Raw genomic sequence first — 142381 nt, 5'->3', positions numbered from 1 at the left:
ATCTCTAGGGCCTCTTTTATAAGGGTATTAATCAGATTCATGAGGACTCCACCCTCATCACTTAATAACTTCCCAAAGGTCCCGTATTCTAAAGCATCATATTGGTGGTTAGTATTTTAAAGTATACATTTTGACAAAACACAAGCATTCAGTAAATAGCAGACTCTGTTAAGTGACCCAATATATGCATAATGGGATTCCCAGGAGTAGAAGAGAGAGAAAAAAGGACAGAAATTTTATTTTAAGAAATAATGGCTGATCTCAACAGGAGTCAAGATGGTGGAGTAGTAGGGGGATCCTATGCTGGCCTTGTCCTTCAAACACAGCTAGATTAATACCAAATCATTCTGATCACCCAAGAAATCAATCTGAGGACAGAGAGAACAAACTGCAGAACTAGAAGGATAAAGGAGGCCACATTGTAGAAGATAGGAGGTGCAGAGACGTGATTTGGGGCAGAAAAGAATCACAGCTGCTGCAGGGAAGGGGGAGCCCTGATCACAGAGAAAGAAGAGAAAGAAAGAGGTAGAGGGAGAGTACTGAACAAGGGATTGTGCAAGAAAAATACTTCCCCAAAACAACTGACTGGGAAAATAAGAAGGGCTGATTATTGTGAGTTTTACAATCAGTGGAGCTCAAAGATTGAAGTGTTAGAAGTCCATGCAGTGGCTGGCATGGGGCTCAATGGGCATAGTGGTGGTTCTGTGGAAAAGAGAAACAGAGGCCTTGGAGCAAACAACATGGTCCGAGGATCCCCTGGGACTCACTGGGAGAGACGGTTCTCCTTCCTGGAGTGCACGTGGGAGATATGGCATGGCCTCTCAGGGGACAAAAGAGCTGGTGGGCACCAGAGTGTTGCCATAGTCATAAGCATAGGGGCAGAGCCACCTATGCTAATGACAGGAAAGCTAACCTGGAAGCTGGCTTTTTGTTGTGCTTTACTCTAAATTCCAAGGTGTGGTGCGTGTTTATGAGACTGCCTTTCTGGGAAAGACGAGCACCAGCCCCAGCAGAATGAGAATTTGGAGGGTTTTTTTTTAACATTTTAATATTTAAGTTCAATTTAGTTAACATGTAAAGTATTATTAGTTTCAGGGGTAGAGTTTAGTGTTCATCAGTTGCATATACACCCAGTGCTCATTACATCAAGTGCCTTCCTTAATGCTGATCACCGAATTATCCCATCTACCCACCCACCTCCCTCCCAGCAACTCACAGTTTGTTTCCTACAGTTAACAGTCTCTTATGGTTTGCCTCCTTCTCTGTTTATGTCTTATAATATTATTTTTCCTTCCCTTCCCCTATGTTCATCTGTTTTGTTTCTTAAATTCCACATATGAATGAAATCATATAGTATTTGTCTTCCCCTGACTGACTTATTTCACTTAGCATAATACCCTCTAGTTCCATCCACGTCATTGCAAATGGCAAGATTTCATTCTTTGTGATATCTGAGTAATATTCCAGTGTGTGGTGTGTGTGTGTGTGTGTGTTTGTTTGTTTGTGTGTGTGTGTGTGTGTGTGTGTGTGTGTATCTGTCCATGGACACCTGGGCTCTTTCCATATTTTAGATATTGTGGACATTGCTGCTAATAAACATTGGGCTGCATGTGCCCCTTCGAATCATTATGTTTGTATCCTTTGGATAAATACCTAGTAGTGCAGTTGCTGGGTGGTAGGATACCTCTATTTTTACATTTTTGAGGAACCTCTATACTATTTTCCAAAGTGACTGTACCAGTTTACATTCCCACCAACAGTGTGAGAGGGTTTCCCTTTCTCTGCATCCTCACCAACATCTGTTGTTTCCTGAGTTGTTACCTTTAGCCATTCTGTATGGTGTGAAGTGGTATCTCATTGTGGCTTTGATTTGGATTTCCCTGATACCAAGGGATGTGGAGTATTTTTTCATGTGTCTGATGGTCATTTGTATGTCTTCTTTTGAGAAATATCTGTTCATGTCTTACGTCCATTTCTTTTTTCTTTGTTTTTTATTTAAATTCAATTAACCAAGGTATAGTACATCATTAGTTTTTGATATAATGTTCAACGATTCTTTAGTTGAATATAACACCCAGTGCTCAACATATCATGTGCCCTCTTTAATTCCCATCACCCAGTAACCCCATCGCCCCACCACCTTCTTTTCTGCAGCCCTCAGTTTGTTTCCCAGAGTCAAGAGTCTCACATTCTTCCCATTTATTATTTGTTTTTTGGATATTGAGTTTGAGAAGCTTTTTTAAAATTTAAATTCAATTAGCTAACATACAGTACATCATTAGTTTTTGATGTAATGTTCAATGGTTCTTTATAGACATTGGATACCAGCCCTTTATCTGATATGTCATTTGCAAACATCTCACAGAGTTGAAATAAATAATCCTAAGATTTGTATAGAACCAGAAAAGACCCTGAATAACCAGAAAAATGTTGAAAAAGAAAACCAAAACGGGGGGCATCACAATACCTGACTTCAAGCTATATTAGAAAGTTGTGATCATCAAGACAGAATGGTACTGGCACAAAAACAGACACATACATCAGTGGAACAGAATAGAGAGCCCAGAAATAGACCCTCATCTCTATGGTCAACTAATCTTCGACAGAGCAGGAAAGAACACCCAATGGAATAAAGATAGTCTCTTCAATAAATGGTGCTGGGAAAACTGGACAGCGACATGCAGAAGAATGAAACTGGACCATTCTCTTACACCATACACAAAGATAAACTCAAAGTGAATGAAAAATCTAAATGTGAGACAGGAATCCATCAAAATCCTAGAGGAGAAAATAGGCAATAACCTCTTCGACATGGGCCACAGCAACTTCTTTCAAGACACGCCTCTAAAGGCAAGAGAATCAAAGCCAAAAATGAACTTTAGGGACTTCATCAAGATAAAAAGTACAGTAAAGGAAACAGTCAACAAAACTAAGAGGCAACCTATGGAATGGGATAAGATATTTGCAAATGACATATCCAATAGAGGGCTGGTGTCCAAGATCTACAAAGAACTTCTCAAACTCAACACCCAAAAAACAAATAATCCAGTCAAAAAATGGGCAGAAGACATGAACAGACACTTCTCTAAAGTAGACATACAAATGGCTAACAGACACACGAAAAAATGTTCAACATCAATAGTCGTCAGAGTAATACAAATCAAAACCACAATGAAATACCACCTTACACCAATCATAATGGCAAAAATAATAAGACGGGAAACAACAAATGTTGGTGATGATATGGTGAAAGGGGTACCCTCTTACACTGTTGGTGGGAATGCAAGCTGGTACAGCCACTCTGGAAAACAGTATGGAGGTTCCTCAAGACGTTAAAAATAGAGCTACCTTACAACACAGTAATGTACTCTAGGCATTTATCCCAAAGATACAGACATATTGAAAAGAAGGGGCACATGCATCCCAATGTTCATAGCAGCAATGTCCACAATAGCCAAACTGTGGAAGGAGTCCAGATGTCTTTCACAGATGAATGGATAAAGATGTGGTTCATATATACAATGGAATATTAGTCAGCCATCAGAAAGTATGAATATTTACCATTTGCATCAACATGATGGAACTGGAGGGGATTATGCTAAGTGAAATAAGTCAAGCAGAGAAAGACAATTATCATATGGTTTCACTCGTATGTGGAACATAAGGAATAGCACAGAGGACAATAGGGGAAGGGAGGGAATACTGAATGTGAAGAAATCAGAGAGGGAGACAGACCATGAGAGACTCTGGATTCTGGGAAACAAAGTGAGGGCTAGAGAAGGGAGGGGGTTGGAGAATGCGGTAACCAGGTGATGGGTATTAAGGAGGGCATGTGTTGTGATGAGCACTGGGTGTCATAATATGCAACTAATGAATCGTTGAACACTACATCAAAAACTAATGATGTACAATGTCTGAACAATGTACAATAACTGAACATAATTAAAAAATAAAATTTAAAAGAAAATAAAAGAAAAAATGCAAGGGAAACAAAAGCAAAAATGAACTACTGGGACTTTGTCAAGATAAAAAGCTTCTGCACAGTAAAGGAAACAGTCCACAAAAGTAAGAGGCAACCTACAGAATGGGAGAAGATATGTGTCTGTTTTTGTGCCAGTACCAACTGTCTTGATGATTACAGCTTTGTAATTCAGCTTGAAGTCCAGAACTGTGATGCTTCCAGTTTTGGTTTTCGTTTTTCAAATTCTTTTGACTATTCCGGGTCTTTTCAGGTTCCATACAAATTTTAGGATTATTTGTTCCAGGTCTATGAAAAATGTTGGTGGTATTATGATAAGGATTGCATTGAATGTATAGATTGCTCTGGGTAGCACAAATCCATGTGCATGGAATGTTTTTCCATCTCTTTGTGTCTTCCTCCATTTCTTTCATAACTGTTGTATAGTTTTCAGAGTACAAATCTTTTACCACTTAGGTTAGGTTTATTCCTAGGTATCTTATGTTTTTTTGTGCAACTGTAAATGGGATCAATTCCTTTATTTCTCTTTCTGCTGCTTCATTTTTAGTGTTTAAAAATGCAACAGACTTCTGTGCTTTGTTTTTATATTCTTCCACCTTGCTGAATTCCTGTACCAATTGTAGCAATTTTTTTGGTGGAGTCTTTTGAGTTTTCTACATAGCATATTGTGTCATCTATGAAGAGTGAAAGTTTGACTTCCTCTTTGCTGATTTAGATGCCATTGTTTTCTTTTGTTTTTTGATTGCTGAGGCAAGGACTTCCACTACTATATTGAACAAAAAGGGTGAGAGTAGACATCCCTGTCCATGTTCCTGACCTTAGGGGAAAAGCTCTGTTTTTCCGCATTGAGGATATTTGCTGTGGGCTTTTTGTGTATGGCTTTTATGTTACTGAGTTATGATCCTTCTATCCCTACACTGCAGAGAATTTTCATCAGAAAAGGATGCTGTTATTTTGTCAAATGCTTTTTCTGCATCTATTAAGAGGGCCATATGATTCTTGTCCTTTCTTTTGTTAATGTGATGTATCAAGTTGATTGATTTGCAAATGTTGAACCAGCCTTGCAGCCCAGGAATAAATTCCACTTGGTTGTGGTGAATAATCCTTTTAATGTACCCTTGGATCTTATTAACTAGTATCTTGGTGAGAATTTTGGTATCCACATTCATCAGGGATATTGGTCTGTACTTTTCCTCTTTTGTTGGGGTCTCTGTCTGGTTTTGAGATCAAGGTAAGGGTGATCTCATAGAATGAGTTTGGAAGTTTTCTTTCCATTTCTTTCTTTCTTTTATTTTTTTTTTGAAACAGCTTTAGAACAATAGGTATTAATTCCTGTTTAATGTTGGCTAATTGAACTTAATTAAAACATAAATGTTTGGTAGAAACTCTCTGGGAGGCCATCTGGTCCTGGACTCTTGGGAGATTTTTGATTAGTGATTCAATTTTTCTGCTGGTTATGAGTCTGTTAGGGTTTTCTATTTCTTACTCTTTCAGTTTTGGTAGTTTATATGTTTCTAGGAATGCATCCATTTCTTCCAGATTGCCTAATTTGTTGGCATATTGTTGTTCATAATATGTTTTTAAAATTGTTTGTATTTCCTTGGTGTTTGTCGTGATCTCTCCTCTTTCTTTTATGATTTTATTAGTTTGGGTCCTTTCTCTTTTCTTCCTGATAAGTCTGGCTAGGGGTTTATCGATCTTATTAATTCTTTCAAAGAACCAGCTTCTTGTTTCTTTGATCTGTTCTACTGTTCTTCTGGTTTCCATTCATTGATTTCTGCTAGGTTCTTTTTGCTGTTCTTTCCAGCTCCTTTAGGTTTAAGGTTAGCTTGTTTATTTGAGACTTTTCTAATTTTTTAGAAAGGTTTGTACTGCTATGAACTTCCCTCAGAAATCAACGGCCTTTGCTGTATCCCAAAGGTTTTGAATAGTTTTCTTTTCATTTTCATTTGTTTCCTAGAATTTTTAAAATTCTTCTGTAATTTCCTGGTTGACCCATTCATTTTTTATTAGGATGCTCTTTAGCCTCCAAGTGTTTGAATTCTTTCCAAATTTAGTCCTGTGAATGAGTTTAAGTTTCAAAGCATTGTGGTCTGCAAGTATAAAGGGAATAATCCCAATATTTTGGTATCAGTTGAGGCCTGATTTGTGACCCAGTATGTGATCAATTCTGGAAAATGTTCCATGTGCACTCGAGAAGTATGTGTATTCTTTTGCTTTATGATGGAATGTTCTGAATATATCTGTGAAGTCCATCTGGTCCAGTGTGTCATTCAAAGCCCTTGTTTCCTTGTTGATCTTCTGTTTACATCATCTGTCCATTGCTGTAAGTGGGGTGTTGAGGTCCTTACTATTATTGTATTATTATCAATGTGTTTCTTTAATTTGGTTATTAATTGGTTGATATAATTAGCTGCTCCCAAGTTAGGAGCATAAATATTCATAATTGTTAGATCTTCTTGTTGGATAGACCCTTTAAATATGATAGTGTCCCTCTTCATCTCTTATTACAGTCTTTGTTTTAAAATCTAATTTTCTCATATAAGGATGGTTACTCCAGCTTTCTTTTGATGCCCATTGGCATGATAAATGGTTCTTCACCCCCTCACTTTAAATCTGGACGTGTCTTTGGTTTTAAAATCAGTCTTTTATAGACAACAAATGGACATATGGATGGATCTTGGTTTTGTTTTGTTTTTAAATCTAGTCCGGTACCCTATGTCTTTTGATTGGAGCATTTAGCCCATTTACATTCAGAGTAGCTATTGACAGATACGAATTTAATGCCATTGTATTACCTGTAAAGTCTGTTTCTGTAGATTGTCTCACTTACTTTCTGGTCGTGTTACCTTTGGTCTCTCATTCTGTTTGTCTTGGAAGCTCTTTATCTCTCCTTCTATTGCAAATGACAGACTTGCTGCATAAAGCGTTTTTGGCTGCATATTTTTCCCATTTAGCATGTTGGATATATCATGGCAGTCCTTTTTGGCCTGACCTGTCTCAGTGGATAGGTCTGCTGCCAGCCTTATGTTTCTACCCTTGTAGGTTAATGACCTCTTGCCTCGACATGCTTTCAGGATTTTCTTTTTATCTCTGAAATTTGCAAGCTTCACTATTATATGCTGAGGTGTTTACCTAGTTTTATTATTTTGACAGGGGTTCTCTGTGCCTTCTGGACTTGAATGCCTGATACTTTCCACAGATTAGGGAAGTTCTCAGCTATAATTTGTTCAAATAAAACTTCTGCCCCTCTCTTTCTTTCCTCTTCCTCTGGGACCCCAATTATTCTAATATTGTTAAGGTATCACTGGTCTCTCAAAATCTCCTTTCATGATCCAGTAGTTTTTTATCTCTCTTTTTTCAAGCTTCTTTATTTTCCATCATTTTTTCTTCTATACTACTTGCTCTCTCTTCTGCTTCATGCATCCTAGTCTCCATGTTTTATTGCATCTCAATAATAGCCTTTTTGATTGTGACCTAATTAGATTTTAGTTCTTTTATTTCTCCAGTAGAGGATTCTCTAGTGTCTTCTATACTTTTTCCAAGCCCAGCTAGTATAATGTAATCATTGTTTTGAATTCTAGCTCTGATATCTTACATATATCCATATTGATTAAATCCTGGCAGTGAGAACTTCCTTTGCTCTCTCTTTTGGAGTGTGTTCTACTGTCTTGATAGCAAAGACACCAGAAAAATATACACTAAACAAATCAGAAGAGAACAGACACCAAAACAAAAGAAGCATGAGAGAGAGAGAGAAGGAATAAAATCAGATAGAAGGTGAACAGAACAATGAACTTGATCCTGAGTATATTTTGGTCTCTTTATTAGAAGACATTAGATACCAAAACTGAAAAGAAAGAACTTATGTATATATTCAAAAATAAAATCAAATCCAATTTCCTTTATATATATATAAAATGCATATGTAAAAATGAAAATTAAAAAAGAATTAAAAATCGATAAAATAGGAAAATAGCTGGAAAGGAGAACAAATTAAAACTGAAAGACTAATCAATCATAAGCAAAAACCATGAATGCTATATAGTATTTTCCCCAAGAGCTGGAGTTTTGCAGTTCTGTATGATCAGTAAACATGGTATTAGCTGGATGTTCTTGCTGGTCTAGGTGAAGGGCCTGTTGCACTGATTCTCAGTTGTTTTGCCCAGGCAGCATTTTCTCTTCATATTTGTAAATACTACATTTCACTATAATATGTCGAGTTGTTGACCTCTATTTGTTGATTTTTGAGGGGAGTTCTCTGTGCCTCTTGGACTTGAATGTTTGTTTCCTTCACCAGATTAGGGAAGTTTTCAGCTATAATTTTTCAAATAAACTTTCTGCCACTTTTCCCACTCTTCATCTTCTGGGATTCCTATAATACAGGTGTTATTTTGCTATATGGAATTGCTTAGTTCTGTAAGTCTACCTTCGTGATCAAATAGCTTTCAATTCCTCTTCTTTTCAGCTTCCTTATTTTCCATAATTTTGTCTCCTGTATCACTGATTCTCTCTTCTGTTTTGATCATCCTCATTTTTATGGCCTCCAAGTGGGGCTGCATGTCAGTTATAGAAGTTTTAATTTCAACAGGAGTAGATTTTAGTCCTTTTATCTCTACAGTAATGGATTCTCTGGTGTCTTCTATTCTTTTTTCAACCCCAGCTAGTATCTTTACAATTTTTTTTAAATTACAGTTTCAGACACCTTACTTATATTTGTATTGATTAAATCTCTGGTTGTGAATACTACTTCCTGTTCTTTCTTTTGGGGTGACTTTCTCTGACTTGTCATTATTGCCAAGAAAGGTAAGAAGAAAGAAAAAGAAAAATACAACAACAACAAAACAAACAAACAAACAAACAAACAAACAAAAAAGCTAGATTGTGGGTGTGTTTTGGTCTGCTTGTTAACAGAAACTAGATTCCAAAATAAGAAAAAAAGAAATTTGGGATCTAGTTTCCCTATTATTTATAATAAATAAATAACAAATTTTATAACATAGAATAAAGTATAATGAAAAGAAATAAAAGATAATATATTATGTACATATAAAAATAAAAATTTAAAAATAATAAATATATAATTAAATAAATAAATAATAAATAAATAAATAAATAATAAAAAGGATTGAAAAAATAAGAAAATAACTTACAAGGGAAGACAAATAAGATTAGCAGCAGATCTATCCACAGAAACATAACAGGCAAGAAGGGATTAACAAGATATATTCAATATGCTGAATGGGAAAAATATGCAGCCAAGAATATTTTATCCAGCAAGGCTGTCATTCAGAGTAGAAGAAAGAGAGTTTCCAAGACAAACAAACACTAAAGTTAGTGACCACGGCCAGCCCTACAAGAAATATAAAAGGGGACCTTCTGAAAGGGAAAAAAGATCAAAAGCAACAGACTAGAAAGGAAGAGAAAATCTCCAGAAACAATAACTTTACAGGTAATATAATGGCATTGAATTCATATCTATCAATAAACACTCTGAATATAAGTGGACCAAATGCTCCAATCAAAAGACATAAGGTGTCAGAATGGATTAAAAACCAAAACAAACAAACAAACAACAACAAAAAAACAAGACCCATGTATATGCTGTCTACAATGGAGTCATTTTAGACCTGAAGATACCTACAGATTGAAAGTGAAGGGATGGAGAGGGCGGAGCAAGATGGTGGAGGAGTAGGGGACCTGGATTTCGTCTGCTCTCAGGAATTCAGCTGGATGGGGATTAAACCATTCTGAACACCTACAAACTCAACAGGAGATCGAAGAAAAGAATAGCAACAACTCTCTGAACAGAAAAGCGACCACTTTTTGAAGGTAGGATGTGTGGAGAAGTGAACCCGAGGCGATATTCGGGAGGATAGATGGTGGGGGAGGGGGCTTCCATCTGCCACTTCTGGCAAGTGATAGAGCAACAGAGCACAAAATTGGAACTTTTAGAAGTCAGCTCCACTGAGGGATGTTGCTCCAGTGGCTAAGTGGGGGGTGGAATCCTCACTGGAAAGTGTGGTCTCAGGACCTTTGGGGTCACAGAAAGACGGGGGGTGCCTGAGTGCGGCACAGCTCCCAGGTATCAGAGCGGGGAAGTGGGCTGCAGAGACGGAGCCAAGGCATAGACTCTCAGCCTGGGGTTGCCATAACTATGATCAGTGACACAGTTGGGCCACTGCTCCTCCACCAGGGACCCAACAAGCGGCAGATCTGGGGAGACTCCCCTTCCTCCCCTGGGAAGACTGGTGCAGGAGCACACCACAGGGATCTGCCTGGTTTGGAGACTCCACACCGAGTCGGGTGCCAGAGATAGAAATGCTCGGTCACAGGCTGGGTGAGCAGAGTGCGGCGGGAGAGCGGGGAGACAGGAGTGATTGACTGCTTTTCTCTGGGGGCACACTGAGGAGAGGGGCCCCGAGTTCTTGTCTCCTCTGGGGTGGAGATTGGGAGGCCGCCATTTTCAGGCTGGTCCTCCAAAGCTGTACTGAAAGCTTGCAGGGAACAAAAGATCCCGAGAGCAAACCCGAGCAGATTACTTAGCCTGGACCGACAAGGGCGGGGCAGTTCCGCCTCCAGCAAAGACATTTGGGAACCATGTCAACAGGCCCCTCCCCCAGAACAGCAAGAACAGCCAGCCAAGACCAAGTTTACTGATCAACGAGAACAGCAGAAATCCAGCCCTAGGGGAATACTGCACATAGAATTCATGGCTTTTTTTACCATGATCCTTTAGTTTTTCAAAGTTAATTTTTTTAACTCTTTTTTTGGGAATTTTTCTTTTTCCCTTTTTCAACCAACATCTTATCAATCCCTTTGTTAAAAAAACACTTTTATATTTCATTTTTAGAGTCATATTCTATTCTTTCATAGTAGTTACCCTTATTTTTGGCATATATATATATATAAATTGTTCTCTCTTTAAAATTTGGAGATACAGATTTTTCTAACAGATCAAAATATACCCCAAATCTCTAGTGTATGGTTTTGTTCTAGTTTCCTGCCTGATCACATTCTCTCCCTTTTTTTTTTCTTTTTTCTAAATCTTCTTCTTTCTTCAAACAACGTCTTAATCAATTCCTTTTATAAATTTTTTTTAATAATTTTCATCTTTACAGTCATATTCCATCCCTTCATCATATCAACCCTTAATTTGTACATATATTAGTCTTTCTTTCTTTAAGATTTTGGGAGGCACTTTCTTCTAACAGAACAAAATACACCCGAAATCTAGTGTGTGGCACTGATCTATGCACCAGCCTGATCATATTGGATCATATTCTGTTTTTTTGTTTTGTTGTTTTTTTTTCTTTTTATCTTTATCTTTTCTTTTCTTTCTTTTTTCTTTCTTTACCTTACTTTTCTCCTGGTTCCAGGTCCTTTCTGATTTGTTCAGAGTATATATGCTGGGGACGTTGTTAACCTGTTAGCATTTTGTTCTCTCATTCATCTATTCTCCTCTGGACAAAATGACAAAATGGAAAAAATCACCTCAACAAAAAGAACAAGAGGTAGTACCAACCGCCAGGGACCTACTCAATATAGACATTAGTATGATGTCAGACCTAGAGTTCAGAATCATGATTTTAAATATACTAGCTGGGCTTGAAAAAAGCATGGAAGTTATTAGAGAAACACTTTCTGGAGAAATAAAAGAACTAAAATCTAACCAAGTCGAAATCAAAAAGGCTATAAATGAGGTGCAATAAAAAATGGAGTCTCTAACTGCTAGGATAAATGAGGCAGAAAAGAGAATTAGTGATAGAGAAGACCAAATGATGGAAAATAAAGTTTAGAAGAAGAGAGAAAAACAACTACTGGATCACGAGGGCAGAATACGAGAGATAAGTGATAACATAAGACGAAACAACATTAGAATAATTGGGATCCCAGAAGAAGAAGAAAGAGACAGCGGGGCAGAAGGTATATTGGAGCAAATTATACAGAGAACTTCCCTAATTTGGGAAGGAAACAGGCATCAAAATCCAGGAGGCACAGAGAACCTCCCTCAAAATAAATAAAATTAGGTCAAACCCCACATCTAATAGTAAAACATTCAAGTCTCAAAGGCAAAGAGAAAATCCTGAAAGCAGCTCAGGAGAAGAGATATGTAACCTACAATGGTAGAAACATTAGATTGGCAACAGACCTCTCAACAGAGACCTGGCAGGCCAGAAAGGACTGGCATGATATATTCAGAGCAATAATGAGAAAAATATGCAGCCAAGAATACTATATCCAGCTAGGCTGTCATTGAAAATAGAAGGAGAGATAAAAAGCTTCCGGGACAAACAAAAACTAAAGGAATTTGCAAATACAAAACCAGCCCTCCAAGAAATATTGAAAGGGGTCCTCTAAGCAAAGAGAGAGCCTAAAAGCAGCATAGATCAGAAAGGAACACAGACAATATACAGTAACAGTCACTTTACAGGCAATACAATGGCAAAATTCATATCTTTCAATAGTTCCCTGAATGTAAATGGGCTAAATGCCCCAATCAAAAGACACAGGCTATCAGATTGGATTAGAAAACAAGACCCATCGATATGCTGTCTGCAAGAGACTCATGTAGACCCAAAGTCACCCCCAGATTGAAAGTGGGGGGGGGTGGAAAACCATTTACCATGCTAATGGACACCAAAAGAAAGATGGGGTGGCAATCCTTATATCAGACAAACTAGATTTTAAAACAAAGACTTTAATAACTGATGAAGAAGGACACTATATCCTACTTAAAGGGCTTATCCAACAAGAAGATCTAACAATTGTAAATATCTATGCCCCGAACATGAGAGCATACAATTATATAAGGCAATTAATAACAAAAGCAAAGAAACACATTGACAACAATACAATAATAGTGGGGGATTATAACACCCTCCTGACTGAAATGGACAGATCATCTATGCAAAAGATAAACAAGGAAATAAAGACTTTAATCGACACACTGGACAAAATGGACTTCACAGACATATTCAGAACATTCCATGCCAAAGCAACAGAATACACATTCTCCTCCAGTGCCCATGGAACATTCTCCAGAATTGATCACATCCTAGGTCACAAATCAGGTCTCAACTAGTACCAAAGGTTTGGGATCATTCCCTGCATATTTTCAGACCACAATGCTTTGAAACTAGAACTCAATCACAAGAGGAAAGTCAGAAAGAACTCAAATACATGGAGACTAAAGAGCATCCTACTAAAGAATGAATGGGTCAACCAGGAAATTAAAGAAGAATTAAAAAAATTCATGGAAACCAATGAAAATGAAAACACAACTGTTCAAAATCTTTGATATGAAGCAAAGGCAGTCCTAAAAGGAAAGTATATAGCAATACAAGCCTTTCTCAAGAAACAAGAAAGGTCTCAAATACAGAACCTAACCCTACACCTAAAGGAGCTAGAGAAAAAACAACAAATAAAGCCTAAACCCAGCAGGAGAAGAGAAATAATAAAGATCAGAGCAGAAATCAATGAACTAGAAACCAAAAGAACAGTAGAACAGATAACAAAACTAGGAACTTGTTCTTTGAAAGAATTAACAAGATTGATAAACCCCTGGCCAGACATATCAAAAAAAAAAGAGAAATGACCCAAATCAAAAAAATCATGAATGAAAGAGGAGAGATCACAACCAATGCCAAATAAATACAAACAATTATAAGAACATATTATGAGCAACTCTATGCCAGCAAATTGGATAACCTGGAAAAAATGGATGCATTCCTAGAGATGTATCATCTGCCAAAACTGAACGAGGAAGAAATAGAAAACCTGAACAGACCTATAACCACAAAGGAAATTGAAGGAGTCATCAAAAATCTCCCAAGAAACAAAAGCCCAGGGCCAGATGGCTTCCAGGGGAATTCTACCAAACATTTAAAGAAGAATTAATACCTATTCTTCTGAAACTGTTCCAAAAAATAAAAAAGGAAGGAAAACTTCCAAACTCGTTTTATGAGGCCACCATTACATTGATCACCAAACCAGACAAAGACCCCATCAAAAAGGAGAATTACAGACCAATATCCTTGATGAACATGGATGCAAAAATTCTCACCAAAATACTAACCAACAGGATCCAACAGTACATTAAAAGGAATATTCACCATGACCAATTGGGATTTATCCCTAGGCTGCAAGTTTGGTTCAACATCCGCAAATCAATCAATGTGATACAATACATTAACAAAAGAAAGAACAAGAAACATATGATCCTCTCAATGGATGCAGAAAAAGCATTTGACAAAGTACAGCACCCTTTCTTGAACAAAACTCTTCAGAGTATAGGATTAGAGGGTACATACCTCAATATCATAAAAGCCATCTATAAAAACCCACAGGGAATATCATTCTCAATGGGGAAAGACTGAGAGCTTTTCCCCTAAGGTCAGGAACACGGCAGGGATGTCCACTATCACCACTGCTATTCAACATAGTATTAGAAGTCCTAGCCACAGCAATCAGACAAGAAAAAGCAATCAAAGGCATCCAAATTGTCAAAGAAGATGTCAAACTCTCACTCTTTGCAGATGATATGATACTTTATGTGGAAAACCCAAAAGACTCCATCTCAAAACTGCTAAAACTCATACAGGAATTCAGTAAAGTGGCAGGATAGAAAATCAATGCACAGAAATCAATTGGCATTCCTACATACCAACAACAAGACAGAAGAAAGAGAAATTAAGGAGTCGATCCCATTTACAATTGCACCCAAAACCATAAGATACCTAGGAATAAATTTAACCAAAGAGGCAAAGGATCTGTATTCAGAAAACTATAAAATACTCATGAATGAAATTGAGGAAGACACAAAGAAGTGGAAAAAGGTTCCATGCTCATGGATTGGAATAACAAATATTGTGAAGATGTCAATGCTACCTAGAGCAATCTATACATTTAAAGCAATTCCTATCAAAATACCATCCACTTTTTTTCAAAGTAATTGAACAAATAATCCTAAAATTTATATGGAACCAGAATAGACCCCGAATAGCCAGAGGAATGTTGAAAAAGTAAAGCAAAGCTGGCGGCATCACAATTCCGGACTTCAAGCTATTACAAAGCTGTGATCATCAAGACAGTATGGTACTGGCACAAAAACAGACATAGATCAATGGAACAGAATAGGGAGGCCAGAAATGGACCCTCAACTCTATGGTCAACTAATCTTCAACAAAGCAGGAAAGAATGTCCAATGGAAAAAGAGAGTCTCTTCCACAAATGGTGCTGGGAAAATTGGACAGCCACATGCAGAAGAATGAAACTGGACCATTTCCTTACACCACACACAAAAATAGACTCCAAATATTTGAAAGACCTCAATGTGAGACAGGAGTCCATCAAAATCCTAAAGGAGAACACAGGCAGCAACCTCTTCAACCTCAGCCACAGCAACTTCTTCCTAGAAACATCGCCAAAGGCAAGGGAAGCAAGGGCAAAAATGAACTATTGGGATTTCATCAAGATAAAAAGCTTCTGCACAGCAAAAGAAACAGTCAACAAAACCAAAAAACAACTGACAGAATGGGAGAAAATATTTTCAAATGACATATCAGATAAAGGGTTAGTATCCAAAATCTATACAGAACTTATCAAACTCAACAGCCAAAGAACAAATAATCCAATCAACAAATGGGCAGAAGACATGAACAGACATTTTTCCAAACAAGACATCCAAATGGCCAACAGACACATGAAAAAGTGTTTAACATCGCTCAGTCTCAGGGAAATCCAAATCAAAACCTCAATGAGATACCACCTCACACCAGTCAGAATGGCTAAAATTAATGAGTCAGGAAATGACAGATGTTGGCGGGGATGCAGAGAAAGGGGAACCCTCCTACACTGTTGGTGGGAATGCAAGCTGGTGCAGCACTCTGGAAAACAGTATGGAGGTTTCTCAAAAAGTTGAAAATAAAGCTACCTACGATCCAGCAATTGCACTTCTGGGTATTTACCCCCAAGGATACAAATGCAGGGTTCTGAAGGGTTCTGTACACCCCGATGTTTATAGCAGCAATGTCTACAATAGCCAAAGTATAGATAGAGCCAAGATATCCATCGACAGATGAATGGATAAAGAAGAAATTATACACACACACACACACACACACACACACACACACACACACACATATACAATGGAGTATTATACAGCCATCAAAAGGAATGAGATCTTGCCATTTGCAATGGCGTGGATGGAACTGGAGGGTGTTATGCTGAGTGAAATAAGTCAATCAGAGAAAGACATGTATCATATGACCTCACTGATATGAGGAATTCTTAATCTCAGGAAAGAAACTGAGTGTTGCTGGAGTGGAGGTGGGGTGGGAGGGATGGGGTGGCTGGGTGATAGACATTGGGGTGGGTATGTGTTATATGAGTGCTGTGAATTGTGCAAGACTGTTGAATCACAGATCTGTACCTCTGAAACAAATAATGCAATATATATTAAGAAAAAAAAGAAGAAGATAGAAGTAGGGTAAGAATGAAGGGGGGGAAATCGGAGGGGGAGACGAACCATCAGAGACCATGAAATCTGAAAATAAACTGTGGGTTCTAGAGGGGCGGTGGTGGGGGGATAGGTTAGCCTGGTGATGGGTATTAAAGAGGGCACATTCTGCGTGGAGCACTGGGCATTATACACAATGAATCATGGAACACTACATCAAAAACTAATGATGTAATATATGGTGATTAACATAACAATCAAAATTTTAAAGAAAAAATAAAAGAAAGTGAAGGGATGGAGAACCATCTATCATTCCAATGGACGTCAAAAGAAAGCCAGAGTAGCCATACTTATATCAGACAAACTAGACTTATGTTGTAAAAAGAGATGAAAAATGTTTCTATATCATAATAAAAGTGTCTATTCAACAAGAAATCTAACAATTTTAAATATTTATGCCCCCAACTTGTTGGCACCCAAATATATAAATCAATTAATGAAAAACATAAAGAAACTCAATGATAATAATACAATAATAGTAAGGACTTTAACATCCCACTCACAGCAAATGACAGATGATGTATCAGAAGATCAACAAGGAAACAAGGACTTTGATTGGCACACTTCACCAGATGGACTTAACAGATATATTCAGAACATTTTATCCTAAAGCACCAGAATACATATCTTTTTTGAGTGCACATGGAATATTCTCCAAAATAGATCACATACTGGGTCACAAGTCACAAATCAGGACTCAACCAGTACAAAAAGATTGAGATCATGCCATGCATTTTTTCTGACCACACTGCTATGAAACTTGAAGTCAAAACAAGAAAAATTTGTAAAGACCACAAATACATGGAGGTCAAAGAATATCTTACTAAAGAATGAATGGGTTAACCAGGAAATTAGAAATGAAATAAAAAAAAAAACATGGAAGAAAATGAAAACGAAAACACAACATTCCAAAACCTTTGGGATGCAGCAAAAGTGGTCAATGGAGGGCAATATCTAGCAATATAGGCCTACCTCATGAAGAATGAAAAATCTCAAGTATGCAACCTAACCTTACACATAAAGGAACTAGAAAAAGAAAAACCAACAAAGCCTAAAGCCAGCAGAAGAATGGAAATAATAAAGAATGGAGCAGAAATCAATGATACAGAAAGAAAAAAAAAACAATAGGACAGATCAGTGAAACCAGGAGTTGGTTCTTTGAAAAGATTAATAAAATTGATAAACATCTAGCCAGACTTATCAAAAAGAAAAGAGAAAAACCCAAATAAGTAAAATCATGAATGAAAGAGGAGAGATCACAACCAATACCACAGAAATATAAATAATTATAAGAGAATAGTATGGAAAAAATATATACCAACAAAATGGGCAATCTGGAAGAAATGGATAAATTCCTAGAAACATAAAAACTACCAAAACCGAAACAGGAAGAAATGGAAAATTTGAACAAACCCATAACCAGCAAAGAAATTGAATCAGTAATCAAAAATCTCCTAACAAACAAAAGTCCAGGGCAGATGGCTTCCCAGGGGAATTCTACCAGACATTTAAAGAAGAGTTTATACCTATGCTTCTGAAAATGTTCCATAAAACAGAAATGGAAGGAAAACTTCCAAACAGATCCTATGAAGCCAGCATTACCTTGATTCCAAAACTAAACAAAGAGCCCACTAAAAAGGGGGAACTACAGACAAATATCCCTGATGAACATGGATGAAATGGTTTTCAACAAAATAGTAAAAAATCAAATCCAACAGTACACTGAAAGAATGATTCACTGGGATTAAGTAGGATTTATTTCTGGGCATCAAGAGTGGTTCTATATTTGCAAATCAATCATGACACCCACATTTATAAAAGAAAGGATAAGAACCCTATGATCCTCTCAGTTGATGGAGAAAAAGCATTTGACAAAATACAACATTCTTTCTTGATAAAAACCCTCAACAAAGGGATACAGGGAACATACTTCAATATCATAAGGGCCATATATGGAAAGCCTACAGCTAATATAATCCTAAATTGGGAAAAACTGAGAGCTTTCCCCCATACTCAGGAGCAAGACAAGGATGTCCACTCTCACCATTGTTATTTAACATAATACTGGAAGTCAGCCTCAGCAATCAGACAACAACAAAAATAAAAGTCATCCACATCTGTAAGCAAGAAATCAAACTTTCACTTTTTGCAGATGACATGATACTCTATGTAGAAAAGCCAAAAGACTGCACCAAAAATTTCTAGAATACACAAATTCAATAAAGTTACCACATACAAAATCAATATACAGAAATCTGTTATATGTATATACACCAACAATAAAGCAGCAGAAAGAGAAATCAAGGAATCAATCCCATTTACAATTGCACCAAAACCATAAGACACCTAGGGATAAACCTAACATAAGAGGTAAAAGATTTTTTAAAAAAGAAAAAAGGTAAAAACCTGCACTCTGAAAACTATAGAATACATATGAAAGAAATTAAAGATGACACAGAGAAATAGAAAAACATTGCATACTCAATGATTGGAAGAACAAATAATTGTTAAAATGTCCATACTGTCCAAAACAATCTACACAATTAATGCAACCCCTATCAAAATAACCCCAGCAGTTTCCACAGAGCTAGAATAAACAATCCCAAAATGTGTATAGAACCACAAAAGTCTCCAAAATGCTAAAGAAATCTTGAAAAAAACAAAACAGAAATGGAGGCGTCATGGTTCTGGATTTCAAGCTATATTACAAAGCTGTAGTCATAAAGACATTATGGTACTGGCACATAAAGAGACAGATAGGTTGATACAGAATAAAAAACCCAGATGGACCCACAACTATATGGTCAAGTAATCTTTGACAAAGCAGGAAAGAATATCCAATGGATAAAAGACAGTTTCTTCAACAAATGGTGTTGGGATAACTGGACAGCAACATGCAGAAGAATGAAAATGGACCACTTTCTTACACCATACGCAGAAATAAACTCAAAATGGATTAAAGACATAAGTGTGAGATAGGAAACCATCAAAATCCTAGAGGAGAACATGGGCAGCAACCTCTTTGACATTATTCATAGCAACTACTTACTAGATACTCTCCAGAGGCAAGGGAAACAAAAGCAAAAATGAACTATTGGGAATTCATCAAGATAAAAACTTCTGCATAACAAAGGAAACAATAAAAAAAAAACAACTAAAAGGCAGCCTACAGAATGGGAGAAGATATTTGCAAATGACATATCTGGTAAAGGGTTAGTCTCCAAAATATATAAAGAACTTATCAAATTCAACACCCTAAACATAAATAATCCAATTAAGGAATGGGTAGAAGACATGAATAGACATTTTTCCAAAGAAGACATACAAATGGCTAACAGACACATGAAAAGATGCTCAAATCACTGATCATCAGGGAAATACAAATCAAAGCTACAATGAGATCCCACCTCACAGCTGTCAGAATTGCCAAAATTAACACAGGAAGGAACAGGTGTTGGTGAAGTTGTGGGGAATGGGGAACCCTCTTACACTTTTGGTGGAATGCAAACTGGTGCACCCACTCTCGAAAACAGTATGGAGATTCCTCAGTAAGTTAAAAATAGAAGTACCCTATGACCCACCAATTGTAACTCTCAGTATTTACCCAAAGGATACAAAAATACTGATTTGAAGAGACACATGAACCCCAATTATAGCAGCATTATCAACAACAGCCAAATAATGGAAAGTCCAGACGTCCATCAACTGATGAATGGATAAAGAAGATGTATATATAAAATGAAATATTAGCCATCAAAAAGAATGAAATCTTGTCATTTGCTACACGTGGATGGAGCTAGTGTGTATTATGCTAAGTGAAATAAGTCAGTCAGAGAAAGACAAATACCATATGGTTTCACTCATATGTGAAATTTAAGAATCAAAACAGGTGAACATAAAGGAAGGGGAAAATAAAAACAAAGGGAGGCTCTTAACAAACAGGGTTGCTGGAGGGGATGTTGGGGGATGGACTAATTATATGATGGGTATTTAGGAGGGTACTTCTTTGGATGAGTACCTGGTGTTATATGTACATGATGAATTACTAAATTCTAGTCCTGAAACTAATACTACACTACATGTTAACTAACTAGAATTTAAATAAAAATTTGAAACTATAAAAAAACAAAAAACCAAAATTGAATAATCTGAATGCTTTACCAAAGTAGATATATAGATGACAAATAATCACATTAAAAGATGCTCATTAGGACTCCTGGGTGGCTCAGTCAGTTAAGTGTCTATCTTCGGCTCAGGCCATTATCCCAGGGTCCTGGGATTGAGTCCCACATTGGGCTACCTGCTCAACAGGAAGCCTGCTTCTCCCTCTCTCTCTCTGCCTGCTATTCCCCCTGCTTATGCTCTCTCTCTCTGTGTCAAATAAATAAATAAAATCTTTTTTTAAAAGGTGCTTATTAGTCACTAGGGAAATGGTAACTAAAACCACAATGAGATATTAGCTACATGCATATTAAAACAGCTAAAATTTAAAAAATCTGGCAATACCAAATATTAAATGATGGTAATCATGCATAACATCAAGACCTCTCATTCATTGTTGATGGGAATAGAAAATGATACAGCTACTTTGGCACACTTTTTGAATAGTAATTAAAAAATTAAACATATAACTACCATATTGCCCAGCAATCTGGAAGTCTTAGCCAGAGCAATGAGAGAAGAAATTTATATAAAAGGCATCCAAATCAGATAATGGGAAGTTAAATTATCTCTGTTTGCAGATGATATAATTTAGCCAAGGAGTTGAAAGAACTATACCCTGAAAACTATAAGGCATCCATGAAAAAACTGCAGAAGACATAAATAAATATATCTTGTGTTCCTATTTTGGAAGAATATTGTTAAAATACCCATACTACCTAAAATAATCTACAGATTCCACACAATCCCTATGAAGTTTCATCAGGCACTTTTCACAGAAGCAGAAAAAAACTATCCCCCAAAATTTTAGACTTCAACTAGCTAAAGCAGTCTTGAGAAAGGAGAATAAACCTAGAGGCATCATACTTCCCAGTTTCAAAATATATTATAAAGCTACAGTAATTTAAGCATTATAGTACAGCGGGATAAAAACAGATATATAGATTAATGGAACAAAATAGTGAACCCAGAAATAAACCCATTCATATAAACAAGGGTGCTAACAATATAAAATGGAGAAAGCATAGTCTCCAACCAACAGTGCTAGGAAAACTGGATCACCACATGAAGAAGGATGAAACTAGAACCCTATCTTATACCATTTAAAAAATCAACTCAAAATGGATTAAAGGGCTAAGCATAACACCTGAAACCATAAAACTCCTAGAAGAAACAGAGAAAAAGCTTCTTGATATTGGTTTTGGCAATAATTTCTTTTGGAAATAACACTAAAAGCACAGGCAACAAAAGCAAAAATACTACATCAATCTAAAACGTTTCTGCACAGGATTGGAGTTAAGGTGGTGAGGAGTAGGGGGATCCGCAACTTGTCTTGCTGCTCAAACATAGCTAGATAGTTATCAAATCATTCTGAACAAAGAAATCAATCAGAGGTCTGAGAGAACAAAACCTGCAAGTCTACGAGTAGAAAAGCGGCCACTTTTGGAAGCTAGGAGGTGTGGAAAGTTGATTTGGGGGAGATATAACTGGGTACTGCGGGGGGGGGGAGCGAGTACTGCTTATGAAGGCTATAACTCAGTATTAAAAGCAGCAAAGCATGAAATCTGAACTTTTGGAAGTCTGCTACCATGGAGGTTGTGCCTGGCTTAAAGGTACTCAGGTGGTGAAGTGGGTCAGAGACCCAGGAGTGATAGTGTGGTCTGAGGATCCCCTGGGTCACAAGAAGAATGGGTGGTGCCAATGTGCTGCCCTGTTCTCAGGCATAGGAACGGGGTTGATGGCTGAAAACAGTGAGTCTTCGTGTCAGCTTTCTGTTCTGTTTTGCCATGAAATCTGAACTGCTGTGTGGTCGTGTGACTGCTTCCCTGGGATGAGCTGGCAATCAGCAAAAGCTCGGCAAGACACTCCCCCAGAGGATCAATGTGGGCCATGCCCTGAGAGTCCCTAAATTTGGAGGTTTGAAACTCAGTCATAGTCTGAGATAAAAAAGCTCAGACACAGGCAGAGTGAACACAGGGCTCTGATGGAAATCAGGGACACAAGAGGGGTGATTGATTGCACTTCTGTGAGGCCTCCCTGAAGAGTGGGGGGCTCAAACTTTCAGTTCTGGGGCTAGAGAGCAGGGTGCAGCCACATGCATACGGCCGTCAATGCTGAATGACTTCAGGGAGCAAAACAGTGCCACCTAGTGGAGTCCAGAGCTACTTACAAGGAGCCCTGCTTCCCTGTGGCCTGGAGGCTTACTTCCACTAGGGCAAGTCCACCTGAGAATTAGCAAAACAGGCCCCTCCCCTAGACGACCAGCACACACAACTTGCTCATACCAATCTACTGATCATAGGGTGTTGCAAAGCTTCAGCTCTAGGGGAAATAGAATCTAGCTTCCTTTTTACTTTTATTTTTTTCATTTATTTTCTTATTTTTTCAATTCCTTTTTAAATTTTTATTATTACATTTTTAAATCTTAATTTATATATATTTTACATATATACATTTTATTTTTATTATTTTTATTTTATTTTATTTTATTATTTTATTTTATTTTAATTGGATCTAGATTCTTTTAACAAGCAGGCCAAAACACACCCAGGATCTAGTGTTTTTATTTTTTGGAGGTTTTTGTTCTGTTTTGTTTGCTTTTCTTTTTTTTTTCTTCTTCTTTTCCTTTCTGGACAAAATGATGAGATGGAGAAATTTGTCCCAAAAGAAAGAACGGGAAGTAGAACTCATAGCGAGGGATTTAATCAATACAGATATAAGTAAGATGTCTGAATTAAAACTTAGAACAGCAATTAAAGGATACTAGCTGGGCTTGAAAAAAAGCATTGAAGACATTAAGAATCCCTTACTACAGGGATGAAAGAACTAAAATCTGGTCAGGCCAAAATTGAAAATATTATAATGGAGATTAAACCCAAATTGATGCCATAAAAATGAGGGTGGACAAAGGAAAAGAATGAATCTTTTCATAGATAAAATTATGGAAAATAATGAAGCTGAAAAGAAAAGTGAAAGAGAGGTACTGGATCATGAAGGTAGACTTAGGGAACTCAGTGACTTCTTAAAACATAATAACATTCATATTATAAGAGTCCCAGAAGATGAAGAGAGAAAAAGGGGCAGAAGCTGTATTTTTGCAAATTATAGCTGAAAACTTCCCTAATCTGGGGAAGGACACAGACATCAAAATCCAAGAAGCAGAGAGCTCCCATTAAATTCCACAAAAGCTGACAATCGCCAAGGCATATCATAGTCAAATTAACCAAATACACAGACAAGGAAAGATTCCTGAAAGCAGCGAGGGATTAAAAAGTCCTTAACCTACAAGGGAAGACAGATCAGGTTTGCAGCAGATCTGTCCATAGAAATGAGCGAGCCAAAACAGTGGCAGAATATATTCAACGTGCTGAGTGGGAAAAATATACAATCAAGAATTCTTCATCTGGCAAGGCTGTTATTAAGAACAGAAAGATAGGGGCGCCTGAGTGGCTCAGTCGTTAAGTGTCTGCCTTTGGCTCAGGTTGTGATCCCAAGGTCTTGGGATCGAGCCCCACATCGGGCTCCCTGCTCCACAGGAGGCCTGCTTCTCCCTCCCCCACTCCCCCTGCTTGTGTTCCCTCTCTCGCTGTGTCTCTGTCAAATAAATAAATAAAATCTTAAAAAAAAGAATAGAAGATAGAGTTTCCCAGACAAAGAAAAACTAAAGACATTCGTGACCATTAACCAGCCCTGAAAGTAATTTTTTTTATTATGCTATGTTAGTCACCATATGGTACATCATTAGTTTTTGATGTAGTGTTCCATGATTCATTGTTTGAGTATAACACCAAGTGCTCCATGCATTACATGCCCTCCTTAATATCCATCACTGGGTTAACCCATCCCCTATCCCTCTCCTCTCTAAAACCCTCAGTTTGTTTCCTGGAGTCCATAGTCTCTCATTGTCCGTCTCCCCCTTTGATTCCCCCCTCATTTTTCCCTTCCTTCTCCTAATGTCCTCCATGCTATTCCTTATGTTCCACAAATAAGTGAAACCATATGATAATTGTCTTTCTCTGCTTGACTTATTTCACTTAGCACAATCTCTTCCAGTTCCATCCATGTCGATGCAAATGGTGGGTATTCATCCTTTCTGATGGCTGAGTAATATTCCATTGAAAGTAATTTCTCTGAGTGGAGAAAAAAAGACCCAAAGTGACAAAGACTAGAAAAGAGCAGAGAACATCACCAGAAACACCTACTTTACAGGTAACACATGGGACTGAATTCATATTTATCAGTAATCACTCTGAATGTAAATGGACTAAATGTTCCAATCAAGAGATGTAGGGTATCAGAATGGATTAAAAAAAAAAAGATCCACTTTTATGCCACCTGCAAAGGATTCATTTTAGACCTAAAGATAACCACAGATTGAAAGTGAGAGGATGGAGAACCATCTATCATGTTAATGGACATCAAAAGAAACCTGGAGTAACCATACTTGTATCAGGCAAACTAGATTTTAAACCAAAGGCTGTAACAGGAAGAAGGGCATCATATAATAATTAAGGGGCCTATCCATCAAGAATATCTAACAATTGTAAATATGTATGCTGCCAACTTGGGAGCAGCCAAATATATGATCAATTATATTCAATAAATGGTGCTGGGAAAATGACAGCCACATGCAGAAGAATGAAACTCAACCATTTTCTTACACCACACACTAAGATAAACTCTAAATGGATGAAAGACCTCAGGGTGAGACAGGAATCCATCAAAATCCTAGAGAACATAGGCAGTAACCTCTTCGGCATTGGCCACAGCAACTTCTTTCAAGACACGTCCCCAAAGGCAAGGGAAACAAAAGCAAAATGAACTTTTGGGATTTCATCAAGATAAACAGCTTCTGCACAGTAAAGGAAACAGTCAACAAAACAAAGAGGCAACCCACAGAATGGGAGAAGAAATTTGCAAATTACACTATAGACAAAGGCCTGATATCCAAGATCTATATAGAACTTCTCAAACTCAACACCCCAAAAAACAAATGATCAAGTCAAAAAATGGGCAGAAGATATAAACATACACTTTTCCAAAGAAGACATACAAATGGCTAACAGACACATGAGAAAATGCTCATCATCATTAGCCATCAGGGAAATTCAAAGTAAAACTACATTGAGAAACCACCTTACACCAGTTAGAATGGCAAAAATTGAGAAGGCAAGAAACAACGAATGTTGTAGAGGTTGTGGAGAAAGGGGAACCCTCTTACACTGTTGGTGGGAATGCAAGTTGGTACAGCCACTTTGGAAAACAGTGTGAAGGTTCTTCAAAAAATTAAAAATATGGCTACCCAATGACCCAGCAATTGCACTCCTGGGTATTTATCCCAAAGACACAGATGTAGTGAAAGGAAGGGTCATATGCACCCCAATGTTCATAGCAGCAATGTCCACAATAGCCAAACTCTAGAAAGAGCTGAGATTTCCTTCAACAGACAAATGGATAAAGAAGATGTGGTCCATATATAAAATGGAATATTACTCAGCCATTAGAAAGAATGAATACCCAAATTTTACATCAACATGGATAGGACTAGAGGAGATTATGTTAAGTGAAATAAGTCAAGCAGCAGAGAATGTCAATTATCATATGGTTTCACTTATTTGTGGAACATAGGGAACAGCATGGAGGACATTAGGAGAAGGAAGGGAAAGAGGAAGTGGGGGGGAATCAGAAGGGGAGACCAACCATGAGAGACTGTGGACTCCAGGAAACAAACTAAGGGTTTTAAAGGGGAGGGGATTGGGAGGATGGGTTAGCCGGATGATGGGTATTAAGGAAGGCACTTATTGCATGGAGCCCTAGGTGTTATACTCAAACAATGAATCATGGAACACTACATAAAAAACTAATGATATACTGTATGGTGACTAGCATAATAAAATAAAATAAAATAAAATAAAATAAAATAAAATAAAATAAAATAAAATAAAAAGTGGACAAATTCCTAGAAACATGTAAACTACAAAAACTGAAACAGGGAGGGCGGAGCAAGATGGCGGAGGAGTAGGAGACCTAGATTTCATCTGGTCTCAGGAATTCAGCTGAATAGGGATCAAACCATTCTGGACACCTACGAACTCAACAGGAGATCGAACAGGAGAGTAGCAACAACTCTCTGAACAGAGAAGAGACCACTTACTGGAAGGTAGGACGTGCGGAGAAGTGAATCCAAGGCAATATTCGGGCGGATAGACGGCGGGGGAGGGGCCTCCGCCGGCCGCTTCTGGCAAGTGATGGAGCCGCGGAGCACAAAATCGGACATTTTAGAAATTGGCTCGGCTGAGGGGCATTGCTACAGTGGCTAAGCAGGGGGTGGAATCCTCCCGGGACAGTGTGGTCTCAGGACCCTTGGGGTCACAGAAAGACCGGGGGTGCCTGAGTGCGCCAGAGCTCCCAGGTATCAGAGCGGGGAAGCCGGCTGCAGAGACGGAGCCGAGGCGCGGGCTCTCAGCTCGGGGTTTCCATAAACTGTGATCCGTGGCCCAGTTGGGCAACTGCTCCTCCAGCAGGGACCCAACAAGCGGCAGAGCTGGGGAGACTCCCCTTCCTTCCCAGGGAGGAGCAGCACGGGAACGCACTGCAGGGATCTGCTGGGTTTGGAAACTCCACACGGGGTCGGGTGCCAGAGATAGCAACGCTCGGTCACAGGCCGGGTGAGCACAGAGTGCGGCCGGAGACCGGGGACACGGGAGTGACTGCTTTTCTCTGGGGGCACACTGAGGAGCGGGGCCCCGAGGTCTCAGCTCCTCCGGGTGGAGATTGGGATGCCACCATTTTTGCCCTGGTCCTCCAAAGCTGTACCGAGAGCTTGCAGGGAACAAAAGCTCCTGAGAGCAAACCCGAGCAGCTTCCTTAGCCCGGACCGACAAGGGCGGGGCAATTCAGCCTCTGGCAAAGACATTTGGAAACCACAGCAACAGGCCCCTCCCCCAGAAGATCGGCAGGAACAGCCAGCAAGCCAAGACCAAGTTTACCGATCAAGGAGAACGGGAGAACTCCAGCGCTAGGGGAATACTGCACATAGAATTCATGGCTTTTTTTTTTTTTTACCATGATTCATTAGTTCATCAAAGTTAATTTTTCTTAACTATTTTTTTTATTTTTCTTTTTCCCTTTTTCAACCAACATCTTATCAATCCCGTTTTTTAAAAAAAATTTTTTTATTTTTCATTTTTAGAGTCATATTTTATCCCTTCATAGTAGTTACCTTTATTTTTGGCATATATATATAAGTTGTTCTCTCTTTAAAATTTTGAGATACAGTTTCTTCTAACAGATCAAAATATACCCTAAATCTCTAGTGTATGGCTTTGTTCTAGTCTCCTGCCTGATCACATTCTCTCCCTTTTTCCTTTTTTTTCCTTAAATCTTCTTTCTTTTTTCAAACAACTTCTTATCTTATCAAGTACTTTTATAAAATCTTTTATAATTTTCATCTTTACAGTCATCTTCCATCCCTTCATTGTATCAACCCTTCTTTTGTAGATATATGTCTTTCTTCCTTTAAAATTTTGGAGGCACTTTTTTCTAAGAGACCAAAATACGCCCAAAATCTAGTGTGTGGCACTGATCTATGCACTAGCCTGATCATATTTGATCATATTCTGCTTTTTTTGTATTGTTCTGTTTTTGTTTTTATCTTTTTTTTCTTTTTTTTTTCTCTTTCTTTTTTCTTTCTTTCCCTTTCTTTTCCCCTGGTTTCAGGTCTTTTCTGATTTGTATACAGTATATTTGCTGGGGACGTTGTAAACCTGTTACCATTTTGTTCTCTCATTCATCTATTCTCCTCTGGACACAATGACAAGACGAAAAAAATCACCTCAGCAAAAAGAACAAGAGGTAGTACGGTCAGCCAGGGACCTACTCAATACGGACATTAGTACGATGTCGGACCTAGAGTTCAGAATCATGACTTTAAAGATACTAGCTGGGCTTGAAAAAAGCGTGGAAGTTATAAGAGAAACCCTTTCTGGAGAAATAAAAGAACTAAAATCTAACCAAGTCGAAATCAAAAAGGCTATTGATGAGGTGCAATCAAAAATGGGGGCACTAACTGCTAGGATAAATGAGGCAGAAGAGAGAATCAGTGATATAGAAGACCAAATGATGGAAAATAAAGAGGCTGAGAAAAAGAGAGAGAAACAACTACAGGATCACGAGGGCAGAATTCGAGAGATAAGTGATACGATAAGACGAAACAACATTAGAATAATTGGGATCCCAGAAGAAGAAGAGAGAGAGAGAGGGGCAGAAGGTATATTGGAGCAAATTATAGCAGAGAACTTCCCTAATGTGAGGAAGGAAACAGGCATCAAAATCCAGGAGGCACAGAGAACCCCTCTCAAAAACAATAATAATAGGTCAACACCCCGACATCTAATAGTAAAACTTACGAGTCTCAGAGACAAAGAGAAAATCCTGAAAGCAGCTCGGGAGAAGAGATATGTAACCTACAATGGTAGAAACATTAGATTGGCAACAGACCTATCCACAGAGACCTGGCAGGCCAGAAAGGACTGGCAAGATATCTTCAGAGCACTAAATGAGAAAAATATGCAGCCAAGAATACTATATCCAGCTAGGCTGTCATTGAAAATAGAAGGAGAGATAAAAAGCTTCCAGAACAAACAAAAACTAAAGGAATTTGCAAACACGAAACCAGCCCTCCAAGAAATATTGAAAGGGGTCCTCTAAGCAAAGAGAGAACCTAAAAGCAGCAAAGATCAGAAAGGAACACAGACAACATTCAGTAACAGTCACCTTACAGGCAATACAATGGCACTAAATTCATACCTTTCAATAGTTACCCTGAATGTAAATGGGCTAAATGCCCCAATCAAAAGACACAGGCTATCAGATTGGATTAAAAAACAAAACCCATCAATATGCTGTCTGCAAGAGACTCATTTTAGACCCAAAGACACCCCCAGATTGAAAGTGAGGGGGTGGAAAACCATTTACCATGCTAATGGACACCAAAAGAAAGCTGGGGTGGCAATCCTTATATCAGACAAACTAGATTTTAAAACAAAGACTGTAATAAGAGATGAGGAAGGACACTATATCCTACTTAAAGGGTCTATCCAACAAGAAGATATAACAATTGTAAATATCTATGCCCCGAACATGGGAGCAGCCAATTATATAAGGCAATTAATAACAAAAGCAAAGAAACACATTGACAAAAATACAATAATAGTGGGGGACTTTAACACCCCCTGAATGAAAGGGACAGATCATCTAAGCAAAAGATCAACAAGGAAATAAAGACTTTAAATGACACACTGGACCAAATGGACTTCACAGACATATTCAGAACATTCCATCCCAAAGCAACGGAATACACATTCTTCTCTAGTGCCCATGGAACATTCTCCAGAATTGATCACATCCTAGGTCACAAATTAGGTCTCAACCGGTACCAAAGGTTTGGGATCATTCCCTGCATATTTTCAGACCACAATGCTTTGAAACTAGACCTCAATCACAAGAGGAAAGTCGGAAAGAACTCAAATACATGGAGGCTAAAGAGCATCCTACTAAAGAATGAATGGGTCAACCAGGAAATTAAAGAAGAATTAAAAAAATTCATGGAAACCAATGAAAATGAAAACACAACTGTTCAAAATCTTTGGGATACAGCAAAGGCAGTCCTGAGAGGAAAGTACAGAGCAATACAAGCCTTTCTGAAGAAACAAGAAAGGTCTCAAATACACAACCTAACCCTACACCTAAAGGAGCTGGAGAAAGAACAGCAAATAAAGCCTAAACCCAGCAGGAGAAGAGAAATAATAAAGATCAGAGCAGAAATCAATGAACTAGAAACCAAAAGAACAGTAGAACAGATCAACGAAACTAGGAGCTGGTTCTTTGAAAGAATTAACAAGATTGATAAACCCCTGGACAGACTGATCAAAAAGAAAAGAGAAATGACCCAAATCAACAAAATCATGAATGAAAGAGATCACAACCAACACCAAAGAAATACAACCAATTATAAGAACATATTATGAGCAACTTTATGCCAGCAAATTAGATAACCTGGAAGAAATGGGTGCATTCCCTAGAGATGTATCAACTACCAAAAATGAACCAGGAAGAAATAGAAAACCTGAACAGACCTATAACCACTAAGGAAATTTAAGCAGTCATCAAAAATCTCCCAAGAAACAAAAGCCCAGGGCCAGATGGCTTCCCAGGGGAATTCTATCAGACATTTAAAGAAGAAGTAATACCTATTCTCCTGAAACTGTTCCAAAAAATATAGATGGAAGGAAAACTTCCAAACTCATTTTATGAGGCCAGCATTACCTTGATCCCAAAACCAGACAAAGACCCCATCAAAAAGGAGAATTACAGACCAATATCCTTGATGAACATGGATGCAAAAATTCTCACCAAAATACTACCCAATAGGATCCAACAGTACATTAAAAGGATTATTCACCACGACCAAGTGGGATTTATCCCTGGGCTGCAAGGCTGGTTCAACATCCGCAAATCAATCAACGTGATACAATACATTAACAAAAGAAAGAACAAGAATCATATGATCCTCTCAATAGATGCAGAAAAAGCATTTGACAAAGTACAGCATCCTTTTTTGATCAAAACTCTTCAGAGTATAGGGATAGAGGGTACATACCTCCATATCATAAAAGCCATCTATGAAAAACCTACAGCGAATATCATTCTCAATGGGGAAAGGCTGAGAGCTTTTCCCCTAAGGTCAGGAACGCGGCAGGGATGTCCACTCTCACCACTGCTATTCAACATAGTATTAGAAGTCCTAGCCACAGCAATCAGACAACAAAAAGAAATCAAAGGCATCCAAATCGGCAAAGAGGAAGTCAAACTCTCACTCTTTGCAGATGATATGATACCGTATGTGGAAAACCCAAAAGACTCCACCCCAAAACTGCTAGAACTCATACAGGAATTCAGTAAAGTAGCAGGATATAAAATCAATGCACAGAAATCAGTGGCATTCCTATACACCAACAACAAGACAGAAGAGAGACAAATCAAGGAGTCGATCCCATTTACAATTGCACCCAAAACCATAAGATACCTTGGAATAAATTTAACCAAAGAGGCAAAGGATCTGTACTCAGGAAAACTATAAAATACTCATGAAAGAAATTCAAGAAGACACAAAGAAATGGAAAAACATTCCATGCTCATGGATTGGGAGAACCAACATTGTGAAGATGTCAATGCTACCTAGAGCAATCTACACATTCAATGCAATCCCCATCAAAATACCATCCACTTTTTTCAAAGAAATGGAACAAATAATCCTAAAATTTGTATGGAACCAGAAGAGACCCTGAATAGCCAGATGAATATTGAAAAAGAAAAGCAAAGCTGGCGGCATCACAATTCCGGACTTCCAGCTCTATTACAAAGCTGTCATCATCAAGACAGTATGGTACTGGCACAAAAACAGATACATAGATCAATGGAACAGAATCGAGAGCCCAGAAATGGACCCTCCACTCTATGGTCAACTTATCTTTGACAAAGCAGGATAGAATGTCCAATGGAAAAAAGACAGTCTCTTCAACAAATGGTGCTGTGAAAACTGAACAGCCACATGCAGAAGAATGAAACTGGACCATTTCCTTACACCACACACAAAAATAGACTCCAAATGGTTGAAAGACCTAAACGTGAGACAGGAGTCCATCCAAATCCTAAAGGAGAACACAGGTAGCAACCTCTTCGACCTCAGCCGCAGCAACTTCTTCCTAGAAACATCGCCAAAGGCACGGGAAGCCAGGGCAAAAATGAACTATTGGGATTTCATCAAGATAAAAAGCTTTTGCATAGCAAAAGAAACAGTCCACAAAACCAAAAGACAACCGACAGAATGGGAGAAAATATTTGCAAATGACCTATCAGATAAAGGGCTAGTATCCAAAATCTCTAAAGAACTTATCAAACGCAACACGCAAAGAACAAATAATCCAATCAAGAAATGGGCAGAAGACATGAACAGACATTTTTCAAAGAAGACATCCAAATGGCCAACAGACACATGAAAAAGTGCTCAACATCGCTCGGCATCAGGGAAATCCAAATCAAAACCTCAATGAGATACCACCCCACACCAGTCAGAATGGCTAAAATTAACATGTCAGGGAACGACAGATGTTGGCGGGGATGTGGAGAAAGGGGAACCCTCCTACACTGTTGGTGGGAATGCAAGCTGGTGCAACCACTCTGGAAAACAGTATGGAGGTTCCTCAAACAGTTGAAATTAGAGCTACCATTCGATCCAGCAATTGCATTACTGGGTATTTACCCCAAAGATACAAATGTAGGGACCCGAAGGGGTACGTGCACCCCAATGTTTATAGCAGCAACGTCCACAATAGCCAAACTGTGGAAAGAGCCAAGATGTCCATCGACAGATGAATGGATAAAGAAGAAGTGGTATATATACAGAATGGAATATTATGCAGCCATCAAAAGGAACTGGAGGGTGTTATGCTTAGTGAAATAAGTCAATCAGAGAAAGACATGTATCCTATGACCTCACTGATATGAGGAATTCTTAATCTCAGGAAACAAACTGAGTGTTACTGGAGTGGTTGGGGGTGGGAGGGATGGGGTGGCTGGGTGATAGACACTGGGGAGGGTATGTGCTACGGTTAGCCCTGTGAATTGTGCAAAACTGTTGAATCACAGATCTGTACTTCTGAAACAAATAACGCAACATATTTTCAGAAAAAAGAAAAAGAAGAAGATAGCAGGAGAGGAAGAATGAAGAGGAGTTAGTCAGAGGGGGAGACGAACCATGGGAGATGATGGACTTTGAAAAACAAACTGAGGGTTCTAGAGGGGAGGAGGGTAGGGGGATGGTTTAGCCTGGTGATGGGTATTAAAGAGGGCACATTCTGCATGGAAAACTGGGTGTTATGAACAAACAATGAATCATGGAACACTACATCAAAAACTAATGATGAAATATATGGTGATTAACATAACAATAAAAAATTAAAAAAAAACTGAAACAGGAAGAAATAGAAAATTTGAACAGACCAATAACCAGCAAAGAAATTTAATCAGTAATAAAAAATGTCCCAAGAAACAAAAGTCCAAGCCCAGATGGCTTCCCAGGGGGGATTCTCCCAGACATTAAAAGAAGAGTTTATACCTATTCTTTTGAAACTTTTCCAAAAAATAGAAATTGAAGGGTAACTTCCAAACTCATTCTATGAGACTAGCATTACCTTGATCCCAAAACCAAAGACCCCACAAAAAAGAGAATTACAAGTCAATATCCCTGATGAACATGAATGCAAAAATTCTCAATAAAATATTAGCAAATTGAATTCAACAGTATATTAAAAGAATTATTCACCATGATCAAGTGGGATTTATTCCTGGGCTGCAGGGGTGTTTCAATATTGCAAATCAATCAACATATGCACTACATTAATAAAAGAAAGGACAAAAACTATATGATCCTCTTGATAGATGCAGAAAAAGCATTTGACAAAATACTGCATCCATTCTTGTAAAAACCCACAACAAATTAGGGATAGGTAGAATATACCTCAACATCATAAAGTCTATATATGAAAGAACTACAGCTAATACCATCATCAATTGGGAAAAATTGAGAGACTTCCCCCCATTGTCAGGAACAAGACCAGGATATCCACTCTCACCATTGTTATTTAACATAGTACTGGAAGTCTTAGCCTCAGCAGTCAGACAACAAAATAAATAAAAGGCATCCAAATTGGCAAGGAAGAAGTCAATCTTTCACTATTTGTAGACGACATGATACTCTACATAGAAAACCCAAAAGACTCCACCCAAAAATGGCTAGAACTAATACATGAATTAAGCAAACTGGCAGAATATAAAATCAACATACAGAAATCTGTTGCATTTGTATACACCAATTATGAAGCATTAGAAATAAAAATCAAGGAATTGATCCCATTTGCAATTGCACCAAAAACAATGATACCTAGGTATAAACATAAATAAAGAGGTAAAAGATCTCTACTCTGAAAACTATATAACACTTATGAAAGGAATTGAAGAGAACACAAAGAAATGGAAACATATTCCATGTTCATGGATTGGAAGAACAAACATTGTTAAAATGTCTATACTACCCAAAGCAATCTACACATTTAACATAATCCCTATCAAAATACCACCAGCATTTTTCACAGATCTAGAACCAACAATCCTAATATTTGTATTGAACCACAAAAGATCCCAAATAGTCAAAGCAATCCTGAAAAAGAAAAGCAGAACTGGAGGCATCATGATTATGGATTTCAAGCTATATTATAAAGTTGTAGTCATCAAGACAGTATGGTACTGGCACAAAAACAGACACATAGATCAATGGTACAGAGTAGAAAACCCAAAGGGACCCATAACTATATGGTCAGGTAATCTTTGACAAAGCAGGAAAGAATATCCAATGGAAAAAAGAGAGTTTCTTCAACAAGTGGTGTTGGAAAAACCGGACAGCAACATGTATAAGAAAGAAAATAGGCCATTTTCTTACACCATACACAAAATTAATTCAAAGTGGTTGAAAGATCTAAATGTGCGGCAGGAAACCATCAAAATCCTAGAGGAAAACATAGGCAGCAACCTCTTTGACCTTGGCTGAAACAACATCTTACTAGACATGTCTCCTGAAGCAAGGGAAACAAAAGTGAAAATGAACTATTGGGACTTCATCAAGATAAAAAGCTTCTGCACAATGAAGAAACAATCAACATAACTAAAACTCAGCCTATGGAATGGGAAAAGGTATTTACAAATGATATATGTAATATAGGATTAGTATCCAAAATCTATAAAGAACTTATCAAACTCAACATCCATAAAACAAATAACCCAGTTAAGAAATGGGTAGAAGACATGAACAGACACTTTCCAAAGGAGACATGCAGATGGCTAACAGACACATGAAAAGTGCTGAACATCACTCATTATCAGGAAAATACAAATCAAAACGATGAGCTACCACCTTACACCTATCAGAATGCCTAAAATTTACAACACAGCAAACCACAGGTGTTGGTGATGATGTGGAAAAATGGGAACCCTCTTGCACTGTTGGTGGGGATACAAACTGGTGCAGCCACTCTGGAGAACCATATAGAGGTTCCTCAAAAAACGAAAAATAGAACTACCTTATGATCCAGCAATTTCACTAGTAGGTATTTACCCAAAGGATACAAAAATACAGATTTGAAGGGGTGCACACACACCAATGTTTATATCAGCGTTATCCACAATAGCCAAATTATGGAAATAGCCAAAATGTTCATTGACTGATTAATGGATAAAGGTATGGCATATATATACAATGGAATATTACTAAACCATCAAAAAGAATGAAATCTTTACTTTTGTAATGGATGGAGCTAAAATGTATTATGCTAAGCGACATTGTCCATCAGAGAAAGATAAATACCATATGATTTCACCCATATGTGGAATTTAAGGAACAAAACAGATGAACATATGGGAAGGTGGGGGGAAGGAGAGAGGGAAACAAACCACAGGAGACTCTTAATGATAGAGAACAAACAGGGTTGATGGAGGGAGGTGGGTGGGAGATGGGCTGAATGGGTGATGGGTATTTAGGAGAGCTCTTCTGATGAGCAGTTGGTGTTGTATGTAAGTGATGAGTCACTGGATTCTACTCCTGAAACCAATGTTGCACTCTTTGTTAACTAACTAAAATTTAAATAAAAATTTTAAAAAATGCTTCTGCAGAGAAAAGGAAACAGTAAATTGAAAAGGCCACCTATAGGGGCACCTGGGTTGCTCAGTAGGTTAAGCGTCCATCTTGTGATTTCAGCTGAGGTCACGAAATTGAGCCCTGCATTGGGCTCTGTGCTGGGTGTGGATTCTCTCTCTCCCTCTTCCTTTGTCCCTCCCTACTTGCTCCCCACTCACTCTCTCTCTCCAAAAAAGACAACCTACAGAATGAGAGAAAATAGTTGCCAACCATATGTCTGATCATTGATTAATATCCAAAATACATAAGGAACTCATACAGCTCAATAGCAATCATCATCATCATCATCATCCAATTAAAAATGGGCAAAGGACCTACCTTTTCCAAAGTAGACATAGAATGGCCAGTGGGTACATGAGAAGGTTCTCCATATCACTAATTATCAAGGAAATGCAAATCAAAATCATAATGTATGTAATTGTTGAATTGATATGTGTACAATTGGAACTAAGATAACATTGGATGTTAATTATATTTTATTTATTTTTTTTTAAAGATTTTATTTATTTATTTGAGAGAGAGAGCATGAGAGAGAGCATGAGAGGGAAGAGGGTCAGAGGGAGAAGCAGACTCCCTGCCGAGCAGGGAGCCCGATGCGGGACTCCAGGATCACGACCTGAGCCGAAGGCAGTCGCCCAACCAACTGAGCCACCCAGGCGCCCATGGATGTTAATTATATTTTAGATTACAAATAAACAAACACAAGGAGATATCACCACCATGGAAAACAGTATGGCGGTTCCTCAAAAAATTAAAAATAGACTTCCATATGATCCAGCAATCTCATTATATCAGATTAAGTAAAATCAGTATCTCAAAAAGATGTCTGCCTCTCATGTTCTTTGTAGCATTATTTACGACAGACAAGATATGGAAACAACCTAAGTGTCCATTGTCCAATGATGGATAAATTGATTTAAAAAACATATACATTCAATAGAATATTATTCAGCCATAAAACAGAAGGAAATCCTGCCATTTGTGGCAGCATGGATAAATGTGGTGGACTGCATGGATAAATGAAATTAACCAGTCTGCCAGATAAATACTATATGATATCACTTACATATGTAATCTAAAAAAAAAGCCAATTTTATAGATATAGAATAGAATCATGGTTACCAGGAGCTGGTGAGGGGAGTCAAGGGCATATATGTAAAAGAGTACAAGTTTTGAGTTATAAGATGAATAAATTCTGAGGTTCTAATATACAGAATGGGGACTATATTTAATAATACAATATTGTATACTTAAAATTTGCTGAGAGATTTTAGGTATTATCACCACCCACACCCACACATAGCCACATGCCCACATGAGTTAACTATGTGAGGTGATGGATGTGTTAATTATCTGGATCCTAATAGTGGTTTCATGATGTATAATATATGAAATCATCATGTTCTACACCTTATTTATATACAATTATAGTTGTCAATTATTCCTCAATAAAGTTGGAAAGAAGAAAAAAGCTCTCACTGATTCAAGATATCAAACTATGTACATACAGCCATAAAACTTTCACAAGATATGGTGACTTTGAACCCTGGTGTCAAAGTTAACTGGAGACTGGGGCATTAATTACTGGGATCTTGAGAAATCACTTTTAAATTATTATTAATTTTTTTTCTATTTTATTTTTTATTAAGTTCAATTAGCCAACATATAGTACATCATTAGTTTTTGATGTAGTGTTCAATGATTCATTAGTTATGTATAACACCAAGTGCTCATTTTTACAGTATTAGTCATCAAGAGTGAGAACTACATTTCTCGTATATGTATTGCTCATTTGAACTATTCCATAATTTCTACACAAGGAACTTTATTCTTACTCTAAAAATGCCACCATACTTAGACTGAAGACTCAAACATGGATATAACAAATCAGACAGAATTTGACAATTCTCTGGATATATCTTCAAGGATGAAATATCAAGAACAATAATGATTAATCAAAATGTGTACTATCCTTCATAAAGAAAGAAGTGAACTAATGTAAATATCAGATTTAAATTGAAACAGATATCAGACTGTATGTAATTTATTCAAGATCACATATCATAGGCAAAGCATATATCAGAATCTCAAACTTGAGACCACAAATGCCTGGGTCTTTTAGTTGTAAGTAGTTTATTAATGATCAAAACATATCACAACACTATAACCATCCTGAGATATAACAGGAATGAATTTGCCTACACATGATTTTAAGCTATAATAATATGTCACAAGACAATCACAAAACTTCTCAAGTTTCAATTTTAAGCAAATTCAGAAAAAAAGTGAAAATTTTCTCATAAGGATTTTGTGATGTAGACCACATTAAAGAGAAGAAAACCCATTATGATATTCATGTTTCTTGATGGAATAAAACTATCTTCAAGCCCTGTTTTCATTAGTCCAGTGGTCTATTTAGAAATTTATAGCCACCACAAGCAGTCACCCACATAAAATCATAGACTAGGATATCTCCTACAAACCAGGCACCCAGAAATGCATAATGAAAAAAAATAATAAAGCCACCAAAACATTAGTTCCAATAATGGCAGAGAATTCAGAAATCAGGCCTAAATATTTGGAAAATGTCTGCCACTTAAGATCAGATGTTAAGAATCTACTGAAGACAAGATTAGGTTTTATCATTACCCAAGATATGGATTCCCACAAATATACATCTCCTTGTTCCTGAAAACTCTTACCAGGAATGGAAATCTTCAATCGTAGTGCAGAAGTGGACCATAGGCAGGCACATTGAGTTCAGGATGCCCGAATTGAAAAAGTGAGCCAAGGACAACAGGCCAAAAGGTCCTCTTCTTTAGTACTCTTTACCTAAGGTGATAGGAGTAGGACAGTACTTAAAGATTAGAAAAATACCTCTCATGTGTATGTAGTGTATGCATGACATTCTTTTATTTCTACAAGAGAGATATAGCTAATACAAGAAGCACCATTAATTAGGCTGTAGATAACTTACTCAACAAACACAATAAGGGTAAAATATACCAGTTTCTTCTCCTTGAAGAACCTGTTGAGTTGTTTTATACAGAAATGAAAACCTCATTGATAATCCCTTGGTTATATATTCAGCAAGCCATATCAGAAAGCACTGGCTTCTTCCAGGGCATACCCATTACTTTGCAATGAGCATAATTTAAATACATAAATTCTTGAACTGGGAATCAGATATAAGACTGCACATTCACTTATTTAAATTTCGTGTATCATGGGTAAAACATATACATAAATCTCAAACCCGTGGCCACAATTGTTTCTGTCATTTGGTTATGAGTAGGTCTTCAATAATACATAATATCATAACTTTGCAATAACATAATAAGCATGAATTTTTTCACTACTGCATTTAGACTTCACTAAATATCATACCATCAGGGTGATACCAATGAATCACAAAACATAATATCAAATCAAAGAAAGTTCTGGTAGAGTGAAGAGACTGCTATAAGGATCCCATTAGGTAGGCCAATCAGTAATTGAGGAGAACACTAATGATATTTATGTGCCAGAATGAATGAAAGCAATTATCTTTTAAAAATATTTATTTATTTGAGAGAGAGAGAGTGAGTGAGCAGGAGTCGGGGGAGGGGAAGAGGGAGAGGGAGAGCAACAGACTACCTGCTTACCCTGAGCCTGATGCTGGGGCTCAATCTCACAACCCTGAGATCATGACCTGAGCTGAAGTCAAGAGTCAAATGCTCAACCAAATGAGGCATCTTTTTTTTTTTTTCATTTTCCCCCCAAAACCAGTTATTTTAAAGGCCAAGTTCACTGGTCATATACTTTACTTGGAATTTCTCAGTCACCAAAGGCAGATACTCACATCTATTTCATGGGGTGATGCATCTCATGATATTCAGCATTCCAAAATGCAACTTGAAGAATAATAACTAAAGTATCAGCCTCAAAATAACAGGAGAATTAAGATTTATAGAACACTAAAATCAGATCAACTGTTCTAAAAGTAAATTCTCTTAAATGAGAATAAATATAGATTACCAAAATAAACTTCTCACCAGGATTTGACAATCTCAAACCCAAAATAAAATTGTCTCAGAACAAACCTAAAGAAAGCACAATCTTAGCAAAAACCATTGTTACCTATCATGGTCCATGGCTTTTAATAAACATGGTTTATAGTCTATTATGTCTTCTCAAAGTAATATGAAATCATATAATTGACCAAACTCATAGCATTCCCCATGCATATACTCCTTGGAATTGAAAAGGCTCATCAAGGATCACAACCTTAAACTTTCATATTAGAGCAGATTAAAGTTTAGGCATATTCAATGTGAGAAAGTTGGGTGATGTCAAGTTTCTCTAGAGGCAGTAGGCTAGAAGAGTATTTATTCAGTAGTTCTTATCTAAGAGAACAGAGATAGGACTGTAGTTCAAATTAGAATTAAATTTCTCATTTTATATGATCCATGCATATTGTAACTTAATGGAGAGACACGAGTTGTCAAAAAATGACCCATTACATGAGCTCTAGACCATTGATTCATCAAACACCACAAAGGAAAACATGTAGGTTTTATATTTTGGAGAACCTCTCAGGTGGTTCCATGCAGAAACAAGGTCTTACCATTAGTTACCTCTTCTCTACATATCCAGGAAGCCATATCAATAACAACTGGTATCAACCTTAAGTGTGTACACTTGATGAACCATATGAAATTCAGGATATGGATATCGGATATCAGACAATTCATAATAAATTAAAGGCAGTGCATATACCTGAATTTCAAGGTGGTGACTACAATCCTATTTTCTTTATGTTATAAATGTCTTAAGTAACCCCAAATATCACAAAATCATAGCAACTCGAACATAATATAATAAGGATAAATATGCTTATTCCTGTATTTGGACAAAGAGAATATCACACTGTAAAGATGATATGAATGAATCACAAAACTTCTCAACATTTTATCAATCTAGTTTTGTAAAAAGAAATTTAAGCTTTTATCGTTAAGAATCTCATCAAATAGGTCTATCAGGCACACCATTACAAAGAACCTATAATGCAATTCATGTTGATTTTGTTCATAAACCAAGTCTACTTGAAGGCCTTATTAGTAATAACTGGCATTATTCACAGCCTTTTCTTTCATTATTTTGATAAAAATGGAACAACATGCACTCAGTAAATGAAAAGCAAGTATCAGGTTGCTCATCACTTTATTCCATTTCATGTTTCATGGGATAGGCATATTACTGAATCTTACATTCTCACCCTAATTGTTGGCCTCTTTCTGTTATAACAAGTTCATCAATGGCTAAATATATCCTTACACCATTACAATTTCTTAATGAGATTATAGGGGAAAATGGTCTTCTTATGTATTCAGAACAAAATGGATTTGCACATTGATTAGGGAACCAATGAATCACAAAATTTATCAGGTTTCAATCAAATCAAATTCAGATTAAAAATATAAATTTTCTTGTGAGGATCACAGCAAGCAGGTAAACCACTTACTGAGAAAAAAAACATAATGATGCTCACCTTGTTTAAATGAGTAAACCTATTTGTCTTAAAAGTGATTTTTCAATCTTCCAATTATTTATTTGGAATTTGTCTTTCAGCAAAGGCAGCCAGTTATCTATAAATAATGGGTTGGTGTATCTCTTACCAGCAGGACTTACAAAAAGGCCCAATGTGAAAATCAAGTACAAGGTTATTCATTATTTTATCCAATTTCAACCTGGGCACATATATTACTGAAAGTTACATTCTTACCCTAATTATGAGGATCCTTAAGTTATGAGAAGTTAATCAGAGATAAAAGGATAATCCAGCGCTCTTAAATACTGTACTAATATTATAGAAAAAAATTGTTGGTCTATTTGTGTATTTAAACCCTACTGAATATAGTGGATTGAACATAATTCCAATGTATCGTAACATTTTCAGCATTCAATTAACAATTTCAGGTAAAAAGTAAAGATTTTTTAAATGAGGATAGCATCAGATATGTTAATTTATCATTGAGAAAAATGATCTATAATGCTGTTCATGTTTCCGGAATGAGTAAGTCTAATTGTTATAGAAGTGAGTCTTCACTAGTCTAATAGTCTCTTTGGATTTTTCAGTTAGCAAAGGCAGCCACTGACTTGTAATAAATAGGATAGAGCTAGTAAGATTTACTGAAAAACTCAATGAAAGAAGAACCAAGGTCTCAATACCAAATGTCAAAAAAGAGGAATTATAGATATTTAACACCTAAAGAATCAGAATTTATGGTTCACTTAGTAATGCAGAGATAGAAATGTGCAAAGAAGCTTCACACAGAGATTTCAATGAGGCCCCAAATTACAATCCTAACAAAGGGAACTAAGGAATCCAAACTTCTTGTCACATGATTGTCACCTATGCTGGGCTTCAGCATAATCCAACTGAGCTTGATTTTTGTGTTTTCACTTCTGTTCAAGACATTAACTCATTATTGACCCAAGCCATCACATTTGTATGCATACATACAGTTAGACTTAATATGATTACCAGAGATAGCTTCCTTAAACACTAGTGCTAAAGTGGATTAAATGCAGGACACTTGGGTGGTATAAACTGCCCCATGGACAACAGGGCAAAGAGTGTTCCTTGTTGATAGTATTTCTCTTAAGAGGACAAGAGTGGAACTATAGTTAAAAAGAAGAATTACATCTTTTATGTGTGTATGGCTTCTGCTTGGTCTTTCTTTTTTTTAAAGATTTTATTTATTTATTTGAGAGAGTGAATGCATGAGAGAGAGAGTGAGAGAGAGCATGTGCAGGGGGCGGGGTGGGGGGAGGCTCAGTGGGAGAGGGAGAAGCAGGCTCCCTGCTGAGTGAGGAACCTGATATGGGGCTTGATCCTAGGACCCTGAGATCCTGACCTGAACTGAAAGCAGATGCTTAACTGACTGAGCCACCCAGGCACTCCCTGCTTGGTCTTTAATTTTTATAACTTAAGTTGTGGACCAATAATTAGCCACATATGTTAAGAACCAAGAATATAGGTTTATGTTGAAAATCTGAGAAGAAATTATTACATTATTAAATTATTATTATTATTAATAATTATAATTATACAATTAATATATATAATATATAATATAATATATATAATTAATAATAATTATAATTATTATTATTAAATTAAATAATTATTATATTATTACATTATTACTGGCAGAAACAAAAGCTTCTCATTACCATCTCTTCACTAAATATACAGGGATCCATATCAGTAACAACTGGCATCATACATAGCATATACATTCTTTTATAATAAATGTAATAAAACCACATGAAACTCAGAATATGGAAATAAGATTTTAGACCACCTGTAATTGTGTTCAATTTCACAAATCAAAGGCAAACTGCACATGAATCTCAAGCTATTTCCCATAATTGCCAAAAATTTTTCAGCTGTGATTAGTATCTGAATGATCCACAAACATCATAATACCATAGCAACCAAAAAATAGAATAGTATAAATACATCATTTATTTTTGCATTTATAGCAAATGAATATTTTACTAAAGAGATGACTGTAATAAATTACAAAACTATTCATCTCTAAAACACAGTTAGGATTTAAAAGTAAGTCTTTAATGAGGATCCCATTAAGCAAGCCAGTCACTCATTGGGAAGAATAGGTATTATTTACTCATTTTGCATGAATGAGTGGATTTAATTATTTTAAAGGACAGACCACTAGTCAAATGACCTATCTGCAATTTTTTAATCACCAAGGGTAGAACTTACATCTTTTCCATGGAATGGCCCATCTCTTGCTGGTTGGATATTCTGAAGCCCATGTTGAGGAAAAAATAAGCCAAGATATCAACTCTAACAATGTATAAATATTAAGAATAAAGACACTAAAATCAAAAAATGTTTTAAAAACTTCTCTTAGAAACAGATAAAGATGGATAAAACAAGATTCCCCAAAAGGGTTTCTTTCTACAAATTCCTGAATAGAATACCCCAGAAAAATTTAATGACTGCTTACAAAAAATTAATGACTGCTTACACCTTGTTGCACTTCTTTTGGGCCTTAGCATAATACTACTGAGCATAGTTTTTACAACATTACATCTCCTCAAGACACTCTTCACATATATATCCACTTTGCCTTGTAAATACCAGAATGGCATCCTTAAACTGTAATTTAAAAGGGACAGGAGACCACTTAGATTCACTATACTATACTTGGATGGTAGCACTTCTCTCAGTGTAACATGCCAAAGAGTGCTCTTCCTCAATAGTTCTTATCTAGGAAGAGAGAAGTAAGATAGTAGTTCAAAATCAGAAATATGTGTGTGTATGGCTTATAGATACTATTTATTAGTGGAGAGATGGTTTATACCACCACAAAGACACATTACTAAGGCTCTAAATAATTGATTCATCAACATTAAGACAAAGCATACAGTTTTCTTGACATTGGATACCCTGTAATATCACGTCATGCCATAGAGTAAACATGAGTAAAAATGTTCCATTATTTAAATGAAATTTCAGCAAACAATAAACATTTCTGAAGAAGATGTCATCAAGTAGGTCATTCACTCACTGAGAAGAACCCATTATAGAGCTCATGATGACTGAATTGGTGAACTTAGTCATTTCAAAGTCCATATCAGGAACAACTGTCATCATTTATAGCATATATTTTTATTTTTCTGAAAACAATGGGGTCACATGATATCCATAAGATAAAGTTTAGTCATCAAATTATCCAATTTAAGTTTTATAGGTATCAATTTGGTCATCAAATTATTCAATTTAAGTTTAATAGGCAAAGCACATTACTGAATCTCACAATCTCCTCTATTAGCACAGTACTGCAGTTATGGGAAACTTTATGAGCAACCAAAAGCAACATTAGAATCCCATAATAATAGAGCAAATTTTTTTCTAGACATTTATTTACACCTAAATGAATATTGCATTTTGGACTAGGTAACAGAAAATAAAACAATTGTTCAACATTCAATTATCTGAAGTTCATACAAAAATTACATATTTTGTCAAGAGGATCATATCAAGAAGAAAAAAAAATATTGATATTCAGTTTTCCTGAGGGAGTAAAACTGCCTTAGGTGTAAATCTTCACTAGTTCAATGTTTATATGAAATATGTATGTCAAAAGAAGCCACTGATCTCTTATAATGGAATGTTATATTTCTTGGAATCAAGTCTTACTGAAACAAAAAATGAGATAAAAAGAGCTAAGAAATGAGATCTGAATATGCCATAGTTTTAGAAAATGCAAATATCTGAAACAAAGCTTAAGGAATAAGAGATGTTTGTTTATTTATAGGTACATAGATACTGTTGGGCAAACAAGTTATTCATGAAATTTTATTATCTCAAATTTAAGATAAAAATTCTCCTGGAAGGGAAATAAGAGTTATTATTATCTGTCCCAGAATTGTCATTTAATTCTAGCCTGTTTAATTCTATTGAGCATAACTTTTAAGTTATTTCTCTTCAAGACAATTTAAGGTCCCATCATTGTCAAAAGCCATGACACTTCCCATGCATACACAAACTTGGACCTGATTACCTTACCAGCAAGTCTTTAGCGTGTACTTATTACATGATCCTTGGGTGATATCAATTGCTCCAGTCACAGCATGCCACAGAATGTTTTTCCATATCATTATCTAAGAGGAAAAAACCAGAACTGTTTTTAAAGGGAGAACTACCTCTCTCTGGTGCCTATGGGTCATGCATGTTTTTCATTAAATGAGAAAAAATGTTAGTACTCAAAAAAACCCCTCCTCATTTCAGAGTTTAGTTCATTGATTAACAAAAATTAATGAGGATGAAACTTACAGGTCACTTGACTTTGGAGAAGCAATCCAGTGTCTTCATGTAGAGTCAAGAGAATTTCATTGATCATCCTTTGTCTATATAGTCAAGAAAGTCATAACACTAACATCTGACATGGTTTATTGTATATGAATACTCATAAAGCACTGACACTCTTAAAACCACATAAATCTCAGGATTTGGATATCAGATATTAGGGCACATGGAATTGAATGTATTGTATTCATTAGCTCGGGAAACCCATATACAGGTTTCTTTATCAATGGATTCCATCTTAACATATATGGGCAAAGCAAATTACCACATCTTACATTATCTTTTCCATTGTCAGAGACCTTTAGTGATGATATTTATATCAGAAACCCCAAAGCAGCCTAACATCATTAGAAACTTATAGCATCAATACATGAAAATCAGCCTATTTGTTTATATATTCAAATATATATCTCATACTGGATTGAATACCAAAGAATAAAAAAATCCCTCATTGTTAAAATCACTAAGTTCAGGTAAAAATTAAAAATATTTTCTTGGGATCAAATCAAGTAGTTCAGTCATACATTGAGTAGGAAAATATATGGATATTCAAGTTACTCAAATGAGTAAATCTAATTGCCTTAGAGTGAAACTTTATAAGCTTGAAAGTCTACTTGGAAGGTATTTATGACCAAGACTAACACATCTCATCAATTTAATGATGGTTATTTTGTGAAACATCTTACTAAAAGAAACAATAACAGAAAAAGAGTTAAGGCGAGCTCCAAATGTGTCAAATTATTAGAACTTATCGACCATTGAAAGAAATGAAATAATAGGGATGCCTAGGTGGCTCAGCTGGTTAAGGGTCTCCCTTCAGCTCAGTTCATGATCCCAGTGTCCTGGGATTGAGTCCCTCATTGGGCTCCTTGCTCAGTCAGGAGGCTGCTTCTCCCTCTGCCTGCTGCTCCCCCCTCCCCGGCTTGTTCTCTCTCTCTCTCTCTCTGACAAATAAATAAATAAAATCTTTAAAAAAATGAAAAAGTAAATCCATATGAAACTTATTTTTAGAAAACAAGATAACAATAACCACAATTGTTTTTTTCTTCAATCTTTCAACCGATTTATGGGAATTTTCAGGCTCTGGCTGATAAACCATTGTTTTTATGTTAACAGTCCTCATCCATGTCCCACCATCAGCAGAAAAACATAATAATTGGGATGAATATGTCTACTTCTATACTCGTGTATAAGATTATAAATGTTGGAGATAAAACCAACACTCAGAAAATTTATTAAACCCATGACTAGCAAAGAAATTAAATCAGTAGTAAAAAATCTCCCAAGAAATAAGAGTACAGGCCTGGATGGCTTCCCAGAGGAATTCTACCAAACTTTAAAGAATTAATATCTATTCTTCTGACATAGAAATGGAAGGAAAACTTACAAACTTATTCGATGAGGCCAGAATTACCTTGATTCCAAAATTAAGACCCCACTAAAAAAGAGAATTATAGAACAATATCTCTGATGAACATCTATGCAAAAAATCTCAACATGATACTAGCAAATCAAACCCAACAGTACATTAAACAAATTATTCACCATCGCACCTGGGGGGTTTAGTTGGTTAAGCATCTGATTCTTGGTTTTGGTTCAGGTCATGATCTCAGAGTCATGAGATCAAGCCCCACGCTGGGCTCTGCACTCACCATGGAGTCTGCTTGGGATTCTTTCCCCTTTCCTTTTCCTCTCCCTCCCCTCTCCTCGTCCCCCTGCTCTCTCTCTCTCTCTCTCTCTCTCTCTCTCTCTCTCTCAAAATAAATAAATGAATAAAATCTTTAAAAAAATTATTCACCACGATTAAAAGGGATTTATTCCCGGGTTCCAGGGTGGTTCAATATTTGCAAATCAATCAATGTGAAACACATTAAAAAAGAAAGGAAAAGAGCCCTATGATCCTCTCAATAAATGCAGAAACAGCATTTGACAAAATACAGCATCCAATCTTGTAAAAGCCCTCAACAAAGTAGGAATCCTGGACATACCTCAACATCATAAAGGCCATAAATGGAAGACCCACAACTAATATAATTGTCAATGGGGAAATACAGAGTTTTTCCTCTATGGTCAGGAACAAGATGGATATTCACTTTCACCACTGTAATGTAACATAGTACTGGAAGTCATAGCCTCAGCAATCAGACAACAAAAAGAAATAAAAGGCATTCAAATTGGCAAAGAAGAAGTAAAAGATTCAGTATTAGCAGATGACATGATACTTTATATAGAAAACCTGAAAGCCACAAACCTACTAGAATTGATACATGAATTTAATAAAGTCAAAGGGTGCAAAATCAATGTACAGAAATCTGTTGCATTTCTATACACCAATAATGAAACAGCAGGAAAAGAAACCAAGGAATTGATCCCATTTGCAATTGCACCAAAAACAAAAAATAAGATACCTAGGAATAAACCAAGGAAGTAAAAGATATGTACCCTGAAAACTATAGACACTTCTGAAAGAAATTGAGGAAGATACAAAGAAATGGAAAAAAAAAATTCCATGCTCATGGATTGGAAGAACAAATATGAAAAAGATGGAAAAAAGATGGTCTCTTCAACAAATGGTGTTGGGAAAATCAGACAGCAACATGCAAAAGAATGAAACCTGGCCACTTTCTTATACCATACACAAAATAAATTCAATTTGTGTGAAAGACCTAGATATGAGGCAGGAAAGCATTAAAATCTTAGAGAACACAGGCACTAACCCCTTTGACATTGACTGTAGCAACTTCTTACTAGATAGGTCGCTTTTTTGTTGTTTCAAATTTTTATTTAAATTCTAGTTAGTTAACACATTAACAAAAGAAAGAACAAGAACCATTTGATCCTCTAAATAGATGCAGAAAAAGCATTCAACAAAATACAACATCCTTTCTTGAGTAAAACTCTTCAAATTGTAGGGATAGGTACATACCTTAATATCATAAAAGACATCTATGAAAAACCCACAGCGAATATCATACTCAATGGGGAAAACTGAGGGCTTTTCCTCTAAGGTCAGGAACATGGCAGGGATGTCCACTATCACCACTGCTGTTCAACATAGTACTAGAAGTCCTAGCCTCAGCAATCAGACAACAAAAAGAAATAAAAGGCATCTGAATCAGCAAAGAAGTGAAACTCACTTTTTGCAGATGATATAATACTTTATGTGGAAAACCCAAAGTACTCCACCCCAAAACTCCTAGAACTCATACAGGAATTCAGTAAAGTGGCAGGTTAGAAAATCAATGCACAGAAATAAGTTGCATTTCTATACACCAACAACAAAACAGAAGAAAGAGAAATTAAGGAGTCAATCCCATTTATAAACATTGTACATACACTCCCCAATGTCCATCACCCAGCCACCCCATCCTTCCCTCATTGTTAAAATCACTAAGTTCAGGTAAAAATTAAAAACCATAAGATACCTAGGAATAAATCTAACCAAAGAGGCAAAGGATCTGAACTCAGAATACTATAAAATACACATAGATCAATGGAACAGAATCGAGAGCCCAGAAATGGACCCTCAACTCTATGGTCAACTAATCTTCAACAAAGCAGGAAAGAATGTCCAACGGAAAAAAGAGAGTCTCTTCCACAAATGGTGTTGGGAAAATTGGACAGTCACATGCAGAAGAATTAAACTGGACCATTTCTTTACACCCACAAAAATAAAATCAAAATAGATAAAAGACCTAAATGTGAGACAGGAATCCACCAAAATCCTAGAGAAGAACAGAGGCAACAACCTTTTCGACTCAGCCACAGCAACTTCTTCCTAGAAACATCGCCAAAGGCAAGGGAAGTAAGGGCAAAAATGAACTATTGGGACTTCATCAAGATAAAAAGGTTTGCACAGCAAAGGAAACAGTCAACAAAACCAGAAGACAACCGACAGAATGGGAGAAGATATTTGCAAATGACATATCAGATAAAGGGCTAGTATCCAAAATCTATGAAGAATTTATCAAACTCAACACTCAAAGAACAAATAATCCAGTCAAGAAATGGGCAGAAGACATGAACAGACATTTCTGCAAAGAAGACGTCCAAATGGCCAATAGACACATGAAAAAGTGCTCAACATCACTCGGCATCAGGGAAATCCAAATCAAAACCTCAATGAGATACCACCACACACCAGTCAGAATGGCTAAAATTAACAAGTCAGGAAATGACAGATGTTGGCAAGGATGAAGAGAAAGAGGAACCTTCCTCCACTGTTGGTGGGAATGAAAGCTGGTGCAGCCACTCTGGAGAACAGTATGAAGGTTCCTCAAAAAGTTGAAAATAGAACTACCCTATGACCCAGCAATTGCACTACTGGGTATTTACCCCAAAGACACAAATGTAGTGATTCGAAGGGGCACATGAACCCCAATGTTTATAGCAGCAATGAATTATGGAAAGAGCCTAGATGTCCATCAACAGATGAATGGATAAAGAAGATATGGTATATATATACAGTGGGATATTATGCCGCCATTAAAAAAATGAAATCTTGCCATTTGCAACAATGTGGATGGAACTAGAGAGTATTATGCTAAGCGGAATAAGTCAATCAGAGAAAGACAAGTATCATATGATCTCACTGATATGAGGAATTTGAGAAACAAGACAGAGGATCATAGGGGGAAGGAGGGGAAAATGAAACAAGATGAAACCAGAGAGGGAGACAAACCATAAGAGACTCTTAATCTCAGGGAACAATCTGAGGATTGTTGGAGTAGAAGGGTGTGGGAAGGATGGGGTGGCTGGGTGATGGACATTGGGGAGTGTATGTACTATGGTGAGCACTGTGAATTGTGTAAGACTGTTGAATCACAGACCTGTACCCCTGAAACAAATAATACATTATATGTTAATAAAAAATTTTTTTAAATTCTAGTTAGTTAACATATAGTGTAATATTGGTCTTAGGAGTAACATTAGTGATTCATCACTTACATATAACACTGAGGGCTCATCATAAGAAGTGCCATCCTTAATACCCATTTAACCCATCCCCCACCCACCTCCCTCCATCAACCCTCAGTTTGTTCTCTATCATTAAGATTCTTTTATGGCATGCTTCCTTCTCTCTTTTTTTCTCCTTTGCAAATGGTTATCTGTTTTATTTCTTAAATACCACATATGAGTGAAATCATATGATATTTGTCTTTCTCTAAGACAGTGCAATTGCTGTGTCATATGGTACTTCTATTTTGAACATTTTGAGGAACCTCCATACTGTTTTCCAGAGTGTCTGCACCAGTTTGCACTCCCACCAACAGTGTAAGAGGGTTCCCCTTTCCCTGCATCCTTGTTGACATCTACTATTTCCTGTGTTATTAATTTTAGCCATTCTGACAGATGTGAGGTGCTATCTCATTGTGGTTTTGATTTGTATTTCCCTGATGATGAGTGATGATGAACATCTTTCATTTGTCTGTTAGTCACCTGCATGTCTTTTTTTGAAAAATGGCTATTCATGATTTCTGCCTGTTTCTTAACTGGATTATTTTTTGTGTGTGTTGAGTTTGATAAGTTCCTTGTAGATTTTGAATATAAACCCCTTATCAGATAGGTCATTTGCAAATATCTTCTCCCATTCTGTAGGTTGCCTTTAGTTTTGTTGATTGTTTCCTATGCTGTGTAGAAGCCTTTTATCTTGATGACGTCCCAATAGTTTATTTTTGCTTTTGTTTCCCCTTCTCCAGAGGCATATCTAGTCAGAAGTTGCTACGGCCAATGTCAAAGAGGTTTCTGCCTGTGTTCTCCTCTAGGAATTTGGATTCCTGTCTCACATTGAGGTCTTTCATCTATTTTGAATCTATTTTTGTGGGTGTAAAGAAATGGTCCAGTTTAATTCTTCTGCATGTGGCTATCCAATTTTCCCAACACCATTTGTGGAAGAGACTCTCTTTTTTCCGTTGGACATTCTTTCCTGCTTTGTTGAAGATTAGTTGACCATAGAGTTGAGGGTCCATTTCTGGGCTCTTGATTCTGTTCCATTGATCTATGTGTCTGTTTTTGTGCCAGAACCATACTGTCTTGATCACTACAGCTTTGTCATATAACTTGAAGTCCAGAATTGTGATGCCACCAGCTTTGCTTTTCATTTTCAAGATCGCTTTGGCTAGTCAAGGTCTTTTGTAGTTCCATACAAATTTTAGGATTCTTTTTCTTTTTTTAAATTAAAAAAATCAATTTAATTAACATATAGTATATTATTAGTTTCTGACATAGAATTTGGTGATTCATCAATTGCATATAACACCCAGTGCTCATTATAATCAGTGTGGATTGCTGGAGGGGAGGTGTGGGGGAGGGGGTAACTGGGTGTTAGGATTCTTTTTCTAACACTGTGAAAACTGCCATTCATATTTTGATGGCAATTGCATTAAATGTGCAAACTCCTTTGGGTAATATAGACAATTTAACAATATTTATTCTTCTAATCCATGAGCATGGAATGTTTTTCCATTTCTTCGTGTCGTCAATTTCTTTCAACAGTGGTTTATAGTTTTCAGAGTACAGATATTTTACCTCTTTGGTTGGGTTTATTTTTATGACTTTTGGTACAGTTGTAGGTGGGATGGATTCATTGATTTCTCTTTCTGCTGTTTATTATTCATGTATAGTAAGGCAACAGATTTCTGTACATTGATTTTGTATCCTGTGACTTTATTGAATTTGTGTATCAATAATAGCAATTTTTTTGGTGGAGTTTTGGAATTTCTATATAGAGGATCATGTCATCTGCAAATATTGAAAGTTTTACTTCTGCCTTGGTGACTTGGATGCCTTTTATTTCTTTTTGTTTTCTGATTGCTTCCGGGATTATGTTTTATAACAGTGGTGAGACTGGACATCCCTGCCTTGTTCCTGATCATAGATAAAAGCTTTCAATTTTTCCCCATTGAGGATCTTACCTGTGGGTTTTTCATTTATGGCCTTTATTATGTTGAGATATGTTCCCTCTAACTCTACTTTGTTGAGGCTTTTTTTTTTTTTTTTATCCAGAATGGATGTTGTACTTTGCCAAAAGCTTTTTCTGCATCTACTGAGATTATATGGTTGTTATCCTTTCTTTTATTAATGTGGTGTATCATGTTGATTGATTTGTGAATAGTGATCCACTTTTGCAGCCCAGGCATAAATCATACTTGATCATCTCAAACGATTCTTTTAATGTATTGTTGGATTCAATTTGCTAATATTTTACTTAGAATTCTTGCCTCCAGGTTTACCAATGATATTGGCCTGTAGTTCTGGTTTTTAGTGTAGTCTTTATCTGGTTTTGTTATCAGTGTAATGTTGGCCTCATTGAATGAATTTTGAAGTTTTCCTTCCATTTCTATTTTTTTAATAGTTTGAGAAGAATACATATTAACTCTTCCTTAAATGTTTCATAGAATTCAACTGTGAAGCCACATGGCTGTGAACTTTGTTTATTGGGAGAGTATTGATTACTGATCCAATTTTTTTGCTGGTTATCCATCTGTTAAGGTTTTCTATTTCTTCTTGTTTCAGTTTTGGTAGTTTATATGTTTCTAGGAATTTATCCATTTCTTCCAGTTTGTCCAATTTATTGCCATGTAGTTTTATATGCTATCCTTTTATAATTGTTTGTATTTCTGTGGTGTTGGTTATTTCTCCTCTCTCATTTGTGATTTTACTTTTTGTGTCCATTTGCTTTTGTCTTTGATAAGTCTAAGAGTTTATCAATTTTATTATTTTTTTTTCAAAGAACCTTCTCTGAGTTTCACTGATCTTTTGTTTCTGAGTTTCTATATCATTTATTTCTGCTCTGGTCTTTATTATTTCCCTTCTTCTGCTGGTTTTAGGCTTTTAAAAAAATTCTTTTTGAGCTCCTTTAGGAGCTCCTTTGAGCTCTTAACCTCACGGTTAGGTTGTTTATTTGATATTTTTCTTGCTTCTTAATGTAGGCCTGAACTGCTATATATGTCTTTTTAAGACCACTTTTGCTGCATCACAAAGATTTTGGACCATTGTCATTTCATTTTCATTTGTTTCCATGTATTTTTTCTTCTTCGATTTCCTTGTTGACCAATTCATTTGTTAGTAGCATGTTGCTTAACCTTCATGTATTTGCAGTCTTCTACAATTTTTTTCTTGTGGTTCAGTTCATGTTTCATAGCATCATATGAAACATATGAAAATATGCATGGTATGATCTCAGTCATTTTATTCTTGTTGAGACCTGATTTGTGAACTAGCATGTAACCTATCCTGGAGAATGTCCCATGTGTGTCTGAAAAGAATGTGTATTCTGCCGCTTTGGGGTGGAATGTTCTGAATATATATGGTAAGTCTATTTGGTCCACATTCAAAACCATTGTTTCCTTGATGATTTTCTACTTAGATATCTGTTCATTGATGTAAGTGGGGTGTTTAAATCCCCTACTATTATTGTATTATTATCAATGAGTCCCTTATGTTTGTTATTAATTGTTTTATATATTTGGGTCCTCCCATTTGGGAGCATAAATATTTACAAATGTTAGATCTTCTTGTTGGATAGACCCCTTTATTATGATATAGTACCTTTCTTCATTTCTTGTTACAATTTTTGGATTAAAATCTAGTCTGTTGAATATAAGTATTGCTACTCTTTTTTTTTTTTTTTGATGCGCTATTGCATCGTAAATATTTCTCAATCCCCTCACTTTCAACCTTTAGGTCTAAAATGAGTCTCGTGCATAGAATATAGATGGTTCTTGGATTTTTATCCATTCTTACATTCCAGATCTTTCGATTGTGGTGTTTAGTCCGTTTACATTCAGTAATTTTTGGCAGATATGTATTTAATGCCATTTTATTACTTGTTTTGTCATTGTTTCTGGAGATTCTCTCTTTGCCTTTCTAGTCTTTGTCACTTTTGATCTTTCCTTTCTATTCAAAGAGTCTCCTTTAATATGTTTTTTGCAGGGCTGAGTTAGTGGTCGAAAACTTCTTTAGTTTCGTCTGGGAAACTCTTTTTCTCTCCTTCTACTCTGACGGATAGCTTTTGTGGATAGGGTATTCTTTGCAGCAGATATTTCCCATTCAGCATGTTGAATATATCACGTCACTTTCTTCTGGCTTGCCATGTTTCTGTGGACAGATATACAGCTAGCTTTATGGGTCTTTCCTTATAAGTTAGGTACTTCTTTTGTCGTGCTGCTTTAACATCTTTTCTTTGTCACAATAATTTGCAAGTTTAAATATGATAGATCATGGTGTTGGCCTGCTTTTGTTGATTTTAACAGGAGGTCTCTGTTCCTCTTGGATTTGGATGTCTATTTCCTTCCCCAGATTGCAGAAGTTTCCAGCTAATATTTCCTCAATTAAATTTTCTGTCAGCTTTTGCCTCTGTTCTTAATCTGGACACCTATAATACAAATGTTATTACATTTTACAGAGTCACTAAATAGCCTATATCTACTTTTGTGTTCCATTATTCTTCTTTCTCTCTTTTTTTTCAGCTTTATGTTTTCCCATTATTTTGTCTTCCATATCACTTATTTGTTCCTATGCTTCTTCCATCCTCATGGTCATTACATATAGTCAGTTTGGAATCTCAGTTATTGAATTTTTAATTTCTGACTTTTTTTTTTAAACTCTTTTATCTCTGTGGTAAGGGCCTCCCTGTTGTCTTCTAGGCTTTTCTCAAGCCCAGTGAGTATCTTGGTGATTATTGCTTTAAATTCTCTGTAAGGCGTATTACTTATATCTGTTTTGATTAGATCTCTGGCCATGACCTTATCTTGTTCTTTTTCGGGGATGAATTACACTGTCTTGGGATTTTGTCTAAGCCTCTGTCTTCTTCTCTGAGTTAGAAAAGCCTGTTATATTTCCTGCTCCTGAGAGTAATGGCTTTGTTAAGAAGAAATTCATATAATATCCAGGGCCTGGTGCTTCAGAGAGTGTCTCTGTTGTGTGCTGCATGCACTCTGCTGCTGTGTTTTGGCTACTCTATCTTGCAGGTCAGTCATCTGCAGAGGCTCTTCAGTGGGTAGTGTTTGGAACTTGGTCAGAGTGGGTGAGTTTTAACTAGGTGTGCTCTGGTTTCCATGTTAAATGAGATCTGATGCTACTTCTGATAACACTGAGGCTTTGCAGAACTCTATGGTCAGAAGATGTGGTGTGATTAGGGATGTCAGGGATGAGCGGCACTTGGCAGGTGACTCTGCATTTATGCTGAAAGGTGTAGAAGGGAAATGGAAATCACTGGATCCTTTGTATCCTACTAGGCCACTCTGTGAAAGTGACCTACCACAAATATGGTCCAAGAGGAGCAAATAATCACCCATAACTGTGCCCAGGTGATACTCAGGGCCCATTTGGCCAGGGTAGATTGCTTGCCTTCTCTCCAGGAGAAGGACAGTGCCCTCAAATATCAATCACTAAAAAAGCCCACCAAATATAAAACTACAGTCCTCAAAAGCTTCTGGTTACAAAAACAACAAAAATGAACCTCTAAGCTTTTACCAGGCAATGTAGGGGATGTATTTCTCTAGGTGTTGCCACGTGAGCTCCACTCTCTCTTGCCTTTTCCATCATGAGAGGCCCAAAGTGGCCAAGATCTCAGGGATCCAATTCTACCAAAAATCATTTCTCAATGCATCCTAATTTTGGCCACATGGCCTTCTCTCTTTAAGCTGCTCTGGAGAAGGATAAGAATTCCTGCTATTTCGGTTTGATTTGATGATTATCTAGCTGTGTTTCAGTCAGAGATTACAATTGGATTGTAATCTGCCAGAAATCTGCAAGAAATTTTCCAGAAAAAAACAGTGTTGTTCATAAGAAAACAGGAAGCACACCTCAGGGGATGGCTTCCCCTCTTCTGAAGGCTGGCTAGGGGGATCCAGCTGGGAACCTCCAGCTGGAAGTCTCAGTATAGGCAATTTCCTGAAACACCCAAAGTGGACAGAAAGGGCAAAGGCCTGATTCACCACACCTCACTGGACAAATTCTCTTCAAAATAAAATGGCATTTCCTGAAAGAGACCGGCATCAAACAGGCTGCTCAAGCTGAGAACTCAATGAAAGGGGATGAGAAATGTAGCAGGAGATTGGTGGCAGAGTGGAGATCTCCCTGGATATTCAAGACCATGTCAGGAGGATGGCCAAATGTACTCATCAAGTGGATTTGCCAAAGGACAAGGGAGGACATTCAAGGAGAAGTTAACCCTCACTGGCCATGAAGGTGTCCCACCAAGAGAGAAGTGCCAGAGCTGCATCATGTGGAATTTCCCACCGACTGTTTACATTTGAGACCTTCAAATAGCTCCAGAGGCATCGAATCAAATCTCATTGTTGAGGCCGTGCCAAGATGATGGCCACCAAGGTACACTGAAAGACAAAAGGAGATGAGGGTTGCTAAGCAATGGCTCATGAGAAGGTGTCCCAAGAGGGGGAATGGGTCGGGAGGCAACGCTGAAGGCTGGAGTAGCTCTTGGGCACCTGGAGGCCCACAGACAGGCCAGAGCAACAGCAGGGAGACCCGAAGGATCTGTTGCCTCAAACCCCAAATTGCAACCCTCCTCCAGGGCCCCAAGCATCCTCAGGATGCTGACTCCGGGATGGTCCCCTCCATTGGGCCTCAGCGTAATCCTATTGAGCATGATTTTTAGGTCATCATCTCTCTTCGAGACAATATGAGTTCTCATCATTGACCCAAGCAAGGCAGTGGTGACACAGGCAGGTGCTCTTCTGTCCCCTGAACCTGCTTACCGGGGTGCTTATTGTAGAGTGGGATGCCCGGCGGGGAGCACGAACTTTGGGCTTCTTGCAGGGGCTGGGCCTAGCAAGACATGGCCCTCAGGGCAGGATCCTTGGACATGGGATCTGGGGAGAGAGGGGTAAGCCAGCTGTCAAAACTCCCTACTCCGGGGCACCTGCCCCTGTGGCCAAGAGCTGCCAGGTCTGAAAGCCTGGCAGCAAGTGGCAAGGCCTGAGGCTGACTCTCCCATTCCCTGAACCAGCTTACCCAGGATGCTTACTGTAGAGCGGGATGTCCTGGGAGGGAGGCAATGGCACGAGATGTTGGGCCTCTTGCCGGAGATTGGCCTAACAAGACTTGGACCTCAGGGTAGGATCTTCATCTGGGGACAGCCTCTGGGAAAAAATGGGCAGGCCAGCTGTCAAAACGTCCTGCACCGGGCCAAGAGTTTCAGTCCCAAAAGCCTGGTGCCACGTGGCAAGGCATAAAGCTGGCTGTCTCATGGCGAGGGACCGCAAGGAAGTGGCAGGCTACAAGAGCAGAGATACCCATACCTGGACCCTGAAACAATAGATAGCATGGCCCCTGAGGGGGCTGAGCTTTGCTGATACTGTCCCCCAGAAGGCCCAGCACAAAGGTTTCCCTAGCGGTAGCATGCTGTGGGTAGGGGGCATGGCGTGAAGGGTGCATTCCCTGGTAGGTAGGACCAGGCCCTCACCCTCCCATGGATTGGCTATCTGTGACACACCAAGCTGGTAAAATGTCCTCGAGGACATGGGGAGCCACAGCCCCCAGGGCCCCAAGGGCAGAGGAATGGGTGCCAGGGTAACCATGTCCATGCAACCAAGGCATGCTGCCCACTGCCCATCATGCAGGGGTCCCTCTGCCTGCACCTGTTGGGCCTCTTACTGGGATCAGCCCCTCAGGTCTAGAGTGATGCGACCATAGGCCCAGGGCCATCACCCATTGCACCTAGGGATTTGAGATTCCCCTCCCAGGCCTGGTGTGCCCTTCCTGTCTCCGCAGCTCAAGGGATCAGGAGGGGAGCTCTGCAGCTGCCCTGAGTGGGCCCAAGCTCCTTGGGAGTTGAGTGCATGCGACAGGAGCTCTGAGCTCTCCCTCCCAGGGCAACTTGCCAAGGACCAGCACTTCAGGAACAGCTCAGGGCTGAGGTGGACAGACGCCAGTGGCCCAAGGGGCCCACGTCCACCATCTGGATGGGCCAATGGGGTACAGCATGAAGCAGCAAGAGCCCTCAGCTGAACGTGGGCTGACGGTGATGTCCCTGCACTTTCCGGTCCTTGTCAGGGACCCACACACACTTCTGCTTCCCCAGCACATGAGATGGTCCAGGGGCGGACTTTCAAGGATGAAGTCCACCCTCTACAGACATCCAGGGCTCCCAGTCTGATGTCCATGCAGCCAGAACCCAGACACAGGCCTTCCGAATCTACCACAATAGCATCTGTGGCTTCCTTCCAAGCCCAGTTGCTTCTACTCACCTGCCATGGTTGAGGCCCTGTCAAGACGCTGGCCACCATGGCCCACTGAAAGACAAAAGGAGACTAGTGTTGTTAAGCAATGGCTCCGTGGGAAGAGTCCTGGGAGGATGAATCCTCTTTCTTTGAGAAACTATAAGTTATCATTGACCCAAGCAAAGCAGTGGTGATGTGGTTTGGCGCTCTCCTGTTCCCCAAACCTGCTTACTGGGGTGCTTACTGTATAGCAAGATGCCTGGGGGGTGGGGTGGGGTGGGGGCATGAGATTTTGGGCCTGTTGCAGGGGCTGGACATAGCAAGACATGGTCCTCAGGGCTGGATCTGTGTCTAGGGATGGGATCTGGGGAGGAAAGGGTAAACCTGGTGTCAAAACGCCCTAGTCTGGGGCAGCTGCACCTGTGGCCAAGAGCTGCAAGTCCTAAAAGCCTGGCACCACTGTCAAGGCGTTAGGTTTGCTGGCACACGGCAGGGGACCACAAGGAAGTGGTAGGCTACAGTAGCAGAGATGCCCATACCTGGACCCTGAAACAACAGAGAGCGTGGCCCCTGAGGGTGCCAAGCCTTGCTGAAGCTGGCCCCCAGGAGAAGGCCCAGCTCACAAGCTTCCCAAGAGGTAGCATGGTGTGGGAATGGGGCCCGGCTTGCAGGGTGTATGTCCTGGTATGTAGGGCCAATGCTACGCCCTCCCACTTATTGGCCATCTGTGGCAATAGGAGCTGGTCAGATGCCCTCGAGGACATGGGGAACCATGGCCCCCAGGGTCCCCAGGGCAGAGGAATGGATGCTGGGCCAAACATGTGTATGCAACCAAGGCATGCTGCACACAGCCTGCTCGGGGAGGGGGACCTCTCCCTGCACCTGCTAAGCCTCTTCCCCTGAATCACTCCTTCAGGTCTAGAGTGTCAGGGCCAGAGGCCCAGGACCATCACCCATTGTGCCCAGGGACTTGAGATAACCCTCCTAAACCCAGTGGGCCCTTCCTGTCTTGGCAGCCCAAGGGATTGGGGAGGGGAGCTCCCAGCTGCCCCGAGAAGGCCCAAGCTCCTTGGGAGTCAGGTGCATGTGACAGGGGCTCTGGGCTCTTCCGCCCAGGGCAACTTGCCAAGTGCCGGGGCTTCAGGAACAGCCAAGGGCTGAGGCAGACAGCCGCCAGTGGTCCCAAGGGGTCCATGTCCACCATCTGGATGGGTGCACACCTTGAAGCAGTAAGATCCCTCAGCTGACCTGGGCGATGGCGGTTTCCCTGCACTTTCTAGTCCTTGTCAGGGAACCAGCCCATCTTTCAGTTCCCCTGCATGTGGGATGACCCAAGGGTGGAACTTCACGGGAGAAGTCCACCCTCTCCAGAAATCCAGGGCTCCCAGCCTGATTCCCATGCAGCCACCACGCAGACACGAGTCTCACGAACCCACCCCAACATCTGTGACCTCCCTCCAAGCTCAGTGGCTTCCACCCACCAACCATTGTTGAGGCTGCACCAAGACCCTATACACCATGGACTGCTGGAAGACACAAGGAGATGAGGGTTGCTAAGCAATGGCTCCCCAGAAGGTGTCCTGGGAGGGGGGATGGGTCGGCAGGCAAGGCTGAAGACCTGCGCCCCTCTTGGGCAACTGAAGGCCCACAGTCAAGGCACAGCCAAAGCTGGGAGCCTTGAGGAATTGGTTGCTTCAAGCCCCAAACTATGGTGCTCCCCCAGGGCCCCAAGCATCCTTGGTATGTTGACTCTGGGATGGTCCCCTCCATTGGACCTACGCATAATCCTATTGAGCATGATTTTTTTAAGTCATCATCTCTCTTCGAGACAATATGAGATCTCATCATTGACCCAAGCAAGGCAATGGTGATACAGGTGGGTGCTCTCCCATCCCCTGAACCAGCTTACCCGGGGTGCTTACTGTAGAGCAGGATGCCCTGGGAGGAAGGCAGGGGCACGAGACTTTGGGTCTCTTGCTGGAGCTTGGCCTAGCAAGACTTGGACCTCAGGGTGAGATCGTCATCTGGGGATGGCATCTGGGGAGAGAGGGGTAGGCCAGCTGTCAAAATGTCCTGCACTGGGGCACCTGTCCCTGCAGCCAAAAGCTGCCAGTCCCAAAATCCTGGCTCCACATGGCAAGGCATGAGGCCAGCCAGCACATGGCAGGAACTGAAAGAAAGGGGCAGGTTACAGGAGGCAAGATGCCCATACCTGGATCCCGAAACAAGGGAGAGTGTGGCCCCCAAGGGAGCTGAGGCTTGCTAAGGCTGTCTCCCAGGAGACGGCCGGCACACAGGCTCCCTGAGAGGTAGCATGGTGTAGGAGCAGGGCACTGTATGCAGGGAGCTTGTCCTGGTATGTAGGGCCAAAGCATCACCCTCCCATGGATTCGCCACCTGTGACACCCGGAGGTGGGCAGATGCCCTCGAGGACATGGGGATCCACGGCCCCCAGAGTCCCCAGAGCAGAGGAATGGATGGGGGCCCAAACATGTGCATGCAACCAAGGCATGCTGCACACTGCTTGCCAGGCAGGGGTGTCCTCTCCCTGCACCTGCTGAGCCTCTTCCAATAAATCAATCCCTCAGGTCTAGAATGTCAGGGTGAGAGCCCCAGGGCCATCATCTGTTGTGCCCAGGGACTTGAGATTCCCCTCCTAGACCTGGTGGGGCTTTCCTGTCTCGGCAGCCCAAGGGATGGGGAAGGGGAGCTCCCAGCTGCCCTGAGGGGGCCCAAGCTGCTTGGGAGTCAGGTGTATGTGACAGGAGCTCTGGGTTCTTCTGCCCAGGGCAGCTTGCCAAAACCAGGGGATTCAGGAACAGCAGAGGGCTGAGGGGGACAGCCGCCAGTCATCCCAAGGTGCCCACATCCACCATCTGGAACAGCCCATGTGGCCTACCATGAAGCAGCAAGATCCCTCAGCTAAACTGGACAACGGCGGTGTCCCTGCACTTTCCAGTCTTTGTCAGGGACCCGGCCCATCTTTCACTTCCCCTGCATGAGGGATGGCCCAAGGGTGGACCTTCAAGGGGAACTCCACCCTCTCCCAACATCAAGGGTTCCCAGCCCGATTCCCATGCGGCCACCACCCAGACACGGGCCTCACGAACCTCCCCCAATGACATCTGTGGCCTCCCTCCAAGCACAGTGGCTTCCACTCACCTGCCATGGTTGTGGCTGCACTGAGACACTGGCCACCATGGCCTGTGAAAGACACAAGGCAATCAGGGTTGCAAAGCAATGGCTCTACGGGAGCTGTCCCTGGAAGAAGAATGGGTCGACAGGCAAGGCTAAAGGCTTGATCCACTCGTGGGCACCTGGAAGCCCATAGTCAGTTCATAGCCACAGTGGAGAGTCTTAAGGGAACGGTTGCCTCTAGCCCCAATCTGCAGTGCTCGCTTAGGGCACAGAGCATCCTCGGGATGCTGAGTCTGGGATGGTCCCCTCCACTGGGCCTCAGCGTAATCTTATTGAACATAATTTTTAGGTCATCATCTCTCTTCAAGACAATATGAGTTCTCATCATTGACCCAAGGAAGGCAGTGGTGATGTGGGGTGCTGTCCCGTCCCCCAAACCTGCTTACCAAAGGTGCTTAATGTAGAGCAGGATGGCCGGTTGGGGGGGTGGGGACACAAAAAGTTGGGCATTTTGCAGTGGCTGGTCCTAGCACACTTGGCCCTCAGGGCAGGATATTCGTCTGGGGTCAGGATCTGGGGAGAGAGAGGTAGGCGAGGTGTCAAAATGCACTGCTCCATGGCACCTGCCATTGTAGCTAAGAGCTGCCAGTCCAGAAAGCTGGCGCCACGTGGCAAGGTGTGAAGCCGGCTGGCATACGGCAAGGGACCACATGGAAGGGGCAAGCTATAGGAGCAGAAATGCCTATACCTAGACCACGAAACAACAGAGAGTGTGGCCCTTGTGAGAGCCTAGCCTTGCTGATGCTGCCTCCCAGAAGGCCCAGCACACAGGTTTCCTGAGAGGTAGCATGCTGTGGACTCTGGGCCAGGCATGAAGGGTGAGTGCCCTGGTATGTACAGTTAGGCCCTCACCATCCCACGGATTGGCCATCTCTGACACCTGGAGTTGGGCTGGTGCCCTCAAGGACATGGGGACCCATGACCCTCAGGGTCCTGAAGGCAGAGGAATGGATGCCAGGCCAACAGCGTGACCGCAACTAGGCATGCTGCCCATTCCCACCATGCACAGGGGCCCTCTCCCTGCACCTGCTGGACCTCATTGCCAGGATCACTCCTTCAGATCTAGAGTGCCACTACGATAGGCCCAAGGACATCGCCTGTTGTGCCCAGAGACTTAAGATTACCCTCCGAGGCCAGGTTGGCCTTTCCTGTCTCAGTGGCCCAAGGGATTGTAGAAGGGAATTCCCCAGTTGCTCCGAGGGGGCCTAGCTGCTTGGGAGTCGGGTGCATGGGACAGGAGCTCTGGGCTCTCTGGCCCAGGGCAATTTGCCAAGGTCTAGGGCTTCATGAACACCCCAAGTCCAAGGGGGACAGCCACCAGTGGCCCCAAGGGACCTATAACCGCCATCTGGATGGGCACATGGGGCACACCATGAAGCAGCGATCATCCCTCAGATGATCATTGGGGGACAGAGTCACGAGACTTTGGACCTCTTGCAGGGGCTGGGCCTAGCAAGACGTGGCCTTCAGGGTGGAATCTTCATCTGGGGACATGATCTGGAGAGAGAGGGGTAAGTCAGGTGTCAGAACACCCTGCTGCATGGCACCTGCCCCTGCAGCCAAGAAGTGCCAGTCGCAAAAGCCTGGTGCCCTGTGGCAAGGCTTTAGGCCGGCCAGCACACAGTGGGTAACCATAAGGAAGGGGCAGGCTATAAGAGCAGAGATGCCCATACATGGACCCCCTAAAAATGGAGAGCTTGGCCCCTGAAGCAGCCGAGCCTCACTGAAGATGCCCCCTAGAAGAAGGCACGGCACACATGCTTCCCAAGAGGTAGCACGCTATGGGCATGGGGCTGGTCATGAAGGGTGCATGTCCTGGTAGGTAGATCCAGGCCCTCGCCCTCCCATGGATTGGCTATCTGTTGCACCCCAAGCCTGGCATGTGCCCTTGAGGACATGTGGAGCCACAGCACCCAGGGTCCCTGGGGCAGAGGAATGGATACTAGGCCAAAAGCATACATAAAACCAAGTCATGCCACCCACTGCCCCCCTTGCAGGGGGGCCCTTTCCCTGCATGTGCTGGGCCTCTTCATGGGATCACTACCTCAGGTCTAGAGTGCCGCTGCGAGAAGCCCAGGGCCATCGTCTGTTGCACCCAGGAACTCAAGATTCCCCTCCTTGGCCTGGTGGGCCCTTTCTGTCTTGACAGCCCAAGGGATCAGGGAGGAGAACTCCCCAGCTGGTCCGAGGAGGCCCAAGCTCCTTGGGAGTGAGATGCGTGTGACAGAAGTTCTGGGCTGTCCCACGGGGTCACCTTAGCAATGGCTAGGGCTTCCAGAACAGCCCAGGGCCAAGGGGGACAGCCGCCAGTGGCCCCAAGGGGCCAGGTCCACCATCTGGACAGGCCAATTAGTCACAACGTGAATCAGCACGAGCCCTTAGCTGAACATGGGCTGACGGTGGTGTCCCTGCACTTTAAGGTCCTTGTCAGGGACACGGCCAAACTTTCCCTTCCTTTGCAGGGGGGATGGCCCAAGGGCGAACCTTCAAGAGGTAAGTCCACCTTCTCCTGATATCCAGGGCTCCCGGCCCAATTCCCATGCAGTTGCCTCCCAGACACAAGACTCCTGAACCCACCCCTATGGCATCTTGGCCTCCCTCCAAGCCCAGTGGCTCCACTCACCTGACATTGTTGAGGCCGCACCAAGACCTTGGCCACCACAGCCCACTGAAAGACAGAAGGAGTCCAGGATTGCTAAGCAATGGCTCCCTGGGAGGCATCCTGGTAGGAGGAATGAGTCGGCAGGCAAGGCCGAAAGCCTGAGCACCTTTGGGCACCTGGAAGCCCACTGTCAGACCACAGCCACAGTGGGGAGCCTTGAGGGAACAGTCGCTATAAGCCCCAAACAGCAGTTCTCCCCCAGGGCCGCGAGCATCTTCTGGATGCTGACCCAGGCATGGTCCCCTTCATTGGGCCTCAGTGTAATCCTATTGAGCATGATTTTTAGGTCATCATCTCTCTTTGAGACAATATGAGTTCTCATCATTGACCCAAGGAAGGCAGTAGCAATGCGGGTGGGCACTCTCCTTCCCTGAATCCGCTTACCAGGGGAACTTACTGTACAGAGGATTACCCAGGAGGGTGCCAGGGCAGGAGATGTTGGGCCTGTTGCCAGGGCTGGGCCTAGGAAAATTTGGTCCTCAGGGCAGGATCTTCGTCTGGGCACATGATCTGGGGAGAGAGGTGTAGGCTTGGTGTCAAAATGCCATTCTCCGGGGCACCTACCCCTGCAGCCAAGAGCTGCCAGTCCCTAAATCCTGGTGCCACATTGCAAGGTGTGAGGCCAGCCAGCATGTGGAGGGAACCAAAAGAAAGGGGAGGCTACAGGAGCCGAGATGCCCATGCCTAGAACCCGAAACAACAGAGAGCATACCCTCAAGGGAGCCGAGGCTTGCTGAGGCTGCCCCCCAGGAAAAGTCCAGCATACAGTTTACCTGAGAGGTAGCACAGTGTGGGAGCAAGGCATGGCATGCAGGGAGCTTGTCCTGGTAGGGAAGGCCAAGGTCTCACCCTCCCACGGATTGGCCATCTGTGACACCTGGAGCTGGGCAGGTGCCCTCCAGGACATGGGAGGCCATGGCCCCCAGGGTCCCCAGGGTAGAGGAATGGGTGCTGCGCCAAATGCATGCATGCAACCAAGGCATGCAGTGCACTGCCCGCCACGCAAGGAGGGGCTTCTCCCTGCACCTGCTGAGCTTCTTCCCCTGGATAACTCCATCAGGTCTAGAGTGTCAGGGTGAGAGCCCCAGGGCCATCGCCTGTTGTGCCCAGGGACTTGAGATTCCCCTACCAAACCCAGTGGGGCCCTTCCTGTCTTGGCAGCCCAAAGGATCAGGGAGGGGAGCTCCCAGCTGCCCTGAGGGGGCCCAAGCTCCTTGGGAGTCGGGTGCATGCGACAGGAGCTCTGGGCTCTCTGGCCCTGGGCAACATGCCAAGGTCTGGGGCTTCATGAACACTTCAGGTTTAAGGGGGACAGCTGCCAGTGACCCCAAGGGGCCTATATCCACCATCTGGATGGGCACATGGGGCACACCATGAAGCAACGAGGTCCCTCAGCTGATCGTTGGCTGACAACAGTGTCCCTGCACTTTCCAGTCCTTGTCAGGGACCCAGCCCATCTTTCACTTCCCCTGCATGAAGGATGGCCCATCCATGTTTCCCAGCCCGACCCTCATGGGACCTCCACCCAGACACAGGCTTCCCGAACCCACTCTGGACAGCATCTATGGCCTCCCTCGAAGCCCAGTGGTTCCACTCACGTGCCATGTTTGTGGCCACGCCAAGACCCTGACCACCAAGGCCCATTGAAAGATGCAAAGAGACCAAGGCTGCTAAGCAATGGCTCCCCGGAAGGTGTCCTGGGAGGGGGGATGGGTTGGCAGGCAAGGCCGAAGGTCTGAGCACCTCTTGGGCACCTGGAGGGCCACAGTCAGACCACAGCCAAAACGGGGAGGCTTGAGGGATCTGTCGCATCAAGCCCCAAACTGCAGCACTCCCCCAGGGCCCTGAGCATCCTCAGGATGCTGACCCCAAGATGGTCCCTTCCACTGGGCCTCAGCGTAATCCTATTGAGCATGATTTTTAGGTCATCATCTCTCTTCGAGACAACATGAGTTCTCATCATTGACCCAAGCAAGGCAATGGCAATGCCGGTGAGCCCTCTCCCGCCCCGTGAACCTGCCTACCTGGTGTGCTTACTGTAGAGTGGGATGCTCCGGTGGGGGGTGGGGATCCAAGACGTTGGGATTCCTGCTGGGGCGTGACCTAACAAGACTTGAATCTCAGGGTGGGAATTGGTCTGGGGACAGAATCTGTGGAGAGAGTGGTAGTCTAGGTGTCAAAATGTCCTGCTCTTGGGCACCTGCCCCAGCTGCCAAAAACTGACAGTTCCAAAAGCCTGGTGCTGCTGGCAAGGCATTAGGCAGGCTGGCACATGGCAGAGGACTGCAAGGATGCACAGGCTACAGGAGAAGAGATGCCCATACCTGGACCCCTAATCAATGGAGAGGGTGGCCCCCGAGAGAGCCGAGTGTTGCTGATGCTGCCCCAGGAGAAGACCTGGCACACAGGCTTCCTGCCAAGGCATAGCATGATGTGGGCAAAGGGCCTGGCATGATGTGTGTATGGTGTGGTAGCTAGGGCCAGGCCCTCACCATCCCATGGATTGGCCATCTGTGGCACCCGGAGCTGGGCAGGTGCCCTCGATGACACAGGGAGCCATGGCTCCCAAAGGCTCCCAAGGCAGAGGAATGGATGCCGGGCCAACTGCGTGCACACAACCAAGGCATGCAGCCCACTCCCCGCCATGCAGGGGCCTCTTTCTCTGCACCTGCTGGGCCTTTTCACCGGCATCAATCCCTTAGGTCTAGAGTGCCTCGTTGATAGGCCCAGGGACATCGCTTCTTGCGCCTAGGACTACAGATTCCCCTGCTAGGCCTGGTGGGCCCTTCCTCTCCGTGGCCAAAGGGATTGGGGAGGGGAATCCCCAGCTGCTCCGAGGGGTCCTGAGCTCCTTGGGGGTCAGGTTCGTGGGACCAGAAGTCAGGGCTCTCCCGCCTGGGGCACCTTGCCAAGGGCTGGGGCTTCAGAAACAACCCAGGGCCAAGGTGGACAGCTGCCAGTGACCCCAAAGGGCCTAGGTCCACCATCTGGATGGGCCCATATGGCATCCTGTGAAGCAGCAAGATCCCTCAGCTGAACATGGGCTGAGGACAGCATCACTGAACTTTGCAGTCCTTGTCAGGGACCCTGCTAACCTTTTGCTTCCCCTGCACATGGGATGATCCAACAGTGGACCTTCAAGGGGGAAGTGCACCCTCTCCAGCATCCAGGGCTCCTGGCCTGATGCCCATGCAGCTCTCTCCCAGACAAAGGCATCCCGAACCGACCCCAATGGCATCTGCGTCCTCTTTCCAAGCCCAGTCGGTTCCACTCACTGTTGTTGAGACCATTGTTGTTGCCATTGTTGAGACCGTTCTGAGATCCTGGCCACCAAGGCCCACTGAAAGACACAAGGAGACCAGGGTTGCTAAACAATGGCTTCCCTGGAGGTGTCCTGGGAGGGGGAATGGGTCTGCAGGCAAGGGTGAAGCCCCGAGAACCTTTGCGCAACTGGAGGCCCACAGTCAGGCCACAGCCACAGTGGGGAGCCTCAAGGGATTGGTCGCCTCAAGCCCCAAGCTGCAGCCCTCCCACAGGGCCCTGAGCCTTGTGAGGATGCTGACCCTGGGATGGTGCCCTCAATAGGGCCTCGACATAATCCTACTGAGCATGATTTCATCTCTCTTCGAGACAATATGAATTCTCATCACTGACCCAAGCAGGACAGTGGTGAAGTGGGCGGGCACTTTCTCGTCCCCCGAACCTGCTTCCTGGGGGTGCTTACTGTAGACCGGGATGCCCAGGGGGAGGCAGGGGCATGAGACGTTGGGCCTCTTGCTGGGGCTGTGCCTAGCAAGACATGGTCCTCAGGGCAGGATCAACATCTGGGAGAGGTATCTGGGGAGAGAGGTGTAGGCCAGGTGTCAAAACGCCCGGCTCTGTGGCAACTGACCCTGAGCCAAGAGCTGCCGGTCCCAAAAGCCTGGCATGGTGTGGCAAGGTGTTAGGCCAACCTGCACACAGCAGGGGACTGCAAAGAAGGGGCAGACTACAGGAGGAGAGATGCCCATACCTGGACCCTGAAACAACATAGAGCATGGCCCCTGCAGAGCTTAGCCTTACTGATGGTGCCCCTCAAGAAGGCCTGGCACACAGGCTTCCCGAGAGGTAGTATATTGTGGACAGGGGGCCGGGCGTAAAAGGTGTGTGCCCTGGTAGGTAGGGCCAGGCCCTTGACCTCCCATGGATTGGCCATCTGTGGCACCCAGAGCTGGGCATGTGCCTTCAAGGACACGGGGAACCATGGCCCCCAGGAAAGAGGAATGAATGCCGGGTGAAATGCATGCATGCCGTCAAGGCATGCAGCCCAATGTCTGCCATGCATGGGAGGCCTCTCCCTGCACCTGCTGGACCTCTTCCCCAGGATCACTCCTTCAGGACTAGAGTGCCCCAGAAAGAGGCCCACGGCCATCACCTGTTGTGCCCAGGGACTCTTGATTCCTCTCCAAGTCCCAGCAGGACCTATCCAGTCTCAGTGGCCCAAGGGATTGGGGAGGGGAGGTCTCCTACTGCCACAGGGGGGACCAAGTTCCTTGGAGTCAGGTACATGCAATAGGAGCCCTGGGCTCTCACGCTCGGGGCATCTTGCCAACAGCTGTGGTTTCAGGAACAACCCAGGGCCGAGAGGGACAGCTGCCAATGGCCCCAAGGGGCCCACATCCACCATTTAGATGGACCCATGGGGCACACCATGAAGCAGCAAGAGCCCTCAGCAGATAGTGGACTGGCAGTGGGGTCCCTGCACTTTCTGGTCCTTGTCAGGGACCTGGCCAACCTTTCACACCCCTGCACATAGAATGGTCCAAGGGCGGACCTTCAAGGGGTAAGTCCTCCCTCTCTGGACATCCAGGACTCTCAGACCAATGCCCATGTGGCTGCCACACAGATCCGGCCTCCCAAACCTACCCCAGTGGTGTCTGAGTCCTCCCTCCAAGCTCAGTGGCTTCCAATCACCTGCCATGGTTGAGGCTGCACCTAGACCCTGGCCACCATGGGCCCAGTGGAAGACACAAGGAGACCAGGGTTGCTAAGCAATGACTCCCCGGGAGACATCTTGGCAGATAGAATGGGTTGGCAGGCAAGACCGAAGGCTTGAACCCCTCATGGGCACCTTGAGGTCCACAGTCAGGTCACAGCCAAAGTGGGGAACTTCAAGGGATCAGTCACTTCAAGCCGCAAACTGCAGCACTCCCCCATGGCCTCCAACATCCTTGGGATGCTGATCCCGGGTTGTTCTCTCCATGGGGTCTCAGTGTAATCCTGTTGAGCATAATTTTTAGGTCATCATCTCTCTTTGAGGTAATATGAGTTTTCATCATTGACCCAAGGAAGGCAGTGGCAACCTGAGCAGGTGCTCTCCATCCCCCGAAACTGCTCATCAGGGGTGTCTACTGTAGAGCAGGATGCCCCAGGGGCATGCGGGGGCATGAGACATTGGTCCTCTTGCCAGTTTTGGGCATAGAAAGACTTGGCTCAGGGCGGGATCTTCAACTGGGGGCACAATCTGGGGGCCAGCTCTCAAAATGCCTTGCTCCAGGGTCCCTGCCCCAGCGGCCAAGAGCTACCACTCCCAGAATCCTGGCAATGCGTGGCAAGGCATGAGATTGCCCAACATATGGCAGAGGAATGCAAGGAAGGGGTAGGCTACAGGAGCAGAAATGCCCATACCTGGACCCTGAAACAATGGAGAGAGTGGCCCCAAGGGAGCCAAGCCTTGCTGATGATGGCCCCCAGGAGAAGGCCAGACACATAGGCTTCCTGAAAGGTAGCATGTGGTAGGCACACAGCCTAGCATACAGTGTGCATGCCCTGGTAGTAGGGCTTGGCCCTTTCCCTCCCACCATTGGCCAACTGTGGCACCTGGAGCTGGGCAGGTACTCTTGAAGACAAGGGGAGCCACAGCCCCCAGGACCCCCAGGGCAGAGGAATCGATGCTGGGCCATCTGCATGCATGCAACAAAGGCATAATACCCAGTGCCCATTGTGCAAGAGAGCCCTCTCCCTGCACCTGCTGGGCCTCTTCTGGATCACTCCCTCAGGTCTAGAGTGCCATGACGATAGGTGCATGGCCATCGCCTGTTGTGCCCAGGGACTCGAGATTCCCCTCCAAGGCCCAGTAAGCCCTTCCTGCTTCAGCGGGCTAAGGGATCAGGGATGGTGCTCCTCAGCTGCCTTGAGGAGGCCCAGGCTCCTTGAGAGTCAGTTGCGTGTGACAGGAGCTCTGGACTCTCCTGCCCAGGGCACCTTGCCAAGGGCCGGGGCTTCAGGAACACCCAAGGGCTGAGGGGGAGAGCCGCCAGTGGCCCCAAGGGGCCAAAGTCCACCATTTGTACAGGCCCATGGGGCACAAAATAAAGTAGCAGGAGCCCTCAGATGAACGTGTGCTGATGGTGGCATCCCTGCACTTTCCAGCCCTTGTCAGGGACCCCTCCAACCTTTCACATCCCCTACACATGCGATGGCCCAAGGGGGGAGCTTCAATTGGGAAATCCACCCTATCTGGACATCTAGAGATCCCAGCACAACACTCATGCGGCTGACTCCCAGACACGGATCTCCCAAACCCACACTAATGGCATCTGTGGCCTTGCTCCAAAGACAGTGGCTTCCACACACCTGCCATGTTTGAATCCACATGGAGACCCTGGCCACCACGGCCCACTGAAAGACACAGGGGACCAGGGTTGTTAAGCAATGGCTCCCTGGGAGACGTCCTGGGAGAGGGAATGGGTTGGCAGGCAAGGCAGAAGGCCTGAGCACCTCTTTGGCACCTGGAGGCCCACAGTCACACCACAGCCACAGCAGGGAGCCTCAAGGGAATGGTCGCTTCAAGCCCCAAACAGCAGCTCTCCAACAGGTTCCCAAGCATCTTCTGCATGCTGACCCAGGGATGGTTCCCTCCATTGGGCCTCAGTGTAATCCTATTGAGCATGATTCTTAGGTCATCATCTCTCTTTGAGACAATATGAGTTCTCATCATTGACCCAACAAGGCAATGGTGATGCAGGGGGGCATTCTCCCATCCCCCGAACTGGCTTACCTGGGGTGCTTCCTGTAGAGCGGGATGCCCCGGGAAGGGGGCGATGGCACGAGATGCTGGGCCTCTTGTCGGGGTTTGGCCTAGCAAGACTTGGACCTCAGGGCAGGATCATCATCTGGGGATAGCATCTGGGGAGAGAGGGTTAGGTCAGCTGTCAAAATGTCCTGACTGGGGCGCCTGTCCCTGCGGCCAAGAACTGCCAGTCCGGAAAGACTGGTGCTGCATGGCAAGTTGTGAGGATTGCCAACACACATCGGGGGACCACAAGGTAGGGGCAGGCTACAGGAGCAGAGATTCCCATACCTGGACCCTGAATCAACGGAGAGTATGGTCCCCGATGGAACCGAGACTTGCTGATGCTGCCCCCCAGGAGAGCGCCCAGCACACAGGCTTCTGGAGAGGTAGCAACACTGTGGGTGGGGGGCTGGGGGTGAAAGGTGCATTTCCTTGCAGTTAGGACCAGGTCCTCACCCTCCCAGGGATTGGCCATCTGTGACACCCGGAGTTGGGCAAGTGACCTCGAGGCCATGGGGCTCCATGGACCCCAGGGCCCCAAGGGCAGAGGATTGAATGCCACGGTAATCACGTGCATGCAGCCAAGACATGCCACCCTCTGTCTGCCATGCAGGGGGACCCTGTTTCTGCACCGATTTGGCCTCTTCCTCGGATCATTCCCTCAGGTCTAGAGTGCTGCGACCATAGGCCCAGGGATATTGCCTCTTGTGCCTAGGGATTCGAGATTCCCCTCCTAGGCCCAGTGGGCTCTTTCTGTCTATGCACTCAAAGGGATCAGGAGGGGAGCTCCCCAGCTGCCCCTAATGGGCCCAAGCTCCTTGTGAGTCCAGTACATGCGTCAGGAGCTCTGGGCTCTCCTGCCCGGGGCAACTTGCCAAGGGCCTGCACTTCAGGAACACATCAAGGTCAAGGTGGACAGACACCAGTGGCCCAGGGGCCCACGTCCACCATCTGGATGGGCCAATGAGGCACACCATGAAGCAGCAAGAGCCCTCAGCTGAATGTGGTCTGACATTGGCACCCATACACTTTCTGGTCCTTGTCAGGGACCCATGCAAAATTTGCTTCCCCTGCACATGAGATGGTCCAAGGGCCGACTTTCAAGTTGGAAGTCCCCCCTTTACAGACATCCAGGGCTCCGAGTCTGATGTCCATGCAACTGCCACCCAGACACAGGCCACCCGAACCCACCCCAATGGCACCTGCCACTTCCCTCTAAACCCAGTGGCTTCCACTCACCTGCCATGTTTGAAGCTGTGCAGAGACCCTGGCCACCATGGCCTACTGAAAGACACAAGGAGAACCAGGTGCTAAGCAATGGCTCCACAGGAGATGTCCTGGGAGGTGGATAGGGTCAGCAGAGAAATTCGAAGTTTTGAGGCCCTTTGGGCACTTGGAGGCCCATCAAAAGGTCACAGCCACAGCGGGGAACTTTGAGGGAACCGTCACCTCAAGCCCCAAACTACAGCGCTCCTCCAGGACGCCAAACAACCTTGGGATGTTGACCCCAGCATTGTCCCCTCCATTGGGCCTCAGCGTAATCCTATTGAGCATGATTTTTAGGTCATCATCTCTCTTCGAGACAATATGAGTTCTCATCATTGACCCAAACAAGGCAGTGATGACACAGACGGGTGTTATGCTGTCCCCTGAACCTGATATCTGGGGTGCTTACTGTAGAGCAGGATACCCTGGCTGGGGGGTTGGGGAGACTGAGTCATGAGACTTTGAGCCTCTTGCAGGGGCTGGGCCTAGCAAGACTTGGCCCTCAGGGCAGAATCTTTGTCTGGGGACACAATCTTGGTAGAGAGGGTTAAGCCAGGTGTCAGAATGCCCTGCTGCATGGAACCTGCTCCTGCAGCCAAGAAGTGCCAGTCCCAAAAGCCTAGCACCCCATGGCAAGGCTTTAGACCAGACGGCACATAGCAGATGACTGCAAGGAAGGGGCAGGCTATAGAAGCAGAGATGCCCATACCTGGATCCTGAAAAAATGGAGGGCTTGGCCCCTGAAGCAGCCAAGTCTTGCTGAAGCCTCCCCCCCCAGAAGAAGGCATGGCACACATGCTTCCCGAGCGGTAGCACGCTGTAGGCATGGGGCCAGTCGTGAAGTGTGCATGCCCTTATAGGTAGGTTCAGGCCCTTGCCCTCCCACGGATTGGCCATCTGTCGCACCCTGAGCCTGGCTGGTGCCCTCGAAGACATGGGGAGCCATGGCCCCCAGGGTTGCCAGGGCAGAGGAATGGATATCGGGCCAACGGCATGCATACAACCAAGTCATGTTGCCCACTGCCCCTTTGCAGGGGGGCCCTCTCCCTGCACCTGCTGGGTCTCTTCCTGGAATCACTACCTCAGGTCTAGAGTGTCACTGCGAGAGGCCCATGGCCATCACCTGTTGTACCCAAGAACTCAAGATTCCTCTCCTTGGACTGGTGGCCCTTTCGGTCTTGACAACCCAAGGGATCAGGAAGGAGAGCTCCCCAGCTGGTCTGAGGAGGCCCAAGCTCCTTGGGAGTTGGGTGTGTGCAACAGAAGCTCTGGGCTGTCCCACCCGGGGCAACTTGCCAAGGGCCAGCGCTTCAGGAACACCTCAAGGCTTAGGTGGACAGATGCCAGTGGCCCAAGGAGCCCACATCCACCATCTGGATGGGCCCATGAGGCATGCCATGAAGCAGCAAGAGCCCTCAGCTGAATGTGGGTTGACGTTGGCGCCCATACACTTTCCGGTCCTTGTCAGGGACCCATGCAAAATTTGTTTCCCATGCATATGAGATGGTCCAAGGGCGGACTTTCAAGGGGGATCTCCACCCTTTACAGACATTCAGGGCTCCTGAGCCAATGTCCATGAGCCAGGACCCACGGGCCAACAGGACCCACCCCAATGGCATCTGCCGCTTCCCTCCAAGCCCAGTTGTTTACACTCACCTGTTAGGTTTGTGGCTATGTCATCATCTCTCTTTGAGACAATATGAGTTCTCATCATTGATCCAAGCAAGGCAGTAAAGATGCAGGTGGGTGTTATACCATCCCTAGAATCCACTTACCAGGGGAGCTCACTGTAGAGCAGGATTCCCCAGGGGGTGGGTGGATGGATTCCCAAGACTTTGGGCCTCTTGCAGGGGCTGGGTCTAGCCAGACTTGGTCCTCAGGGTAGAATCTTTGTCTGGGGTCACGATCTGGGGAGAGAAGGGTAGGCCAGGTGTCAGAACACCCTACTGTGTGGCACCTGCCCCTGCAGCCATGAAGTGCCAGTCTCGAAGCCCTGGTGCCCTGTGGCAAGGCTTTAGGCCGGCTGGCACATTGTGGGTGACTCCAAGGAAGGGGCAGGCTATAGGAGCAGAGGTGCCCATACCTGGACCCCCAAAAAATGGAGAGCATGGCCCCTGAAGGAGCCGAGCCTTGTTGATGCTGCCCCCCAGAAGAGGTCACAGCACACATGCTTCCTGAGAAGTAGCACACTGTGGATGTGGGGCCAGTTGTGAAGAGTGTGTGCCCTGGTAGTTAGGTCCAGGCCATCGCCCTGCCACGGATTGGCCATCTGTCACACCCTGAGCCTGGCAGGTGCCCTCAAAGACATGGGGAGCCATGGCCCCCAGGGTCCCCAGGGCAAAGGAATAGGTACCAGGCAAACCGCATGCATGCACCCAGGTCATGCTGCCCACTGCCCCCCTTGCAGGGGGGGCCCTCTCCCTGCACCTGCTGGGCCTCTTCCCGGAATCACTACCTCAGGTCTAGAGTGCCACTGTGAGAGACCCAGGGCCATCGCCTGTTGCACCCAGGAACTTGATTCCCCTCCTTGGCCTGGTGGGTCCTTTCTGTCTTGACATCCCAAGGGATCTGGGAGGAGAGCTCCCCAGCTTTTCTGAAGAGGCTCAAGCTCCTTGGAGTAGGTGCATGTGACAAGTTCTGGGCTGTCCCATCTGGGACACCTTGGCAATGGCCGGGGCTTCAGGAACAGCCTAGGTCCAAGGGTGACAGCTGCCAGTGGCACAACAGGCCCAGGTCCACCATCTGGACAGGCCAATGTGTCATAACGTGAAGCAGCACAAGCCCTCAGCTGAATGTGGGCTGACGGTGGTGTCCATGCACTTTCTGGTCCTTGTCAGGGACATGGCCAAACTTTCTCTTCCCTTTAGGTGAGATGGCCCAAAGGCGGACCTTCAAGAGGAAAGTCTACCTTCTCCTTATATCCAGGGCTACCAGACCAAAGACCATGAGGCCGCCGCCCAGATACCAGCCTCCCAAAACCACCCCTATGACATCTCAGCCCCCTCCAGGCCCAATGGCTTCCAAACACCTACCATGGTTGAGGCCGAACTGAGACCCTGGCCAACACAGCCCACGGAAAGACACAAGGAGTCCAAAATTGCTAAGCAATGACTCCCTGGGAGGCAACCTAGTAGGGGGAATGAGTCGGCAGGCAAGGCCGAAGGCCTCAGCACCTCTGGGCGCCTGGAGGCCCACAGTCAGACCATAGCCACATCAAGGAACCCCGAGGGATCGGTCACCTCAAGCCCCAAATTGCAGCACTCCCGCAGGGCCCTGAGCATCCTTGGGATGCTGACCTCGGGATGGACCCTGCCATTGGGCCTCAGTGTAATCCTATTGAGCATGATTTTTAGGTCATCATCTCTCTTTGAGACAATATGAGTTCTCATCATGACCCAAGGAAGGCAGTAACAACACAGGCGGGCACTCTCTTGTCCCCCGAATCTGCTTTCCATGGGAGCTTACTAGAGAGTGGATTACCATGGAGGGTGCCAGGGCAGGAGACGTTGGGCCAGTTGCTAAGGCTGGGCCTAGGAAGATTTGGCCCTCAGGGCAGGATCTTCATCTGGGTACGTGATTTGGAGAGAAAGGGTAGACCTGGTGTCAAAACGTCATTCTCCGGGGCACCTACCCCTGCAGCCAAGAGCTGCCAGTTCCAATTTCCTGGTGCCTCATGGCAAGGCATGAGGCTGTCTGGCATACAGTGGGAACTGCAAGAAAGGGGCAGGCTACAGGAGCCGAGATGCCCATACCTGGACCCTGAAACAATGGAGAGTGTGGCCCCCATGAGAGCCAAGCCTTGCTGATGCTGCCCCCCAGATGGGCCAGCACACAGTCTTCCTGAGAGGTAGCATGCTGTGGACTCTGGGCCAGGTGTGAAGGGTGGGTGCCCTGGTATGTAAAGTCAGGCCCTCACCCTCCCACAGATTGGCCATCTCTGACACCAGGAGTTGGGCTGGGACCCTCGAGAACATGGGGACCCACGGCCCTCCAGGTCCCTAGGGCAGAGGAATGGATGCTGTGCTAACAGCATGCTTGCAACCAGGCATGCCACCCATTCCTGCCATGCATGGGGTCCCTCTCCTTGCACCTGCTGGGCCTCATCACCAGGATCACTCCCTCAGATCTAGAGTGCTGTGATGATAGGCCCAAGGACATCACCTGTTGTGCCCAGGGACTCAAGATTACCCTCCCAGGCCAGGTTGGCCCTTCCTGTCTCAGCGGCCCAAAGGATTGGAGAGGGGAACTCCTCAGTTGCCCTGAGGGGGCCCAAGCTCATTGGGAGTCAAGTGCATGCAACAGGAGCTCTGAGCTCTCTGGCCCAGGGCAACTTGCCAAGGTCCAGGGCTTCATGAACACTCCAGGTCTGAGGAGACAGCTGCCAGGGGCCCCAAGGGTCTTTTATCCACCATCTGGATGGGCACATGGGCGAGATCCCTCAGCTGATTGTTGGCTGATAGCAGCGTGCCTGTACTTTCTGGTCCATGTCAGGGACCTGGCCAAACTTTCAATTCCCCTGCACATGGGATGGCCCAAGGGTGGACCTTCGATGGGGAAATCCACCCGCTCCGGCCATCCAGGTTTCCCAACCTGACCCCCATGTGGTTGCCACCCAGATACAGGCCACCGGAACCCACTCCAGTTGGCGTCTATGGCCTCCCTCGAAGCCCAGTGGCTCCACTCACCTGCGATGTGTGTGGCCACACTGAGACCCTGGGCACCAAGGCACACTGAAAGACACAAAGAGACCAGGGTTGCTAAGCAATGGCACCCCGGAAGGTGTTCTGGGAGGGGGGTTGGGTCAGCAGGCAAGGCCAAAGGCCCGAGCACCTCTTGGGCACCTGGAGACCCACAGTCAGGCCACAGCCAAAGCAGGGAGGCTTGAGGGATCGGTTGCTTCAAGCCCCAAACTGCAGCACTCCCCCAGGGCCCTGAGCATCCTCAGGATGCTGACTCCGAGATGGTCCCTCCATTGGGCCTCAGCGTAATCCTATTGAGCATGATTTTTAGGTCATCATCTCTCTTCGAGACAATATGAGTTCTCATCATTGACCCAAGCAAGGCAATGGTGATGCCGGCAAGCCCTCTCCTGCCCCCCGAACCTGCTTACCTGGGGTGCTTACTGTAGAGTGGGATGCCCGGTGGGGGTTGGGGACCCAAGACGTTGGGATTCCTGCTGGGGCTCGGCCTAGGAAGACTTGAATCTCAGGGCGGGAACTTGGTCTGGGGCAGAATCTGTGGAGAGAGTGGTAGTCTAGGTGTCAAAATGTCCTGCTGTGGGGCACCTGCCCCAGCGGCCAAAAGCTGCCATTTCTGAAAGCCTGGTGCTGCGTAACCCGAGGAAGGCAGTGGCGACCCGAGCAGGCACTTTCTGTCCCCCAAACTGCTCAGCAGGGGTGCCTACTGTAGAGCAGGATGCCCTGCAGGAGTGCGGGGGCATGAAACATTGGGCCTCTTGCCAGTGCTGGGCCTAGCAAGACTTGGCCCTCAGGGTGGGATCTTCAACTGGGGATGCAATCTTGGGAGAGAGGAGTAGGCCAGCTCTCAAAATGTCCTGCTCCAAGGTACCTGCCCCTGCATCCAAGAGGGGCCACACCTGGAATCCCAGTGACATGTGGCAAGACATGAGACCGCCTGGCACACGGCGGAGGAACACAAGGAAAGGGTAGCTGCAGGAGCAGAGATGCCCATACCTGGACCTGGAAACTATGGAGAACATGGTCCCCAAGGAAGCCAAGCCTTGGTGATGCTGGCCCCCAGGAGAAGGCTCGGCAAATAGGCTTCCTGAGAGGTAGCACATGGTGGGCATGCAGCCCAGTGTGCAGTGTGCATGCCCTGATAGGTAGGGCCAGGCCCTTGCCCTCCCACCATTAGCCATATGTGGCACCTGGAGTTGGGCAGGTGTTTCTTGAGGACACGGGGAGCCACTGCCCCCAGGCCCCGCAAGGCAGAGAAATGGATGCTGGGCAAACAAGATGTGCCTGCAAACAAGGCATGCCACCCTCTGCTTGCTGTACAAGGGGGGCATCTCCCTGCACCTGTTGGGCCTCTTCCCTCAGATCAATCCCTTAGGTCTAAAGTGCCGCCATGATAGGCCCAGGGCTATTGGCTGTTGCACCCAGGGACTTGAGATTCCCCTCCTAGGCCTGGTGGGCCCTTCCAGTCTGAGCAGCCAAAGGGATCGGGGATGGGAACTCCACAGCTGCCCCAAGGGGGTCCAAGCCCCTTGGGAGTCGATGTATGCAAAAGGAGCTCTGAGTTCTCCAGCCCGGGACAACTTATCAAGGGTGAGGACTTCAAGAACAGCCCAGGGCCATTGGGGACAGCCACCAGTGGCCCAAAAGGGCCCACGTCCACCACCTGGATGGTCCCATGGGGCACACCTTGAAGCAGCGAGGTCCCTCAGCTGAATGTGGACTGACGGCAATGTCCCTGCACTTCCCAGTTGTCAGGGACCCTGACAACATTTAACTTCCCCTGCACGTGGGAGGGCCCAAGGGCGGACCTTCGAAGGAGAGGTCCACCCTCTCCGGACATCCAGGGCTCCTGGCCTGATTCCAATGCAGCTGCCTCCCAAAAATGGGCTTCCATAACCCACCATGAAAGCATCTGCAACCTCCCTCCACACACAGGGGCTTCCACTCACCTGTTATAGTTGAGGACATGCTGAGACGCTGGACAGCATGACCCACTGAGAGACACAAAGAGACCAGGGTTGACAAGTAATGGCTCTCCGGGAGGTGTCCTGGGAGGGTGAATGAGTTGTCAGGCAAGGCTGAAGGCCTTAACACCTTTGGGCCCCTAGAGGCCCACAGTCACAGCGGGGAGGCTCGAGGGATTGGTTAGTTCAAGCCCCAAGCTTCAGCCCTCCTCTGGGCCCTGAGCATCCTGGGGATGCTGATCTGGGAATGATCCCCTCCTCTAGGACTCAGCATAATCCTATTAAGCATGATTTTTAGGTCATCATCTCTCTTCGGGACAGTATGAGTTCTCATCATTGACCCAAGCAAGGCAGTGGTGACGCGGGCAGGTGCTCTCCCATCCCCTGAACCTGCTTACCGGGAAAACCTGGATGAATGGGGATGGGGGCAAGAGATGTTGGGCTCCTTGCAGGAGTAAGGCCTAGCAAGACTTGACCCTCAGACCAGGATCTTCATCTGGGATGGGATCTGGGGAGAGAGGGGTAGGCCAGGTGTCAAAATGTACTGCACCGGGCGCTGTCCCTGTGGCTAAGGGCTGACAGTCTGAAACCATGGCAGTGCATTGCAAGGCTTGAGGCTGGCCAGCACATGGTGTGGGACCACAAGGAAAGGGCAAGCTACAGTAGCAGAGATGCCCATACATGGACCCCGAAACAATGGAGAGTGTGGCCCCTGAGGGAACAGATTCTTGCTGATGTTGACCCCAAGAAGGCTCAGCACAGAGGCTTCCTGAGAGAAGGCCCTCCCACAGCATGCTGTGGGGGCTGGAACCAGCGTGAAGGGTGAGTACCCTGGTAGGTAGGACCAGGCCCCCGCCCTCCCACGGATTGGCCATCTGTTGCATGGCCACATGGAGCTGGGCAGGTGCCCTCAAGGACATGGAAGCCATGGCCCCCAGGGTCCTTAAGGCAGAGGAATGGATGCTGGGCCACCCACATGCACGCAACCAAGGCATGCTGCCCACTGCCCGCTGTGCAAGAGACCCCTCTCCCTGTACCTGCTGGGCCTCTTCTGGATCACTCCCTCAGGTCTAGTGTGCCATGACAATAGGCATGGGGCCATTGCCTATTGTGCTCAGGGACTCAAGATTCCCCTCCATACTCGGTAAGTCCTTCCTGCTTCAGCAGCCTAAGGGACCAAGGACAATGCTCCCTAGCTGCCCTGAAGGAGACCAAGCTCCTTGAGAGTCGGTTGCATGTGACAGGAGCTCTGGGCTCTCCTGCCCGGGGCACTTTCCCAGGGCCGAGGCTTCAGGAACACCCCAGGGCCATTGGGGACAGACACCAGTGGCCCCAAGGGGTCAATGTCCACCATCTGGATGGGAAATGGGGCACACCATGAAGCAGCAAGAGCCCTCAGCTGAACATGTGCTGATGGTGGTGTCCCTGCACTTTCTGGTCATTGTCAGGGACCCAGCCAAATTTTCACTTCCCCTGCACATGGGATGGCTGAAGGGGGGACATTTAAGGGATAAGTTCACCCTCTCCGGACATCCAGGGCTCCCGGCCCGATGGCCATAGGGCTGCCTCCTAGACACAGGCCTCCAAAACCAAACCTGATGGCATCTGCTGCCTCCCTGCAAGCCCAGTGGCTTCCACTCACCTGCCGTGGTGAGGCCACATGGAGACCCTAGCCACCATGGCCCACTGAAAGACACAAGGGGACCAGGGTTGTTAAGCAATGGCTCCCTGGGAGGCGTCCTGGGAAGGGGAATGAGTCAGCAGGCAAGGCAGAAGGCCTGAGCACCTCTTTGGCACCTGGAGGCCAACAGTCACACCACAGCCACAGCAGGGAGCCTTGAAGGAAGGTTCACTATAAGCCCCAAACAGCAGCTCTCCGCCAGGGCCACGAGCATCTTCTGGATACTGACCCACGGATGGTCCTCACCATTGGGCCTCAGTGTAATCCTAGTGAGCATGATTTTTAGGTCATCATCTCTCTTCAAGATAATCTGAGTTCTCATCTTTGACCCAAGCAACGCAATGGCGAAGCAAGCGGGTGCTCTCCTGTCCCCCGAACTGACTTACCTGGGGTGTTTCCTGTAGAATGGGATGCCCTGGGAAGGGGGCGATGACACGAGATGTTGGGCCTTTTGCCAGGGCTTGGCCTAGCAAGACTTGGATCTCAGGGTGGGATATTCATCTGGGGACGGCATCTGGGGAGAGGGGTAGGCCAGCTGTCAAAATGTCCTGCACGGGCACACCAGTCCCTGTGGCCAAGAGCTGCCAGTCTGGAAAGCCTGGTGCTGCATGGCAAGTTGTGAGGTTTGTCAGCACACATTGGGGGACCACAAGAAAGGGGCAGGCTACAGGAGCAGAGATGCCCATACCTGGAACACAGAACAATGGAGAGTGTGGCCCCCAAGGGAGCTGTGCCTTGCTCATGCTGCTGCCCAGAAGGCCCAGCACACAGGCTTCCTGAGAGGTAGCACACTGTGGGCAGGGGGCTGGGCGTGAAGGGTGTGAGCCCTAGTAAGTAGGACCAGGCCTTCGCCCTCCCACAGATTGGCCATCTGTGGCACCGGGAGTTGGGCAGATGCCCTCAAGGACACGGGATCCACGGCCCCCACGGCACAAAGCCAGAGGAACGGATGTCAGGGTAATCACGTCCACACAACCAAGCACTTTCAGTCATGCAGGGGGACCCTGTCCCTGCAACTGCTTGGCCTCCATCTGGGATCACTCCCTCAGGTCTAGAGTGCTGTGACCATAGGCCCAGGGCCATCGCCTGTTGCACCTAGGGATTCGAGATTCCCCTCCTCAGCCTGGTGGGCTCTTTCTGACTCCACAGCCCAAGGAATCAGGAGAGGAGCTACCCAGTGGCCCCAAGTGGGCCCAAGCTCCTTGGGAGTCAAGTGCATGTGACAGGAGCTCTTGGCTCTCCTTCCTAGGGCAAATTGTCAAGGGCCAGCCCTTCAGGAACAGCTCAGGGCCAAGGCAGACAGACACCAGTGGCTCAGGGGCCCACGTCCACCATCTGGATGGGCCCATGGGGCACATCATTGAGCAGCAGGAGCCCTCAGTTGAACGTGGGCTGACACTGGCACCCTAACACTTTCCAGTTTGTCAGGGACCCATGCAAACTTTTCCTTCCCCTGCACATGAGATGGTCCAAGGGTGGACTTTCAAGGGGGAAGTCCACCCTTTACAGATATCTAGGGCTCCCAGTTCGATGTCCATGCAGCCCCCACCCAGACATGGGCCAAGAGTACCCACCCCAATGGCGTCTGCCACTTCCCTCCAAGCCTGGTGGCTTCCTCTCACCTGCCATGTTTGAGGCCATGGGGAGACCCTGGACACCATGCCCCACTGAATGACACAAGGAGAACTAGGTGCTAAACAATGGCTCCACGGGAGGTGTCCTGGGAGGGGGAATGAGTCAGCAGGGAAGGTCGAAGGCCTGAGGCCCTTTGGGCACATGGAGGTCCACAGTAAGGCCACCACAGTGGGTAACTTCAAGGGATCCGTTGCCTCAAGCCCCAAAATACAGCATTCCTCAAAACCCAGGCAACCTTGATTTGTTTACCCTGGCATGGTCCCCTCTACTGGGCCTCAGCGTAATCCTAGTGAGCATGATTTTAAAGTCATCATCTCTCTTCAAGACAATATGAGTTCTCATCATTGACCCAAGCAAGGCAGTGATGACTCAGGCAGACACTATGACGTCCCCCGAACCTGCTTTCTGGGGTGCTTATTGTAGAGTGGGATGCCCCGGTGAGTGACCAAGTCATAAGACTTTGAGCCTTTTGCAGGGGCTGGGCCTAGCAAGACTTGGCCCTCAGGGCAGAATCTTCCTCTGGGGCTGCAATCTAGGAAGAGAGGGGTAGGCCAAGTGTCAGAATGCCCTGTTGTGTGGCACCTACCCCTGCAGCCACGAAGTGCCAGTCCCAAAAGCCTGGTGCCATGTGGCAAGGCTTTAGGCCATCCAGCACACAGCAAGTGACCACAAGGAAGGGGTAGGCTATAGGAGCAGAGATGCCCATACCTGGACCCCCAAAAAACGGAAAGCTTGGCTCCTGAAGGAGCCGAGCCTTGTTGATGCTGCCCCCCAGAAGAAGGCATGGCACACACACTTCCCGAGAGGTAGTACACTGTGGGCATGGGGCCAGTGGTGAAGGACGCATGCCCTGGTAGGTAGGTCCAGGCCCTCGTCCTCCCACGTTTTGGCCATCTGTCGCACCCTGAGCCTGGCAGTTGCCCTCAAAGACATGGGGAGCCATGGCCCCCAGGGTCCCCAAGGCAGAGGAATGGATACTGGGCAAACCACATGCATGTAACAAGGTCATGCCGCCCACTTCCCCCGTTGCAGTGGGGCCCTCTCCCTGCACCTGCTGGGTCTCTTCCCAGAATCACTACCTCAGGTCTAGAGTGCCACTGTGAGAGGCCCAGGGCCATCGCCTGTTGCACCCAGGAACTTGATTCCCCTCCTTGGCCTGGTGGGCCCTTCATATCTTGACAGCCCAAGGGATCAAAGAGGAGAGCTCCCCAGCTGGTCCGAGGAGGCCCAAGCTCCTTGGAGTAGGTGCGTGTGACAGAAGCTCTGGGCTGTCCCACCCGGAGCACCTAGGCAATGGCCAGGGCTTCAGGAACAGCCCATGGCCGAGCGGGACAGCCGCCAGTGGCCCAAGGGGCCCAATTCCACCATCTGGACATGCCAGTGTGTCACAATGTGAATCAGCACGAGCCCTCACCTGAATGTGGGCTGACAGCGGTTTCCCTGCACTTCCTGGTCCTTGTCAGGGACACAGCCAAACTTTCCCTTCCCTTGCAGGTGGGATGGCCAAAGGGCGGACCTTCAAGAGGTAAGTCCACCCTCTCCTTATATCCAGGGCTACCAGCCTGAAGCCCATGTGGCTGCCGCCCAGATACCAGCCTCCCAAACCCACCCCTACGGCGTCTCGGCCTCCCTCCAAGCCCAATGGATTCCAATCACCTGCCATGGTTGAGGCTGAACTGAGACCCTGGTCACCACAGCCTCACCACCATGGAAAGACACAAGGAGTCTAGAATTGCTAAGCAATGGCTCCCTGGGAGGCGTCCTGGTAGGGGGAGTGAGTCAGCAAGCAAGGCCGAAAGTTTGAGAACCTTTGGGCACCTGGAGGCCCACAGTCAGTCCATAGCCACAGCGGGGAACCCTGAGGGATCAGTCACCTCAAGCCTCAAACTGCAGCACTCCCCTAGGGCCCTGAGCATCCTTGGGATGCTGACCTCAGGATGGACCTTGCCAATCGGCCTCGGTGTAATCCTATTGAGCATGATTTTTAGGTCATCATCTCTCTTCGAGACAATATGAGCTCTCCTCATTGACCCAAGCAAGTCAGTAGCATTGCAGGTGGGCACTCTCCTGTCCCCCGAATCTGCTTACTGGGGGAGCTTACAGTAGAACAGATTACCCTGGAGGGCACCAGGGCAAGAGATGTTGGGCCTGTTGCCAGGGCTGGGCCTAGGAAGACTTGGCCCTCAGGGCAGGATCCTCATCTGGGTACATGACCTGGGGAGAGAGGGTAGGCCTGGTGTCAAAACACCATTCTCCGGGGCACCTAACCCTGCGGCCAGGAGCTGCCAGTCCCTAAATCCTGGTGCCACATGTCAAGGCGTGAGGCTGTCCAGCATCCGGTGAGAACCGCAAGAAAGGGGCAGGCTACAGGAGCCGAGGTGCCCATACAAGGACCCCAGAACAATGGAGAGCATGCCCCCCACCCAGGGAGCCAAGCATTGCTGAGGCTGCCTCCCAGGAGAAGGCCAGCACACAAGCTACCTGAGAGGTTGCAGGGTGTGGGAGTGAGGCATGGCATGCAGGGAGCTTGTCCTGGTAAGTAGGGCCAAGAACTCACCCTACCACAGATTGGCCATCTGTGACACTCTCGAGGGCAGGTGCCCTTGAAGACACAGGAAGCCATGGACCCATGGTTTTCAGGGTAGCAGAATGGATGCAAGGCAAAACACATGCACACAACCAAGGCATGTAGTGCACTGCCCACCATGCAAGTGGGGGGCCTCTCCTTGCACCTGCTGAGCCTCTTCCCCTGGATAACTCCATCATGTCTAAAGTGTCAGGACGAGAGCCCCAGGGCCATCGCCTATTGTGCCCAGGACTTGAGATTCCCTTCCCAGGCCCAGTGGGCCCTTGCTGTCTCAGCAGCCCAAGGGATCAGGGAGGGGAGCTCCCAGCTGCCCCGAGGGGACCCAAGCTCCTTGGGAGTCAGGTGCATGCAACAGGAACTGTGGGCTGTTCTGCCCAGGGCACCTTGCCAAGTGCCAGGCTTCAGCAAAAGCCAAGGGCTTTGGGGGACAGCCACCAGTGGTCAAAGGGGCCCATGTCCACCATCTGGATGGGTCTATGGGGAACACCATGAAGCAGTAAGGTCCCTCAGCTGAAGTGGGTGACGGCAGCATCCCTGCACTTTCTAGTCCTTGTAAGGGACCAGGCCCATCTTTCGTTTCCCCGGTATGTGGGATTCCCCAAGGGCAGACCATCAAGGGGGAAGTCCACCCTCTATGGACATCCAGGGATCCCAGCCATATTCCCTCACGACCCACCCCAATGACATGTGCGGCCTCCCTCCAAGTGCAGTGTCTTCCACTCACCTGCCATGGTTGTGGCCGTGCTGAGACACTGGCCGCCACGGCCCAAGAAAGACACAAGGAAATCGGGGTTGCAAAGCAATGGCTTTTCTGGAGGGGTCCTTGGAGGACGAATGGGTCAGCAGGCAAGGCCGAAGGCTTGATCCACTCATGGGCACCTGGAGGCCCACAGTCAGTTCATACCTACAGTGGGGAGCCTTGAGGGAATGGTCACCTCAAGCCCCAATCTGCAGCTCTCACCCAAGGCCCCGAGCATCCTCGGGATGCTGACCCCGTCATGATCCCCTCCATTGGGCCTCAGCATAATCCTATTGAGCATGATTTTTAGGTCCTCATCTCTCTTCGACACATTATGAGTTCTCATCATTGACCCAAGAAGCGCAGTGGCAACGCAGGCGGGCACTCTCCCAATCCCGAACCTGCTTAGCAGGGGTGTTTACTGTAGAGCAGGATGTCTGGGGGGGAGGGGTGGGGGCACAAGAAGTTGGGCATTTTGCAGTGCCTGGGCATAGCAACACTTGGGCTTCAGGGCAGTATCTTCATCTGGGGACAAGATCTGGGGAGAGAAGGATAGGCGAGGTGTCAAAATGCACTGCTCCGCGGCACCTGCCATTGTAGCCAAGAGCTGCCTGTCCAGAAAGCCTGGCATTGAGTGGCAAGGTGTGAGGCTGGCTGGCATACGGTGGGGGACCGCATGGAAGGGGCAAGCTACAGGAGCAGAAATGCCCATAACTTGACCACGAAACAACAGAGAGCATGGCCCTCGTAAGAGCCAAGCTTTGCTGATGCTGCCTCCCAGATGGCCCGGGACAAAGGCTTCCTGAGAGGTAGTATGCTGTGGACTCTGGGCCAGGCATGAAGGATGGGTGCCCTGGTATGTACAGTCAGGCCCTCACTGTCCCACGGATTGGCCATCTCTGACACCCGGAGTTGGGCTGGTGCCCTCGAGGACATGGGGACCCACGGCCCTCCGGGTCCTGAAGGCAGAGGAATGGATGCTGTGCTAACAGCATGCTCACAACCAGGCATGCCACCCATTCCCGCCATGCACAGGGGCCTTCTCACTGCACCTTCTGGGCCTCATCGCCAGGATCACTCCCTCAGATCTAGAGTGCTGTGATGATAGGCCCAAGGACATCACCTTTTGTGCCCAGGGACTCAAGATTACCCTCCTAGGCCAGGTTGGTCCTTCTGGTCTCAAAGGCCTAAGGGATTAGAGAGGGGAACTCCCCAATTGCCCCGAGGGGGCCCAAACTCCTTGGGAGTCGAGTGCATGGGAAAGGAGCTCTGGGCTTTCTGGTCCAGGACAACTTGCCAAGGTCCAGGGCTTCATGAACACCCCAGGTCTGAGGGGAACAACCACCAGTGGCTCCAAGGGGCCTATATCCACCATCTGGATAGACACATGGGGCACACCATGAAGCAGCAAGCTCCCTCAGCTGATCGTTGGCTGACAGTGGCGTCCCTGCACATTCTGGTCCATGTCTTTTGATTTCCCTGCAACTGGGATGGCCCAAGGGTGGACCTTCAATGGGGAAATCCACCCTCTCTGGCCATCAAGGTTTCCACCCTCTCAGCCTGATACTCGTGTGGCCACCCCCAGACACAGGCCTCCCGCACCCACTCTGGACAGTGTATATGGCCTCCCTCAAAGTCCAGTGGCTCCACTCACCTGTGATGTTTGTGGCCACACTGAGACCCTGGCCACCAAGGCCTGCTGAAAGACACAAAGAAACCAGGGTTGCTAAGCAATGGCTCCCTGGAAGGCGTCCTGGGAGGGGGGATGATTTGTCAAACAAGACCGAATGCCTGAGCACCTCTTGGACATCTGGAGGCCCACAGTCAGGCCACAGCCAAAGCAGGGAGGCTTGAGGGATCAGTCGCTTCAAGCCCCAAACTGCAGCACTTGCCTGGGGCCCTGAGCATCCTCAGGATGCTGACTCTGAGATGGTCCCTCCATTGGTCCTCAGTGTAATCCTATTGAGCATGATTTTTAGGTCATCTTCTCTCTTCGAGACAATATGAGTTCTCATCATTGACCCAAGGAAGGCAATGACAATGATGGCGAGCGCTCTCCTGCCCCCGACTATACTTACCCCAGGTGCTTATTGTAGAGTGGGATGCCCCAGTGGGGGGTGGGGACCCAAGGTGTTGGGATTCCTGCCAGGGCTTGACCTACCAAGACTTGAATCTCAGGGCTGGAACTTCGTCTGGAGACAGGATCTGTGGAGAGAGTGGTAGTCTAGGTGTCAAAATGTCCTGCTCTTGGGCAACTGACCCAGCAGCCAAAAGCTGCCAGTTCCGAAAGCCTGGTTCCGTGTGTTAAGGTGTTAGGCAGGCCGGCACACGGCAGAGGACCTCAAGGAGGGGAAGGCTACAGGAGCAGAGATGCCCATACCTGGACCTCTAAACAACAGAGAGGGTAGCCCCTGAGGGAGCCGAATGTTGCGGATGCTGCCACCAGGAGAAGGTCCGGAACACAGGCTTCCTGAGAGGTAGCATGCTGTGGGCATCGGTCCAGGCATGAAGTGTGCATGCTGTGGTATCTAGGGCCAAGCCCTCGCCATTCCATGGATTGGCCATCTGTGGCACCAGGATTGGGCAAGTGTTTCCCCAGGGCCTCCAGGGAAGAGGAATGAATGCCAGGCCAAACGCTTGCTCCCAATCAAGGAGGAGCACCCACTGTCCGCCTTGCAGGGGAGGCCTCTTCCTGCACCTGCTGGGCCTCTTCCCTAGGATCACCCCCTCAGGACTAGAGTGCCCTGGAGAGAGGCCAGTGCCATCACCTGTTGCGTGCAGGGACTCTTGATTCCCCTCCAAGGACAGGCCGGTCCTATACAGTCTCAGTGGACCAAGGGATCAGGGAGGGGAGCTCTCCTGATGCCACAAGAGGGACCAAGTTCCTTGGGAGTCAAGTGCATGCAATAGGAGCTCTGGGTTCTCACGCTCGGGGTATCTTGCCAACGGCTATGGCCTCAGGACCAACCCAGGGCCGAGAGGGACGGCCATTAGTGGCCCCAAGGGTCCCACGTCCACAATCTGGACAGACCCATGGGGCACACCATGAAGCAGCAAGAGCCCTGACCTGTTAGTGGGCTGATGGCGTTGTCCCTGAACTTTCCAGTCCTTGTCAGGGACCCGGCCAAACTTTCACTTCCCCTGCACGTGGAATGATCCAAGGGCGGACCTTCGAGGGGGAAGTCCTCCCTCTCCTGACATCCAGGGCTCCCAGCCCGATGCCCATGCAGCCGCCACCCAGACCCGGCCTCCTAAAACCACTCCGATGGTGTCTGAGACCTCCCACCAAGCCAGTGGCTTCCAATCACCTGCCATGTTTGAGGACATGCTGAGACCCTGGCCACCATGGCCCAGTGAAAGACACAAGGAGTCCAGGGTTGCTAAGCCTAGCCCAAGTCCTAGGAGGGGGAATGGGTCGGCAGGCTAGGCCAAAGGCCGAAGGCTTGATTCCCTCGTGGGCACCTTGAGGTCTACAGTAAGGCACAACAAACGTGGGGAGCTTCAAGGGATTGGTCGATTCAAGCCCCAAACTGCAGCAGTCCCCCTGGGCCCCTAGCATCATCGGAATGCTGATCCTGGGTTAGCCCCTCCATTGGGCCTCAGCGTAATCCTATTGAGCATGATTTTTAGGTCATTATCTCTCTTTGAGACAATATGCGTTCTCATCATTGACCCAAGGAAGGCAGTGGTGACCCGAGTGGGCGCTCTCCATTCCCTGAAACTGCTCATCAGGGGTACCTACTGTAGAGCAGGTTACCCTGGGGGCGTGCAGAGGCATGAGACTTTGGGACTCTTGCCGGTGCTGGGCCTAGCAATACTTGGCCCTCAGGGCAAGATCTTCAATTGGGGACACACTCTGGGGAGAGAGGTGTAGGCCAGCTCTCAAAACGCCCTGCTCTGGGGTACCTGCCCCTGTGGCCAAGAGCTGCCACTCCCAGAATCCTGGCAATGTGTGGCAAGGTGTGAGGCTGCCCGGCACATTGCGGAGGAACCCAAGGAAGGGGTAGCCTACAGGAGCAGAGATGCCCATACCTGGACCCCGAAACAAAGGAGAATGTGGCCCCCAAGGGAGCCAAACCTTGCTGATGCTGGCCCCCAGGAGAAGGCCTGGCCCATAGACTTCCTAAGATGTAAAACATGGTGGGCATGCAGCCTGGCGTGAAGAGTGCGTGCCCTGGTAGGTAGGGCAGGCCCTTGCTCTCCCACCGTTGGCCATCTGTGTTACCCAGAGGAAGTCAAGTGCTCTTGAGGACATGGGGAACTACCGTCCCCAGGGCCCTCAGGCCAGAGGAATGGATGCTGGGCCAACAAAGCATGCACGCAACCAAGACATGCCGTCCCCTGTCCTCTGTACAAGGGGGGCGTCTTCCTGCACCTGCTGGGCCTCTTCCCTATGATCAATACCTCAGGTCTAGAATACCACCATGAGAGGTCCAGGCTCTCGTCTGTTGCACCCAGGGACTCGAGATTCCCCTCCTAGGACTGGTGGGCCCTTCCTGTCTCAGCAGCTAAAGGGATTGGGGAGGGGACCTCCCCAGCTGCCCCCTTGGGAGCTGAAGTACGCAAAAGGAGAACTGAGCTCTCCAGCCTGGTACACTTTACCAAGGGCCAGAGCTTCAGGAACAGCCCAGGGCCATGGGAGACAGCCATGTCTCCCATGGCCTGCAAGGGGGACACGTCCACCATCTGGATGGTCCCATGGGGGACACCGTGAAGCAGCAAGGTCCCTCAGCTGAATGTGGGCTGACAATGGTGTCCCTGCACTTTCTGGTCCTTGTCAGGGACCCTGACAACATTTAGCTTCCCCTGCATGTGGGATGGTCCAATGGTGGACATTCAACTGAGAAGTCCACCATCTGCAGACATCCAGGGTTCCCGGTCTGACGCCCATGTGGCCACCTCCCAGACATGGGCCTACCGAACCCACCATGAAGGCATCTACAGCCTCCTTCCACACATAGGGGCTTCCATTCACCTACATGGTTGAGGCTGCGCTGAGACCCTGGCCAGCATGGCCTGCTGAGAGACACAAAGAGACGAGGATTGATAAGCAATGGGTTCCTGGGAGGCAGCCTGGGAGGGTGAATGAGTCACCAGGCAAGGCTGAAGGCCTTAACCCCTTTGGGCTCCCAGAGGCCCATAGTCAGGCCACAGCCAAAGGGGGGAGCCTTGAGGGATCAGTCGCCTCACGCCCCAAGCTGCAGTGCTTTCCAGGGCCCTGAGCATCCTGAGGATACTGACCTGGGAATGGTCCCTTCCCCTGGAACTCAGCATAATACTATTAAGCATGATTCTTAGGTCATCATCTATCTTCGGGACAATATGAGTTCTCATCATTGACCCAGGCAAGGCAATGGTGACACGGGCAGGCACTCTCCCATCCCCTAAATGTGCTTATGGGGTGCTTACTTAGAGAAGGATGCCCTGGATGAGCAGGGATGGGGGCAAGAGACATTGGGCTCCTTGCAGTTGCAGGGTGTAGCAAGACTTGACCCTCAGACCAGGATCATCATCTGGGACAGGATCTGGGCAGAGATGGGTAGGCCTGGTGACAAAACGTCCTGCACTGGGGCACTGTCCCTGAAGCCAAGAGCTGACAGTCCGATACTGTGGCAGTGAGTGGCAAGGCTTGAGGCTAGCCGGCAGATGGTGGGGGGATCACAAGGAAAGGGCAGGCTACAGTAGCAGAGATTCCCATACATGGACCTGAAACAATGGAGAGTGTGGCCTCTGAGGGAGAAGATTCTTGTTGATACTGCCCCCCAAAAAGGACCAGCACACAGGCTTCCTGAGAGGTAGCATGCTGTGGGGGCTGGAACCAGTGTGAAGGGTGAGTACCCAGGTAGGTAGGGCCAAGCCCCTGCCCTCCCACGGATTGGCCATCTGTTGCACCTGGAGCTGGGCAGGTGCCCTCAAAGACACGGGGAACCACGGCCCCCAGTGTCTTTAAGGTAGAGGAATGGATGCCGGGCCACCCGCATGCACTCAACCAAGGCATGCCTCCCACTGCCCACTGTGCAAGATACCTCTCTCCCTGCACCTGCTGGACCTCTTCTGGAACACTCCCTCAGGTCTAGAGTGCCAGGACAATAGGTACAGGGCCATCGCCTTTGTGCCCAGGGACTCGAGATTCCCCTCCAAGGCCAGTAAGTCTTTCCTGCTTCAGCAGCCTAAGGGATTGAGGAGGGTGCTCTCCAGCTGCCCTGAAGGAGACCAAGCTCCTTGAGAGTTGGTCCCACATGACAGTAGCTCTGGGTTCTCCTCCATGGGACACCTTGCCAAGGGCCGAGGCTTCAGGAACACCCCAGGGCCAAGAGGGACAGCTACCAGTGGCCCCATGGGGCTAAAGCACCATCTGGTTGGGAAATGAGGCACACCATGAAGCAGCAAGAGCCCTCAGCTGAACTTGGGCTGATGGTGGCGTCCCTGTACTTTCTGGTCCTTGTCAGGGACCCAGCCAACATTTCACTACCCCTGCACGTGGGATGGCCCAAGGGGGCACCTTTAAGGGGTAAGTCCATCCTCTCCGGACATCCAGGGCTCATGGCCCGATGGCCATGGGGCCGCCTCCCAGACACAGATCTCATGAACCAACCCCGATGGCATCTGCGGCCTCCCTGCAAGCCCAGTGGCTTCCACTCATCTGCCATGGTTGAGGCCACATGGATACCCTGGCCACCACAGCCCACTGAAAGACACAAGGGACCAGGGTTGTTAGGCAATGTCTCCCTGGGAGGCATCCTGGGAGGGGGAATGAGTTGGCAGGCAAGGCAGAAGGCCTGAGCACCTCTTTGGCACCTGGAGGCCAACAGTCACACCACAGCCACAGCAGGGAGCCTCGAGGGAACAGTTGCTATAAGCCCCAAACAGCAGCTCTCCCCCAGGGCCGCGAGCATCTTCTGGATGCTGAACCAGGGATGGTCCCCTCCATTGGCCCTCAGTGTAATCCTAGTGAGCATGATTTTTAGGTCATCATCTCTCTTCAAGACAATATGAGTTCTCATCATTGACCCAAGCAAGGCAATGGTGATGCAGGCAGGCACTCTCCTATCCCCTGAACTGGCTTACCCAGGGAGTTTACTGTAGAACAGGATGCCCTAGGAAGGGGGCGATGGCACAAGATGTTGGGCCTTTTGCCAGGGCTTGGCCTAGCAAGACTTGGATTCCAGGGTGGGATCTTCATCTGGTGATGGCATCTGGGGAGGGAGGGGTGGGCCAACTGTCAAAATATCGGGGATGGGGGCAAGAGACATTGGGCTTCTTGCATGCCAAGTGCTGCCAGTCTGCAAAGACTTGCCACATGGCAAGTTGTGAGGATTGCCAGCACACATCGGGGGACCACAAAGAAGGGGCAGCTTAAGGAGCAGAGATGCCCATACCTGGACCCTGAACCCAAGGAGAGTGTGGCCCCCAAGGGAGCCGAACCTTGCTTTTGCTGCCACCCAGGAGAAGGCCTGGCACACAGGCTTCTGGAGAGGTAACACCCTGTGGGTGGGGGGCTGGACATGAAGTGTGCGTTCCCTGGTAGGTAGGGCAAATTGCTACAGGAGCTCTGGGCTCTCCCGCCTGTGGCAACTTGCCAAGGGCCAGTGCTTCAGGAACAGCTCAGGGCCCAGGTGGACAGATGCCAGTGGCTCAAGGGGCCCACGTCCACCATCTGGATGGGCCCATGGGGCACATCATGTAGCAGCAGGAGCCCTCAGCTGAATGTGGGCTGACATTGGCCCCCTTACACTTTCCAGTTTGTCAGGGACCCGTGCAAACTTTTCCTTCCCCTACACATGAGATGGTCCAAGGATGGACTTTCAAGGGGGAAGTCCACCCTTTACAGATATCCAGGGCTCCCATTCTGATGTCCATGCAGCCGTCATCCAGACATGGGCCAACAGAACCCACCCCAACGGCATCTGCAGCTTCCCCCCAAGCCCAGTGGCTTCCACTCACCTGCTATGTTTGAGGCTGTGCAGAGATCCTGGCTACCGTAGCCCACTAAAAGGCACAAGGAGAACCAGGTGCTAAGCAATGGCACCCCAGGAGGTGTCTTGGGAGGGGGAATGGGTCAGCAGGGAAGGTTGAAGGCCTGAGACCCTTTGGGCACTTGAAGGCCAACAGAAAGGTCACAGCCACAGTGGGGAACTTCGAGGGATCCGTTGCCTCAAGCCCCAAACTACAGTGCTCTCCCAGGACCCCAAGCAACCTTGGCATTTTTCCCCATCATGGTACCCTCCATTGGGCCTCAGCATACTCCTATTGAACATGATTTTTAGGTCATCATCTCTCTTCGAGACTATATGAGTTCTCATAATTGACCCAAGCAAGGCACTGATGACATAGGCAGTCATGCCGTCCCCTGAAACTGCTTTCTGTGGTGCTTACTGTAGAGCAGGATGCCCTGGGGGGAACAGAGTCACAAGACTTTGTGCCTCTTGCAGGGTCTGGGCTTAAAAGACGTGGCCCTCAGGTCAGAATCTTCATCTGGGGACATGATCTGGGGAGAGAGGGGTAAGCCAGGTGTCAGTACGCCCTGCTGCGTGGCACCTGCCCCTGCAACCAAGAAGTGCCAGTCCCGAAAGCCTGGTGCCCTGTGGCAAGGCTTTAGGCCAGCCGGCACATAGTGGGTGACTCCAAGGAAGGGGCAGGCTATAGGAGCAGAGATGCCCATACCTGGGCCGCCCAAAAACGGAGAGCATGGCCCCTGAAGGAGCCAAGCCTTTTTGATGCTGCCCCCCAGAAGAAGGCACAGCACACACGCTTCCTGAAAGCTAGCATGCTGTGGGCATGGGGCTGGTTGTGAAGGATGCGTGCCCTGGTAGGTAGGTCCAGGCCCTCGCCCTCCCATGGATTGGCCATCTGTTGCACCCCAAGCCTGGCATGTGCCCTCAAGGACATGGAGAGCCACAGCCCCCCGGGGCCCCAGGGCAGAGGAATGAATAACCGGGATAACTGCATGCATGCAACCAGGTCATGCTGCCCACTGCCCCCCTTGCAGGGGGGCCTTCTCCCTGTACCTGCTGGGCCTCTTCCTGGGATCACTACCTCAGGTCTAGAGTGCCACTGCATGAGACCCAGCATTATCGTCTGTTGCACCCAGGAACTCAGGATTCCCCTCTTTGGCCTGGTGGGCCGTTTCTGTCTTGACAGCCCAAGGGATCAGGAAGGAGATCTCCCCACCTGGTCCGAGGAGGCCCAAGCACCTTGGGAGTTGGGTGCGTGCAACAGAAGCTCTGGGCTGGCCCACCCGGGTCATCTTGGCAAGGGCCAGGGCTTCAGGAACAGCCCAGGGCCGAGAGGGACACCTGCCAGTGGCCCAATGGGCCCACGTCCACCATCTGCACAGGCCAATGCGTCACAACATGAAGGAGCATGAGTCCTCAGTTGAACAAGGGCTGATGGCAGTGTCCCTGCACTCTTTCCTGTCCTTGTCAGGGACATGGCCAAACTTTCCCTCCCCCTGCAGGGAGGATGACCTAATGGTGGACTTTCAAGATGTAAGTCCACCGTCTCCGTAAATCCAGGGCTACCAGCCCAAAGCCCATGCAGTCGCTACCCAGATACCAGTCTCCCAAGCCCACCCCTATGGCTTCTCGGCCTCCCTCCAAGCTCAGTGCCTTCCAATCGCCTGCCATGGTTGAGGCCACATGGAGACCCTGGCCACCACAGACCGCAGAAACACAATGAGTCCAGGATTGCTAAGCAATGATTCCCCTTGGAGGTGTCCTGGAAGGAGGAGTAAGTCAGCAGGCAAGGCTGAAAGCCTGAGCATCTTTGGGCACTGGAGGCCCACAGTCAGACCATAGCCACAGCAGGGACCCCCGAGGGATCATTCACCTCGAGCCCCAAACAGCAGCACTCCCCCAGGGCCCTGATCATTCTCAGGATGCTGAACTTGGGATGGACCCTGCCAACGGGCCTCAGTGTAATCCTATTGAGCATGATTTTTATAGGTCATCATCTCTCTTCAAGACAATATGAGTTCTCATCATTGACCCAAGGAAGGCAGTAGCAACGCAGGCAGCCACTATCTTGTACCCTGAATCCGCTTACCGGGGAGGTTACTGTAGAGTGGATTACCCTTGAGGGTGTCAGGGCAGATGACATTGGGCCTGTTGCCAGGGCTGGGCCTAAGAAGATTTGGCCCTCAGGGCAGGATCCTTGTCTGGGTACATGACCTGTGGAGAGAGGGTAGGCCTGGTGTCAAAAAGCCATTCTCTGGGGCACCTACCCCTGCGGCCAAGAGATGCCAGTCCCAAAATCGTGGCGCTGCCTGGCAAGGCTTCAGGCCAGCCGTCACATGGTGGGAACCGCAAGAAAGAGGCAGGCTACAGGAGCCGAGATGCCCATACCTGGACCCTGAAACAACAGAGAGCATGGACCCCGAGGGAGCCAAGCCTTGCTGAGGCTGCCCAGAAGGGCCGGCACACAAGCTACCTGAGAGGCAGCACGGTTTGGGAGAGAGGCATGGCATGCAGGGAGCTTGTCCTGGTAGGGAGGGCCAAGGCCTCACCTTCCCACAGATTGGCCATCTGGGACTCCCTTGAGGGCAGGTGCCCTTAAAACATGGGAAGCCATGGCCCCCAGGGTCCCCAGGGTAGAGGAATGGATGCTGGGCCAAACACATGCACGCAACCAAGGCATGTAGTGCACTGCCCGCCACTCAAAGGGGGGGGGGGCTCTCCCTGCATCTGCTGAGCCTCTTCCCCTGGATAATTCCATTAAGTCTAGAGTGTCAGGGCCAGAACCCCAGGGCCATCGCCTGTTGTGCCCAGGGTCTTGAGATTCCCCTCCTAGACCCGGTGGGCCCTTGCTGTCTTGGTAGCCCAAGGGATCGAGTAGGGGAGCTCCCCGCTTTCCTGAGGGGGCCCAAACTCCTTGGGAGTCAGGTACATGCAAAAGAAACTCTGGGCTGTTCCGCCCGGGGCACCTTGCCAAGTGCCAGAGCTTCAGCAAACACCGAGGGCTGAGGGGGACAGCCGCCAGTGGTCCCAAGGGGCCCATGTCCACCATCTGGATGGGGCCATGGGGAACACCATGAAGTAGCAAGATCCCTCAGCTGAACTGGGTGATGGCAGCATCCCTGCATTTTCTAGTCCTTGTAAGGGACCCAGCCCATCTTTCATTTCTCCTGCATGTGGGATGGCTCAAGGGTGGATAATCAAGGGGGCAGTCCACCCTCTCCAGACATCCTGGGCTCTCAGCCATATTCCCTCATGGCCCACCCCAATGACATGTGCGGCCTCCCTCCAAGTGCAGTGGCTTCCACTCACCTGCCATGGTTGTGGCTGCACAGAGACACTGGCCACAATGGTCCTCTGAAAGACAAAAGGAGATCAAGGTTGCAAAGCAATGGCTCTTCAGGAGGCGTCCTTGGAGGAAGAATGGGTCGGCAGGCAAGACCGAAGGCTTGATCCACTTGTGGGCACCTGGAAGCCCACAGTCAGTTCAAAGCCACAGTGGGGAGCCTTGAGGGAATGTTTGCCTTAAGCCCCAATCTGAAGCCCTCGACCAGGGCCCCGAGCATCCTTGGGATGCTGACCCCATCCAGATCCCCTCCATTGGGCCTCAGCGTAATCCTATTGAGCATGATTTTTAGGTCATCATCTCTCTTCGAGACATTATGAGTTCTCATCATTGACCCAAGGAAGGCAGTGGTGACGTGGGATGCTCTCCTGTCCCCTGAACCTGCTTAACAGGGATGCTTACTGCAGAGTGGGATGTCCAGCGGGAGGGGTGGGGGCACAAGACATTGGGCATCTTGCAGTGCCTGGACCTAGCAAGACTTGGCCCTCAGGGTGGGATCTTCATCTGGCAACAGGATCTGGGGAGAGAAGGGTAGGCGAGGTGTCAAAATGCACTGCTCTGGGGCACCTGCCATTGTAGCCAAGAGCTGCCAGTCCAGAAAGCCTGGCATTGCATGGCAAGGTGTAAGGCCGACTGGCATACAGTGGGGGATTGCACGGAAGGGGCAAGCTACAGGAGCAGAAATGCCCATACCTTGACCACAAAACAACAGAGAGCGTGGCCCTCATGAGAGCCAAGCTTTGCTCATGCTGCTCCCCAGAAGGCCCAGCATACAGGCTTCCTGAGAAGTAGCACGCTGTGGACTCTGGGCCAGGCATGAAGGGTGGGTGCCCTGGTATGTACAGTCAGGCCCTCGCCCTCCCACGGATTGGCCATCCCTGACACCCGGAGTTGAGCTGCTGCCCTCGAGGACAAGGGGACCCATGGCCCTCAGGATCCTGAGGGCAGAGGAATGGATGCTGAGCTAACAGCATGCTCACAACCAGGCATGCCACCCATTCCCGCCATGCACGGAGAGCCTTTCCCTGCACCTGCTTGGCCTCATCACCAGGATCACACCCTTAGATCTAGAATGCCCCGATGATAGGCCCAAGGACATCACCTGTTGTGCCCAGGGACTCAAGATTACCCTCCCAGGCCAGATTGGCCCTTCCTGTCTCGGTGACCCAAGGGATTGGAGAGGGGAACACCCCAGTTGCCCCGAGGGGGCCCAAGCTCCTTGGGAGTCAGTTGCATGTGACAGCAGCTCTGGGCTCTCCAGCCCAGGGCAACTTGCCAAGGTCCAGGGCTTCATGAACACCCCAGGTCTGAGGGGGACAACTACCAGTGGCCCCAAGGGGCCTATATCCACCATCTGGATAGACACATGGGGCACACCATGAAGCAGCGAGCTCCCTTAGCTGATTGTTGGCTGACAACAGCGTCCCTGCACTTTCCGGTCCTTGTCAGGGACCTGGCCAATCTTTTGATTCCCCTGCACCTGGGATGGCCCAAACACGGACCTTCAGTGGGGAAATCCATGCTCTCTGGCTGTCCAGGTTTCCCAACCCAATCCCCACATGGCCACCTCCAGACACAGGCCTCCCACACCCACTCTGGACAGTGTCTATGGCCTCCCTCGAAGCCCAGTGGCTTCACTTATCTGCCATGTTTGTGGCTACACCGAGACCCTGGCCACTAAGGCCCACTGAAAGACACAAAGAGACCAGGGTTGCTAAGCAATGGCTCCTCCGAAGGCGTCCTGGGAGGGGGGATGGGTCGGCAGGCAAGGCCGAAGGCCCGAGCACCTCTTGGGCAACTGGAGGCCCACAGTCAGGCCAGAGTCAAAGCAGGGAGTCTTGAGGGATTGGTCACTTCAAGCCCCAAACTGCAGCGCTTCCCCAGGGCCCTGAGCATCCTCAGGATGCTGACTCCCAGATGGTCCCTCCATTGGGCCTCAGCGTAATCCTATTGAGCATGATTTTTAGGTCATCATCTCTCTTCGAGACAATATGAGTTCTCATCACTGACCCAAGGAAGGCAATGGGATGACGGCGAGCCCTCTCCTGCCCCACAAATATGCTTACCCCGGGTGCTTACTGTAGAGTGGGATGCCCCAGTGGGGGGTGGGGACCCAAGGTGTTGGGATTCCTGCCAGGACTTGGCCTAACAAGACTTGAATCTCAGGGCAGGAACTTCATCTGGGGACAGGACCTGTGGAGGGAGTGGTAGTCTAGGTGTCAAAATGTCCTGCTCTTGGGCACCTGCCCCAGTGGCCAAAAGCTGCCAGTTCCAAAAGCCTGGTTCCACGTGTTAAGGTGTTAGGCAGGCCGGCACACGGCAGCAGACCAGAAGGAGGGGCAGGCTACAGGAGCAGAGATGCCCATACCTGGACCTCTAAACAACGGAGAGAGTGGTCCCCGAGGGAGCCAAGTGTTGCAGATGTTGCAACCAGGAGAAGGTCTGGAACAGGCTTCCAGAGAGGTAGCACGTTGTGGGCATCAGCCCGGGCATGAAGTGTGCATGCTGTGGTAGCTAGGGCCAGGCCCTCGTCATCCCATGGATTGGCCATCTGTGGCACCAGGATTGGGCAGGTGCTTCCCCAGGGCCTCCAGGGAAGAGGAATGAATGCCGGGCCAAACGCTTGCTCCCAATCAAGGAGGAGCACCCACTGTCCGCCTTGCAAGGGAGGCCTCTTCCTGCACCTGCTGGGCCTCTTCCCTAGGATCACCCCCTCAGGACTAGAGTGCCCTGGAGAGAGGCCAGTGCCATCACCTGTTGCGTCCAGGGACTCTTGATTCCCCTCCAAGGCCAGGTGGGCCCTATACAGTCTCAGTGGACCAAGGGATCAGGGAGGGGAGCTCTCCTGATGCCACGAGAGGGACCAAGTTCCTTGGGAGTCAGGTGCATGCAATAGGAGCTCTGGGCTCTCACGCTCGGGACATCTTGCCAATGGCTATGGCTTCAGGACCAACCCAGGGCTGAGAGGGACAGCCATTAGTGGCCCCAAGGGTCCCACATCCACCATCTGGACAGACCCATGGGGCACACCATGAAGCAGCAAGAGCCCTGACCTGTTAGTGGGCTGACGGCGTTGTCCCTGCACTTTCCAGTCCTTGTCAGGGACCCGGCCAACCTTTCACTTCCCCTGCACGTGGAATGATCCAAGGGCGGACCTTCGAGGGGGAAGTCCTCCCTCTCCTGACATCCAGGGCTCCCAGCCCAAAGCCCATGCGGCCACCACCCAGACCCGGCCTCCCGAAACCACCCCAATGGTGTTTGAGACCTCCCGCCAAGCCAGTGGCTTCCAATCACCTGCCATGTTTGAGGACATGCTGAGACCCTGGCCACCATGGCCCAGTGAAAGACACAAGGAGTCCAGGGTTGCTAAGCCTAGCCCAAGTCCTAGGAGGGGGAATGGGTCGGCAGGCTAGGCCGAAGGTTTGATCCCCTGTGGGCACCTTGAGGTCTACAGTAAGGCACAACAAATTCGGGGAGCTTCAAGGGATTGGTCGCTTCAAGCTCCAAACTGCAGCAGTCCCCCTGGGCCCCTAGCATCATCGGAATGCTGATCCTGGGTTAGCCCCTCCATTGGGCCTCAGCATAATCCTATTGAGCATGATTTTTCGGTCATCATCTCTCTTTGAGACAATATGAGTTCTCATCATTGACCCAAGGAAGTCAGTGGTGACCCGAGCGGGTGCTCTCCGTTCCCTGAAACTGCTCATCAGGGGTACCTACTGTAGAGCAGATTATGCCGGGGGCATGCAGAGGCATGAGACGTTGGGCCTCTTGCCGGTGCTGGGCCTAGCAATACATGGCCCTCAGGGCAAGATCTTCAATTGGGGACACACTCTGGGGAGAGAGGGGTAGGCCAGCTCTGAAAGCACCCTGCTCCGGGGTACCTGCCCCTGTGACCAAGAGCTGCCACTCGCGGAATGCTGGCAATGATTGGGGAGGTGTGAGGCCACCCGGACATGTTGGAGGAACGCAAGGAAGGAGTAGGCTACAGGAGTAGAGATACCCATACCTGGACCCCGAAACAAAGGAGAATGTGGCCCCCAAAGGAGTCAAACTTTGCTGATGCTGGCCCCCAGGTGAAGGCCCGGCCCATAGGCTTCCTGAGACGTAGCACATGGTGGGCACTCAGCCTGGCGTGAAGGGTACGTGCCCTGGTAGGTAGGGCCAGGCCGTCACCCTCCCACTGTTGGCCATCTGTGTTACCCGGAGGTGGTCAGGTGCTCTTGAGGACACGGTGAACCACTGCCCCCAGGGCCCCCAGGCCAGAGGAATGGATGCTGGGCCAACAAAGTGTGCACGCAACCAAGACATGCTGTCCCTTGTCCTCTGTACAAGGAAGGCGTTTCCCTGCACCTGCTGGGCCTCTTCCCTGTGATTAATCCCTCAGGTCTAGAATACCACTGTAAGAGGCCCAGGTTCTCGCCTGTTGCACCCAGGGACTCAAGATTCCCCTCCTAGGACCGGTGGGCCCTTCATGTTTCAGTGGCCAAAGGGATCGGGGAGGGGACCTCCCCATATACCCCTTGGGAGCTGAAGTATGCAAAAGGAGCTCTAAGCTCTACAGCCCGGGGCACCTTACCAAGGGGCAGAGCTTTAGGAACAACCCAGGGCCACGGGGGAGAGCCAACAGTGTCCGCAAGGGGCCCATCTCCACCATCTGGACAGTCTCATGTGGGACACCATGAAACAGCGAGGTCTGTCAGCTGAACGTGGGCTGACAGCGGTGTCCCTGCACTTTCCGGTCCTTGTCAGGGACCCTGACAACATTTAGCTTCCCCTGCATGTGGGATGGTCCAATGGTGGGCCTTCATCGGAGATGTTCACCATCTCCAGACATCCAGGGCTCCCGGCCTGACGTCCATGTGGCCACCTCCCAGACATGGGCCTCCTGACCCCACCATGAAGGCATCTGCAGCCTCCCTCCACTCACAGGGGCTTCCACTCACCTGCATGGTTGAGGCCATGATGAGACACTGGCCAGCATGGCCTGCTGAGAGGCACAAAGAGACAAAGCAATGGCTTCCAGGGAGGCGTCCTGGGAGGGTGAATGAGTTGCCAGGCAAGGCTGAAGGTGTTAACACCTTTGGGCCCCTGGAGGCCCACAGTTAGGCAACAGCCACAGGGGGAGGCTCAAGGGGTCAGTCGCCTCAAGCCCTAAGCTGCAGCACTCCCCAGGGCCCTGAGCATCCTGGGGATGCTGATCCAGGAATGGTCCCCTCCACTGGGACTCAGCGTAATCCTATTAAGCATGATTCTTAGGTCATCATCTCTCTTCAGGACAATATGAGTTCTCATCGTTGACCCAAGCAAGGCAATGGTGACATGGGCAGGTGCTCTCCCATCCCCTGAACTTGCTTACCGGGGTGCTTACTTAGAGCAGGATGCCCCGGATGAGCTGGGGTGGGGGAAGAGACGTTGGGTTCCTTGCAGGTGTGGGGCCTAGCAAGACTTGACCCTCAGACCAGGATCTTTATCTGGGACGGGATCTGGGGAGAGAGGGTTAGGCCTGGTGACAAAACACCCTGCACTGGGACACTGTTCCTTTGTCCAGGAGCTGACAGTCCGAAACCATGGCAGCGCGTGGCAAGGCTTGAGGCTGGCCGGTATAAGCCGGGGGGCCACAAGGAAGAGGCAGGCTACAGTAGCAGAGATGCCCATACCTGGACCCCGAAACAATGGAGAGTGTGGCCACTGAGGGATCAGATTCTTGTTGATGCTGCCCCCTAAGAAGGCCCAGCACAGAGGCTTCCTGAGAGGTAGCACACTGTGGGGGCTAGAACCAGCGTGAAGTGTGAATACCCAGGTAGGTAGGGCCAAGCCCCCGCCCTCCCACGGATTGGCCATCTGTGGTACCTGGAGCTGGGCAGGTGCTCTCAAGGACACGGGAGCCATGGCCCCCAGGGTCCTTAAGGCAGAGGAATGGATGCCGGGCCAACCACATGCACACTATCAAGGCATGCTGCCCACTGCCCGCCATGCAAGAGAGCCCTCTCCGTGCACCTGCTGGGCCTCTTCTGGATCATTCCCTCAGGTCTAGAGTGCCACGATGATAGGTGCAGTGCCATTGCGTTTGTGCCCAGGGACTTGAGATTCCCCTACAAGGCCCGGTAAGCTCTTCCTGCTTCAGCGGCCTAAGGGCTCATGGACGATGCTCCCCAGCTGCCCTGAGGGGGCCCAAGCTCCTTGAGAGTTGGTTGCATGCGACAGGAGCTTTGGGCTCTCCTGCCCAGGGCACCTTGCGAAGGGCCGAGGCTTCAGGAACACCCCAGGGCCAAATGGGACAGCCGCCAGTGGCCCCAAGGGGCCAAAGTTCTCCATCTGGATGGCATATGGGGCACACCATGAAGCAGCAAGAACCCTCAGCTGAACGTGGGCTGACTATGGCGTCCCTGCATTTTCTGGTCCTTGTCAGGGACCCAGCCAACCTTTCACTTCCCCTGCACCTGGGATGGCCCAAGGGGGGACCTTTAATGGAGAAACCCACCCTATCTGGACAACCAGAGCTCTCTGCCAGATGGCCATGCAGCTGCCTCCCACACACAGGCCTCCTGAACCCATCCCGATGGCATCTGCGGCCTCCCTGCAAGCCTAGTGGCTTCCACTCACCTGCTATGGTGAGGCCACATGGAGACCCTGGCCACCACAGCCCACTGAAAGACACAAGGGGACCAGGGTTGTTAAGCAATGGCTCCCTGGGAGGCATCCTGGGAGGGAGAATGAGTTGGCAGGCAAGGCAGAAGACCTGAGCACCTCTTTGGCACCTGGAGGCCCACAGTCACCCACAGCCACAGTGGGAAGCCTCGAGGGAATGGTCATTATAAGCTCCAAACAGCAGCTCTCCCCCAGGGCCCTGAGCATCCTTGGGATGCTGACCCAGTGATGGTCCCCTCCATTGGGCCTCAGTGTAATCCTATTGAGCATGATTTTTAGGTGATCATCTCTCTTCAAGACAATATGAGTTCTCATCATTGACCCAAGCAAAGCAGTAGCAATGCGGGTGGGCACTCTCCTTCCCTGAATCCACTTACCGGGGGAGCTTACTGTAGAGTGGATTACCCTGGATGGTGCCAGGGAGGAGACGTTGGGCCTGTTGCCAGGACTGGGCCTAGGAAGATTTGGCCCCCAGGACAGGATCTTTGTCTGGGTACATGATCTGGGGAAAGAGGTTTAGGCCTGGTGTCAAAACGCCATTCTCTGGGGCACCTACCCCTGCAGCCAAGAGCTGCCAGTCCTGAAATCCTGGTGCCGCATGGCGAAGCGCGAGGCCAGCCGACACATGGCGGGAACCGCAAGAAAGGGGCAGGCTACCGGAGCTGAGATGCCCATACCTGGACCCTGAAACAATGGAGAGCGTGGTCCCTGAGGGAGCCGAGCCTTGCTGGGGCTGCCCCCCAGGAAAGGCCTGGCACACTGGCTACCTGAGAGGTTGCAGGGTGTGGGAGTGAGGCATGGCATGCAGGGAGCTTGTCCTGGTAGGGAGGGCCAAGGCTTCACCCTCCCATGGATTGGGTATCTGTGACACCGAAAGCTGGGCAGGTGCCCTCCAGGACATGAGAAGCCATGACCCCAGGGTCCCCAGGGTAGAGGAATGGATGCTGGGCCAAACACATGCATGCAACCAAGGCATGCAGCGCACTGCCCACCACGCAGTGGGCTGCCTCTCCCTGCACCCCTAGATAACTCCATTAAGTCTAGAGTGTCAGGGCATGAGCCCCAGGGCCATCGCCTGTTGTTCCCAGGGACTTGAGATTCCCCTCCTAGACCGGTGGGCCCTTGCTGTCTTGGCAGCCCAAGGGATTGAGGAAGTGAGTTCCCAGCTGCCCTGAGGGGGCCCAAACTCCTTGGAGTTGGGTGCATGCAACAGGAATTCTGGGCTTTTCAGCCCAGGGCAACTTGCCAAGTGCCAGGGCTTCAAGAACAACTGAGGGCTGTGGGGGACAGCCACCAGTGGTCCCATGGGGCCCACATCCACCATCTGCATGGGCATATGGGGAACACCATGAAGCAGTAAGACCCCTCAGCTGAACTGGGTGATGGTGGCGTCCCTGCACTTTACAGTCCTTGTCAGGGACCCGGCCCATCTTTCACTTTCCCTGCATGTGGTATGCCCCAAGGGCGGACCATCAAGGGGGAAGTCCACCCTCTCCTGACATCCAGAGTCCCTAGCCCGATTCTTATGTGGCCACCACCCAGACATGGGCCTCGTGAATCCACCCCAACAACATCTGCGACCTCCCTCCAAGTGCATTGGCTTCCACTCACCTGCCATGGTTTTGGCCATGCCGAGACACTGGCCACCACAGCCCATGAAAGACACAAGGAGATCTGGGTTGCAAAGCAATGGCTCTTAGGGATGCATCCCTGGCCTAAGAATGGGTCAGCAGGCAAGGCCAAATCCTTGAATCTCTCATGGTCACCTGGAGGCCCACAGTCAGTTCATAGCCACAGTGGCAAACCTTGAGGGATCGGTCACCTCAAACCCCAAAATGCAGCACTCGCCCAAGTCCCCAAGCATCCTCAGGATGTTGACCCTGGCATGATCCCCTCCACTGGGCCTCAGCGTAATCCTATTGAGCATGATTTTTAGGTCATCATCTCTCTTCGAGAGAATATGAGTTCTCATCATTGACCCAAGGAAGGCACCTGCGACACAGGTGGGAGCTCTCCCATCACCCAAACCTGCTTACCGGGGGTGCTTGCTGTAGTGGGGTATGCCTGGGGGAGGGGTGGAGGCATGAGACGTTGGGCATCTTGCAGTGCCTGGGCCTAGCAAGATTTGGCCCTCAGAGTGGGATCTTCGTCTGGGGACAGGATCTGTGGAAAGAGAGGTAGGCGAGGTGTCAAAACGCACTGCCCCAGGGCACCTGCCATTGTAGTCAAGAGCTGCCAGTTTGGAAAGCCTGGCATCGCATGGCAAGGTGTGAGGCTAGCCGGCATATGGCAGGGAACTGCATGGAAGGGGCAGGCTACAGGAGCAGTAATGCCCATACTTGGACCCCTAAACAACAGAGAGCATGGCCCCCATGAGAGCTGAGCCTTTCTGATGCTGCCCACCCCCCAGAAGCCCCACAGGTTTCTCAAGAGGTAGCATGCTGTGGACATGAGGCCAGGCATGAAGGGTGCGTGCCCAGGTAGGTAGGGTCAGGCCCTCGCCTTCTCATGGATTGGCCATCTGTGGACCCAGAGCTGGGCAGGTGCCCTCGGGGACATGGGGAGCCATTGCCCCATGGCTCCCAGGGCAGAGGAATGGATGTCAGGCCATCTGCGTGCACACTACCAAGGTATGCCGCCCATTGCCCGCCGTGTAGGGGGCCCTCTTCTGGCACCTACTGAGGCTCTTCCCCAGGATCACTCCCTCAGATCTAAAGTGCTGTGACAATAGGCCCAGGTGCCTGTTGCATCTAGGGACTCAAGATTACCCTCGTAGGCTGGGTGGGCCCTTCCTTGTCTCAGTGGCCCAAGGGATCAGAGAGGGGAACTCCCCAGCTGCCTCAAAGGGGCCCAAGCTCCTTGGGAGTCGGGTGTGTGCAAATGGAGCTCTAAGCTCTCCAGCCCAAGGCACCTTACCAAGGTCTGGGGTTTCATGAACATCCCAGGTCCGAGGGGGACAGCCGCCAGTGGCCCCGAGGGGCCCAAGACCACCATCTGGATGGGCACATGGGGCACACTGTGAAACAGCGAGATCCCTCAGCTAAATGTGGGCTGAGGACGGCATCACTGCCCAGCCAACTTTTGACTTCCCCTGCACGTGGGGTGGCCCAAGGGCGGACCTTCAAGGGGGAAGTTTACCCTATCCAGACATCCAGGGCTCCCAGCCCAATGCCCATGCAGCTGCCACCCAGACCTGGCCTCCTGAACCCATGCCGATGGCATCTGTGGCCTCTCTCCAAGCCCAGCAGCTTCCACTCACCTGCCACATATGAGGCCACGCTGAGACTTTGGCCACCATGGCTGCTTTAAGACACCAGGAGACCAGGGTTGGTAAGCAATGGTTCCCCGGGAGGCATCCTGTGAGGTGGAATGGTTTGGCAGGCAAGGCCAAAGACCTGAACTCCTCTTGGGCACCTGGAGACCCACAGCCATAGCATGGAGCCTCGAGGGATCTGTTGCCTCAAACCCCAAACTGCAGTGCTCCCCCAGGAACCCGAGCATCCTCGGGCTGTTGACCCCGACCCCAGGATGGTCCCCTCCACTGGGCCTCAGTGTAATCTTATGGAGCATGATATTTAGGTCATCATCTCTCTTTGAGACAATATGAGTTCTCATCATTGACCCAAGCAAGGCAGTGGGCGAGCGCTCTCCTATCTCCTGGACCTGCTTTCTGGGGTGCTTACTGTAGAGCAGGATTTCCCAGGGCTGGGATGGGGGCATGAGACATCGGGCCACTTGCCATGGCCATGCCATGGCTGGGCCTAGCAAGTCTTAGCCCTCAGGGCAGGATCTTCATCTGGGAATGGTATCTGGGGAGAGAGGGGTAGGCCAGGTGTCAGAACGCCCAGCTCCATGGCACCAGCCCCTGGGGCTAAGAGTTGCCACTCCCAAAAGCCTGGCATGGCGTGGCAAGGTGTGAGGCCAGCCAGCACATGGTGGGGAACTGCAAGGAAGGGGCAAACTACAGGAGCAGAGATGCCCATACCTGGACCCTGACAAAACGGAGAGTGTGGAACTCGAGGGAGCTGAGCCTTGCTGATACTGCTTCCCAAAAGTCCCGGCACACAGGCTTCCTGAGAGGTAGCACCCTGTGGGAATGAGTGCCCTGAGAGGTATGGCCAGGCCCTCAACCTCCCACGGATTGGCCATCTGTGGACACGGAACTGGGCAGGTGCCCTCGAGGACACGGGGAGCCATTGCCCCATGGCTCCCAGGGCAGAGGAATGGATGTCAGGTCATCTGCGTGCACACTACCGAGGCATGCCACCCATTGCCCCCCATGTAGGGGGGCCCTCTCCTGGCACCTGCTGGGCGTTTTCCCTGGGATCACTCCCTCAGTTCTAGAGTGCCACATTGAGAGGACCATGCCATCACCTGTTGTGACCAGGGACTCGATATTCCCTTCCTAGGGCAACAGGCCCTTCCTGTCTCAGCAGTCCAATAGATTGGGGAGGGAATCTCCCCAGATGCCCACAGGGTCCCAAGCTCCCTGGGAGTCGGGTGTGTGTGACAGGAGCTATAGGCTCTCCCTCCCAGGGCAACTTGCCAAGGGACTGGGCTTCAAGAACAGCCCAGGGCCAAGGGGGACAGGGACCACTGGGGCCCATGTCCACCATCTAGATGGGCCCATGGGGCACACCATGAAGCAGCAAGAGCCCTCAGCTGAACGTGGGTTGACTATGGCGTCCCTGCACTTTCTGGTCCTTGTCAGGGACCCAGCCAAACTTTGGCTTCCCCTGCATGTGGGATGGCACAAGAGTGGAACTCCACCCTCTCTGGACATCTATCGAGTCCCTGGCCCAAAGCCCATGTGGCCACCACCCAGAAGCGGCCTCCTGAACCCACCCTGATGGCTTCTGCAGCCTCCCTCCAAGCCCAGTGGCTTCCACTCACCAGCCATGGTTAAGGCCACACCGAGTCCCTGGCCACCACCACCCGCTGAAAGAAACAAGGAGACCAGGTTTGCTAAGAAATGGCTCCCCGGGAGGTGTCCTGGCAAGTGGAATGGGTTGGCAGGCAAGGCTGAAGACCTGAGCCCCTCTTGGGCACCTGTAGGCCCACAGTCAGGCCACAGTCACAGCAGGGAGCCTCAAGGGATCAGTGGCCTCAAGCCCCAAACTGCAGTGCTCCCCCAGAACCCCAAGCATCGTCAGGATGCTGACACTGGGATGATCCCCTCCAATGGGCCTCAGCGTAATCCTAGTGAGCATGATATTGAGGTCATCATCTCTCTTTGAGACAATATGAGTTCTCATCATTGACCCAAGCAAGGCAGTCGTTATGCAGGCAAGTTCTCTCCCGTCCCCCGACCTGCTTACCAGGGGTGCTTACTGTACAGCAGGATGCCCCTGGCAGGGTGGGGCAGAGGCACAAGATGTTGCACTTCTTGCCGTGTCTGGGCCTAGCAAGACTTGGCCCTCAGTGTGGGATCTTTGTCTGGGGACACGATCTGGGGAGAGAGGGTAGGCCATGTGTCAAAATGCCCTTCTCTAGGGCATCTGCCCCTGTGGCCAAGAGCTGCCAGTCCTGAAATCATGGTGCCACGTGACAAGGCGTGAGGCCAGTGGGCACATGGCAGGGACTGAAAGGAAGGGGCAGGCTACAGGAGCAGAGATGCCCTTACTTGGACCCCAAAACAACAGAAAGCATGGCCCTTGAGGGAGCTGAGCCTTGCTGAGGCTGCCCCCTAAAAGGCTTGGCACACACGCTTCCCAAGAGGTAGCATGATGTGGGCACAAGACCCGGCATGAAGGACGCATGCCCTGGTAGGTAGGGCCAGGCCCTCGCCCTCCCATGTATTTGCCATCTGTGGCACTCGGAGCTGGGCAGGTGCCCTTGAGGACACGGGGAGCCACAACCTCCGGGGCCCCCAGGGCAGAGCAAAGGATGCCAGGCCAACCACCTGCACACAACCAAGGCATGCTGCCCACTGCCCACCATGCAAGGGGGCCCTCTCCCTGCACCTGCTTGGCCCCTTCCTGGGATCACTCCCTCAGGTCTAGAGTGCCATGGTGAGAGGCCCAAAGCCATCTTCTGTTTGCCCAGCATCTCGAGATTCCCTTCCTAGACCTGTTGGGCTTTTTCTGTCTTGGCGGCCCAAGGGATTGGGGTGGGAAGCTCCCAGCTGCCCGAGTGGGCTCAAGCTCCTTGGAGTTGGGTACGTGCCACAGAAGCTCTTGGCTTCCCGCCTGAGGCATCCTGCCAAGGGCCTGGGCTTCAGGAACAGTCCAGGGCTGAGGGGGACAGCAGCAAGTATCCCCAAGGGGCCCATGTCCTCCATCTGGAGGGGTCCATGCAGCACACCATGAAGCAGCAGGAGCCCTCAGTTGAACGTGGGCTGTTGGCGGTGTCCCTGCACTTTCTGGTCCTTGTCAGGGACCCAGCCAAACATTCCTTTCCCCTGCAGGTAGGATGGCTGAAGGGCAGGATTTCAAGGGGGAAGTCCACCCTCTCTGGACATCCAGGACCCCCTACCCAATGCCCATGCAGCAGCCACCCAGACATGGGCCTCCCGAACCCACTCCAATAACATCTGCGGCCTTGCTCCAAGCCCAGTGGCTTCCACTCACCTTCTATGGTTGAGGCTGTGCTGAGACCCTGGCCACCACGGCCCACTTGACACAAGGGGACCAGGGTTGTTATGCAATGGCTCCCTGGGAGGTGTCCTGGGAGAGGGAATGAGTCAGCAAGCAAGGTCAAATGCCTGAGCCCCTCTTGGGCACCTGGAGGCCCACAGTCAGACCACAGCTACAGCAGGGAACCTCAAGAGATGGGTCACCTCAAACCCCAAACTGTGGCGCTCCCCCAGGGCCCCAAGCATCCTCAGGATGCTGACCCGAGGGTGGTACCTTCTATTGGGTCTTAGTGTAATCCTATTTTAGGTCATCATCTCTCTTCGAGACAATATGAGTTCTCATCTTTGACCCATGCAAGGCAGTGGTGACGCTGTTGGGCGCTCTCCCATCCCCTGAACCTGCTTAAAGGGGTGCTTACTGTAGAGCGGGATACTCTGGCGGGGGGGGGGGTGCAGGTGTACAAGACACTGGGCCTCTTGCCGTGGCTGGGCCTAGCAAGAGTTGGCCCTCAGGACAGGATCTTAATCTGGAGATGGGATCTGCAGAGAGAGGGGTAGCCCAGCTTTCAAAATGTCCTGCCTCGAGTCACCTGCCCTGAATCAAGAACTGCCACTCCCAAACACCTGGCACTCCGTGGCAAGGCCTGAGGCTGGCCAGCACACAACAGGGGACCACAAACAAGGGGTAGGCTACCAGAGCAGAGATGCCCATACCTGGACCCCGAAACAATGGAGACCGTGGCCCTAGAGGGAGCTGAGCCTTGCTGATGCTGCCCCCCAGAAGGAGGTCCGGCACACAGGCTTCCAGAGAGGTAGCACCCTGTGGGCATGGAACCTGGCGTGAAGTGTGCTTGCCCTAGTAGGTAGGACCAGACCCTCGCCCTCCCACTGATTGGTCATCTGTGGCACCCAGAGCTGGGCTGGTTCCCTCGAACACATGGGGAACCATGGCCCCCAGGACTCCCAGGGCAGAGGAATGGATGCTGGGCCAACTGCGTGCACGCAACCAAGACATGTCACCCAGTGTCCACTGTGCAGGAGGGCCCTCTCCTGGTACCTGCTGGGCCTATTCCCCGGGATCACTCCCAGAGGCCTAGAGTGCCATTGTGAGAAGCCCAGGACCATTGCCTCTTGTGCCCAGGCGCTTGAGATTCCCCTCCTAGGCCTGGTGGGCCCTTCGTGTCTCGGCTGCCCAAGGGATCAGGGAGGGGAATTCCCCAGCTGCCCCAAGGGGACCCAAGCTCCTTCAGAGTCAAGCGCATGTGACAGGAGCTCTAGGCTCTCCCACCATGGGCACCTTGCCAAGGGCCTGGGTTTCAGGAACAGCCCAGGGCTGAGGGGACAGCTGCTAGTGGCCCCAAGGTGCCCACATCCACCATCTGGATGGGTTCATGGGGCACACAATGAAGCAGCAAGAGCCCTCTGCTGAACATGGGCTGATGGCAGTGTCACTGCACTTTCCAGTCCTTGTCAGGGACCCAGCCAACCTTTCCCTTCCCCTGCACGTGGAATGTCCCAAGGGCGGACCTTTAAGGGGTAAGTCCACCCTCTCTGGGCAACCAGGGCCCCTGGCCTGATGCCCATGCGGCCGCCTCCCCGACACGGGCTTCCCAAACCCACCGCGATGGCATCTGTAGCCTCCCTCCAAGCCCAGTGGCTTCCACTCACCTGCCATGGTTGAGGCCGCACCAAGACCCTAGACACCATGGCCCGCTGAAAGACACAAGGAGACTGGGGTTGTTAAGCAATGGCTCCCTGGGAGGTGTCCTGGGAGGGGGAATGAGTCAGCAGGCAAGGCCAAAGCCCTGAGCACCTTTGGGTACCTGGAGGCCCACAGTCAGACCATAGCCACAGCAGGGAACCCCTAGTGATCAGTCACCTAAAGCCCCAAATTGTGGCACTCCCCCAGGGCCCTGAGCATCCTCGGGATGCTGACCCAGGGATGGTTCCCTCCACTGGACCTCAGCATAATCCTATTGAGCATGATTTTTAGACCATCATCTCTCTTCAAGACAATATGAGTTCTCATCATTGACCCAAGCAAAGCATTGGTACCCAGGCAGGCACTCCCCATGCCCCAAACCTGCTTACCGGAGGTGCTTACTGTAGAGCAGGATGCCCCATTGGGGGTACATTGGCACCTGACATTGGGCCTTTTGCTAGGGCTGGGCCTAGCAAGACTTTGCTCTCAGGGCGGGATCTTCATCTGGGTACAGGATCTGGGGAGAGAGGGGTAGGCCAGCTGTCAGAATGCCCTGCTCCAGGGCACCTGCCCCTGCGGCCAAGAGCTGCCAATCCTGAAAGCCTGGCACCACGTGACAAGGCCTGAGGCCGGCCGGCACACAGTAAGACCCGCAAATAAGGGGAAGGCTACAGGAGCAGAGCTGCCCATTCCTGGACCCCCAAACAATGGGCCCCCCCATTGGGCCCCCAGGGGAGCTGAGCCTTGCTGATGCTACTCCCCAGGGGAATTCCCAGCACACAGGCTCCCAAGAGGTAGCATGCTGTGGTCACGGGGCCCAGCATGAAGGGTGTGTGTCCTGGTAGGTAGGGCCAGGCATTCACCCTCCCACCAATTGGCCATCTGTGGCACCCACTGCTGGGCAGATGTCCTCGAGCGCATGAGGAGCCACAGTCTCCAGGACCTCCAAGGCAGAGGGATAGATGCTGGGACAACCGCATGCATGCAACCAAGGCATGCTGCCCACTGCCCACCATGCAGGGGGGACCTCTCCCTGCACCTGTTGGGCCTCTTCCCTGTGATCACTCCCTCAGGTCTAGAGTGCCGCCATGAGAGGCCCAGGGCCATTGCCTCTTGTGTGCAGGGACTTGAGATTCCCCTCCTAGGCCTGGCGGGCCCTTCTTGTCTCCGTCGCCAAAGGGATCAGGGAGGGGAATTCCCCAGCTGCCCCAAGGGGCCCCAAGCTCCTTGGGAGTTGATGCATGCGACAGGAGCTCTGGGCTCTCCCACCCGGGGCAACTGGCCAAGTCCCGGGGCTTCAGGAACAGCCCAGGGCCAAGGGAGATAACTGCCTGTGACCCCAAGGGGTCCATGTCCACCATCTGGATGGGCCCATGGGGCACACCGTGAAGCAGCATGAGTCCTGAGCTGAACATGCACTCACCACAGCGTCCCTGCACTTTCCCTTCCTTGTCAGGGACCCGGCCAAACTTTCGCTTCCCCTGCACGTGGGATGGCCCAAGGGCGGACCTTCAAGGGGTAAGTCCACCCTCTCCAGACATCCAGGGTTCCCGACCCGATGACAATGCGGCCTCCACCTGGACACAGACCTCCCAAATCCACCCCAATGGCGTCTGTGGCCTCTCTCCAAGCCCAGTAGCTTCCACTCACATGCTATGATTGAGGCTGTGTCAAGATCCTGGCCACCATAGCCCACTGAAAGACACAAGGAGCCCAGGATTGCTAAGCAATGGCTCCCTGGGAGTCATCCTGGGAGGGAATGTGTCGGCAGGCAAGGCTGAAGGCCTGAGACCCTCTTAGGCACCTGGAGACCCACAGTCAGTCCACAGCCACATTGGGGGGCCTCAAGAGATTGGTCGCCTCAAGCCCCAAACTTCAGTGCTCCCCCAGCGCCTTAAGCATCCTTGGGATGCTGACCCCAGAATGGTCCCCTCCATTGGGACTCAGCATAATCTTATTGAGAATGATTTTGAGGTGATCATCTCTCTTCGGGACAATATGAGCTCTCATCATTGACCCAAGCAAGGCAGTGGTGACATGGGCAGGTGTTATCCGTCCCCCAAACCTGCTTACTGGGGGGTGCTTACTGTAGATTGGGATGCCCTGGGGGAGGTGCGGGAGCAGAAGACATTGGGCCTCTTGCCTGGGCTGGGCCTAGCAAGACTTGTCCCTCAGGGAGGGATCTTTGTCTGGGGATGGCATTTGGGGAGAGAGGGGTAGGCCAGCTGTCAAAACGCCCTGCTCCTTGGCACCTGCCCCTGCCCCCACGAGGTGTCCGTCTTCAGATCTGTGCTCTTAACCTTGGATTTCTGATTGAAGCATAGCATTCCTGAAAATCTGTGCCTTTTCTTTGATCCCATATGAATGGAACATTTGGTCTCCAAGAGATTCTGAGTATTGTTAATGTTCACCACCCCCCGCCCCCGGTGGAAAGCCAGGCACACAGGGTTCTGAAGTTTATGATTTTTGGCCATGATTTACTGGGTTTTTGATCAGGAGCCCCAGTTGGTGTGACCCAGTCTTGGAAGCTGCATGGAATAAGCCCCTTGTGGCATTCAAGTTTGTACCATGTTTCGTTTTGAATAGGGTTTGATAGGGCATGGAGCACCATGGAAGATCTCCCTTGCCACATCATCCAAGCAGAATGCCGGGCTTACTACAGAGCATGATGCCCATGTACACACGATTTTGGGCCTCTTCTTGGAGCTTGGTGGTGTTGCACTTGTGTGGATATGTTGTTTTTCTTCCTTTTCAGAAGTAATCTGTTTAATGAGAAGTAGGATATTTGTCAGAACAACCTTTCCCTCTGCGTTATTTTTTGTGTTCTTTTTCTTTATATCTGTATAAGCCATTTAATACATGAATATGTTCATAATATGTGAACCCATGGATGCATAATTATAGTGTATTGGCAAATTGATATATATCTACTTTCTTAAAAACATTGTAAATTGGCCCCTAGTCTTCATTTATGTTTCTATATATCTATTATCTATTTATCTATCATCTATCTATCTATCTATCTATCTATCTATCTATCTATCTATCATCTATCTATCCGTCCATCTATCTGTCCTGTCACAAGTAGGCCTAGCTGTTCTGATTCATTATTTAAACTCTTTCTGCATTTTCAATAATTTTACTTTTTAAGCTCATTTATTTTGGGCTTCAATTTCATTTTCTTAGTATAATAATTTAATATATTTCAGGAACTCTCATGAAGTATCAATGTGATTTTATATGGAATTGTTTTTCAGTAAAACATATTTCCCATCATTAAAAGATATTTGTTCTTTATGATCAAGGCAACTTTCTGTCTATTTTTCAAAAGCTATGTTTTTTTTTATGTTTTCCTTCCATATTCTGCTAAGAGCATTTAAATTGTGATTCATATACTCCATCATTCCGGTATACAGGTGAGCCTATGGGATCAAAGAAACATGAAGTCATGAGGGAGTTCCTTTCATATTTTGAAGAATTTCCTATTTATTTCTACAAAAGTACCTTTGAAATAGTTTTTGTATTCCTGGTTGTTTCATTCTTTAAGACATAGATTTCTCCCAAATAAATTTTCCAAGTACTTTGAACACCAGTGTCCATATTGGGTAAAACTTATTTGGTCAGAGTTCCCAACATGAACAACTGGCAATACCAATAGCTCACAAATTTTTTGTTTACTTTCATTTAAATTCAACTAGCCAACATATAGTACATCATTAGTTTCTGATGTAGAATTTAGTAATTCATCAGTTGCTTATAATGCCCAGTGTTCATCACATCACATGTCCTCCTTAATGTCCATCACTGAATTACCCCATCCCCCCACCCACCTCCCCTCCAGCAACCCTGTTTGTTTCCTATAGTTACGAGTTTCTCATGGTTTTTCTCCATTATTTCTTCCCATTCAGTTTTCCCTCCCTCCCCCTATGATCTTCTGCACTATTTCTTATATTCCCCATATGAGTGAAATCATATGATAATTGCCTTGCTCTGGTTGACTTATTTCACTCGGCATAATACTCTCCAGTTCCATCAATGTCAATGTAAATGGGAAAATTTCATCCTTTTTGATGGCTGAGTAATACTCCATTTTATTTATGCATATTATAATTCCTAAATTGTCATAAGTTTTATCAATCCACCAGAGTCACAAGTAAGCTATATGAATTCTTTTCAGTGTCCTCCAACTAAGATCCATGGGATGAATTTTTGCATCTCACCCTCTGACCACCATGGATGTCAAAAGAAGAAGTGGTCTGAGACTCAAATGCAGACTCTCACTGTTCTCATCTCTGAAGTGTATTTGATATATTTCTTCAACCTGGACACATACTGACTTGTGTCATGTTTCCCAGCGGCCATGAAGGACAGATATCCTCCACTGCCATCTTACACATTTCTTTGAAAATAACAAAGTTATGCTTTCCAGAGATTCTATCATGTCAGGATGACACAGGAAGAAATCAATCCTCTATTATTTAGTTTTCCAAAAGGAGTCAAACATATTTATTGTCTTTACATGGGCTTACTCTTTTGCCCTAGCTTTTTTGTGTCCTGTATCTATGATCAAATGCATCAACTCACCTCATATCATTATGACAACCACTGCTTGAATGTTCAACTGAAGACACAATGAGGGAAAAAGAGTTATGGAATTGTTCCAAATGAAAGCTCCTTTGAGGAAACATGGATCATGTAATAAAGCCTGAAATATTAACATTTGTTAGGTACATGGAATCTTAGAGACATTGTATAGCACAAAGGATTGCCTTGAGGTTATCTCAAGTCTGAAATTCCATGATTTCCCCAGTGATAATGCATAAAAAATGAATGAATGAATGAATGAATGAATAAAAAAGAAATTTGTAAATTAATTAATCAATTAATTAATACCTGAAGAATAAATACAAATTTACCTTATGAAAATGCTGAGCACCATTCCTTCACCATAAAGGAGAAGTTCTTGTTTACAAACAAGCTTCTAGATTGGAAAAGCAGTCAGGATGTGTCTGGTAAAATCAAGTTCCCTATGGTCTATTTTTTGTTTACACAGCAATAGTGGTATGTGGATAATTGGGCTTGGCTATTGACCATGAACACCCATAAAATGACCTTGTAAAATTATGTAGAATTAGTTTTATGGAGTCTTGAAAATGTGTTCACTACCCATCACTGAGGCAAAACCTTGCATGAGGTTTTTTAGGTCATGGCCTAAAATATATTCTTTTTGTTCAGACTCCTCTTGCATTTCTTCTTAACATCTTCCAATCAGCACTGCAGAAATTTTTCATTGTAATATATATCTTTATTTCTGTACTTTGGGCAAACAAGACCTCATGATGTAGATGATACTATAGCTCCAAAATCTCATCATCATATTTATATAAGTACTTCCAAAATTGTTTTTTTTCTTTATGGTGCCACCTTCTAAAGGATCTGTGTCTTGAGAAGAAGAACTTCAAATGTGAAGCTAGTGTTCCACCTGGCAAAGCTAAACAGATTAAGGTGCCAATTAGGAAAAACTGGCATCACCAATAACCCATAATTCCTTACATTGATATTTTAAAGACCTAATAATCCTCAGGGGCCATGATGTAGTTATCTGAATACTCAGGTGTCTTTTAGCCAAGGCCAATTGGCAGATTAATTCCTGCATTTCACTCTCTGGATGCTATGGACATGATCCTTCCTTAGAGGAATTTGTTTTGAGGATCTGATGATAATCCCAGCAGTTATTATCCCTTCAGTATATTAGAATCAGTTTTCAACCTGTGCACAGAGAGATGGTAGTGTTTCCTGAGGGGGTGCGGCTGGGTAGTAAAGGAAATATTTCCTCTATTTGGAGTGTGATCCATTTCAGGTATAATTAAAATGTTTCCAGCGATGCTTTCCCAGTTGCCTGACTCCCAGACAGAAATCAAACATCTACAACACTTAACTTTCTGAAAGTAGTCACTTATTTATCTTCTTAAGTCAGACCTCTTATATAGTCTAATTTTCTGTGTCACCTATATCTATGATCAAACACATCTACTCACTTTGAATTTTAATGCAACAACAAAATCCCTTTCAGAACTTCCAACTAAATAACATGATGGGAAAAATATAGCTAAGGACTAGCCTTGAGGATGGCCCTCTGTGACTAAATATGGCTCACCAAATATAGCCTAAACTTGAGGATGTGTTGTTATCATGAAACCTATAGAGAAGTTTCCCTGAATGGACTTGTTGCTTGAAGACCAAAAACCCATTTCTCTAGAAGGGAAATATGGTTCTTCAACATTTTGCTTTGGCATTAGTGACTACACTGGGCTTCAGTGCAAAATTTCTGAGCATAATTTTTAGGTCATCACTTCTCTAGAAGACAATATGAATTCTCATCTTTGATCCGACTACAGCATTACCTGCAAAATTACACACTTTGACCTGTATATGCTCATCAGAGATAGATTTTGCAATTTGTGATGCCAAAATAGACATGACTTGTGCCATATACCATCATGAGCACCTGGCTGACATAGGTTAATTCTGTGGCAACAAACAGTGCTCTTTTTTAAGAGTCATTTTCTGTGTGGACAGTTGTAAGACAGATTACAAAATGTTTTACTACATCTCTCATGGACTCATGACTTATCCATACTCTATGTTAAGCAATTATTATGATCATTTCTGGAAAAAAAATGACTTCTTACAGAATTGATGCAGCTTTCATTCACCAAGCAGAAAAAGGGCATCATATATCCAGGTTTCTTAAGTTTGGATGAACATTCAGGTGGTGTTTGTAGACATGGGAGACTTTCATTGGTCATTCTTATTCTATCTAGTCAAGAGATCATGTCAGGGTATTTGTCATGGTTCATTGCATATAAACTCAAATAAATCTTACTCTTTCAGCCATATGAAACTCTGGATCTAGAAATCAGTTGTCAGGACACTTGAAATTGTGGTCACTTTATGAATCCTTTGTAACCATATAAGGAAGTTTTCATATCATGGCCAATAAGTCATTGTATTATGTTGTAAGTCCTCTTCAATGTCTTACAGTCTTGACAAAAACAGAACAAAGGAAAATACAATAATTAGTGTAAATATGTATACTTGCATATTTAGACCAAAAAACTCACAAAATGGAGTAGGAACCATAGCTCTGAAAAATTCTCATATACTTTCAATAAACTTTAAGAAGTAATGTTTTCTCACTCATCATCAGGAAAATACAAATCAAAACCACACACCTATCAGAATGGCTAAAATTAACGATACAGGAAACAACAAATGTTGGTGAGGATGCAGAGAAAGAGGAACCCTTTTACACTGTTCGTGGGAATGCAAACTGGTGCAACCACTCTGCGAAACAGTATGGCAGTTTCTCAAAAAATTAAAATTGAACTCCCTATAACCCAACAATTGCACCACTGGGTATTTACCTAAAGGATAAAAAAAAATACTGATTTAAAAGGGCACATTCACCCCAATGTTTATAGCAGCATTATCAATAATAGCCAAATTATGGAAAGAGCTCAAACCTCCACTGACTGGTGAATGGATGAAGAAAATGTCATATATATATTCAATGGAATATTAGTCATCAAAAAGAATGAACTTTTGCCATTTGCAATGATGTGGATGGTGCTAGAGTGTATTATGCTAAGCAAAATAAGTCAGAGAAAGGCAAATACCATATAATTTCACTCATATATGGAATGTAAGAAACAAAACAGATGAACATAGGAGAAGGGGAAAGCAAATCATGAGAGACTCTTAACTATAGAGAACAACTGAGGGTTGTTGGGGGGGGTGGGTGGGGGGATAGGGTAATTGGGTGATGGGCATTAAGGAGGGCACTTGATGTAATAAACACTGGGTGTTATTTGCTACCAATGACTCACTAAATTCTACCCCTGAAACTAATACTACACTATATGTGAACTAACTTGAATTTAAATAAAATATTGAAAAAGATCAAAATCAAAAATAAAATCATAAGGGCAAGATGATTAAGAAGAAATTAAGAAATCAGCTTATCTCTCCTGTCTATTAGAACTTTCTCTTCAGCTTTCATATTATTATAAGTAACTATTTAAAGAATTTATCCTTAAAGTGCTTAATGAGAATTAAAGCCTGCTCAGTTATACGTGTTGGTCTCACATGTGAAACATGCATCCACTTGGGTTTCTCCTTTACCTTAATGGTAGTGTGTTAATCAACATCGTCTGGTAGGACTCTGTTTAATGGATGACCATCAGTCTGTCAGTGTAACACTTTAACAGAGACCAGGTCTCCTGTTCAGTGATGATAACACATCTCCCCAGGGAGAATTTTTTCAGCACCTGGTCACATGATGGCATAATTAGCCCAAGGAAACCCACAAACTCATTAAGTATTATATACAATCATGACTGTTTTCTTTAATCACATAATAGGGTAGGCTTAAACCCTAAATTTATAGATTTTCCAAACTCAAAGAAAGAAATACCATGCTTACAGCAGAGAGTTAATATTATTTTTAATAAAACCAGTTGTAAGGTTTTGAGTTAGTGTGAGACATTGCCTTGATACAATTTAGTCCAATAATTGCTTAGGATATGGTTTATCCATTCTACTTGCCCCGAAGTTTGGAGATGATTGCAAGTAGTCAAATTCTGAGTACTTGTAGGATATTACAAAGCTCCTGAATTGCCACAAATATAAAATGACCACCAGGTGATGGGTATTAAGGAGGGCATGTGAGGTGATGAGCACTGGGTGTTATATACAACTAATGAATCTTTGGACACTACATCAAAAACTAATGATGTACTATATGTTGGCTAACTGAACTTAATAAAAAATAAATCAAATCAAATAAAATGACTCTTCTTATGGTATTCTTCACGTTTAGGAATTCCAAAAGTTTAGATGATATAATTTAGTAAGGCACTGTTCACAATTTGAGTATCAGCTTTAGCCTACAGACACATGTGTGGCCATATGGACATTATATATAACATTACTAAAAATATTTAATACCTTCTAAAGTTGGAGTCTCAGTTAAGTCCAATTGCCATCATACTCCAGGTAACATTGGCCTTAGACCTGACTTATGTGTTCCCTGTAAAGAACTTTTCTGACAAACAGCATATCTTTGCATTATTTCTTGAATTATTTAATCCAATACAAGCATTACAAGATTCCAAAATTTTCAACATATTCCTTTTTTTTTTTAAAGATTTTATTTATTTATTCATGAGAGACAGAGAGAGAGAGAGAGAGAGAGAGAGAAGCAGAGGGAGAAGCAGGCTCCCAAGGAGCAGGGAGCCCGATGCGGGACTCGATCCCAGGACTCTGGGATCATGACCTGAGCCGAAGGCAGACGCTTAACCATCTGAGCCACCCAGGCGCCCACAACATATTCCTTCTGTATGAATGAGTTGGTTGATTTTATGAAAAAGCCACCCATACATATGATTGAGGTAAAAGAAAAGTCCTATAATGTAATTCCCATTTTCCTATGGTATTCTTAGCTCCTCTTAATTTCTAATTTTCTAATTCTTAGAGAGTTAGATGTTTACAAAGTTATCATTCAGAGCTCCTGGATATGAGTAATAGGCATTTCATTTTACCAGTCCAAAACTTAGTACCTCTTTTCATAGCTTACTCTAAAAATTCTTTTTTTAAAAAATATTTTATCCTGTTTTCAAATATGTTTTAAAATAAATAATATAACTATTTTAGAGAATTTTCAATGATCCTAATAAATCAGTAATTAATTTCCCATATAATATTTTAATTGCTGTCAATGTTGAAAAGTCTTTATTCTTTCAAAGTTGGATGGTTACACAATAGACCACAAATATTTATTAACAATACAAATATTTACGTTAAGACTGAAGGCTAGGGGCACCTGGGTGGCTCAGTCATTAAGCGTCTGCCTTCAGCTCAGGTCAGGATCCCAGGGTCCTGGGATCAAGCCCTGCATTGGGCTCCCTGCTCAACCAGAAGTCTGCTTCTTTCTCTCCCACTCCCCCTGCTTGTATTCCCTCTCTCGCTGTCTCTCTCTCTGTCAAATAAATAAAATAAAATAAAAGACTGAAGGCTAATCTATAGTGACATCAGCAAGATGTCAGAATAGGAGGTCTCTGGCCCTAATTCCCTCACAGAAAAATCAGTTTAGCAAATATACAACAAAAATGCCTTTGTGAGAATCCCAGACCTCAAAGGTAATGTTTTAGCACACAGGGGAATGCAAAAATTAATTTAAAAACATTAAAATGGACAGAGTAAAGGTTTTACTTTGTTTTTTTCACCCTTCCTCCAAGCCGGCACAGTACCACACTGAGAAAGCTCTTGGCACGTGATTTCTCCAGCGGGGGAAGAAGAGGCTAAGACATACATCCAACTTCTCCAGTGTTTTGTACACTAAGATATCCACTTCTCTCTTGTCTCACATGGGACAGGAGGGAATTAGAATTGGTAGACCACATGAAGACTGTTAGAAACAAAGAAAAGGGACCTGGGCTCACAGGGACATGGCCTAATGGGTGCTGCAGTTCTTAGCAGGAGCCCTGTGCCCCCATCAGCAGTTTGGGCAACCAGAGCTCTTTATAGCAGCATTGCTACAATAAGGAATGCCTCCAACCAGTCCTCCCACTCAACCAGGGAGCCCAGCCTGCAGCCACCATAGACCCCAATCAGCACTTCTGCTGGCCTCAAGCGCTGAGTCACCAACACACCCAACTGTGTAGCCCAGCCAGAAGTCCTGCCTAGGTAGGCAGCTCCAGTGAAACTTAGAGCTCAACCAATAGCCCTGCCAAATCACAGAGCCCATTCAGGGACCACGCCTAATGAAGGAGCCCAGCCAGGATCACCATCTGACTAGACAACCCATTCAGTGTCCCCTGCAACTGCAGAGCCCAGCCAGTGTCCTCAGTCAACCTCACAGCACAGGTGTCTTGCCCTGCTGGTCCATGGATGCTAAAACTGGTCTACCCAGAATCCTAGGCTGGGCTGATTGGTGAAGGACTTTTCCCTGCTAAGCTAAGCTAAGCTAAGAATGGAAAATGTTACTACTTTCTCAAATGTGCAGACACCAATATGAGGATACAAAGATCAGAAAGAATTAGGGAAATATAGCACTACAAAAGGAAACAAATAAAGTCCCAATAACCAATTCTAAAGAAATATATCTACAAACATCCTGATGAAGAACATAAAATAATTGTCTGAAAGAAGCTCAGGGAACTAAAAAAAGAACATACATAGACAACTGAATGAAATCAGGAAAATAATACATGAACAATCAAAAGAAGTTAAAACCATAAAAATCAAACAGAAATCTTAGATAGAGATGAATAATACAATGACAGCACAAAAATTTCAATAGAGAAATTCAACAGCATGTTCAACGTAACAGAAGAAGGAATTAGTGAACTTGAAGACTAATCACTTGAAATTACCTAGTCAGAGGGACAAAAAGGTAAATGAATTAAAATGAGTAAAGAAAGCCTACAGAAGTACAGAATATCATGAAGTAAAAACAATATTTACATTTTGGGAGTCCCAGAAAAAGAGAGACAAAAAGGGGTAGAAGTTCTATTTAAACAAATAATAGCTGATGGGGAGAGAAATGAAATTAATGAAGCCCAAAAGTCACCAAGTAGATTGAACCCAATAGGTCTATACCAAGAGACATTATAATTAAATTGCCAAATTCAAAGACAGAGAATTTTGAAAGCAGCAAGACATAAGCAACCTAGCACATACAAGGGAACTCCCGTTAGACTATAAGTAGATTTCTCAGTAGAAATCTTGCATGTCAGGAGACAAAGTGATGATACATTTAAAATACTGAAAGAAAATAAATCTGCTAACCAAGAATATTAAACCTGGAAAAACTTTTTTAAAATTTAATATTTTAAATTTATTTTTCATATTTTAACATGTATCATTTGCAAGATTTCTTTAAAAAGAATAAACATCTTTTTCGCCTTTTTTATTTGAATATAGTTGACATACAGTGTTATGTTAGTTTCAGGTGTACAACACAGTGATACCACTTCTCTATATGTTATGCTATGCTTACCACAAGTGTAGCTGCTATGTGTCTTCATACAACGGTATTAAAATGTAATTGACTATAATCCTTATGCTATACTTGCATTCCCATGACTTATTAATATCATAGTTGGTAGCCTGTATATCTCACAAAAGATTTTTTTAGTGAAGGAAAAATACTTTCCCAATTAAACAAAACAATGAGGGAGTTTGTCACCACTAGATTTGCCTTACAAGAAATGATTAATGAAATTCTTCAAGTTGAAAAAATAAACACTAAACAAAAACAAAAAAAAAGCATATGAATGTACAAATCTCACTAGTAAAGTTAAGAATATAGACAAACAGAATATTGTGATACTGTACAATGGCATATAAATTACTTGAACCCTAGTAATAAAAGTGTAGATTTTTTGTATGCAACTGAAGTCGTTATCAGATTAAATCAGACCATTATAAGTATAAGTAGTTCAATGTAAGCCTCATGGTGACCACAAAGAAAAACTTATAGTAAATATACAAAAACTAAAGAGTAAATAAGCCGTACAACTACAAAAAATCATCAAACCAAAAGAAACGCAGTAAGAAAAGAATCAAACAGAAAATAATTAACAAAATGGCAATACTAAATTCTTACCTGTCAAGAGAAAAGAATTGCTACAATTCTACAAATAGAAAAGCGACCACTTTTTGCAAGGTAGGAGGTGTGTTGATGTGAATCTGAGGAGATATACCAGAAGATAGACTGAGGTGGGGAGGAAACCTCTGGAAGCCAGGTACTGAAAAGTGTTACAAAGCAATAGAACTCAAAATTGGAACTTATAGAAATTTACCTGAAAGGTGCAAAGGAGGTGAAGCGAGGCAGAATCCCAGGTGGGACATTGTGGTCTGAAGATCCCCAGGGTCACAAAAAGAATAGGGGTGCCCGAGTTGGCAGAGTTCCCAGGCACTGGAGTGGAGAAGCTGGTTACAAACAGTGAGACCAGGCATCAGCTTTCTGCTCAGTGTTGCCATAAACCACGAACCACTGCTCAGTTGGGTGACCTCTCTCCAAGCAGGGGCCCAGCAAGAGACAGAACTGCAGTGAGGCCCCCTCCCCACCCCAAGAGGACCAGTGTGGGTGCCTGCTGCAAGAGTCCGTAAAGTTTGGAGACTCAAAACAGAATCACGTGCCTGAGATAAAAATGCTCTGTCACAGCCTGGGTGAAGAGAGTTTGGAGGGAAACTAGGGAGACAAGAATGATTGCTTTCTGTGAGGGCTCACTGAAGAGTGTGAGGGATCAAAATTTCAGCCCCTGGGTTAGAAATCAGCTCACCATTATTTTCAGCCCTCCCTCACTGGCTCTGGAGCCACTTAAACTGAGCTCAGCCCCTTGCAAAAGGCAGTGCAATTCCTCCGGGGCAAAGACACCTGAGAATCAGCCCAACAGGCCCCTCCCCCAGAAGACCAGCAGGAACTTCCAGCTAATACCAAGTTTACTGATCATACATAACTGTAAAACTCCTGTTCTTGGGGAACAAAGTATATAGCAATTGTGGTTTTCTTATTATTATTCATTAGTCCTTCAGTTTTATATTTTATTATCTTTTTCAGCTATGTTTTTATTTTATCAATTATTTTTAAGACACTTTTAATTTTCATTTTTACACTTACAGTAAATATATGTATGTATGCATATATACATATATATATTATTTTTGGCTTCCTTTCATTGTATTCGTTTATTTTTGTATATATATATATATATATATATATATATATATACACATACACAGACGTGTATATATATATATATATACGTTTTTCTTCCTTAAATATTTTGGGATCTAGTTTCTTCTAACAAACAGACCAAAATACACTTAAGATCCAGTTTATCATTCTGTTCTGTTTGAGTTCTTGCCTGATTTTATTCCCATTTTATTCCCAATTTTTCCCTTTTCTTTTCTATTTAGTTTTGGTTCTCTTGTGATTAGTGTAGTGTATATTTTTCTGTTATAGTTATTATTCTTTAGTCCTTCAGTTTTATATTTTATTATCCCTTTCAACTATTTTCCTAATAAATTATTATTTAAGTCCTTTTTAATTTTAATTTTTATATTTAAAGTATGTATATATTTAATGTTTGGCTTCCTTTCATTTTATTCAACTACATTTGTGTGTGTGTGTGTGTGTGTGTGTGTGTGTGTCTGTATTTATATATATATATATATATATATATATATATATATATATATATATATATAAAACTATACATATATAGATTTATTTCTTGCCTGTTTTGGGATCTAGTTTCTTCTAACAAACAGACCAAAATATACTCAGGATCCAGTTTATTGTTCTTTTCTGTTCTACTTCTTGTTTGATTTTATCTTTTTTTTTCTTTTCATTTTGGTTTCTGCTCTCTTCTGAGCTGTGTAGTGTATAATTTTCTGATGTCATTGTTTCTGTATTTGTATTTCTCCTCCCTTTCATCTATTCTTTTCTAGACGTAATGACAAGATGAAAGAACTCACCCCAAGAAAGAGAGCAGAACTCACATCCAAGGATATAATAAATATGGATATAAGTAAAATGTCGGAACTAGAATTCAAAAGTGATTGTAAAGATACTAGCTGGGCTTGACAAAAGCATAGAAAGCTCTAGAGAATCCATTAAAAGAGAGATTAAAAAAACTAAAATTAATCAGGTTGAAATAAAAAAGGCTATTATTGAGGCACAATAAAAAATGGAGGCTCTAAGTGCTATGATAAATGAGGCTGAAGAGAGAGTCGGTGATATAGAAGAGAAAATGCTGGAAAATAAGGAAGCTGAGAAAAAGAGATAAATAACTACTGGATCACAAGAGGAGGATACTAGAGATCAGCAAAACCATAAAGCAAAACAATATTAGAATCACTGGGGTTCCAGAGGAAGAGGAAAGAGAGAGAATGACAAAGATTATTTGAACAAATTATAGCTGAGAACGTCCCTAATCTGGGGAAGGAAACAGGCATTCAAGACCAGGAGGCACAGAGAACCACCCTCAAAATCAATAAAAATAGGTCCACAACTCGACATATAAGAGTGAAGCTTGCAAATTTCAGAGATAAAAAGAAAATCCTGAAAGCAGCCTGAGACAAGAAGTCCATAACCTACGAGGGCTGAAACATAAGGCTGGCAGCAGACCTATCTACAGAGACCTGGCAGGCCAGAAACAGCTAGCATGATATAGTCAGGATAATAATGAGACGAATATGCAGCCAAGAATACTTTATCCAGCAAGTCTGTCATTCAAAATAGAAGGAGAGATAAAGAACGTCCAGGACAAACAGAAAGTAAAAGAATTTGTGGTCACTAAACCAGCCCTGCAAGAAAGATTAAAGGGGATCCATTAAGGGAAGGGAGAGCCCAAAAGTAACAAAGGCCAGAAAGTACCAGAGACAATATACAGAAACAGTGACTTTATATGTAATACAATGGCACTAAATTCATATCTATTAATAATTACTCTGAGTATAAATGGACATAATGCTCCAATCAAAAGACACAGGGTATCAGTTTGGATACAAAATACAATAAGCCAAGCAGAGAAAGACAATTACCATATGGTTTCACTCATATGTGAAACATAAGGAAGAAAGCAGAGGACCACAGTAGAAGGGAGGGAAAACTGAATGGGAAGAAATCAGACAGGGAGACAAACAGCAAATAAAGCCTAAACCAAACAGGCAAAGAGAAATAATAAATATTAGAACATAAATCAATGAAATAGAAACCAAAAGAACAGTAAAACGGATCAACAAAACTAGGAGCTGTTCTCTGAAATAATTAGTAAGACTGATAAACCCCTAGCCAGACTTAGCAAAAAGAAAAGAGAAAGGATCCAAACTAATAAAATCATGAATGAAAGAGAAGAGATCACGACCAACACCAAAGAAATACAAATAATTTTAAAAACATATTATGAACAACAATATGCCAACAAATTAGGCAATCTGGAAGAAATGGATGCAGAATATGTAGAAATATATAAATATATAAACTACCAAAACTGAAATAGGAAGAAACAGAAAATCTTAACAGACCCATAACCAGCAATGAAATGGAGGCAGTAATCAAGACTCTCCCAACAAACAGGAGTCCAGGACAAGATGGCTCCCATGGGACTTCTACAAAACATTTAAAGAAAAATTAATATCTATTATTCTGAAGTTGCTTCAAAAAATAGAAATGGAAAGAAAACTTCTAAACTTGTTCTAGGCCAGCATTACCTTGATCCCAAAACTGGACAAAGACCCCACCAAAAAGAATTACAGACCAATATTCCTGATGAACACGGATGCCAAAATTCTCAGCAAGATACTAGCCAATAGGATCCAAAAGTACATTAAAAGGATTATTCACCACAATCAAGCAGGTTTTATTCCTGGGCTGCAAGCGTGGTTCACCATTCACAAATCAATCAACTTGATACATCACATTAACAAAGGAAAGAAGAATCATATGATCCTCTCGATTGATGCAGAAAAAAGAATTTGACAAAATATAGCATCCATTCTTGATTAAAACGCTCCATAGTGTAGGGATAGAGGGAACATAAAATATCATAAAAGCCATCTATGAAAAGCCCACAGCAAACATCATTCTCAAGGGGGGAGAAACAGAGCTTTTCCCCTAAGGTCGGGAACACAACAAGGATATCCACTCTCAGCACTGTTGCTGAACATAGTACTAGAAATCTTGGCCTCAGCAATCAAACAGCAAAAAGAAATAGAAGGCATTCAAATTGGCAAAGTCAAACTCTCACTCTTTGCAGATGACATGATGCTTTATGTGGGGGATATAAAATCAATACCCTGAAATCAGTTGCATTTCTGTACACTAAAAATGAGACAGAATAAAGAAAAATTAAGGAATCGATACTATTTACAATAGCACCAAAAACATAAGATACCTAGGAATAAACCTAAGGCAAGAGGTAAAAGATCTTACTCTGAAAACTATAGAACACTTATGAAAGAAATTAAGGAAGACACTAAGGAATGGAAAAACACTCCATGCTCATGGAATGGAATAACAAATATTGAGAAAATGTTTATGCTACCCAGAGCAATCTATGCATTCAATGCAATCTCTATGGAAAAACCATCAACATTTTCCACAGAGTTGGAACAAACAATCCTAAAATTAGTAGGGAACCAGAAAAAACCCCAAATACCATGAGGAATGTTAAAAAGGAAAACCAAAACTGCTGGTATCACAATGCTGGACATCAAGGTATAATACAAAGCTGTAATCATCAAGACAGTATGGTTCTGGCACCAAAACAGACAAATAGTTCAGTAGAACAGAATAGAGAACCCAGAAATGGACCCTCAACTCTATGGTCAACTAATCTTTGACAAAGCAGTAAAGAATATCTAATGGAAAGAAAGACATTCTCTTCAACAAATGGTGCTGGGAAAATTGGATAGTCACATGTAAGGGAATTAAACTGGACCATTTTCTTACATCATATACAACAATAAACTCAAAAGGGATGAAATACCTAAATGTGAGACAATAATCCATCAAAATCCTAGAGGAGAACCCAGGCAGGAACCTCTTTGACCATAACTGCAGCAAGGTCTTGCTAGACACATCTCCAAAGGCAAGGGAAACAAAAGCAAAAATGAGCTATAGGGACTTCATGAAGATAAAAAATCTTTTGCACAGCTAAGGAAATAGACAAAGCCAAAGGCAAACTACAGAATGGGAGAAGATATTTGAAAATGTCTTGTCAGATAAAGGGTTAGTGTCCAAGATCTATAAGGAATTTGTTAAACTCAACACCCCAAAAACAAATAATCCAGTCATGTAATGGGCAGAAGACACAAACAGACATTTCTCCAAAGAAGACATACAAATGGCCACCAGACACATGAAAAAATGTTAAACATTACTTGGCATCATGGAAATACAGATCTAAACCACAATTAGATACCACCTCACACCAGCCAGAATGGCTAAAATTAACAAGTCAGGAAACAACAAATGTTGGAAAGGATGCAGAGAAAGGGCAACCCTCTTACACTGTTGGTGGGAATGCAAGCTGATATAGCCACTCTGGAAAACAGTATGGAAGTTCCTAAAAAGCTGAAAATAGAGCTAACCTATGACCCAGCAATCCTACTACTAGTTATTTACCCAAAGGATACAAACATAGTGATCCAAAGGGGCACCTGCACCACAGTCTTTATAGCAGCAATGTCCACAATAACCAAACTATGGAAGAGTCCAGATGTCCATTGACAGATGAATGGATAAAGAAGATGTAATATATATATAACAGAATATTATTCAGCCATCAAAAAAAGAAATCTTAACATTTGCAAGGATGTGGATGGAACTGGAGAGTATTATGCTAAGCAAAATAAGTCAATCAGAGAAAGACAACTATCATATGATTTCACTCATGTGTCATTTAAGAGACAAAACAGAGGATCATAGGGGAAGGGGGAAATAAAATAAGATGAAATCAGAGAAGGAGACAAACTATAAGGGACTGTTAATTGTAGGAAACAAACTGAAGGTTGCTGGGAAGAAGGTGGGTGGGGAATGGGGTAACTAGGTGATGGGCATTAAGGAGGACACAGAATGTAATGAGCACTGGGTGTTATATGCAACTGATGAATCACTGAACTCTACCTCTGAAACTGATAATACCTTATAGGTTAATTAATTGAATTTGAATAAAGTAAAAAATTTTTAAAAATCATGTGGTCCATATATACAATGGAATATTACTCAGCCATCAGAAAGGATGAATACCCAACTTTTACATCAACATGGATGGGACTGGAGGAGATTATGCTAAGTGAAATAAGTCAAGGAGAGAAAGTCAATTATCATATGGTTTCATTTATTTGTGGAACATAAGGAACAGCATGGAGGACATTAGGAGAAGGAAGGGAAAAATGAAGGGGGGGAATTCGGAGGGAGAGATGGACAATAAGAGACTATGGACTCTGAGAAACAAACAGGGTTTTAGAGCGGAGGGGGGAGGGGTATTGGTTAGTTTGGTGATGGGTATTAAGGAGGGCATGTACTTCATGTAGCATGGGTGTTATATGAAAACAATGGATCGTGGATCACCACATCAAAAACTAATGATGTATGGTGACTAACATAACATAATAAAATAAAAATAAATAAATAAATAAATAAATAAATAAATAAATAAATAAAAATAAAAAATCAATATAACCAGAGGCTGGTTCTTTTTAATAATTAGTAAAATTGATAAACTTCTAGGCAGACTTTATGAAAGAGAAAAGAGAAAGGACCCAAATAAATAAAATAACAAATGAGAGAGGAGAAATAACAACTAATGTCACTGAAATACAAACAATTATAAGAGAATATTATGAAAAACTATATGTCAACAATTGGACAACCTGGAAGAAATGGAAAAATTCCTAGAAACATAAATTACCAGTTTTGAGACTGGAAGAAATAGAAAACTTTGACTGATAACCAACGAAGATATTGAATCAGTAATCAGTAATCAAAAAGGGCCAGACGGCTTTACAGGCAAATTCTACCAAACATATTTTAAAGCTTTTTTTTCACAATTCCAGTTAGTTTGTATGCAGAGTAATATTAGTTTCAGGTGTAAGATTTAGTGACTCAACACTTACATACAACACCTGGTGCTCAATACGAGTGCACTCTTTAATCCTTATCACTTTATTTAACATATCCTGCCACTCTCCTCCCCTTTGGTAACCATCAGTTTGTTCTCTATAGTTAAGAGTCTGTTTCTTAGTTTTCCTCTTTTTTTTTAAATTTATGATCATTTGTTATGTTTCTTAAATTCCACATATGAGTGCAATCATATGGTATTTGTCATTTTCTGACTGACATTTTGCTTAGCATAGTACTCTCTAGCTCCATCCACATTGCTGCAAATGGCAAAATCTCATTCCTTTTTATGTCTGAGTAATATTCCATTGTTTATATATACCACCTGTTCTTTATCCATTCATCAGTTTGTGGACATTTGAGCTCCTTCCATAATTTAGCTATTATAGATAATGCTGCTATAAATATCAGGATGCATGGATCCCTTCAAATCAGTATTTTCGTATCCTTTTTGTAAATACTTAGTATTGCAATTGCTTGGTTATAGGGTAGCTCTATCTTTAGCTTCTTGAGGAACCGCCATACTGTTTTCCACAGTGGCTGCACCAGTTTGCATTTCCAATAACAGTGTAAGAGGTTTCCCCTTTCTCCACATCTTCATTAATACTTGTTGAATCTTGTGTTGTTAATTTTGATCACTCTGACTGCTGTGAGGTTATATCTCTGTGTGGTTGTGATTTGTATTTCCCTGATGATGAGTGATGTTGAGCATCTTTTCATTTGCCTGTTGGCCATCTGTATGCATCCTTTGTAGAAATGTTTGCTCATGTCTTCTTCCCATTTTTAATTGGATTGTTTGCTTTTTGGGTGTTGAGTTTATAAGTTCTTTATATATTTTTGATACTAACCCTGTATCAGATAGGTCATTTGCAAATATCTTCTCCCATTCTGTAGGTTGCCTTTTAGTTTTGTTATTGTTCCCTTCGTTCTGCAGAAGCTTTATATTTTGATCCAGTTCCAATAGCTGATTTGTGCTTTTGTTTCCTGTGCCTCAGCAGAAATATCTAGAACAAAGTTGCTATGGTCTCCATCATAGAAATTATTCCTGTGTTTTCCTCTATGATATTAAGGGTTTCCTGTCTCACATTTAGGTCTTTAATCCATTTTGTTTTATCTTTTTGTATGGTGCACAAAAATGGTCCATATTCATTATTTGCACATTGCTGTGTAGTTTTCCAAACACCGTTTGTTGAAGAGATTGTCTTTTTTCCATTGGATAGTCTTTCCTGCTTTATAAAAGATTAATTGACTGTATAGTAATGATGCACAAATTCAGTAAAGTCACAGGATACAAAACCAACATATAGAAATCTATTACATTTCTATACACTAATAATGAAAGAGCAGAAAGAGAAATAAGAGAATCAATCCCATTTACAGTTGCATCCAAAACCATAAGACATATTGGAATAAACTTTACCAAAGAGTTAACATATATGTGCTCTGAAAACTATAGGACACTTAAGAAAGAAACTGAAGATGACACAAAGAAATGGAAAAATATACACACTCATGGATTGGAAGAACAAATATTGTTAAAATGTCTATGGTACCCAAAGCAATCTACACATTTAATGTAATCCCTATAAACATACCACAGCAGAACTAGAACAAACAATCCTAAAGTTTGTATGGAAACACAAAAGACTGCAAATAGCCAAAACAACTTTAAAAAGAAAAGCACAGCTGGAGACATTCCAATTATGGTCTTCAAGTTACATTACAAAGCTGTAGTGATCAAGCTATTATGGTACTGATACAAAAGTGACACATAGGTCAATAGAACAGAATAGAAAACCCAGAAATGAACCTACCAAACATTTAAAAATAGGTAATATCTATTCTTCTCAAACTATTCCAAAAAATAGAAAAGGAAGGAAAACTTCCAAATTCGTATTATGAAGCCAACATTCCTTTGATACCAAAACCAGATAAAGACAGGCCAATATCCCTAATGAACATGCAGCATAAATTCTTGATAAAATATGAGCAAACTGAGTCCAATAATGCATTTAAAAATCATTCACGGGGGGGGAGGAGCAAGATGGTGGAGGAGTGGGGGACTCCCTTTCAACCAGTCCCCTGAAATTAGTTGGATACCTACCAAGCCATTCTGAACACCCATGAAATCAGCCTGAGATGTAAGAATATGTCTAGATCTCTATGGGGGCAGAGGAGGAGCAGTCTCTGAGGTACAAAGGATGGAGTTGTGATTCTGTGGACAGATATCAGAGGATAAACAGAAGGGGGAGAGAGTCACCAGAATCTGGCCACTAGAAAGTAATATAATATCTGAGCACAAAAGTGTCCTGTGCCCGGGGATGGGGATAGCTTGCAGAGCGGTGGTGGCAGGTCAGGAAGGGCCTGATAACAACACCCAGACAAGGATCCAAGAGCTGAGGGGGAGAGCACTGGGATTGAGATGGCTGCTTATGAGATCCTGTGCCCACAGACCCAGGGCTGCAGACCCGGACTGCTCACGGTTTCGGAAACCCAAAGTGTAGAGACAAGTGGGGGCCTGAGTCCACTGCTGAGAGGGTCGCTGGAGGTGGGCACAGCCTGTGGGAGACTGCTTTTCAGCAGCGCATACATAAAGGGAGACTGTGTGTTCTGGAGGGTTCAGAGAGGACCAGACTGTGACTTCTCTGCCCTGGGGTGGAGGTCTGTGTGCAGACATTTTCCTTTGCTCTGACCCTCCAAAAAGGCATGAAAAGCCACCAAAGAACAAAAGCCACCAGAGAACAAAGTCCCCAAAAAAACGTTTTCCATGGAGACCAGCCCCCTGATAGGGGGCAGGGCAGCTCTGCCCAAGCAGGGTTGCCTGAAAAACAACATGGCAGGCCCCTCCCCCAGAAAACAAGCTGGAAGAATGGGAGGACAACAACCCTATGGTCCCCATAAAGCCGTAAATCCCCAACACCAGGGGAAAATAGTATATTGAGCTCCTGGTGTTGCTTCACAGCCTGTGTATTTCTCAGATACAACTTTTATTCCTTTTTTTTAATTCTTTCTAATGTTTCTTCTCTGTTTTTACTTTTTACCCATTTCTCATTTCAACTAGATGTTTATTTATTTTCTTTTTAATTTTATTTTATTGTGTTATGTCAGTCACCATACAATACATCATTAGTTTTCAATGTAGTGATCCACGATCCATTGTTTTTGTATAACACCCAGTGCTCCATGCAGTACGTGCCCTCCTTAATACCATCACTGTGCTTGATGTTTAATACAACATATTCCATAGTAGGTTTTTAACTTGTACTTTTTCACACCTATTTTTAAATATATATATATATATATATAAGCTTCAATGTAGTCCTTTTCTCTATTCAATACTACCTTTGTACACCAGTTTTAATTTCCCGGTAACTCTGAGAAGTAGTGCTCTCTAGCAAAGAGAACAAAATACACTCAGGAAGAACGGAAACACCCTACCTTGCCCACATTGAGAGATTATAGTCCCCCGTCCCCTCACTCCCCCACTTTTTTTTTAACTTTATAAATCTTATTCTTGGGTTTCATTTTGGCTGTGTTTTTTTGGTGGTGGCTTCCGACCCCTCCGATTTTCCCAGGGTGCATCTTGCCTCCTGGATTGTGGTTGATATTTTCAACTCTGTACATCCCCTCAACCACCCCTCAACAGAATGACTATGAGGAGGAACTCCCAACAAGGAAAAGAACCAGAGACAATGACCTCTCCCACAGACCTAATGGATATGGATATAAGCAAGATGTCAGAAATAGACTTCAGGATAGCAATTATGAAGACAATAGGTAGGCTTAAGAAAACCATTAGCAGCAACATAGAGTCTCTAAGGGCATAAATGAGAGCTAATCAGGCTGAACATAAAAATGTTATGAATAAGATGCAGTCTAAATTGGGTACTCTAACTGCTAGGGTAAATGAGGTAGAAGAATGAATTAGTGACCTAGAAGATAAGCTGATAGAAAAGAAACAACAGAAGGATGCCTGGGACAGCTTAAAATCCATGAGAACAGACTTAGAGAAATCAATGATGCCATAAAACATTCCAAAGTCAGAATTACTCTGGTCCCTGAGGGGGTGGAGAGAGAGAGAGAGAGAGAGGACTAGAATACATATTTGAGCAAATCGTAGTTGAGAACTTCCCTAATCTGGGGAATAAAACAAGCATTCATGTCCTAGAGGCAGAGAAGGCCTCTCCCAAATTCAAGGAGAACAGACCAATGCCCTGGCACGTAACAGTAAAATAAATCTTAGAACCAAGGAAGCCATCCTAAGGGCAATTAGGGGAAAGAGATTACTTACGTATAGAGGGAGGAACATCAGAATAACGTCAGACCTATCCACAGAGACCTGGCAAGCCAGAAAGGGCTGGCAAGACATATTCAGAGTACTAAATGAGAAGAATATGCAGCCAAGAATACTTTATCCTGCAAGGCTGTCATTCAGAATGGATGGAGAGATAAAGAGCTTCCAGGATCAGCAGAAACTGAAAGAATATGTGACCACCATGCCAGCCTCACAAGAAATACTAAGGGGGATTCTATAAAAGAAGAAACACCCCAAAAGCAATATAGACCAGAAATTTACAGTAACAATCCATAGAAACAGGGACTGTACAGACAATAGGATGGCAATAAATATACATCTTTCAGTAGTAACTCTCAATGTGAAAGGCCTAAATGCTCCCATGAAACTTCACAAGGTTGCAGATTGTATACAAAGACAGGACCCATCCATATGCTGGCTACAAGAGACTCATTTTGAACTTAAATACACCTCCAGACTGAAAGTGAGGGGATGGAGAACCATTTATCATCCCAACCGACCTCAAAAGAAAGCTGGGGTAGCAATTCTTATATCAGACAAATTAGAATTTAAACCAAAGACTGTAATAAGAGATCCAGAGGGACACTATATCATTCTTAAAGGGTCTATCAAAAAGATAATCTAACAATTGTAAGTATCTATGCCCCCAACATGGGAGCAGCCAACTACATAAGCCAGCAGTTAACCAAAATAAAAGCAGATCGACAATAATACATTAATAGCAGAAGATTTTAACTCTCCACTCAGCATTGGACAGATTACCTAAACAGAAGATTAACAAAGAGACAAGAGCTCTGAATGACACATTGGACCAGGTGGACTTCATAGATATATACAGAACATTCCACGCTAAAACAGCAGAATACTTATTCTTCATGAATGAACATGAAACCTTCTCCAAAATAGACCAGATACTAGGTCACAAATCAGGTCTCAGTCAATACCAAAGACTGAGATTATTCCCTGCATGTTATCAGACCACAATGCCTTGAAACTGGAACTCAATCACAAGAAAAATTTTGGAAGGAATTCAAACAGTTGGAAGTTAAAGAGCATCCTGCTAAAGAATGAATGGGTCAACCAGGAAATTAAAGAAGAACTTAAACAATTCATGGAATCCAATGAGAACAAAAATACATGAGTCCAAAACCTATGGGATACTGCCAAGGCAGTCCTAAGGAGGAAATACATAGCCATCCAAGTCTTTCTCAAAAAATTAGAAAAATCCCAAATGTATAAACTAACCTTACACTTAAAGTAGCTGGAGAAAAACAGCAAATAAGCCTAAACCAAGCAGGAGAGAAATAATAAATATTAGAGCAGAAATCAATGAAATAGAAACTAGAAGAACAGTAATGAAACAGTAACGAAACTAGAACATGAACAAAACTAGAAGCTGGTTCTTTGAAAAAATTAATAAGATCGATAAACCACTGGCCAAACTTTTACAGAAGAAAAGAGAAAGGATCCAAATTAATAAAATCATGAATGAAAGAGGGGAGATCACGACTAACACCAAGGAAATAGAGACAATTATTAGAAATTATTACCAGCAACTATATGCCAACAAATTAAGTAATGTGGAAGAAATGGATGCCTTCCTGGAAACTTGCAAACTACCAAGACTGAAAGAGGAAGAAATTGACAATCTGAATAGACCGATAACTGGTAAAGAAATTGAAGCAGTCATGAAAAATCTCCCAAAAATGAGAGTTCAGGGTCAGATGGCTTCCCAGGGGAATTCTACCAAACATTTAAAGAAGAAATAATACCCATTCTACTGAAGCTGTTCCAAGGGAAAAAAAAAAAAAAAAAAAGGAACAGGAGGAAAACTTCCAAACTCATTCTATGAGGCCAGCATTACCCTGATCCCAAAACCAGGCAAAGACCACCTCAAAAAGGAGAATTACAGAGTAATATCCCTGATGAACATGGATGCCAAAATACTCAACAAATCCTAGCTAATAAGATCCAACAGTACATTAAAAGGATTATTCACCACGACCAAGTGGGTTTTATGCCAGGATTGCAAGGGTGGTTCAACATTCACAAATTAATCAATGTGATACAGCACATCAATAAAAGAAAAGACAAGAACCATATGATCTTCTCGATTGATGCAGAAAAAGCATTTGACAAAATACAACATCCGTTCCTGTTTAAAACTCTTTAGAATATGGGATAGAGGGAACTTTCCTCAATATCATAAAAACCATCTATGAAAAGCCCACATCGAAAATCATTATCAGTGGGGAAAAGTTGAGAGCTTTTCCCTTAATATCAGTAACACGACAGGGATGCCCACTCTCACCACTATTGTTCAACATAGTGCTAGAAGTCCTAGCCTCAGCAGTCAGACAATAAAAAGAAATAAAATGCATCAAATTGGCAAAGAAGTCAAACTCTCCCTCTTCACAGATGACATGATACTTTATGTGGAAAACCCAAAAGACTCCACCCCCAAATTACCAGAACTCATACAGCAATTCAGCAATGTGGCAGGATACAAAATCAATGCACAGAAATCAGTTACTTTTCTATATGCTAACAATGTAACTGTAGAAAAAGAACTTAAGGAATCAATTCCATTCACAACAGCAACAAAAACCATAAGATACCTAGGAATAAACCTAACTAAAGAGATAAAGGATCTATATCTAGAAACTACAGAACACTTATGAAAGAAATTGAGGAAGAAACAAAAAGATGGGAAAATATTCCATGCTCATGGATTGGAAGAATAAACATCATTAAAATGTCTATCCTCCCCAGAGCAACTTACATTTTCAATGCCACCTCTATTAAAATACCATTGGCATTTTTCAAAGAGCTGGAACAAACAATCCTAAAATTTGTATGGAACCAGAAGTGACACTGCATCGCCAAGAGAATGATGAAAAAGAAAAACAAAACTGGAGTCATCACGTTGCCTGACTTCAAGCTATATTACAAAGCCATGATCACCAAGAGAGCATGGTATTGGTACAAAAACAGACACATAGACCAATGGAATGGAATAGAGAACACAGAAATGGACCCTCAACTCTATGGTCAACTAATATTTGACAAATCAGGAAAAATATCCAATGGAAAAAAGACAGTCTCTTCAATAAGTGGTGGTGGGAAAATTAGACAGCTGTATAAAAGAATGAAACTGGACCATTCCCTTACACCATACACAAAGTTAAACTCAAAATGGATGAAAGACCTCAATGTGAGACAGGAATCCATCAAAATCCTAGAGGAGAACATAGGCAATAACCTCTTTGACATCGACTACAGTAACTTCTTTCAAGACACGTCTCCAAAGGCAAGGGAAACAAAAGCAAAAATGAACTTTTGGGACTTCATCAAGTTAAAAACTTCTGCACAGCAAAGGAAACAGTCAACTAAACAAAGAGGGAGTCCACAGAATGGGAGAAGATATTTACAAATGACATTACAGATAAGGGGCTGATATCCAAGATCTATATAGAATTTCTCAACCTCGACATTCAAAAAACAAATAATCAAGTCAAAAAATGGCAGAAGACATGAAAAGACACTTTTCCAAAGAAGACATACTAATAGCTAACAGGTACATGAAAAAATGTTCAACATCATTAGCCACCAGGGAAATTCAAATCGAAACCACATTGAGATACCACCTTATACCAGTTAGAATGGCAAAAATTAATAAGGCAGGAAACAACAAATGTTGGAGAGGATGTGGAGAAAGGGGAACCCTCTTACACTGTTGGTGGGAATGCAAGCTGGTACAGCCAGTCTGGAAAACAATATGGAGGTTCCTTAGGATGTTAAGAATAGAGGTACCCTACAACCCAGCAATTGCACTACTAGGTATTTACCCCAAAGATACAGATGTAGTGAAAAGAAGGGGCACATATACCCCAATGTTCATAACAGTAATGTCCACCATAGCCAAACTGTGGAAGGAGCTGAGATGCCCTTCAACAGAGGAATTGATAAAGAAGATGTGGTACATATATGCAATGGAATATTATTCAGCCATCAGAAATGATGAATACCCACCATTTACATCGACATGGATGGAGCTGGAGGGGATTATGCTAAGTCAAGTAAGTCAAGCAGAGAAATACGATTATCATATGGTTTCACTCATATGTGGAACATAAGCAGTAGCTCAGAGGACCATAGGGGAAGGGAGGGAAATCCAGTGGGGGAGAAATGAGAGGGAGAAGAACCATGACAGACTATGGACCCCGGGGGAAAAAAGTGAGGGTTTCAGAGGGGAGGGGTGTGGGCAGAGGGGGTAACAGGGTGATGGGTATTACGGAGGGCACATGCTGTGATGAGCACTGGGTGTTATATGTAACTAATGAATCATTGAATGCTACACCAAAAACTAACAGTGGCTAACTGAACATCATTAAAAAAAAGAAAAAAAACATTAACACAATCAAGTGGGATTTATTCCTTGGTTCCAAGTGTGGTTCAGTATTCACAAATCAATCAATGTGATACACCACATTAATAAAAGAAAGGATAAGAACCATATGAGGCTTTCAATAGATGCAGAGAATGCATTTGACAAAGTACAACATTGATTCATGATAAAAACCCTCAACAAAGTAGATTTAGAGGGAACATACCACAACATAATAAAAGCTATCAATGAAAATCCAAAGCTAACATCATCCTTAGTGTGAAAAAAACTGAGAGCTTTCCCCCTAAGGTGAGGAAAAAAACAAGGATGTTCACTCTCAACACTTATATTTATCATATTGCTGAAAGCCACAGTAATTAAACAATGAAAAGAAATAAAGGGAATCCAAATCAGTAAGGAAGAAGTAAAATTTTCACTATTTGCAGATGATAATGCTATTCTATTTAAAAAACCCAAAGACCATCAAAAAACTGCTAGAACTGATACAAATTCAGTAAAGTTACAGGATATAAAACTAATGCGCAGAAATCTGTTGCATTTCTATACACCAGTTAATGGAGCAGCAGAAAGAGAAATTAAGAAAACCATACAATTCATAATTACACCAAGAATAATAAGATACCTAGGAATAAACCTAACCAAAGGGGTAAATCTCAGTACTCTGTAAACTATATAACACATATGAAAGAAATTGAAGATGACAGAAAGAAATG

General features: G+C 45.5%; 32 non-coding genes and 5 pseudogenes across 32 annotated transcripts; all 37 read right to left on the bottom strand.

Annotated features, from left to right (window-relative positions):
* Positions 1-42872: 42872 nt before the first annotated feature.
* Positions 42873-42948, bottom strand: LOC114196572 (small nucleolar RNA SNORD115; annotated as a pseudogene).
* Positions 42949-44532: 1584 nt separating this feature from the next.
* Positions 44533-44608, bottom strand: LOC114196578 (small nucleolar RNA SNORD115; annotated as a pseudogene).
* A 1323-nt stretch (positions 44609-45931) lies between these two features.
* On the bottom strand, positions 45932-46007 carry LOC114196577 (small nucleolar RNA SNORD115; annotated as a pseudogene).
* Positions 46008-57941: 11934 nt separating this feature from the next.
* LOC114196583 (small nucleolar RNA SNORD115) lies at positions 57942-58022 on the bottom strand. Its single transcript, XR_003606740.1, has one exon. It is a non-coding gene; the product is annotated as a small nucleolar RNA SNORD115 (small nucleolar RNA).
* Positions 58023-61312: 3290 nt separating this feature from the next.
* On the bottom strand, positions 61313-61395 carry LOC114196570 (small nucleolar RNA SNORD115). The gene has a single exon (XR_003606734.1). It is a non-coding gene; the product is annotated as a small nucleolar RNA SNORD115 (small nucleolar RNA).
* Positions 61396-62992: 1597 nt separating this feature from the next.
* On the bottom strand, positions 62993-63073 carry LOC114196543 (small nucleolar RNA SNORD115). The gene has a single exon (XR_003606709.1). It is a non-coding gene; the product is annotated as a small nucleolar RNA SNORD115 (small nucleolar RNA).
* Positions 63074-65651: 2578 nt separating this feature from the next.
* On the bottom strand, positions 65652-65732 carry LOC114196545 (small nucleolar RNA SNORD115). The gene has a single exon (XR_003606711.1). It is a non-coding gene; the product is annotated as a small nucleolar RNA SNORD115 (small nucleolar RNA).
* A 1557-nt stretch (positions 65733-67289) lies between these two features.
* Positions 67290-67370, bottom strand: LOC114196540 (small nucleolar RNA SNORD115). Its single transcript, XR_003606706.1, has one exon. It is a non-coding gene; the product is annotated as a small nucleolar RNA SNORD115 (small nucleolar RNA).
* Positions 67371-68985: 1615 nt separating this feature from the next.
* On the bottom strand, positions 68986-69057 carry LOC114196573 (small nucleolar RNA SNORD115; annotated as a pseudogene).
* Positions 69058-70644: 1587 nt separating this feature from the next.
* Positions 70645-70725, bottom strand: LOC114196562 (small nucleolar RNA SNORD115). The gene has a single exon (XR_003606727.1). It is a non-coding gene; the product is annotated as a small nucleolar RNA SNORD115 (small nucleolar RNA).
* Positions 70726-72305: 1580 nt separating this feature from the next.
* Positions 72306-72386, bottom strand: LOC114196549 (small nucleolar RNA SNORD115). Its single transcript, XR_003606715.1, has one exon. It is a non-coding gene; the product is annotated as a small nucleolar RNA SNORD115 (small nucleolar RNA).
* A 1596-nt stretch (positions 72387-73982) lies between these two features.
* On the bottom strand, positions 73983-74063 carry LOC114196537 (small nucleolar RNA SNORD115). The gene has a single exon (XR_003606703.1). It is a non-coding gene; the product is annotated as a small nucleolar RNA SNORD115 (small nucleolar RNA).
* Positions 74064-77038: 2975 nt separating this feature from the next.
* LOC114196555 (small nucleolar RNA SNORD115) lies at positions 77039-77118 on the bottom strand. Its single transcript, XR_003606720.1, has one exon. It is a non-coding gene; the product is annotated as a small nucleolar RNA SNORD115 (small nucleolar RNA).
* A 1577-nt stretch (positions 77119-78695) lies between these two features.
* LOC114196538 (small nucleolar RNA SNORD115) lies at positions 78696-78776 on the bottom strand. The gene has a single exon (XR_003606704.1). It is a non-coding gene; the product is annotated as a small nucleolar RNA SNORD115 (small nucleolar RNA).
* A 1868-nt stretch (positions 78777-80644) lies between these two features.
* Positions 80645-80725, bottom strand: LOC114196564 (small nucleolar RNA SNORD115). Its single transcript, XR_003606729.1, has one exon. It is a non-coding gene; the product is annotated as a small nucleolar RNA SNORD115 (small nucleolar RNA).
* A 1588-nt stretch (positions 80726-82313) lies between these two features.
* On the bottom strand, positions 82314-82394 carry LOC114196560 (small nucleolar RNA SNORD115). The gene has a single exon (XR_003606725.1). It is a non-coding gene; the product is annotated as a small nucleolar RNA SNORD115 (small nucleolar RNA).
* A 1574-nt stretch (positions 82395-83968) lies between these two features.
* Positions 83969-84049, bottom strand: LOC114196544 (small nucleolar RNA SNORD115). The gene has a single exon (XR_003606710.1). It is a non-coding gene; the product is annotated as a small nucleolar RNA SNORD115 (small nucleolar RNA).
* A 1601-nt stretch (positions 84050-85650) lies between these two features.
* LOC114196567 (small nucleolar RNA SNORD115) lies at positions 85651-85731 on the bottom strand. The gene has a single exon (XR_003606731.1). It is a non-coding gene; the product is annotated as a small nucleolar RNA SNORD115 (small nucleolar RNA).
* Positions 85732-87298: 1567 nt separating this feature from the next.
* LOC114196554 (small nucleolar RNA SNORD115) lies at positions 87299-87379 on the bottom strand. Its single transcript, XR_003606719.1, has one exon. It is a non-coding gene; the product is annotated as a small nucleolar RNA SNORD115 (small nucleolar RNA).
* A 1588-nt stretch (positions 87380-88967) lies between these two features.
* LOC114196557 (small nucleolar RNA SNORD115) lies at positions 88968-89048 on the bottom strand. Its single transcript, XR_003606722.1, has one exon. It is a non-coding gene; the product is annotated as a small nucleolar RNA SNORD115 (small nucleolar RNA).
* Positions 89049-90618: 1570 nt separating this feature from the next.
* On the bottom strand, positions 90619-90699 carry LOC114196548 (small nucleolar RNA SNORD115). The gene has a single exon (XR_003606714.1). It is a non-coding gene; the product is annotated as a small nucleolar RNA SNORD115 (small nucleolar RNA).
* A 1587-nt stretch (positions 90700-92286) lies between these two features.
* LOC114196569 (small nucleolar RNA SNORD115) lies at positions 92287-92367 on the bottom strand. The gene has a single exon (XR_003606733.1). It is a non-coding gene; the product is annotated as a small nucleolar RNA SNORD115 (small nucleolar RNA).
* A 1589-nt stretch (positions 92368-93956) lies between these two features.
* Positions 93957-94037, bottom strand: LOC114196556 (small nucleolar RNA SNORD115). The gene has a single exon (XR_003606721.1). It is a non-coding gene; the product is annotated as a small nucleolar RNA SNORD115 (small nucleolar RNA).
* Positions 94038-95255: 1218 nt separating this feature from the next.
* Positions 95256-95336, bottom strand: LOC114196561 (small nucleolar RNA SNORD115). The gene has a single exon (XR_003606726.1). It is a non-coding gene; the product is annotated as a small nucleolar RNA SNORD115 (small nucleolar RNA).
* A 1594-nt stretch (positions 95337-96930) lies between these two features.
* Positions 96931-97013, bottom strand: LOC114196551 (small nucleolar RNA SNORD115). Its single transcript, XR_003606716.1, has one exon. It is a non-coding gene; the product is annotated as a small nucleolar RNA SNORD115 (small nucleolar RNA).
* A 1565-nt stretch (positions 97014-98578) lies between these two features.
* LOC114196539 (small nucleolar RNA SNORD115) lies at positions 98579-98659 on the bottom strand. The gene has a single exon (XR_003606705.1). It is a non-coding gene; the product is annotated as a small nucleolar RNA SNORD115 (small nucleolar RNA).
* A 1594-nt stretch (positions 98660-100253) lies between these two features.
* On the bottom strand, positions 100254-100334 carry LOC114196541 (small nucleolar RNA SNORD115). The gene has a single exon (XR_003606707.1). It is a non-coding gene; the product is annotated as a small nucleolar RNA SNORD115 (small nucleolar RNA).
* A 1560-nt stretch (positions 100335-101894) lies between these two features.
* On the bottom strand, positions 101895-101975 carry LOC114196553 (small nucleolar RNA SNORD115). Its single transcript, XR_003606718.1, has one exon. It is a non-coding gene; the product is annotated as a small nucleolar RNA SNORD115 (small nucleolar RNA).
* A 1570-nt stretch (positions 101976-103545) lies between these two features.
* LOC114196552 (small nucleolar RNA SNORD115) lies at positions 103546-103626 on the bottom strand. The gene has a single exon (XR_003606717.1). It is a non-coding gene; the product is annotated as a small nucleolar RNA SNORD115 (small nucleolar RNA).
* Positions 103627-105216: 1590 nt separating this feature from the next.
* LOC114196546 (small nucleolar RNA SNORD115) lies at positions 105217-105297 on the bottom strand. Its single transcript, XR_003606712.1, has one exon. It is a non-coding gene; the product is annotated as a small nucleolar RNA SNORD115 (small nucleolar RNA).
* Positions 105298-106873: 1576 nt separating this feature from the next.
* LOC114196542 (small nucleolar RNA SNORD115) lies at positions 106874-106954 on the bottom strand. The gene has a single exon (XR_003606708.1). It is a non-coding gene; the product is annotated as a small nucleolar RNA SNORD115 (small nucleolar RNA).
* Positions 106955-108516: 1562 nt separating this feature from the next.
* LOC114196565 (small nucleolar RNA SNORD115) lies at positions 108517-108597 on the bottom strand. Its single transcript, XR_003606730.1, has one exon. It is a non-coding gene; the product is annotated as a small nucleolar RNA SNORD115 (small nucleolar RNA).
* Positions 108598-110156: 1559 nt separating this feature from the next.
* LOC114196563 (small nucleolar RNA SNORD115) lies at positions 110157-110237 on the bottom strand. The gene has a single exon (XR_003606728.1). It is a non-coding gene; the product is annotated as a small nucleolar RNA SNORD115 (small nucleolar RNA).
* A 1592-nt stretch (positions 110238-111829) lies between these two features.
* On the bottom strand, positions 111830-111899 carry LOC114196574 (small nucleolar RNA SNORD115; annotated as a pseudogene).
* Positions 111900-113504: 1605 nt separating this feature from the next.
* Positions 113505-113585, bottom strand: LOC114196558 (small nucleolar RNA SNORD115). The gene has a single exon (XR_003606723.1). It is a non-coding gene; the product is annotated as a small nucleolar RNA SNORD115 (small nucleolar RNA).
* Positions 113586-115187: 1602 nt separating this feature from the next.
* On the bottom strand, positions 115188-115268 carry LOC114196568 (small nucleolar RNA SNORD115). Its single transcript, XR_003606732.1, has one exon. It is a non-coding gene; the product is annotated as a small nucleolar RNA SNORD115 (small nucleolar RNA).
* Positions 115269-119558: 4290 nt separating this feature from the next.
* LOC114196575 (small nucleolar RNA SNORD115) lies at positions 119559-119639 on the bottom strand. The gene has a single exon (XR_003606736.1). It is a non-coding gene; the product is annotated as a small nucleolar RNA SNORD115 (small nucleolar RNA).
* Between the last annotated feature and the right edge of the window lie 22742 nt (positions 119640-142381).

This window comes from Eumetopias jubatus, unplaced genomic scaffold (assembly GCF_037043125.1).
Source record: "Eumetopias jubatus isolate StellerSeaLion01/CBP00866 unplaced genomic scaffold, mEumJub1_p1.0 scaffold_7, whole genome shotgun sequence".
NCBI lineage: Eukaryota > Metazoa > Chordata > Mammalia > Carnivora > Otariidae > Eumetopias > Eumetopias jubatus.
Note: the sequence above shows the minus strand (reverse complement) of the source record. Positions and strands in the feature narration are given on the sequence as shown.